The 138940-nt window shown below is 48.0% G+C and overlaps 5 protein-coding genes and 1 pseudogene across 10 annotated transcripts; 3 read left to right on the plus strand and 3 right to left on the minus strand.

Annotated features, from left to right (window-relative positions):
* Positions 1-9274: 9274 nt before the first annotated feature.
* On the minus strand, positions 9275-25401 carry NCSTN (nicastrin). The gene is made up of 17 exons (XM_036091429.2): positions 25244-25401; positions 23920-24024; positions 19393-19516; positions 18759-18880; positions 18191-18336; positions 17306-17456; positions 16921-17030; positions 16511-16663; positions 14930-15034; positions 14677-14754; positions 13793-13965; positions 12348-12450; positions 11876-11971; positions 11516-11603; positions 11108-11262; positions 10669-10881; positions 9275-10077 (listed from the first exon to the last, which is right to left on the minus strand). The coding sequence occupies exons 1-17, from the start codon at positions 25326-25328 to the stop codon at positions 9955-9957; spliced, it is 2130 nt and encodes a 709-aa protein (XP_035947322.1). The 5' UTR covers positions 25329-25401; the 3' UTR covers positions 9275-9954.
* A 34-nt stretch (positions 25402-25435) lies between these two features.
* COPA (coat protein complex I subunit alpha) lies at positions 25436-68385 on the plus strand. 2 transcript variants are annotated; one of them, XM_036091427.2, is made up of 33 exons: positions 25436-25593; positions 28718-28831; positions 29010-29083; positions 32901-32981; positions 36965-37041; positions 37765-37874; positions 43361-43470; positions 44821-44920; positions 45703-45838; positions 46313-46395; positions 48860-49010; positions 49963-50029; positions 50940-51015; positions 52905-52987; positions 53648-53787; positions 54363-54448; positions 54537-54702; positions 59150-59312; positions 59419-59565; positions 60506-60695; positions 60818-60913; positions 62288-62376; positions 62572-62695; positions 63744-63833; positions 64012-64121; positions 64524-64601; positions 64772-64840; positions 65394-65530; positions 65773-65959; positions 66046-66156; positions 66486-66647; positions 67283-67477; positions 67742-68385. In XM_036091427.2, the coding sequence occupies exons 1-33, from the start codon at positions 25554-25556 to the stop codon at positions 67799-67801; spliced, it is 3702 nt and encodes a 1233-aa protein (XP_035947320.1). In that variant the 5' UTR covers positions 25436-25553; the 3' UTR covers positions 67802-68385. The 2 variants fall into 2 exon arrangements, with proteins under 2 accessions (XP_035947320.1, XP_035947321.1); XM_036091428.2 differs by having other exon boundaries at positions 54564-54702.
* Positions 68386-71538: 3153 nt separating this feature from the next.
* On the plus strand, positions 71539-85016 carry PEX19 (peroxisomal biogenesis factor 19). 2 transcript variants are annotated; one of them, XM_078078472.1, is made up of 8 exons: positions 71539-71675; positions 73068-73177; positions 73593-73758; positions 74190-74275; positions 74961-75122; positions 75908-76084; positions 76316-76360; positions 83379-85016. In XM_078078472.1, exons 1-8 carry the CDS (start codon positions 71606-71608, stop codon positions 83427-83429), a joined length of 867 nt encoding a protein of 288 aa, XP_077934598.1. In that variant the 5' UTR covers positions 71539-71605; the 3' UTR covers positions 83430-85016. The 2 variants fall into 2 exon arrangements, with proteins under 2 accessions (XP_077934598.1, XP_035947323.1); XM_036091430.2 differs by lacking the exon at positions 83379-85016 and adding an exon at positions 76524-77646.
* Positions 85017-89292: 4276 nt separating this feature from the next.
* DCAF8 (DDB1 and CUL4 associated factor 8) lies at positions 89293-128213 on the plus strand. 4 transcript variants are annotated; one of them, XM_036091451.2, is made up of 14 exons: positions 89293-89429; positions 90466-90538; positions 102754-102828; positions 105426-106093; positions 107032-107172; positions 108203-108297; positions 112601-112711; positions 119443-119515; positions 119996-120053; positions 120570-120677; positions 122072-122202; positions 125842-125961; positions 126399-126515; positions 127224-128213. In XM_036091451.2, exons 3-14 carry the CDS (start codon positions 102780-102782, stop codon positions 127338-127340), a joined length of 1788 nt encoding a protein of 595 aa, XP_035947344.1. In that variant the 5' UTR covers positions 89293-89429; positions 90466-90538; positions 102754-102779; the 3' UTR covers positions 127341-128213. The 4 variants fall into 4 exon arrangements, with proteins under 4 accessions (XP_035947344.1, XP_035947343.1, XP_035947346.1 ...); XM_036091450.2 differs by having other exon boundaries at positions 89298-89599; XM_036091452.2 differs by lacking the exon at positions 89293-89429 and adding an exon at positions 89607-89753.
* Positions 115737-117283, minus strand: LOC118535194 (small ribosomal subunit protein eS25 pseudogene; annotated as a pseudogene).
* Positions 128214-129518: 1305 nt separating the features above from the next.
* On the minus strand, positions 129519-138795 carry PEA15 (proliferation and apoptosis adaptor protein 15). Its single transcript, XM_036091466.2, has 4 exons — positions 138637-138795; positions 132862-133035; positions 131650-131805; positions 129519-131503 (listed from the first exon to the last, which is right to left on the minus strand). The coding sequence occupies exons 2-4, from the start codon at positions 133031-133033 to the stop codon at positions 131439-131441; spliced, it is 393 nt and encodes a 130-aa protein (XP_035947359.1). The 5' UTR covers positions 133034-133035; positions 138637-138795; the 3' UTR covers positions 129519-131438.
* Positions 138796-138940: the final 145 nt, after the last annotated feature.

Genomic DNA, 138940 nt, shown 5'->3' on the forward strand with positions numbered 1-138940 from the left:
CAAGCCAGACGTCCATCGACAGATGGCTGGATAAAGATGTGGCATATACAGTCAGTGGAATATTATTCAGCCTTAAAAAGGAAGGAAATCTTACCATGTGCTGCAGCATGGATGAAACTTGAGGACATTACACTACATGAAATAAGCCTGTCACAAAAAGACCGATACTGTATGATCCCACTTATATGAGGGATCTAAGCAGTCAACTTTAGAGAAACAGAAAGTACAATGGCAGTTGGGGGAAGTCGGGGGGAAGGGGGAAGTGTTGTTCAAAGGGTGTAGAGTTTCAGATTTGAAAGATGAAAAAGTTCTGCAGATCTGTTGCATCACCGTGTGAACATACTTAACAGTACTGAACCGTGTGCTTAAAATGGTAAATTTTATGTTCGTGTTTTTTAACCGTAATAAAAATATCCTGTAGTAATAGAAAGAAAAAGAAAACTGAGCAAGACTGCAGTCACAGTTTCAAGAGAGGTTGGCCGTGCCTTGAAACCTTCCCCAGTTGTGATGGGAGAGCTACAAGCCTTGGCCTTGCCCTTTCCTCCCTCTCAGGGCCTCTCTCCAGCCTTGCTGCCTCTCTGGGGGGGGGGGATACACACGCAGATTGCCCATTGTAGAGTGGACTGGGACATATGGAGCTCAGCACAGCTGCCCCGGCTCAGTCCCTGCCGGCCCCCCACCCCCCAACATGACCACTGCAGACACCTGATCCTACCACCCCGTCCACTAGAGTCAGGGGGCGGTATCTCTTCTGGCCATGATGACCCTCCTCAGGACCAGCGCCTTCCTCTAACTCTGTCCCCAACACTCTCAGCCGTGGGGTGCCATTCCCTGGTGCTTTTGGTGGCTCCACAAAGAAGAAGAGGGACAGAGATCATCATCAGCTTCCCACTCGGGGTACTCCCCCAACCCCCCATCTGCTCAGATATGGCCTGCGGGGAAAGGGACGTGGACAGCTTCTTGGGGACACCATTATGGGACTTGGCTAAGGTTGGTTTGTCCCCGGGACCAGAGGAGGTCAGGGTGAGGCAGCAGGGAAAGGTCTGGGAAGGCTTTGCTTCGGAGGAGTGTTAGGGGGAAGAAGGGACCACTCACTGGGAGCTCAGCGTGACTGAGCCGCCCGAAACAGAAGCGCCGAGGCTCCTTCCCTTCCTCACCAGCCTGGTTCTCCTGCCTGAGGGCCCTCCTCCCAGGGGTCACGACCCCCCACCTTGCCCCACCCCACTGCAGAGAAGCCAGGCTCAGGGGTAGTTGACAAATAGTTACTAATTGCTGGGGGTTGGCGGGTGCAAGGGTCTCCACATCTAACAGACACACACGCACAACCATCACACAAAACAGAAGGTGGTCAGTGCTGAAATTCAGAACACGCTCCACATTCCGGGCTCCAAAGGGACAAGAGGGGTGGCAACAGTGTGGGAGGCCCCGAAGTCTGCACCTTCCAGGACCTGGTTACTGCCCCTGGGCTTCAAGAGTTCAGCTGCGTGTTCCTCCGAGCACATCTATCAGCCCGTTCTCCCTCTGCCCCGTGCCCGTGTTCCTTCACCCCTGACCGCTCTGCCATGCCCTCCCCACCCCTCCCCTCCATGTGCTCCCAATCTGACCCCTGTCCCACCTCCACCAGGCCCCGCCGTCCACCCCAGCTCCAGTCCTGGCAGCAGCTTCTATTTACCCGTGCAGTCCTCACCCCCAATCCACTTCTGGTCCCAAAGTTCCAGGCTCCAAGGATGAGGGAGAACAGCAATCCCAAGCATCGGGGGTAGGACCTCCAGCCCCACTTCTGCCATGCTCAACCCGATGGAGAACAGACAGGCACAAAGAGTCCAAGGGGAGGAATGGGGAAGAGGGAAGTGCAGGGACACAGGAGAGAGGATCTAGAGGGAGGCTCAGGGAGGGGACCTGAGCCAGAGTGCAAGGGACACACCCACCCCTCCCCAGCCCACAGTTCTCCCTTTACCTAGGAAGACCCTGTGAGGGGATCCACGCTGGCAGGACAGGGGGCCGCGTTGACAGCCCCAGTCTCCTCTGGCTGCTCAGAGCTCATCCGTCTGCAAAGTTAGGGACCAGCTTTCTAGAGCTCTCGGGGACAGCAGTGTGGCGTGGCTGCCCAGGCTCCAGGGCTGATGAGAGGGGTACACATGGTGAGGGTATGGGGCCCAGGTGGAGAGGGTGGGCTTGGCCAGGTCGGGGGGCCAGCGGCACGCACGCACACACATATACACACACACCCACAGACGCATATACACCTGAGCGGGCCCAGCCCTGTGTATATATGGAGATACACACACACACCCCCAGCTCTCCATTGGCTGGCCCAGGCCCCCCCCTCATCAATATTAAACAGCCAGGCCAGGCAGCCATTGGCAGAGGGAACTGGGAACACCCCCCACCCCACCTCCCGGGAGCTGGGGGTGGGGGCTGGCCCTGGGGGGGGCAGGGAGTAGGGGAGCAGGGACATCTGTTCTCCATGCATATTTCATAAGCAAGAAATGGAGAGCCGCGGGAAGGGGTGGGGCTGGGGCGAGAGCCAGGGCAGGATCACAGATGAACCCCTCAGTCTTCCACACCAGGGGCGGCAGGGACAGGGGCCCCCAGCATGCCAGGTTTAAGTGCCATGGTCCTATTCCGAGTCCCGGTGTGACTTTGACGGCCCCTTCCCCTGTGTCTTTTCTCCTGGGAAGAAAGCTCTCTGAGGTACTAACAGGGAAATCTAGAAAAGTGCAAGTGGACAGCGCTAAAACGTGGAAGAGGACCCCAGAGTCCTTGCCGTCCGCAAGCTCTCATCCTTCATGAAGCTGCAGCCGAGCGGACCCCTTGGCAGGCTGTCTGTGGCTCTTGTTAAGGCCCCTGCCCCTCGTCACCCTGGGACTCAGTCACCCCACAGCTTCTATCCCAGCCCTCGTCCTCCCACCTACCTCGTCACCAGGAGGAGTGGGGTCAGATTCCTGACACAGAGCCCACGAGGAATTTCTCTAGGCTGACCCACTGGGAATTAGGGGCCCTTGGGAGGAAAGGAAGGGCTAAAGGCAGAGGAAGGACGCGGGAGAAGGCAGGGCAACCTGGGCAGCTGGGAGTGTGCCGGGGCAGCAAATGAGCAGTGAGAAAACCAGAGAACTACATGCAAACAGGCATTGATTAAGTTCACAGGGGCAGCTCAGCTGCCTCCAGCCCGAGGGTGCGTGTGCATGTGCACGCGTGTGTGTGTGTGTGTGCGTGCAGGCTGGCAGGGGCCGGGACCAAGGGAAGCACAGAGAGGATGTGGGCTGGGTTTCTGTGTCTAGTCTTCTCGTCCAGCCAGCTGTTGGGTATCTTCATGGAGCCTTTGCGAGTATCCGGAATGAACCGTGGCCGGGAGCCCTGCAGAGACAGGGTGCTGCGGTGAAGAAAGCCCTGGTGGCTGTGTGACCTCGGACAAGTCACTTAACCTCTTGAGCCTCCACTGTCCTTTTCTGTAAAATGGGGTTCATTATAACTGCTTCTTAGGTTGCCATGGAGATTGAGCTATTGCATAAAGGGCCCAGACCTTAGAAGGAGCACACCCCACCTGCAGGTTGTTGGAGGCATTTGCCGTTTCCCTGGTGCCGGATCGACCTTTTTCTGGGCTTTCTCCAGGGTGAGGCATTCCCTAAGGGGAGTCCTATAATCCCTCCCCAAGCTCCCCCACCACTCCTCACCCCCAGGTCTGGGAGGTGCCAACTCCCACCTGGGCAGGCCCAGACAGGTGCCCGGGCGCCAGCAGATGGGCTGAGCTGGAGGGGAAAGGAGGCTTGAGGAGGGGGGCTGGGGGCAGGGGATCAGGTGGCATCTTAGTTCTTGCATCATCATTGCCATGGTGCTGATTAAAAACCAATCTCCACCTAATGAGCCCCCAGCAACAGCAATGCTACCTCCCCCACCCTCCTGCCCTCCACCCTGTCCAAGAAACTGGGAGACAGAGAGACCCAGGAGAGAGTGCCGTGGGGAGAGGAGAGATGCCCACCAACGGGGGCTGAAGAGGAAGGGGAGCCAGGGGGAGATGTGGGGACAGCGAGCACACTGTTGGTGGGTAACAGACATGGGGCAGGCACGGGGAGACGGATGTGCGGGGGACACAGAGAGATGAGAGACACCAGAGAGGAACTGCCAAGATGGGGAGGCTCTGCGGAGACTCAGAGATGCAAGGTGGGGGGGGGCGGGGGGGGGAGAGACACAGATCGGAGATACACGGGAATTCTGGGATGATACTGCGTGGTACTCGAGAGCCCTGGGGGAGGCCCCAAGACAGGGTGGAGACACAGACGTGGAGGAGGCAGGGAGCCAGGGACGGGGAGACCAGATTCATAGAACTCTAGGGATGAGGGACTGTGACTGAAGCCGGGAGGCCCGGATCCCACAGGGGGAGATGTCGAGGGAAACAGAAGCAGAACCTAGAGAGACCCCAGAAGCAGAAGCACCCCATGCTGGGGGTGGGGTGGGAAGGCAGGGAGGAATGGGGTCCCTGTCCTCAGCTTCTCTCCTTGTAGGCTGTTTGGCTCTGAGAAGTCAGGCCTCTGATGCCATCCTTGGCGTACCCAGCCCCAGCTGTCCCCACAAACTGGGGTTTGACGGTGAGGGGGCTGAGAGGCTGCCCTAGGACCTCCTTCTCCTCTGCATCTTTCACCTGGGACCCTGGACTCTGGGGCCCCCGGCCCCAATCTTCACTCAGGGATTCAATTTTTGTTCTTCAGGGGAGTAGCCAAGAACACAAGCCTGTGATAAAGAGGAGCCAAAAGCATGGCGTGTCAGAAAGAATGAGTAATTCCACTGAACCGGGAGCCCGTGGACCAAGTCCCAGTGACCTTGGCCAGGTCATTAATCTTGACTGAGGCTATTTTCTCCTCTGTGAAATGGGGATCATGCTGCCTTCCTCACAGGGCACTTGTCACACAATGCATGGGGGAACGCGAGGCCGAGTGCTCGCCCCATGCCTCGAATTTGTGCACGGTGATGTGAAGGTGGCAAGACCTTCATGCATGCATGTATTTGCAGCATTATGGTTGAGGGAGCAGGGAGAGCTCTGGGGTCAGCCCAGGCTGCCCGCAGCCCCGGCCTGAGGGGGCAGGAGACCCCCCCCAAGCTGGGTGAAGGTCTCTGCCACAGGGAGGGCAGGAAGGGCAGGAAGGGCAGGAAGGGGGATGAGCATGGCCCTATGGCTTGTTGTCATTAGTTTGTGTGTTATAGGTGTTCACTTTCTCAGATTGTCACCATGTTTTCATGTCTACACAGCCTTCCAGGTGGATTGCTGGGGTGGGAGGTTGGAGTGTGGGGAGGACACGGGGGCCGGGGCCCAGTCCTTGAGGGTGGGGGGAGGCCTGGAGGAGCTGGGAGGCAGTGGGTTTGGCAGGAGAGGGGGTGACATATGTGGGGAGCCCTGGGGACCCAACCAGGCGAGCGGCTGGCAGGGAGAGCAGACGGCGTTAACCCTCGCGGTGCCACGCTGCCTGACCCTTTCCCGGGAGTGGCCCCGGCTGGGCTGTTACGCGGGGAGAGACTGGTTCGTGTCCTGGCTCACGGGAGCAAGGCCCGCGGGAGGAGCCTGGGCCGGGGCCTCGGTGTGGCTGGGAAGCCTTGGCCCTCCTCCACCTCCTTGTCTGCTCCCACGCTGGCTCTGTCAGTCGGTCTTTCTCCGTCTCCCCTCTCGGTGCCTCTAGAAGGTGACAGCGGGTCTCCACTCTGGTGAACCACGCAATCTGTCACCCCCTTCGCTGCCAGCCCGGCTGGAAGCCCCCCTCTCCAGCGGCCGGCCGGGCCCTCTCCCGCCCCGGGCCCCGGGCCTCGCTGCCTTTGTCCTCCCGGGCGGCCTCGGCTTTCTTCTCTCCTCTCCGCTCACCTCTCCGCAGCCCCAGCCCAGCCCCAATCTCATTAAGGCCTCCAACCACTGCCCCTCCAGCCTCCCCTCCTCCCTCCCCCATCCATCTGTCTTCCCTGCAGCTCTGCTCTTTGTGTCCACCCATCTGTCACCAGCAGCTCCGGGCCCACTCCCCTCCCAGCCACGCCCGCCGGCCTCCCCCCACGCCCCCTCCCCCCCACGGCTGCCGGGCTCCTCGCTACCCCCCCTTCCCCCTTCGGCCCCCAGGCTTCCCTACTTCCTGTTTCCCTGTACTAGTTTATTCGTTTCAGGATGCCCGCTTTCCTCTCCGTTTCCCCTTCTCTCCAAGACCCCGCTTGAGGTGTGGGCGGAAGGGGACCCCAGGGTCCCAGCCCCAGCCCACGCGGCCACCTGCAGGAGCGGGAACCTGGAGGCTTACTCGCAGTTGCATCATCCTAGGCCTCCTGAGGTGGCCCCTGCGCTCCCGCCCGTGTTTTCCCCGACTCGGGGACCCCTGTCTCCACCTCAGGACGGTGGGGGCCCCTGTAGCTTCTGCGTGTGGATTCAGGAAGGAATACAAATCAGACCTGAGGCTCGTTTGAACCCCCACCTTGAAGGGGCTCTACTTCCCAAGCTCAACTTCGGGGAGGCCTGCCAGGCTCTGTCTCAGGACGGGAGGCTGAGTCTCCGAGTGGCTTCCCAATGACTTTATGCTGCAATCCCACCCCCCACCCCCAGACTCCTAGGGTCCTGGGGTTACAGGACAATAAGTGCCTCCCAGGCCTCCCTCTCTGGGAGGAAAACTTCCTAACGACCTTAGAAAGTTCAAGAATTGATCAACCTTTTTTTTTTTTTAAGTTTACTTATTTATTTATTTGAGAGAGAGAGAAAGACAGCATGGGGACGGAGAAGGACAAGCACACTTCATGCTGAGCTTGGAGCCAGACCGACAGGGGGCTCCATCTCACGACCCTGACATCATGACCCTGAGATCATGACCTGAGCCAAAACCAAGAGTCTGCTGCTTAACCAACTGAGCTGCCCCGGTGCCCCAAGAATTGATCAACCTTTTAATCCCCCCTGCCCTGAGGAGTTTAATATGGACGGGAGGCCACATGGAGGGCGGCTGTGAGAGCCAGCAGGGCCCCGGGAGAGCAGCCCCTTGTCTGACTCCGCCTCGGGCAGGCAAAACGGGGCCCAGGGCTGGGATGCCCTTTCCAGAGCCACACAGACCATTCATGGCACACCAGACAATCTGGTCCTGAGCTCTTTCCACGACAACAGCCTCGCCCAACGCTAACCTTCTGTCCTCTGAGCACTGATTCATATGCTGCCCTGCCTGGGTATTTATCTTGTGTTCTGTGCCATCCTGCCGTCTAGACTCTGGATCCTAAGTCTCTAAGGGAAGGCGCCGTATCTCACCACAGCCTTTCATGATGCCAGGCCAGAGTGCCTTGCCCACAGCCATGCTCCATAACTGTTTATTACTGCCATGGCTGCCAGGGCAGATACAAGACGTGTTCTAATCTCAGCTCAGCTCGAATTTGCCGTGACCTTGGGGGAGGCACTCACTCCTCTGGGCGACTCGTGTATTGAGTGAGTTAGACCCTACACACAATTTTTAAGGTCTTATTATGTGGTTCCATGAAGAAACAGAGTCCTACTGAATAAGGTGGGATCTTGGTACAGAACACCAGACTCTGGATGAAAATGCCTCCTCCCAGGATGGCCTTTGGGAGCAGTCCCCACACTCTCTGTGTGGGAAACACAAGAGTAGACCCTTCACTCAGAGAAGCGGGGGAAGAAATAGCAGCTGTCAGGAAAGCCCTCAGTGCTGAGACACAAGGGGGCTGCAGGACGCAGAGCCGGGCTGGGTCCTGGGCCAGAGTGGTCGGCTCTCCAAGCCCCGCCTGGGTAGCAGTAGGGAGGGGAAGCCACGCATCCTGGGGGGCACAGGGCTGAGCAGGGCCCGAAGCAAGGGTGGGGGAGGCAGGCTGAGGAGCTGAGGTCCGTGGTCCCTAACCTGCTGCCAGCCAGTCCCGTGAGGCCTCAGGGTACAGCGGGTGCCTGGGGAGGAGCCAGACCAAGGTCTCAGAGAAGGGGTCCCGGAAGGGGTCGGCCGGGGGTCTGCGCCCCTTCTACGGAGCTTAGCCTCCCCAAGAGCCATGGAAAGAGCCCGTTTGTTGCTTTTGTATTTGGGGGTGGGAGGGTTGTGGGGTCGGGGTGGCATGGGAGGCAGAACACAAGCTGGCGTGGGGGAGTCGTCCCCAGGCTGAGACTGGGCCCCTACGTCTTGCACCGGTGCCCACCCCGCTCAGCCCCCTCGCTGGTACCCAGCCACTTCCCGGCTTCCCGAAGCTGCCAGCAGGCCGCGGGAGCTTACTGCCCTGTCCGCCGGGAGACCCTGTTGGCCGAGGGAGGCGCAGAGTCGGCCCAGCGACGCGGCAGCTGCGCCCGCCTCCCGCCAGCACAGCGTGCGGGCCAGGAGGAGTGCGGGGGTGGGGGTGGGGAGCAGGGCTCAGTTCCACATCCCAGAACCCCGAACGTGTCCCCTTCTCTCAGGCAGAGAGAAGCCTGAAGGAAAATCAGCCCCTGGGCAGGAGACGCAGGACGCGAGGCGAAGAGCCCAGCCCTGGGGACTGGGAGCAGGTCCTTCCCCAGCTCAGGGCCGCAGTGAGGGGAGAAGGCTGGCCTCAGGCGCTGCTCCTGAGGTGTCGTCCCCTCCTTCTCCCCCCCCCCCCGCCCCGCCCCGCCATCATTTAGCAGTGCGGCCATACTCTGCAATTTTGCTCCCAGGAAGACCCAGGGAATTAGAGTATTTCCAAAGAGCCAAGGTTCTCTTTCGAGGAGAGTCCAAAGCCACTCTTGTTTCGGTCTACAAAATGCCCACGAGCAGCAGAAGGCCCGATGCCTCAGCATGCCACCCCAGGCCCCGTGGGACCTGGCCCCAGCCTTGTCGCCTCCTCAGCTGCGCCCTCAGTAACTTGCCCTTCCCAGCGTGACCCGTGCCTTCCTGGCTCCGTGCTTCCACGGCGGAACTCCAGACCAAAACTCAGATGCCTGCTCCGCTGGGCAGCCTTTCCAGGTGCCACCCCCAGCGCCCCGACTCCTTCCACGTGCTATCAGAGCGCTCCAGATACGCGGCACGCGACCGCACGGGCTCGCCCCCGTTCCTCCCCTCACCCCAGCTGTGAGCCACTCAGGGTCGGGCCGGTTCCCTTCGTTTCTGCACCCTAGCCGGTGTCTCAGGGCGGACAAAGACGCGCCTGAGGGAAGCCGGAGCTCCGGGGTTCCACAGGAGCCCTGCTTGGGGCACTTTCACCATTTCTGGCAGAGCCTTACTCCTCGGGCCCCCGGAGACCCAGAGACAGCACGTGAGGTCACAATTTTGTGACTTCCAGTTGGGGGTCACCAAATGCGAGGGTGCGGAAGAATATGAACAGGTCATGTGGGACCGTCTATTTTAATGAAACTTGCTATTTATATATTTACACACACACAGACACACACACACAAAGGAAAAAAGAAAACAAAAATAGATATTACAGCTTAATAAAATTACAACTGAGCACTGTGAGCCGGAGGCGGGACACCCAGCCAGCAGCCCACCGCCCCTGCTGTGCAGCTAAGGGTCTGGGGCCAGGACAGCAGGGGGGACACAGTGGGCATGGCCCCCAGAGGGCCCGGCCTGCTCCTCTGGGCTTCCTCGTAGTTTGTCCCTGGCATTCGGCCTTCCTGTCCTTCTTCCTGGTCAGGAAACAGGAAATGGTTGGGTACGGGGTGGGGTGGGGTAGGGAGGGCGGTCCTGGGCAGGATGGAGAGAAGGGGGACCCTGAAGAAGGTAAGTGAGGGGGCGCAGCTAGGAGTCGAACAGGAGTAAGAAGCTTCTGTTTCCCATCCCAGAGTCCGGCAGGGGTGAGGACGAACCATGGAAGGGGAGACGGGCAGGGGGAGCTGGAGAGGACAGGTGACTTCTCCCTGTCTCTTTTGGGCGGTTCCACTTCTTTACATTAATTCGTCTGAGCAGGCCCAGAGAGGTTGCAGTGACAAACTAGTGGTTTATGTCCCTGTGGGACACGTGGTCTAGGACATGAACAGTAGAGCTGGTGGGGAAGCCGGGCTCCCCTTCAGTAAGACACGGCTCCCGGCTCCCGGGGGGCAATGAAGAGGACGTCGGCCTTGGCGTTGATGCAGTAGGTGACGACGAGAGAGAAGACGAGGGTGCCGAAGCCCACCGTCAGGGTGATGAACTGCAGGAGGGTGGGCAGGGAGGACAAAGGTGCTCTCAGAACTCAGCCCGGTTTCACCCCAATTCTGGAGCTGGCTCCGAGCGCCGAGTCCTGAGCAATCAGTCGGAGGCAACATCTTCCCACTTGGGAGACCGAGTCCCTCCATTTGGAAAGAGGAGTAAAGGATCTCTGTTCTTCCTTCCACCTTGTCTTACTTCAGACTTTTAGCACCTTGAAGTTAGGATCCATGACTTTTGACTCTGGTGGCAATTACATCACTGACTTACTTGTGACAGGTACTCAATAAACGGTGGATCCCACACACATCCCAGGAGCAGCAGGGGGGACTGCTGGCTGGGAGTGGAGCGGGGCAGGGGGTCCCAGGCAGAGGAGCACCTCCTTGGGTCTCCATGGGAGCCTCTCTCCAGCGGGCACATAGACTCAAACTCTCAGTGCAGACAGGCGTCCTAACGGGGCATGCCAGCTGACAAGGGACAGAGCTGCAGAAGCTTTCTGCGGCACATCTGGGGCCGAGGGGAGCTGGGAGGGGTGTGAGGGCAGGGGCAGCAGAGCGAGGGCAAGGTCATCTCTGGCCCATCCCTCCCGGCTCACCTCCAGCTCTCTGCTGGCTATCAGAAATATGCGGGCTCGGATGTCTTTCCAGCGGCTCTCAGTCCACGTGGAGTACTCAGTAGAGCCCCACTGCCTCAGTTCAAAGGCGGGGGACAGGGCCCGGGCCAGTCGCGCCGTGGAACGCACACAGCGCGGCAGCCGGTCCGTCTCGCTGGAATTCAGAGGGCCCTGGACCCACACGTACTCATACAGCTGCACGGGAAGACAGGCCACGGTGCGGGGCTGAGGCGGTCCTCTCTCACCCCGGACACGGTCTGCTTTCACCCGGGCTTCTGCCTCTCCAACACTCCAGTCCAAGGGGCTGCATCCCTCCGCCTCTCCATCCCAACCCCTGGGGTCCAACTGGGCCTAGGATATTCTCCAACTTCCCCAGGGGAAAGGGGCCCTCGGGGCACCTCCCACACCCACTACCACTCACATCCTTGTTTTCAGTGGGGACTTTACTTGGATCCTGGCACTGCTCTCGGGTAAGGTCGACTAGCTGGCCGGTCAGATTTGCCAAGGCGTACTGTACCACGTAAGTGGTGTTGGTGGGGCTGGAGACAGCGATGTAATGCTGAAGGGGCCCGTCACCTGAGTGGAGGGGAGGATTTGCAGGGTGGAAGGTGGGTGTGGGTGGGAGACAAAGAAGAGCCCGAGGTTGGCAGGAGCCAGAGAAAAGAAGGTTAAGAGAATGAATCCCATACATACCAGGAGAAAGAAGGGAAAACAAGGGAGAAAAAAAGGAGAGGAGAAGGAAAAAAAAAAAAAGTAAGGATTAAGCCGAGATGGTCTTTCTCTGTCCCTCGCCTAAGCCAAAGGTGCCACGCCCACAGCGGGTGCTTACCCAAGTAGGACCTTAGGTCCTGCCTGAGGATAGACTGGAACCAGGAGTTGTTGGCTCTGACCAGGAACCCATAGAGCAGGCGGGTGACCTAGGATCAGGGCAGTGAGAAGCAACAACCTCGTGACCCGGAGCTCAGGGACAGTTCTCCGTGGAAACCCTGTTGTGGTCCAGGAGCCGGGCAGACAGGGGCCGGCTCACGAGGACGCAGGTGAGGCCCACCCGGGAGTGCCCTGGGGCATCGGGTATCCTCGCTGGCACGCCGGGCTCCCAGGTTCGGGAGAAGAGACAAGTGACAGAGAGGACGGGGCAGGCTGCTGTGGGAACAGAGCTGGCGAGGAGGCAGGGTCCGCCTCTTCTTACCGTGTGGGCATCGGCCTGGATGGTGTCGCTGAAGTTGGTTCCTCCCGCGAGCTGGTACAGTGCACGTCCCAGCACCGTGGCCACAGCTGCCAGGGCCTGCGGCAGGTGAGGAGGGGGGCTGAGCAGCCCACCTCTTCTAACCTCCAAGCAGTTTCACCGTGCTCCCCGCGCTCCCCCCCAGCCCAGGGCCTGCGGCAGGTGAGGAGGGGGGCTGAGCGGCCCACCTCTTCTAACCTCCAAGCAGCTTCACCGTGCTCCCCGCGCTCCCCCCCAGCCCAGGGCCTGCGGCAGGTGAGGAGGGGGCTGAGCGGCCCACCTCTTCTAACCTCCAAGCAGCTTCACCGTGCTCCCCGCGCTCCCCCCCAGCCCAGGGCCTGCGGCAGGTGAGGAGGGGGCTGAGCGGCCCCCCTCTTCTAACCTCCAAGCAGCTTCACCGTGCTCCCCGCGCTCCCCCCAGCCCAGGTGAGTGTACCTTGGCAGCGTCGGTCACGAAGTTCAGGTCCTCCTCAGGGCTCTGCCACTCAGGGTAGCTGACGTTAATGTTCTCCGCAGTGTCGTACACGCTCTGGTAGTAGCTGCCGGGAGAGCTGGCGTGAGCCTCGGCCTCCCTCACGGCCCTTCCTGCAGGAGACTCTAACTCTTTTCCTCCTCCGGGGTGGGGGGCGGGGGGGAAGAGACCACGAGGGTCCCATACTGAAGACGGTGTGGGGACCGGGAGATGGGAGAGGAGTGGTTAAATACAAGGACCTTCCTGACAGACAAGGGAGAAAAGGCAAATGAGATCAGAATGTGGGAGTCTCCCTTCCGGGGAGAGCTTCAAACGGAAGAGACGCTCTCCCCACTGTCTGGGCTGGAGACACGCAGGACGGCTGGGAGGACTTTCAGGGAGCACGCCCGCCATCACCAGAGCTCTTGTGTGGTGGTTCCAACGAACGTTAGCACTGAGGGTGGCTGGGGGCAGAGGGAGATGAGCGGGTCTGCTCCCAGACACACAACACTGCACTGGGTCCAACCACCCTCTGCTCCCCGGGGAGCCCCGCGGAGGCACATCCGAGAAGCCCAGAGGAGCGCTCCTAGCCTTCAGCACTGATATACGCCGGCCCCACACAAAAGCAAGGCCGAATGTGTGCAAATGATGACCATCCCTCACCCCAAAGTGGTGCAGAAGTCAGACATGGAGGAGAGGGCTGACCTGAGGCACTGGAAGTGTCCCTGCCCGAAATAAATGAGAAGGTGCTCCTTGGCAGGGGTCAGAGAACTGGAGCTTAAGTATTTTTACTCAGAAACCCATTTGGCCTCATGGCAGAGGGAAGGGAAGCGGGGGGCCTAGCAATCCAGCCCGAGTGAGAAGTTCCCTGTTAGCCTAGGGCTTCAGTTAGGGGCAGTCTGGGGTGCCCAGGACCAGGAGAGAGGGGACTAACAGGGCCTCACCCCTTCTCTCTGGAGTCCCTTCATCTGTAGGGGACACTTTTACCCCAACGGCAGGAACAGGTTACATTTCAGAGCACGAGTACTGTCTGCATGCAGCACAGCACCCCTGGGCGGCCCCCCACCGGCCAGCTCGCCGTCCTCCAGCTGTGGGCGCTCCTGTTGGAGATGCTGCCCTCTGCTGGCGGCTCTGGGGACCCAGGCCTCGGGGGAGCTGGGTGAGGCGGGCCAAGTAAGGATGCTCTGTGCCAGGGAAGGCTGAGTGGGGCCTGTTCTCTAAGGTGACACCAACTCAGATGAGGCGACCGGCTTGGATGTGAGCAGGCTACTGAGCAAAGAACACAGATTGACCTGAGATCTGGAGAGGGTACTGTGGGGTCAGGGGAGAGTGGTGATCTTTCTTGACACAGAAGACACTCCCCTCCATGGACCCCAGACTGCAGAACAGATTCTCTCCCAGAACGAGGATGCAGTCTAGGTGAGTCTTACTGGTTATGGAAGACAGTGGAGTGGTCCGCGAGAACAACGCCGGAGATGTTCCGAGCCCGAAGAAAGCGCTGCAGGGAAGACGGCGGGAGGGGCTGGGACTGGTTCAGCCTCCGGAGGGCCACAGCAGGGACGCCGGCGCCGCTCCTCTCCAGCGTGCTCAGCAGGGCCTCCACCTGCGGGACTGGGTCAGCTCAGGGCGGCTGGGCACAGGGCGGCCAGAGGTCTCTTCCAGGCCCTCCCCCTCAAGTCCCCAGCTTGGGAGCTGCCCCCAGCCCTCCTGCAGCCCAATTCCTCAAGCCTTTGGGGACTGAGGCTGAATGTCCTGCAGCTCACACTGTCTCATCCTCACTGGATGCTCAACTTCCTACTTGCGCAGAATCAGAGGAGGAAGTTGCCCCCACAAAACTGCACTGGACGCCTCACAGGAGCCCAGAGCAGGGGGGCGGTTAAAATGGGATGGGAGGAAGACCGCCTCACAAGAAAAACAGGCCTAAAGCTGGGCCCCGAGAGGAGGGATGGTCTTGAACAAGCGGTGAGGAACGTGGAAGAGAGCTTGGGTAGAGAGTCTGACGCAGCCAGCAATTGGGCAGGGCAGCCCGGACAACCGGGTCAGTGCGGCAGCACAGAGAAAGGGAGCTGGTCATTTCCCTGTCTTCTGCTAGGCTCCGCGTCAGCGAGCTACCCATCCCAGGAAACCAGACAACCGAGCTCGCGGTTCTTCCCGGGGAGCTGAAACGGCCATGCTGTTCGTCCTTTAGCTGGCACCTGACCCGAGGTCCTGTCTCACAGGCCCCGGGGGCCAGTGCGGGGTTAAGGCCTGGGCAAGCGGGGCCCATATTCTGAGCGTTGAAACAGGAAGTGAGGAGGAAAGATGCTCAGATTACCTGATGCTGTACGGATGCATTTTTCTGAGACATGGGGTCTGTGTGCATCCAAAGCTCTAGTGAATTCCTTAAGGCCACCTGGGGGAGGACGAAGATGCAACACGTATCAACGGTGTCCATTGTGGCCCATACCCGGGAGAAAGGCGTAAGGTCAGAGAAAAGTCGAGGGGAGGGGCGGCGGCACCAGCAGTGAGGACAACAGGACAAGGAGGCGGCATGAAGTAGGAGGGAGGGGTGAGGACGCGCTGCACACCTGTCCCAGTTCCACGAACGACTCAATGTTCTCTAACTGCACAGGGAACCTGCCCGTCTCCATGTCGTAGACCATTCTTGAGCTGCCGATGTAGTCAAAAGTCTCCTGAGGGTGAAGGGCGGTGGGCAAGGGAACAGAGATTCCCAAGGGTCAGGGCAGGCTCCGTCCCGGAGGCCAGATCGCCACGGCTCAAGGCACGAAGGCTACAGGCTTGTGTTGTCGCAACTGCCGCCGGCTCAGGAAGTCCTGTGACTCCACCCTCCGCTCCCCCTGCCTCCCAGCTGTGGCTAGCCCTCACACGTGTGTACCACAGGCCTTCTCGAGCCCAGAAATGGGAGAGCAGCCTCCCCCCGCCTCCCAGCTGTGGCTAGCCCTCACACGTGTGTACCACAGGCCTTCTCGAGCCCAGAAATGGGAGAGCAGCCTCCCCCCGCCTCCCAGCTGTGGCTAGCCCTCACACGTGTGTACCACAGGCCTTCTCGAGCCCAGAAATGGGAGAGCAGCCTCCCCCCGCCTCCCAGCTGTGGCTAGCCCTCACACGTGTGTACCACAGGCCTTCTCGAGCCCAGAAATGGGAGAGCAGCCTCCCCCCGCCTCCCAGCTGTGGCTAGCCCTCACACGTGTGTACCACAGGCCTTCTCGAGCCCAGAAATGGGAGAGCAGCCTCCCCCCGCCTCCCAGCTGTGGCTAGCCCTCACACGTGTGCACCACAGGCCTTCTCGAGCCCAGAAATGGGAGAGCAGCCTCCCCCCGCCTCCCAGCTGTGGCTAGCCCTCACACGTGTGTACCACAGGACTTCTCGAGCCCAGAAATGGGAGAGCAGCCTCCCCCCGCCTCCCAGCTGTGGCTAGCCCTCACACGTGTGTACCACAGGACTTCTCGAGCCCAGAAATGGGAGAGCAGCCTCCCCCCGCCTCCCAGCTGTGGCTAGCCCTCACACGTGTGTACCACAGGACTTCTCGAGCCCAGAAATGGGAGAGCAGCCTCCCCCCGCCTCCCAGCTGTGGCTAGCCCTCACACGTGTGTACCACAGGACTTCTCGAGCCCAGAAATGGGAGAGCAGCCTCCCCCCGCCTCCCAGCTGTGGCTAGCCCTCACACGTGTGTACCACAGGCCTTCTCGAGCCCAGAAATGGGAGAGCAGCCTCGGCAAAGGCCCGAGGCGAACATCAGCTGCTACGTGCCCGCTCCTTGCCTCTCCCTCCCCACTGCCGACTCAGCCACGGCTGCTATTCCCTGATTCCAGGGCCAGGCTGTGGTGCCAGTGGGGGGAGGCAGGAGCCTCAGGGCCCTGGGGTGGGAGTGGCAGTAAAAGGCTCCAGAGAATAAAAGTAAAAGGATGCCTCCAAAAGATCACATCAGTGGGGAGCAAGGGGATTGGCAGCACAGCGATTCCAGGTCAGGGTGCAAAGGCTTCTGAAAACGTGGGACTCCACAGGGGAGACACATGGAGGCACATCCAGAAGCTCTCTGCCGAGTAACAACTTAGGTCAAGTGCCCAGATCTTCCCCGAACAATAGCCACGCCCACATTGATCCTGCCCGCCGGCCCCCCCATTCCACCCCAGCCAAAGAGCCCGTACCCCTTGGAAGAAGACGAACATGACATTGCGGGGAAGGGTGGCCACATCAGGGGCCTTCTGCAAAGCTTCAGCAGCAGCCAGCTGGGTGACGAAGGAGGCCACAGCACTTTCAGCCCCTGGGGCCACATTCCAGAAAAAGGAACGACTGTCCAGCTGGGCACAGCAGAAAAAGCAGGGGAGGTAGGCTTTGAAAACAGCAATTAGGACCAGGCCCCAGGTCCCCAAACCCATTCCAGCCAAGAGAATGTTCATATCCTGGCATAATGGCTAAGCTGGGGAGCCCCAGAGCCCAGACCCCTCTCCACGGAGGCTCCCCACCATAGCAACTTGGAAATCTGATATGCCCGCGAGAGGCCTGCCAGCCCGTTCTATGCCAGCCCTGTCCACTCTGATCAGGGGCCAACACTCACCCGGGTCGCAGCAACCACAACCTTGTCGTCAGGCTCTAATGTTCCAGATATATTTATAGGCTTAAGCATGCTCCATACGTTGTAGTCGGACAGGGGGTCACAGACGATTTCTGAGCAGGACACAGGGAGAGAGCAACAGAAGTAAGGGAGAGCACAGCCCCAGAAAATGCCTGGAAGACTCCTCTGCCCACTGCCCCGTGGACCCTGTAATCCTTTCCTGTCTCCACCGCTCTACGTTGGTTTTTCTGCCCCATCCATTTCAGGGACAAGCAGCCTCGATTGTTCAGAACCCTTTCCGCTGCTCCCACCGCACGCTCCCTGCCTGTAGCTGTCCCTCCAACGCTCCCTGGCGCCCCGTGCACCTGGCAGGCCTCGGACCTCCTACCTGGGTTGATGCTAAAGGTGCTCTGGATGGAGCTGCGCCGCATGCAGGTGACGGTGCTGATGACGGCATGCATGTGGGAGAAGAGCTGCATGGCGCACAGCGGGAAGGCAGGCGCTGAGCCGTTCGGACTCAGGTTGTGATCGCGGTAGCACTAGGGAGGGAGAAGGAAGCACTGAGGCAGGACGTGTGGAGTCCCGCCCAGACTTCCCAGAAAGAGGGCCCAGCCCATCGGGAAGCCGCTCTCGCATCTGTCCCTGAGCTAGAGTTACCTGGTACAGACCCAGGATATCCAAGGTCCGAGAGGAAACCTCACCAAGGGGTGCAAAGGGCCACAGGCTCAGTGACTTAGTTGGGGTGGACAACACAACCCCATCGCAAACGGCCTGGCCCAAGTTTTTAATGTGATCTGATGTACAGAGCAGTGAACCAAGGATCAAAAATCAAATTCAAGACCACTTAGACATCAACTCACCATGTAACCATGGAACAAATCTCTTGTTAATCGCTCTGCATGTCAACACAAAGAAGCTAGACCACAATTAGCATTTACTGCAACTAAAAAAGAATGTCAGAGGTCTCTACACTGAATCTCTCAATTCCTAGTCTGACGTTCCTAACCAGGGCTCTACATCTTATTTCACAGCAGAGAACGTTTATATTTTCTTCCAGCCTGAAAGCTGTCAACGCTGTAAGAGCTGGCAGGACAGAAATGGGAAGGGAAACATGAGAAAAATAAGGGAAACGTGAGAAAAATAAAGGTGTTGGCTCTTCTTGGAGCAACTGTCTTTCAGAGGGCGCGCTGGTAGATGAGGTCCCTGCAAACAGGTGGAGTGCCTACAAAACTTCTCTTTGCAACTGGAATTGCTAGGAGCTGGCTGTCATTACCTGCTTGATGACCTTGGTTTCATTTTCATCTTCAAGAAGGAAGATGGGGAAACTGAAGTCTTCATAAGCCAAGCCATCACCCAGGGGGTTCCACTGGATTTCTCTGCAGTGAGCAAATTCTGGCCCGTAGGAGTTGGAGTAGATGCCTGAAGGGGTGGATGTGGGACAGACTGTTGGGACACTAAGCATTTAGGGACCAAACGAGGGAGGAAGGCTAGGATAGGATAGTGTTGGGACCAAGAGTTCCAAAGGGAAGGGTGACTCAGAGAAGCAAGCATCAACCTGTCACCACCTACAGTAAAACAGACAGGGGTAGCAGGGAGCCTGAGGCTGGCTGATTAGGGATCCAAGCGTGACGGGAAGCGGAAGAAGGGGAAGCAGCAGATGGAAGGGATGAACGGCACAAAGACACAAAAAACACTATCTGCTACTTGGGAGTCGGCTGCTCCCCCTACACACAGACAGATACACAGACCGACGCATACCCCTGACCCCTCCAAAGACACGAGGCCGAAGCAACAGTGAGCTCTGGGTGATGGGAGGTCCCCCGATCCTCTGGGGCTCTTACCAAACCCATCATTGGGACACTGCACACTAGGAGAGAAGCCTGATGTGGGGCTGGGCTTGGCCAAGGACACGGCCAGACCAGCAATGCGGCTGGTTCTCCCCTTCAGCTTCTCCATCAGATTCCTGGAGTAGGGAGGGCAGGCCAGGAAGGAAGACAGGAAGGTTATTAGTGGCCCAATATCCTGCCAAGGATGGAAACAAATGGGGAACTAATGGAACTCGACCTGTTGACTCCTTGCTATGCCCCTGAAACTAATGTAACGTTGTGTGTCAACTATACACTTATAAAAATTAGAACAAACCCCGCCCCCCCCCCGACTGTTGACTCATTTCTTGCTTCTCCATCTCTAACTCCTAAGTGAGGACGATAACCCAGCCTGAGCTCAGGGCTTAATCTCATCTATCCTGTCCCTGAGGGACCCCAGGGCCCCTCCTTCCTCCCTAGAGCTCTAGTTATGAGGTCACCACTATGATTCCACTGATGGTGCATGTTTTCTTCTGAGACTCCCTCCCACTCCCCCACCCTGATCAGACCAGGACAGCCAAGGGAATTTTTTATTCATAGGTGTGAGGATGGTCCCCCAAGCCTTCCCTTCTCTGGCTGTGGTTTCCCAGCAGACACACACAGCCCTCACCTGGTGAAGAGCGTGCCCTCCAGCAGAACCACATAAGGGGGGTTGGGGCCGTCAGTCAACACCCACTGCAGGTCCTCTTCCTTCTCCACTACGTGGATGACCCCTGTGTCCCCACTGACGGAAGCTGCCAGGACAGAGTGGGTCACATTAAAGCTCCCACAGTTGGGGTGCCTGGGTGGCTCAGTCGGTTAAGCGGCTGCCTTCAGCTCAGGTCATGATCCTGGGGTCCTGGGATCGAGCCCCATGTCCGGCTCCCTGCTCAGTGGAGAGCCTGCTTCTCCCTCTCCCTCTGCCTGCCTGTATGCCCACTTGTGCTCTCTATCTCTGTCAAATAAATAAATAAAATCTTAAAAAAAAAAAAAAAAGCTCCCACAGTTGACAATTCTGACTTTGCCTCACTGATTCTGCAGATCATTTATCCCCCAAACACGGCACAGGACATTGGGTGAATGTCGCCAGCTCCAGGCTTAGACTTGAACTGAAGGCTCAGTCGCCCGGCTCCATCTGAAGGCCACCAGCTGGTGGGCCTGACTGGAGAACAAGACAGCCCAACAAGTCTCCTCACTAGAGGCTTTAGTCACTAAATCTCAGAAAGGCTTATGGGCATTTTCTTGCCCTCTTCCCTCAACCTCATTTAGCCATACATACAAATTTCCAGAACAGCAGACACCGGAGTTTTCAAACCTGTATTTTCTCCAGGAAATGGCAGGTTCTAGATCTCTAGCTCAGAGTTCTAGCACCAAATCTTCCTTTGGGAGAACACATGTGCAGACTCCCTTGGGTTTAGGAGAATTCCTGGGTCTCCACTCCTATGCCCTATTTGGGAATGACTTTACTTGCTTTTAGCCAGTTTTAGGTAAGGTTAATCAAGAACCTTGGGGTCTCTAGAAGACAGCTTCCCAACTGATGGGCCTTGCTGGATTAACGATGAGCTGACATTGACCCCCCTCATTTCTGGGGACCTAGGGTTTCCAAAGACCCTAGGCTGGTCACTCCCAGCTACGAGCAAACTCATCCATTACCCCAGGATGCCCTGCAAATATCATCCATTTCAGTATATGCCAGGATGCCACACAAGTAACATTTTCTATGTGTCTCATGAATGACAAAGATTAGGAAGCACTGCAGTAGAGGATGGATAGTTCATCGTCCTGAATGCCTGTCAGGTCCCTAGTGATCCATGTAGAGACATCCTATGGTCTCCCCGTGAGCCTTCTCCCCAGGGAAAATTGGATGTGTTATTCGTATATTGTTTTAGGGCAGTAGTTCTTGACTCTGGTTGTGCATCACTTTGGAGTTTTAAAAAATACAGATACTTGGGCCTTATTTCAGATCTACTAAATTAAAGTCTCTAAAGGTGAGGCCCAGGTATGTGTACTTTCCAAACTTGCCATATATGGTTCTTTTTTTTTTTTTTTTTAAGATTTATTTATTTAAAGAGACAGAAAGAGAGAGAGAGAGTGCACATGCATGAGCGGGAGGGGCAGAGGGAGAGACCCTCAAGCAGACTCCGTGCTGGGCTCGGACTCTGACATGGGGCTTGATCTCATGACCCTGAGATCACAACCTGAGGTGAAATCAAGAGTCGGATGCTTAACCAACTGTGCCATCCAGGTGCCCCCCTCATATAGTTCTTTATTATACATAGCCAGTCATGAGAATTATGGTTCTAGGTCAAGCCAGTGAAATATTTCTAACTTGTGCAAAACCTTAAGCATATTCTGACTGCCAGCCAAGTAGAAAGTTTCTTCCATGGGATTTGGTAAAATCTGGACATGGAAGCAAGTCCCCAACCCTCAGCTATATCTTATACTAAGTAATAAGTTCATGGTGATGGGGATAATAATAAACTTTAGAGGAATGTCAAAATCTGGAATAACTTTAATAAAGATCTAGCTGCCAATGGCAGTTCTCAGTCCAATGAAAGGCGATAGTCCTTGCCACATAAAACACAGAAAAAGGAAAAGCTTTTCTGGGGAACAGAGCATGTTTCACTGAAGCTCCAAGGAGCACAGGGAGAAGACGAGCCAGGACACTGGAATAAAACACCCGGATTCTAATCTGGATTCCAACTGGTGACTGTGTAGTCTGGAGCAGCTTGCTCACTTTCTCTGGGTCTTCAATGAGGAGAAACATTTTCACCCTTATTCATCTCATACTTTGGAGACAGATTAAAAAAGGAAAGGAAGGAAGGAGAGGAAAGAAACCTACACACAGCCCCCTTGGAGCACTTTAAAAGGGGCCAATAGGGCTCAGTTGCTAGAGTGTGTGACTCTTGATCTCTTGCTTGAAAATAAAATCTTTTAAGATTTTTTTATTTTTAAGAAAATAAAAAAAACTAAAAGGGGCCAATAGAAGCAGAGACTCAAACCTACATCTCTTTCTCCTTAAGTTTATCACGCTAGCAATCCTAATTAAAGAGGGGGTAGCTTGCTCAGGATGGACAAATATGAAGTAAGACTTAGAGATAAGTTGAAAAGGAGCCAAGCTCTTCACGAGGAAGTGGCCAGAGTCCAACCCCTCCCCTCTGGTTTCTCTGCACTGGCACTTGGCTTATTTCTACAGGCTATTGCTTTGCTTCCCACAGAGTGGCTCTAAGAACATGAAGCAGAATGACTCATTCCCAAAGAGGATATCTGAGAGCACATACCTCCAGGAGGATGGGGGCCTTGGCCTTTTGGCACTAGAGTGGAGTCCCAGCAACACCAGTAGTCTGATCTCAGCCCATACTGGACCTGGCTCTCTTCTACCCACAAACCCAGTTTAAGAACTAAGTCTGGAAATTGTATTTGGAACTGTTTGGAGCCAGTTAACCTACCTCCAGAACTTCCTGAGCAAGGACATGGCACAATTAACACAGAGTATAGCTCAGGGAAGGATGGGTGGAAAAGGAGTACCTACCACCTTAAGCAAGCCCTTCGCTTCCTGGTGTGTGTGTCCTCCTGCCAATCTGGAAGGTTTCAGGCAATCCCACAGTACTCCTGAGACCGTGCTGCTCACTCAGCATCATCAATAAGAGTCTATAGAAGGTAGCTTGACTTTCAGCTTTGTGCACCTATATTCTAGCCATTTTTAGAGGTGTAAACTGAAATTCAGACATGACCAATTTGATGATGAAGAAACAAAGTTCTGGAGCACCTGGGTGGCTCAGTGAGTTAATCATCTGCGTTCAGCTGAGGTCATGGTCTCAGGGTTCCGGGATCAAGCCCTGCACCGGGCTCCCTGCTCAGTGGGGAGTCTGCCACCCCTCTTGCTCAGCCCCTCCTCCCTGCCCCCCCACTCATGTGCACACACTCTCTCTCTCTCTCTTTAAATAAAATTAAAAAAAAGAAAAAGAAGAAAAAGAAGAAGCAGCCAAGATCTGACTCTGTTTCCTGCTTACTGCCCAACTGCATTCTGACAGAACAACTATTCACAGAAGAATGAAATCTGAAGACAACAGGTGAAGCAGCAGAGGAACAGGGGTTCAGTCTTCACATTGCTTTCTCCCCTTGCATGGTTTTATAACCATACTGTCCTGGTACGCTGTTTTGGAACACATTTACAAAGCATAAAGACAAATCCAAATGCTTTACTAATTCCTCCTGCAGCTATTTGGCTTTCTCATATGCCTTCTCTTCAAACAGTTCACTGCCTTAACGAAGCCCATCTCGGTTCCAAAAAGATTGTTCAGAGTGCAAGTGATGGTGGGCTCCATAGAATACGAGGCTTCCTTCTCCTTAGAAAACAGTTGTTTCCTACTTAAACTAGTGGATGGTTAAGAGTCCAGGCTTAGGGGGCGCCTGGGTGGCTCAGTTGTTAAACATCTGCCTTCGGCTCAGGTCATGGTCCCAGGGTCCTGGGATTGAGGCCCGCATCAGGCTACTTGCTCCGCGAGAAGCCTGCTTCTCCCTCTCCCACTCCCCCTGCTTGTGTTCCCTCCCTTGCTGTGTCTCTTTCTCTGTCAAATAAATAAATAAAATCTTAAAAAAAAAAAAAAAAAAGTCCCAGGCTTAGAACTTGGACCATGGGGCTCGATTCCTAGCTTCATCACTTAATAGCATGATGATCTTGGAAAAGTTACTCAACTTCTCTCAGTCTCAGTTTTGTCATTTGTAAAACAGAGATAATAAGAGAATCTACTCCATGGGGCTGTTGTGGTGGTTAAAGAAGATGCATTAGAAGAAGCTTAAGAATGCAGCATTTAGGGGCGCCTGAGTGGCTCAGTCGGTAAGCATCTGCCTTCGGCTCAGGTCATGATCGGGCTCCCTGCTCGGCGAGGAGTCTGCTTCTCCCTCTCCCACTCCCCCTGCTTGTGTTCCCTCTCTCGCTGTGTCTCTCTCTGTCAAATAAATAAATAAAATCTTAAAAAAAAAAAATGCAGCATTTATGATTATCTTGCTTGGTTTGACAAATGGTTCTCTATCACCTCCGACCCACACAGCCTAATTTGTGTGCTGAGACTCCCAAGCAGAACCTGGATCTTTATATTGAGGGCACAGACTGAAATATCAATGGCCACAAACACAAATCCCAACCTCAACTCACACTGGCAGCCAATCTGATGAGTGGCATTGAGCAGACGGACACAAGGAGCTGTTTTATTTAAGGAGATGTAGATCTTCCTCTCCACTGAATTTCCCCTGCAGAAACCTGATCAGAAGATAAAAAGTGTTAGAAAAAATTGAGAGACATTGGCACTCTCAACTCATTCGCTCGCCGCATGGCTTGGGTATATCATACTTTCTAAAATGGGACTAATGGCCATTCTTCTCACTTCCTGGACACATTACTGGACTGGACGAATGCACCCAGCTAGGTGCCGCAGAGAGTTACTACAGATTTCACTTAGAGGAACTTACATCAACACTGAAAGAAAGAAAACTTCACTTCCTAAAGGAAGAGCACGTAACCTCGGATGTACCTGTTCCTGGTTGCATGGGTGAGCGCACTTCTGCTTCCTACCTTTTATGTATATACCTCCCTACTTAACAAAAGGGTGCTACTCGAAGAATAGAGGTTACAGTAAAAAGTCTTTGAGACATTTGTACAGGAATCTGAACAGAACTGGGAGAAACCTTTTGCCACAGATCTGTCAGTTACTCTAACATCCGTAGGTCATTTGTGTGTGACCACAGTGTGGGGCGACTCTAGTTTCTCTGTTGGGAATCTTTAAAGACAACATGAATCTGGGGAAAGGACTGGTCATAGTTATACCCAGGCACGTTTGCATTTTAGGGCTTGACCACCTAGGAAGACCTATACCAGGACATAAATGCGTGTAAGCAAACATTTCTGTGCACTGTCAACGCCTCGAGTTCCTTGAATCATTACTCCACGGCCTAAACAGTTAAGAGTACCCAGAGCCCAGCTTTGTCTCACTTCACTGGTAAGATAAACTGAGGCAAAGCACAGGGACGCGGGTCTGTGGGGGAATCAACAGAGGAAGGAACGAGGAATCTACTTTCTGAAGCGCCGCACTGCACGCACACAACGAGGCCGCTTTCATCTTCACCAGTCTACGCGCACGGCAAGTGGAACTGACACCTGTCTTTTCTGACGAGCGGGTGGGGTGGCTGGGGCCGTGGGGAAAACGAGGCAGCTGGACAAAGTGGGCGGGCCAGGCTGGAAGTCCAGGAAGAGGCCGGAGGAGGAAATGGGGACACGATGTGTCGCGGGGGAGAAGGGACCCTCAAGTCAAGTCCAGGCAAAAGGGGGAACTTCTGTCGCGGGAACGAAAGAGAAAGAGGATTTACAGGGTGCGGGGACCCAGGGGCAGAGGGGACCAGAAGAGGGACGGCGGCGCCCGCGGCCCGGCCGATCCGGACCGTTCTCCTGACACGCCGGAGCTCACGGGCGGGGAAGGCCTCACCTGCCAGCAGGACGCAGAAAGACACAAGGCGAAGAAGTCTCCGACTCCCCGGATCGGCCGCAGGGCTGCCCCCAGCCGTGGCCATCTTGCCTCTCGGCTGAGCGGAAGCTACCCCTCCCCTCCTGTCCGGCAGTGGCTTCTCTAGGCCAACACTGGTGCCGTCTCTGTGGTCCGGGGCTCCTGGGACCGGAAGTTCGTGTCCGGCGAGCTTCCGGGAGGTGCAGCGGAGCGGCGCTGACGTGGAGGGAGCCGAAGGGCAGCAGGGAGTGGCGGGGCTCGGGTCGGTGCCTCGGAGCCCCAGGCCTGAAGGATGCTAACCAAATTCGAGACCAAGAGTGCGCGGGTCAAAGGTAGTGGAGAAAACCAGGGGGAGCTCGGGCTCTGGGTGTCGGCGCGGCGCTGTCGCGGGGGGCGAGAGAGGCCGAGTGGGGCCCGCCGAGCGAGCCCGGAGGAAGAGGGGAGGAGGGCGGGTCGGCCTGGCGGCGGGTCTGCAGCGCTCTCTTCTGCGGAGCGCCCTCGGGATGTGGTTGACCTGTGGCGGCTCCCGCAGCGCCGGAGGCCCGGTAGGCCTGCTCCCAGTGCCTTCCGTTCCCTCTTCTCCTGGGGTCACTGCCCCCGACTTTGCTCCCGTCCCGGGGCCCTGTGACCTGTTGGCTTTTTGATGACCGTGTTGTAGGGAGTGGCCCTGGGGATCGAGTCTCGACCTGTGCCATTCACATCGAAGTCTAGCATTTTCGGAAATGAGCACTGGCTACCTCTCTTAAGGGGGCGTTGGCTGCAGCTTAGCGACGTCCTGTGCCTCCATTGGGCGGTATTTCCTACCTGCAAACAGGACACCCCATGAAGTCTGAACTTGGTGAGCTTGCCAGGTAAAATACAGGACGCCTGGTTAAATTTGAATTTCAGATAAACAACGAAATAATTTTCAAGTATTGTTCGCTTTTTATGTGAAGTTCAGATTTAACGGGGCATTTTCATTCTTATTTCCTAAATATGGCAACTCCAAAGCTTGAGTATGAGTGGATGGAGGTGGAGGGCAAATGATTGAAAGAGCAGTAGTCGTCTCTTAGAATGTTAGAATGGGAAGGGCAGGGAAGTACGATCTGGCGAGACTCTGAAAAATATGTGTACATATATCCTGAATGTTTAGTAAGATGCATTAGAACAAGGTGTTTGGGAACTTGGTGTTTGGAGTCAAAAGGGCTTTGCTTTGGAATCCTGAAACATCCCCTAACAAGGTGTATGATCTTGAGCGACTTACTTAAGGTTTCTAAATCTCTACTTTCTCATCCCTAAAATGCAAATAATTAACATTTTTCCTTAGAATTAGAGTGAGATAGTGTATGAGAATGCTTATTACAGGGCCTGGTGTAGACTCAGTGGCTCAGAAACTGGAGGCCGTTGTTCATGTGAGAATAGATTCTGAGCAGTTTCTAAGTCTTGTGGGAGTCTTGATGGAATTTATGGGTGGCTGAAATGGGTCTTCATGATCCTTGAACTTTCCCTTGTCCTGATTTCTCACTGGGCAGTAGAGAAGGAAAGTGGGTGAAAAGATGTTAGAATAAATGCGAGTTACTGTCTCTTAATGAGTATTACTACATATCATGAAGGAAAAAAATAAACAACTTTTAATGGGAAAATAGAAAACTTAGAAGAAGAAATGTAAGTGTTCAGTAAATAAATGAAAATATTCTCCAACTCACTAATAATGAAAGAAATGTAAAAAAAAAAAAAAAAAAAAAAAAGGGACGCCTGGGTGGCTCAGTTGGTTAAGCGTCTGCCTTCAGCTCCGACCAGGATCCCGGGGTGTCCTGGGGTGGAATCCTACTTCGGGCTCCTTGCTCAGCAGGGAGCCTGCTTCTCCCTCTGTGCGCGCTTTCTCTCTCTCTCTCTGACAGATAAATTAAAAAAAAAAAAAAAAAAAAAGAATCTTTTAAAAAAGTTAAATATCCTTTTTTAAAAATTTTAGATTAGTAAAACAAAACAAATAACCAATAACATCCGTGTTGGGCACTGTGTGCAAAACTGCTATCTTCAGAAACCTGATGAGACTGTGTATCCCTAGTTTTTTTGTAGTCAGATAGTATCTGTGAAAATGTTAAATGCACATACCCTATTCCCGAGCAATTCTACTTCCAGGTCTTTAGCCTAAAGCAGTAATAATGCAAATAGGCTAGATTATGTGTAGAAGTATTTTCTTTTTTTAAAGATTTTATTTATTTATTTGAGAGAGAGAGAAAGAGAGACAGAGCACAAGCAGGGGCAGAGGCAGGGGGGAGAAGCAGGCTCCCTGCTGAGCAGGGAGCCAGATGTGGGACTCGATCCCAGGACCCTGGGGTCATGACCGGAGCTGAAGGCGGACGCTTAACTGACTGAGCCACCCAGGCGCCCTAAAAGTATTTTCTTTAAGCTCTATTTTCTGATAGATGAAAGTCAGGGAAAAAAACTTAAATGCCCATCACTAAAATAATTTTAAAATGTGGTACATTTGTATTTTGCTGTTGTTAAAAAGAATGAGGTTGTGTTTATATGTACCTAATGAGATCCATGGTATATAGCTAAGCGAGAAAAGAAGTTTGCATAACGTATTTCCATTTTCATAAAATGATACGGTCTGCATGACAAATCTGAAAGGATACACTCCAGACTGTTGGCAGTTGTTACTTCTGTGGACTTCCATTTCCAGTCATGATGAAGTAACAGAGACCAGAGTTACCTTTCCACCTTAAAACAGCTGCACAACTGAACAAAATCTGTGAAACAAAAATTTTCAGACACTGGATGGCAGGCAGTGCAGGAGAGTGATTCAGGGAAATAAATAAGGTGAGTCCTATGATTGTTTCAGCTCACTACCTGGAGAGTTTCCAGGCTGCGGTGTAGGGAAGGGGAAAGAGCCCTGTGGTCTCACTGAAGACAGAGTTTGCTGGACAAAATACCAAAGAGAGAGCTGCACAGGGAACGCTGGAGTTCTCCAGGGGATGCTGTCAGGCCTTTGTCTGAGTCCTAATCTGCATATGCATGTGAGGAAATGACCTAGAGCCTGGGAAAGAACCTCTAGAGAGAAGGCAGAGTAATCCCTGGAGCTCACTTAGAGCTGGGAATAGTTTTGTGTTCCTACTAGCCAGAATCGAAGGCCTCCTAATACTGCAGGGCATCATCTAGAGACCTCAGGTGGTATTGCCTTAATAGTGGTGCCAAATTAGATCTAGACTAAAGGCTGTTGTGGACCCACACTAACAAAAGTAAAAGCAAACTTCAAAACAAGTAACCTCAGAACATCCTAAAACAAAGTCTAGCAATGTAACAAAATCCAGCACCTAACAGCATAAAATTCATGATGTCTGGCATTCAGTGAATGAGTGTATGAACCTAGGGTTAACTTAGCTCTTCGCTTTTCCTGTCTGAATTGACGGGGTGCCGTCGTGGGCCATGCTTAGCTCATTGGATCATTCCCTGTTTGTTTTTTCTCCCTAGGGCTCAGTTTTCACCCCAAAAGACCCTGGATCCTGACCAGTTTACACAATGGGGTCATCCAGTTATGGGACTATCGGATGTGTACCCTTATTGACAAGTTTGATGAACATGATGGTAAGATAACAGTTTCTAGGAGGAAATTAAAGAGATATAAATATTTATTGTCTTCTGGAGTAGTTTAAGCTTTCTTTAGGATTAGAGAGTATGGATGGGCTGGATCCTGAATAAGAATCACCTTAGAGATTAGGAAGTACAGCTCTCTTTAACATATATTGCCTGCTTTTTTCCCCAGGTCCAGTACGAGGCATTGACTTCCATAAGCAGCAGCCATTGTTTGTCTCTGGAGGAGATGACTATAAGATTAAGGTATAAAGGGTCTGTTATGATTAGGAGTAAAGGATAGGATTTGGGGTTTGGCAGTTGTGGAAAGGACTAAAAACAGGACATCACATTCATACAGAGCTCAGGCTTCTGATGTTATCAGGGACACTTATCCAGCAAACATTTATTGAATACTTACTGTGATAACACCAGACACTGTTTTATTTTTTTGGGAATTCAAAAATAAATAAGAAATGATCTCTGTTCTCAAGGAGCTTTTAATTTAATGGAGGAGATACATATACACCCTAAATAATAGCACGTACAGTTTGCCGAGTGATACAATAGAGAGATAACCAAAGTGAAAGCACCAAGGACAGTCCAAGTCAAAGACAGAAAGGCATGACACAGCTGGATACATCTGAGAAATGTAATTAGTTTTGCGTGAATAAACTCTGGAGAGAAGGTGAGAGAAGAGCCAGAAGATGAGAGGGGCTGGATCCTGGAGGACTTACTTGCAGTGCTCAGAAATGTGGATGTCATCATACAGATAACAAGGAACCATTACAGAGGTTTAAGTAGAGGAGTGACATCAGGTTCACTTTTTTTTAAAGATTACTTGGGTGGTAGTCTAGAGAAAGGACTGGATAAAGCAGGCAAGCCTGGATGCAGAGATGCCAGTTAGGTGACTGTTGCATAAGCCCGGGTGGTAGTGGGCAAAGCCTGACCTCAGGCGGCAGAATTTCAGAATGGAGACAGAGATGGAATTGAGAGCTTAAGGAAGGGCATCAATGAGTCTGCTGGAGGGATGGTGAGGGGAAACAAATGAGATGACATTTATTGCAGGCTTCTAGCCTACGTCACTGGGTACCATTCACGGGGAAAGGAAAAACGAGGAGGTGCAGTTTTCCGGAGTGCTGGGGGAGGATGGTGTCTTGGTCTGTTGGGGCTACTATAACAAAATATCACAGCCTGGGTGGCTTATAAACAACAGAAGCTTACTTCTCACAGTTTTGGAGGCTGCAAGTCCAAGATTAGGGTGCCAGCACAGTCTGCTTCTGGTGAGGTTCCTCTTCTAGGCTGTAGACGGCTGCCTTCTCTCTGTGTGTCTTCAAATGGTGGAGGGGGTGAGGGATTTCTGCAGTCTCTCTTATAAGGACACTAATCCCATTCAGGAGGGCTCTACCCTCATGACCTAAGCACCCCTCAAAGGCCTCGCTTCCTGATGCCTTCACATTGGGCATTAGGATTTCAACGTATAAACGGGGGAGAACACAGACATTCAGTCCACAGCAGACGGGTAATGAATACCGTCTTGATACTGATGAGTTTGAGGTACCTAAGGGGCAGTTTGTGGAGATGTGTCTGCACTAGAGTCATATTTGGGAGTTGTCCTCATGAAGGAGGGAGCCAAAGCAGAGGTGGTAGAAGGTGTCCCTCTGGGATCATGTTGAATGAGAAGAGAAGCTGTCGTTTAAGAGCTAGAGGAAGTAGAGTTAGTATAGGAAAGAATGATTTTAGAGGTTGGAGATGAACCAAGGGGAAGAAGCAGAAGCCTATTGGATGCCAAGGAAGGAGAGGATTTGGGGAAGGAGAAACTGGTTGGAATACATAAGGACCAAGTAACCTTTGGGTTGCTTAATTAGGAAGATGTTAGTGATCCTAGCACCTTAATGTAAAAGTGAGGCAGTAGAATATAGGCAACTCTTTGAAGAAGCTTGACTGATAAAAGTAAAACTGGAGCCAGAGGCTTTGAACCTATAAAATAAAAAATCAAAAATTTCTCTTTACTTCCACAGGTTTTCATTAAGCATGTGTATCCAATCAAACCAGTGAAATTTACTTCATAAAAAAGATAATTTTTTCAGAAGCTAGCTCAGAAAGTTATGTTTTAGATTACACAGCATAACTTAGGTGACAGGTGTGACAAGTGATGGCTGCCCACAGAGAAAAGAGGCCTTAGAATTATAGGAAGGACAGTTCTTTCTGTTTTTTAGATTTTCGTACTGCATCCTAGGGGCGGCTTGTGGAAGCTCAAACCACGTGATAGACCTCAAAAGCTCCTAGGGATATCACTTTATATAATAGTTTTAATAAAGTATTTGTCATTTATATTGATGACCATCGACTATCAAGAATGGTTAACTTGGGTTCCTTATAATCTGTTTAAGAAAGGAAAGACTAGGTGACATTTGAGAAAAAAGATTTATTCCCCAAATCATTAATACTTTCTAAAAAAGACTATTTTCCATTTATATGAAATGTCCAGATAGGCAGATCAGTAAAGACAGACAGTAGATGAGTGGTTGTCTGAGGTTGGAGGGGTTGGAAGGAAATGGGGAGTCACAGCTATTGGGTATAGTTTTGGGGGGGGTGATACAGTGTTCTAAAATTGGTGGTGGTGATGGTTGCACAGCTCTGAAAGTACTAAAAACATTGAATTCTGTGTTTTTTAGTGGATACATTTTTTGGGGATTTGAATTGTATTTCAATAAAGCCATTAAATAAAGGAATTAGCTAGCTGGCTCGGTGTGCAGTGTTACCACAGGGAGCCACAGATGGCCAGAGTCTAGAAACCCTGCAGGTCTGTCTTTAAGGATTCACAGTTCTGGAGTTTGGTGGAGGACTATAAAGCTGGAAATGTGGAAGTTTAAAACACTGAACTCTGTAAGGGGGAAAAAGTTAAAGAGTGGTATTTATGGTATGATCTAATTTTTGTGTGACACTCAGACTCCATTGTGCACGTGTATTTTATTTATAGATAATTCAACAGATGACAGTGAAAGTATTGGGATACTTTCACGTTTCACTTTCATGTTTCATGTCGTTTACCTTTTCTCATTTCTGCACATACCTGTTGAGCACCTTCTAAGTGTTAGCGGCTGTTATAGATGCTAGGGGTATAGTGTTGAGCATGGTGGACAAGGACCCCGCCTTGAAGGAGCTTGCATTCTTGTTTGGACAATCATACTTCCCGGTTGTTTGAATTTGTTACAGGAGATGGTGTTACCTTTTGTAATTTACAAAAGAAAATTAAATTTTTTTAAGTAAAAAAGGAATAGTAACTAGTTGGCTTGGGGTAGATTATAAAAAAAATTTTAAATGTTAAAGTGTTTAAAAAAAGCCAAGTGACCTCATAATTTTGCACTTTCTGGGAGGTTTTTTGGATGGGGGTGTATGCTTACATTTCTGGTCCTGGTTTAGTGTCTTTCTTAGTTATGTTCATTGATACCTGGTACTTTGGTAGTTAGCTCAACTTTATATCTGAATATGATGTTTTTCTGCTTAGCTTACCCTAATGGTGAGCAATGTAGTATTTTCCATAGTGATGAATTAAAGTCTGTCTGCTGAGTACAGACTGTGAATGTTTGGGCATCGTTTGCCACCAAGTTAGCAGTCTAAGAGAAGATGATACCATATGTTATATTACTGTTTCCTTTAGAGTCATGGTATCTGTCCTGCTTTTTTTTATCTTGAGTTAAGGTAGTAGGTAACGCACTGGGGGTCAGTGTTCAAGCTAAGAACACAATTATGCAGTAGAAAGAAGAGTTAAGCCCCAGATAAACCTCTTGTCTCCTATTACTAAATTGAGATAGTTTCTCCCCAAAGAAAGGAAAAACTTTTCCGTAATTGTCCCTAGCCTTGCCTTTTTTCCCCTCTCCATATGTTTGGTTGACCTACACTTTCATCTTTGATCTTTCTACCTCCAACCTTAAGCAGGTCTTAAACAAGACATCCTATCAAGGTTCCCACTTATTTAGAAATGCCAAAATATAAACCAGATGTATTTATTGAGAAGCCTGAACCTCTTTGAGGCTCAAGACCCTTATGTCCTATTGCTTAGTTGGATTTCTCTCTGCAGGTGTGGAATTACAAGCTCCGGCGCTGTCTTTTCACGTTGCTCGGGCACTTGGACTACATTCGCACCACGTTCTTCCATCACGTAAGTAGCCGTTGTGGCTCTACTTGTAGAGCATTCTTCAGGTTCTCTGGGAATCTTCTTGCTTCTCGAGAACCCATGCTTTGATAACAGAATTATTGGAGTTCTTGGAGTGGCTCTTCTAGAGTCTGTGTGGTGTTGACCTTTCTGCTTTGTTTCCTTCTGCAAAAGGAAGCACTCAGGGTTATATTGAATTTAATTTAATTGGATTCAGTGGGCTGTATAAGGAAGGCATTGATTCTCTATAGGGAAAAGTAGAGATTTGATTTCAGGTTGGCTGAGCTCGTGAACAAAAGTGTGCAGACTAATCCCATGTGGGGTGTTTTTAAAGTGTGTCTGGAGGGAGGGCAAGGTTAGATGCCATTTTGATGAGCTAGTAAATGTTTTGAAGCATTAACATAATCAAGCACTTCTATCCTAGGATTTTCGGGTACAGTAGAGGTTGTTCCTTTAGCCAGGCTTTCTACCTTTGATCTGTCAGGTATCCTAGAAGACAGACTTAAATGTAGATTAGAGACTCCCAGCCTCTTAACCAGTCTCAACCTGGCTGGATCTTTCTATAATTCTGTGCTATTAGATTTAATTTGTACTGTTTCTTGATTAAGTCTCTTGAATTAAGTTAGAATATAATGAAATAAGAGTTTCCTGGCTAAGTATAGTTTTATTTCTTTCTGTAAAATTAAAAAAAATTTAGAATGATTGCAAAAATTATAGCAAAAACATTTGAGAATGATTAACCAAAGAAGTGAAAGATGTGTACTCTGAAAACTATAAAACACTGATGAAAGAAATTGGAGATGAGACAAAGAAATGGAAAGACATTCCATGCTCATGGTTTGGAAGAACAAATACTGTTAAAATGTCTATACTCCCCAAAGCAATCTACAGATTTAATGCAACCCCTATCAAAATACCAACATCATTTTTCACAGAATTAGAACGAACAATCCTAAAATTTACGGAACCACAAAAGACCCCCAAATAGCCCAAGCAGTCTTGAAAAGGAAAAACAAAACTGGAGGTATCACAGTTTCAGACTTTTAAGTTATATTACGGAGCAGTAGTAATTAAAACAGTATGGTACTGGCATAAAAATAGACACATAGATCATTGGAACAGAATAGAGAGCCCAGAAGTAAACCCACAATTATATGGTCAATTAATCTTGGACAAAGGAGGAATGAATATCCAATGGGACAGATTCTTCAACAAATGGTGTTGGAAAAACCGGACAGATACATGCAAAAGAACGAAACTGGACCACTTTCTTTCATCATACACAAAAATAAACTCAAAATGGTTTAAAGACCTAAATATGAGACCTGGAAGCATAAAAATCCTAGAGGAGTGTCTGGGTGGCTCAGTCGGTTAAGCAGCTGACTCTTGATCTCAGCTCAGGTCTTGATCTCACGCTGGGCATGGAGCTTACTTAAAAAAAAAAAAAAATCCTTGAAGAGAGCACAGGCAGTAATTTCTTTGACATGACCGTAGCAACATTTTTCAAGATAATGTCTCCTGAGGCAAGGGAAATTAAAGCAAAAATAAACTGTTGGGATTATACCAAAATGAAAGGCTTCTGTATAGCAAAAGAAACAGTCAACAAAACTAAAAGGCAACCTGTGGAATGGGAGAAGATAGTTGTAAATGACATATCTGATAAAGGTTTAGTATCGAAAATATATATAAAGAACTTAAAAAACTTAATACCCAGGGGTGCCTGGTGGCTCAGTCAGTTAAGCATCTGACACTTGATCTCAACTTAGGTCTTGATCTCAGGGTTCTGAGTTCAAGCCCCGTGTTGGGCTCCATGCTGGGTTTGGAGCCTGCTTGAAAACAACAACAACAACAACAAACTGAACACCCAAAACCAAATAATCCAATTAAAAAATGGGCAGAAGACATGAACAGACATTTCTCCAAAGATATGCAGATGGCCAGCAGACACCTGAAAAGAAGCTCAACATCACTCAGCATCAAGGAGATACAAATCAAAGCTACAGTGAGATATCATGTCACACCTGTCAGAATGGCTAAAAACATCACCAGAAATGACAAGTGTTGGTGAGGATGAAGAAAGGGGAACTCTCGTGCACTGTTGGTGGGAATGCAAAATGGTACAGCCACTCTGGAAAATAATATGGAAATTCCTCAAAAAAATAAAAATAGAGCTACCCTATGATCCAGTAATCACACTACTGGATATTTACCCCGAAAATACAAAAACACGAATTCAGACAGATACATGCACCCCTATGTTTATTGCCACATTATTTACAATAGCCAAATTTGGAAGCAGCCTAAGTGTCCATTGATAGATGAATGGATGAAGAAGTGTGTGGAATATTCAGTGTTAAACAAGAATAAAATCTTGACATTTACAGTGACATGGATGGAGCTAGAGAGTATAATGCTAAGCAGAGTAAGAGAAAGAGAAATGCCATATGATCTCACTCATGTGGAATTTAAGAAATACAACAAATGAGCGAAGGGAAAAAAAGACAAATCAAGAAACAGACTCTTAACTATAGAGAACAAGCTGATGGTTACCAAAAGGGAGGTGGGTGGGGGGATAGGTGAAATAGAGCATGGGGATCAAAGAGTACACTTATCATGATGAAAAAGAAAATTCTTAGACGGTGCACGCTTTGCTGTGAGCTCGCGGCTGGTGTTGACAAGGCCATCCTGCTGGTACTTAGTCCTGGAGGACCTGTTTCACTTTATGAGAAATGAAGCCAAGCGTGCTGTTTGATGCCTGAAACTTCTCTTAATGCACAAAACAAAATGGAGGAAGTACATTTGATTAAGGCCGTTCTCCAGGTCCTTTCATCCTAAATTTTTACCTCCAGCACTACTGGGACTTGGAAGAAATCATGTGCAGTGTAAGACCCTGTGGTGTTTGCTTTTATTTTAAGTCTAGAATGATTGGAGGAGGAGGTGGCCAGTGTGAATGGAATGCTTGCTGAATTGCCAGAATGGTTTTAGGTACCTCTTCCATGGTTCTCAACCATGGGGGATTTTGCCCCCCAGAGGATGTGGTAGTGTCCAGACATATTTTTGTTGTCACGGCTTAGGGAATGAAGGCTGCTGACATCTGGTGCATGGGATCCAGGTATGCTGCTAAACTTCCTTCCATGTACAGGATGATTCAAAGAATCATTCGACTCAGAAATGTCTATAATAACCCCATTTCATGGATGGAAAAAACTGGGTTTCAGTGATGTTAAGTAATTAATAGAAATATATGTGATTAATTAAAAAGAAGAAAACCATTTGAGAATGATAACCGCTCAATAAGATGCCCTGTGAAGCAGGAATTTTTTGTCGTCGGCATAAGGGACGTGCTGAAGACCTGCCTAACAAGTTGCCATCCAGTTGGAAAGTTAGAAAAACTTTATTTTTTTGGTTCAATAAGTATATGTGTGCCTTGTACTAATTAAGTTCTTTGCTAAGCACTGAAGATACAACTGTGAATAAGAAATACCTTCTTTTCTCAGTGAGCTTACAGACTCTAAAAGAGCTACATTGTTTCTCCATGTTATTTTTTGCTTTGGTTCCTGGGATGGGAATTTTTTGAGACTGGATGGCCTGAGGAGTCAGACCATAAAACAGTGTTCTAATCCTAGAGTGAAAGAGAGAAGACCCTTTCATAGGATCTTAATTTACAGGACTAGCTGTGTATAAATAGAAATACACATATGCACACATGTACACAGAAAAGTAAGTACGATATATATTCGTTGCCTCTAAGAATCCTTTATGCCTTTTTCTGGCTTCTGTTCTGAAATCTCCAGGTGGAAGTGCTGGTGTGGAAAAGCTGGCAGAACGGTGGGGAGGAGACAGCGAGGCTGCGGATCAGAAGCTGTGGTCCCTTTGCTAGTACAGCTGAGATGTCTGGCAGTGGGGGGTTTCCTCCAAAGAGAGGAATGGTTACAGAGCCCGAAAGAACACATTTGTTTAGTGTCGAAACCCTTTGGATTGTCTTTCAGGAATATCCCTGGATTCTGAGTGCCTCAGATGACCAGACCATCCGGGTGTGGAACTGGCAGTCTAGAACCTGTGTCTGGTAAAGCAGGAGATGCGGCTGAGAGAGAGGCTTCGTTCTGCCTAGTGTTTGCATTATGAGCTTCCCTTCAGAGCAATCCTTTCCCTTCCCTAGTGGGCCCTGCCCGCTGATTAATTACTGATTGTATTTGTAAGATGCTTTCACATGCAAAATGATAAATACAGAGGCAATCTTGTTAGTAATGTATCGATCTGGATTTTCTGATCATTTCTTGCCAGGGAAGGGAGGTCCTATCACTAGGTTTTAGAACAAAACTTTTAGCTGGTTTTCAGTTCTGTTCTCGTGAAACATGAGTCAAGGTCTAGACCTCCATCCTGTTTTGTGTTTGGGTCTTGAACTTCTCATGAAGATGTAAGGACCATTGAAAAATGAGGCCATTTAAGAGGGATTATCCCACCAAAATCTAACTGGTAGTTTCCAGTATAAATTACTAGGACTCCATTTATTTTGATATATGAACGTTTTTAATATGAGAGGAGAGCTGTCTCCTGCAATTAGTAATATTTAAATGCTGAAGCATCAGAGGAAAGAAGGGGACTATTGTTAAAGCAGCTGACTTTGCTTATTGTTACTAGTTCAGAATTGTTAGGTTGACTTGCCTTTGCCTCCAAAAAGAATACTTGGGTCTGTTATCTGTTAAAAACGGAGAGTAGTATTTAGTGTGTAGGAGTCTGTTGAGTCCTGCCTCTAATTTGGTATTGTCTTTCTCTTTTCTTCTTGCAGCGTGTTAACAGGACACAACCATTATGTAATGTGTGCTCAGTTTCACCCCTCAGAAGACCTGGTTGTGTCAGCCAGCCTGGACCAGACTGTGCGTGTTTGGGATATTTCTGGTGAGCTGCCCAAGTTCAGGGGACAGCCTCATCATGTCTGGCGCAAAACTGCAATTGCTTAAAATAGTGAGGGTAGTTGGCTTAGACCAGGAAAGGTTAGAATATTCTGTTCTCATGTAATGGCATCTCTGCTTATGAGGGTATTAAATCCGCTTTTGAGGGTACTTTGAGTTAGCGGTATTCTTGAGAGAAGTGGCTGCTCTGGAAAGTGTATTTAACTTGAAGGAAATTTCACTTTGTAGGTAGAAGAGTATCTATCTAGTTAAAATCTAGATACTGGTATATAGTATAGTATATAGAATCTATATATTTGGGAGTATTTGATTAAGAATCATGCCTTCCAGGGCGCCTGGGTGGCTCAGCCGTTAAACATCTGCCTTCGGCTCAGGTCCTGATCCCAGAGTCCTGGGATTCAGTCCCACATCGGGCTGCCTGCTCCACGGGAAGCCTGCTTCTCCCTGTCCCCCGCTCCCCTGCTTGTGTTCCCTTTCTTGCTGTGTCTTTCTCTGTCAAATAAATAAATGAAATCTTAAAAAAAAAAAAAATCATGCCTTCCAGTAAAGTAAAACAAGAAATAACATCTTCCACCAAAACGAATTTTGGGAATAGATTAATGCGGGGCAGCAGGACTCTGGGATCCTGTGGCCTCATTTAGAAATAGGAAATTCCCTCCATTTCTTCTAACGTAGGGAGCACAGGAGAGGGTGGGATTTTTATGTCCAGAACACCTTTCAATGGGCAGACTTCTAGAAATTACAATGACCAGAAATTAAAACAGATTTGTAGATTTTGGATAGTTGGAATAATCCCTCCTTTCACAGTTTATGTATCTTGATTTGGGGATAAGGATTTAAATGGTTGGCGCTATGTAGAGGAAACATGAGAAGTTGCTAAGCCTAGAGGGTAAATGTGGGGAAAGGACAGCCCCTGTGAGGTGGGCAGGCCGCTGGGCCAGCAGGCTGGCTGGCTGGAAGTGCTTTGTGGACGGGTAGAATATGGAAAAGGAACTCCAAATGCTATGGTGCCCTGCCCAGTAAAATTTACTTATCACTTGCTGAATTGTCTCTCTTTGTTTGTTGCCTTCGGAATTCTTAGAGATTGGGGTTCTGTGGAAGGTCATTGGCTAGACTGCAAAACACTTGTTGCGTTCTATAAAAGGAAGGCCCCTCAGAGGTCCTTGGCCTGGTTCTTTTTGGTGGTAAAGGCGTCACCCATCTGAATCGTGTGGCCGAGGTGGTAGCTTTTCTCAGCTCCCTTGTGACATGGTGGGCTAGAGCAGTGTGGTACTTGGTCTTCGTACAAGCCACTAATGAATAGCAAGCCAGGAATTTGGATTTCTGGGTGCAGCACTTGGAATATTGTAGTAGCAGTTGGTTAGGATTCATGCAGCATAGAAGGCAACCAGGGGAGGATGAGGACAGTGGGAGAGCAGAACCTTTGGGTTCTTTTTTTTTTTTTTTTTTAACTTTTTGACTTTCTAATGTATACGTATTTTGGTGTGGCAGAGATCTGAAGAGCTAAAAACTAATTTAGGTGACACAGATGCTCTTACCTATCTCTCCAGCCCCTTTCCCTTCCCAACCAGGAGAAGAGTTTTTGATGGAAATTCAGCGTATGTTATGTATGGTCTTTAACTCAGGGATGACAGTCTGAGTCCTGTGTCATGGTGAACCGTTGTGATGACTCTCATCTTAGAACTTCTAGAATCTTCTGCAGTTTTCAGAGGGTCGGGATTAGAAGGGAATGGCATCAACAAGACTGTTGGAGATAGGCAAGTTGTACTCCTTCCACTAGGGCTTCTGCCATTGCAGTTTTTCGTCAGACTGGTGAGGCTTTTTGAAGTACACCCAGATGTGACCAGCCTTGCCGACAGGAGTTGAGCACAAGCACCATGAGCCTGTGCTCCCTCCTCACCGCTAGTGCCAGGAAGTTCCTTATTTACTCTCTCAGTAACCTAGCTATGGCTTTCCATGGTTTTTCACTGTGCACACATTCAAAGCCCCCTCTCTGTCTCTGGATATAGGAGCCTGATGGGCTTGGGTCCGGCTCATGCTGTTCCTGCTGATCAGCAGCCATTATTTAGAATCGTGTTTCTCAGCCAGAGCTCTGTGACAGGATTGAGCACTACTCAAATACTTTGAGTGACTATTTTCTCACTTCTTATGAGAATGGCATATAGCTAATGACATTGTAGATCATAAAGAAGTTAATTTATTACATGCATAAAGGGATGCTTTGGCCATTAGGGCTTAATTCTGAGAAGGGCCTCTTACTGCCCTGCTCTGAGAGTGCTGGTCACGCCCCCTGATGCTCTGCAGCAGGTGCCTGTGGCCTAGCCATAGTGACTGGGGCAGTTAGGTGGATGGATTCTCACTGATAACCTGAAATGGCCGAGGCAAGAAATCCTTTTCTTCACTTCTGTAGGTTGAAGATCATTTTTTGCATCAGAATTAAGGACCTTAAATCCAAGAAGAGAGGGCGAGAGTGTGACCCCAGTTGGGGTTTCTACTTGCTCTTGAATGTGTGCAGTGCATGGGTCACTATCTAATTATATTGCAGTCGCTATACTTACTTAGCATATGTGATACTGAGAATTTTGTGCTGACTTGCTCTACTGATGTGAATGCTCTCTTTACTGTTTCTGTTTCTCTACTCACAACTCTCTTGACTTCCAGTAACCCCTTAACCAGAGTGAAAGGAGATGCTTTGGTCTTTAACCAAATGGAGCTTTGAGTTAGACTTTTACATTTAGTCTTTCCTTTTCTGGAAATCAGCACACTCTTTTTAGCAGAATTATTTTTGCCTGGGTTCAAATAAGTCTGAACACAGGAAGAGTAATTAGCTTTCAGGTCTGTTAGGGACCAGAGGTAGTAATTCTGAGAGAGGAAAAGTTAGTTCTGAGTCAGAGAATGAATACCCTCGCATTTAAAGGACTGCTGAAAATTCTAATTGTTTGGAATGTCTACCTCTCTGAGCTCAATATACAGTAAGAAAACAGAGATCTTTAAAGGAAAACCTGTCTTCTTCTTATCTGTCCCATGAGAATTGAGCCCCATGGGGCTTACTTAACCTGAATCTCTTCTGTTAGCCTGGCAAAATATGTTTAAAAGAGAATATATTTACAATCTAGATATAGAAGATAGGTTATTTTTATAGTTTGATCTTCCAAGTAAACTGACAGTTAAATTATCTTAATGTGCTTACACCTTTGCATGTCAAGCCCATGTAATTCAGGCTTAATCTTTGAAATGACAACTAAAAAAGTATTAATTTGCTGCCAGTTCCTGTCCTTATTCCTCTCTTTTTACTACTTCCCCTGGCCCCCATTGGGAAGCGTGCGTCAAACTGGTCCAGTCTGAGAGTGAACTCCCTTCCCTCTGGATTTGAGTAGCTGCTGTAGAAATTTTCCATCTGTCGTTCAGTCGTAGTGAGTGGCTTGTCAAACGCTCAAATACTTCTCTAAGTATCTTTTCACTGCCTGTCCCTATTCATCTCTCTGTCTTTGCTCTTCCCCCTTTCCTGGGTCATGACAGCAAGTGCAGCAAAGGCTCGCATTCTGTCATATGGCTTTCCTTTTAATGGGTTTGTTGAAGCTTATTGGAGGTGAAGTTCCTCACAGCTGTCTGTCTCTGTGTCTTCCTCTGAATCTGTTCCATACACCAGATTCATTAGAAGTTGACAGATCCCATTAAAGAGACAAGCGAAGTAAGTGAGAAGAGACATCCCTTTGATAATGTATTTATGAAGCCTTGGAGAGTGCATTTTTGTTAAAGCATCGGCTTTATTTCTCTCACCTATTGACTAAATGCTCATCTTGGACAGGGGACGAGATGATTGCACCGTCGGGCCCTCTTAAGCGCTTGCCTCCCCAGTGCTGATGTCTACGTGCCACTGGAAGAGAAAAGATTACATTAATATTGTAATGTTAGAACAACAAAGAGAAATACAGTCATTAAAGTTAAATGTTTATATTTTCCGACAGAGGCCAACATTTAGGCTTAAAGTGACTTAGTTTTATTTTCAGTAATGGCTTTTATTTTCCCCCTAATTATGGATACTTGTTTTTTATTTTACAAGTGCCAGTAGTTTGAATTTCCTCTTTCCCCCACAAATACTTCAAAAGATAGAATTTTAGTCCCAATTCTATTTTCTTATTTGTATATAATTATACCTGCTTGCCTGTCTCAAAGGTTATCAGGATCAAATTACAGAACATATGTTAGAGAGTGCTTTGGAAATCACAAAGTGCTTTTCAAATGTAAAGTAGTTGTTAGCATAGCTTTGGTTGTGACTGTACCACCGTTTATAAAGATAGGTGTAGTTGAGCCATGAGTTTGGGTCGTATACACGGAGGACTCTTCTTATCCTGGTGTCTTTTTTCTGTTGTTTTCAAATTGTGGGCAATTCCTCCCAGTGAAACTAGCCTCCAGAAGTTTTTTTTAATTTAATTTTATTTTATTATGTTAATCACCATACATTACATCATTAGTTTTTGATGTAGTGTTCCATGGTTCATTGTTTGTGTATAACACCCAGTGCTCCATTCAGTGCATGCCCTCTTTAATACCCATCACCAGGCTAACCCATTCCCCCTACCCCCCCCAGCCTCCAGAAGTTTTAATGGCAAAATACATGTAGTTAGGTCTATAACCAGCTTTTTTAAGTAAGAGCTTAAAAGGACGTGACAGTTTTATTTTTATTTATTTATTTATTTTGACCCTAACTAGATTTTATTAGTCATGATCTAAAGGAAAGAAATTACATTGATCTGGCAATCTTTTTGTTGAGAATACATTTACAAAGTTCTGTTGTGCATAAGGACATGACAGTTTAAATTATTTTGTTCACTGCCCAAGAGTCACATAGAAGAGTACACTTTCCGCATAGTTGTACTTTTTTTACTCTCTTCCACCAAATAACTGTTCGGTATTTAATGGGCCTCGTTTCCTTAGCTGCTCTGGAACTGCCCCATGAGTTGCCCAGCAGCTTCCCGTTTGAGAAGCACACAGCTGTGGCTTCCCCAAATGGCTTTTCTTTGAAAAGTTTTTGAGATGATGGAAGAAAAGTTGCTATAGTGGTCACAAAGTTGAAAGTGGAAATGGGAGGTTTACCATTTTAGGCCTCATTTCAAGAACAGTCAAGACTAGAAATGACCTCAGGTAGACAGCTCTTGAGGCGAGGCTCGCTGAGGAAGGTAGCCGTGTCAGAAGTTTGGATCTCCTCCTTGGGGAGGAGATCCCAGTAGCGGGGCTGTTAAGTGTTCAGGGAGGAAAAGAGAGGCTGGTCAAAGTGCCTCAATATCTTGAACATTTTTAGAAAGAGATAGATTGGAGCTTTTGACTTCTTTCTTCAGTCTCTCTAGATTTCTTTTTCCCTTCTTTGTCTTTAACGTTAGTTTCTCCCTGTACCTTCCTGTGCCTCTGTTACTGGGCTCTTTTTGGTAACATTATTTTGTGTCTTCCATTCCACTCCTCATCCCTTCAAAGGTCTAAGGAAAAAAAACTTGTCCCCTGGTGCCGTGGAGTCCGATGTGCGAGGAATAACTGGGGTTGATCTGTTTGGAACGACAGATGCGGTGGTGAAGCACGTGCTGGAGGTACTTATCTTCACAGCCAGCGGCTCGTCTGGGCTCTTGTCCGGGAGGCGGGGACAGGATGCCGCTCGTTTGTTCATTCCTGCAACAAAGATTTGTGCAGTGCTTATTAAATGCCGGGCATTGTTTGGAGACACTGGAAACAGAATAGTCTGTGAGCCAGGAGAAATGAGGCTTCTGTGCCACCTCGGGGAGAGTCACATTACCTCCTAAACCCAGTGGGGAGAGAGGGAGAAGGCTGGTATAGGCTCTGTCACCATCCCAAAGCAGAGTCCGTTCGCACACCTCTTGTGAGAGTTGGGATGGAGGGGGGTGTGTGTGTGATTTAATCGGAGTTATTAAGGACCAGCCATGTGTGAGTAATTTGTGTGCCTGGTGAGAAAATAGAAAAGCATTAGAGAAAGAAACTAGATTTTTAAGAATATCTAATTTAATCCTTACAGCTATCCTCTGAGGCAGATATTAGTAACCTGATTTTACAGATGAAAAAAATTGAGACTTAGAGAAATTGAGCAGTTTACCAAAATCCACATGTATCTTGTAATCGAAAGAACTAGGATTTGAACTTGGATCGGACTCCAAAACCCAAGGGATTTTCGCCACACATGAAGTCTCTCTATAGTGGTACTGAGTACAACCGTATAAATAAAGTACAAGATACCTTAAAATTAGCAGTTCTTAAACTTTGTGTCCTGAGAACCTCTTTATACCCTTAAGACTTACTGAGGACCCCAAAGAGTTCTTGTTTATGTGGTTCATATCTTTCAGTTTTTACCATATCTGAAATTCAAACTACAGACTTTTTAAAACATGAAATATATAAGCACACATTCCATTAGCCATCAGCGCAATGACATCATGTCACGTAGCTGCTGGAAACCTTATCCTCAGGAGAGAATGAAAGTGAAGAAGGCAAATAATGCCTTAACATTATTAGGAAAATAGTTTTGACCTCACAGATTTCCTAAGGGAGTATTGGGACGCATCCGAGAGTTTCCCAACATTTCCTCATTAAGTTGTAAAATTGGTTTTTATTCTTGTGATGTTAATAATTAGTTGGGGAAATAATATGTAAGTAGACAATAAAACAAGGCAGTGTATCCCAAATGCAAATGACGCTGAATTTGGGAGTAGAAAGATTTGGGAATTGGCATGAGAACTTGGGTGTAATATTGGGTGGGTTGACATGGTAACTCTCATGTTCATATCTTAGAATAGCATAATCCCTTGAATCTTTTCACAGGAAGAGTAAAAATCAGAGACATTTTTAATAACCACCAGCGTGGCTCTTTAGTTTGCTTTCAGTAATAGTTATAAAGCCATTTTAGAAGAACCACTTCTTTTTTTCCACAGGGTCATGATCGTGGAGTAAACTGGGCTGCCTTCCACCCCACTATGCCCCTTATTGTATCTGGGGCAGATGACCGTCAAGTGAAGATCTGGCGCATGAATGGTGAGTAGACCAGTGACAGTATCACTGTGTCTAAAAAATGGACTGCTGGCCAGCCAGGTGAAGCAGCCAGGTCTTCTGGACTTAGTGACCCATTTTCCTACCTTAGGTTCTTACGCTAATCCTAGGAGCATAAAAATTGCCCCATTCTCTTTTTCCTGTTTTTGAGGCATCCTGATTTTGAGGATTCTGAACACAGTTAAGAATAAACATTCATTCAGAAACATTTATTGGGTACCTGCTTTGTACTAATCATTGTTCAAGGCTCTGGAGATATGATGGTGACTAAAACATATGGAGCTTACATTTATTCTATCATGACACCTAGTGACAAAACAGGGTAAGAGGATAAAGAATGATGGAGAAGAGGTGCTGCCGTTGATAGGTGGGTCTGAGTGAAAGAACAAAGAAACATATAGAGATTCAGAGGCTTAAATGAAAAAATTGCCCTGTTAGAAGTTGCTTATGTAGGGGCGCCCGGGTGGCTTAGTCGTTAAGCGTCTGTCTTCGGCTCAGGTCATGATCCCGGGGTCCTGGGACCGAGCCCCGGATCGGGCTCCTTGCTCAGCTGGGAGCCTGCTTCTCCCTCTCCCACTCCCCCTGCTTGTGTTCCCTCTCTCGCTGTCTCTCTTTCTGTCAAATAAATAAAATCTTAAAAAAAAAAAAAAAAGTTGCTTCTGTAGCATTTTGGAGTAGCACCTAGCATTTGGTTAGAGATGCCGTAATTTTAAATCCTGAACTTGTAGTAGTAGAGAGTTGTGATCTAATTCTTTTTGGTCCTTCAGAGTCAAAGGCATGGGAGGTTGACACCTGCCGTGGTCATTACAACAACGTGTCTTGTGCTGTCTTCCACCCTCGCCAAGAGCTGATCCTTAGCAATTCCGAGGACAAGAGTATCCGAGTCTGGGATATGTCCAAGCGGTAAGAGGGTTATGATGGTGTGTGACCCAAGCCAGGGGAAAGCCCCTCCTCTCTCATTCTCTCTCCTAAAAGTTAGATTAGACTGCTTCTGTGTGTCTCTCCATCTTCAGCGTATGGAGAAGTCAGATCTGATGTTATGAAAACCTCAAGGGGCCTAGAGATCACCCAGCATTTACAGATCTCCCATCAATACAACTTCCGTGTGCACTTTTTTCTCCCCCAAATTTAAGCATGTTCTTCGGTAGTTAGGGAAATAAGAAATACGGAATGAAGGTAGTATAACAGGAAATCATGATGAATAAGGGGAGATTGAAATACCCAAATATTAGGGTCAGAGTATATGCAATTTGCTGTCCTGATTTAATCTTTCATCAGTGTGCTGGCTTACACTCAGTGTTCAGTGCTGTTGTATGTGATAGACTGAGGATTACTCTGAAATTAATGTTTTCCTTTGTGTACCTTTTGCTTTCCTAGGACTGGGGTTCAGACCTTCCGCAGGGACCACGATCGTTTCTGGGTCCTAGCTGCCCACCCCAATCTGAACCTCTTTGCAGCAGGTAAGGGCCATTTCTTCTCTTTTTCTCTTGTTTAAGTTCAAAGTTTGTAAGGTATGAGAGTGATTCTCCATTAGCTTTCTCTCCAGTTGATGCATAGCAGGGTGGTGGGGAGAAATAGGGTTCTTAGAGCCGGGCGGTTGAAGCTTCTCTCCTTTGCTCTCCCTCACCTTCCTGGAGAACCAGTCGTTCAGTGTTTGTTCTCCACCCAGATCCATTTGACAAGAAAACCCCTTCCCTTTGATTAGTTAGGAAGCTAATAGTGGGCACTCAGGGTTCTCAGACGGAGGAACTGAGGAGCTCGAGGCTGAGTTTCTGTCATCCGTTTAGCAGATACATGCTGCGCCTCAGGCCCTAGTCTGGGTGCTGCTGTGAGAGCAGCGCCTCAAGCAGTGTCCCCGACCCTGTGGAACTCTTATGTGTAGTGAGTGGGGGAGACTGTAAAACAATAAGTATATAAAATAACATGTGGAAGATGCATTGGAGAAAAGGGGCGTGGGGAGGGACACGTGGGCACTGCTGCTTCATGGTGGGTGTTGAGGACAGTGAGGGATGACACACACAATGCTGGCAGTGCTCTGAGAGGTGCTGGGCACGTGTGAGCGGCATCGGAGGCCAGGACGGGGCACAGCGAGTAGGGGTGGAGTCATGGGAGGGAAGAGCAGGCCCGGCTGTGCTCCACCTTGCAGGCCAGGGTTAGAGTCCAGATTTTACTCTGAATGGGTGGAGAGCCATTGGAAAGTGCTGGGTAGGCAAGTGAATGATCGGGTTTATGTGTGGAGAGCTGATCAGGAGGACAAAGGTTGGAGGTTTCTCTGAGAGATGGTTGATGCTAGTGGGGAAAAAGCAAAACATTTTTTAAAACAACTGGAAAGGCTTTTTAAACTAGCATCCCTGTTTAGCAAAACCTCTTATGTTCTTGCTATATGCTAGGGACGGGGGAAGGACGGAAATGATTGTAATTTCTGTCTTCAGGGAGCTCGTGGTATAGCGCAGCTGGTGGCCTTAAACAGTTACAGTGCAGGCCGTTAAGTGCTGTACTGGAGGGTTTAGCAGAGTGGACATACTGTATCCTCTTAGTTTCAGGTGAACATCATAGGGATTCGATCTTTTTGTATATTACAAGATAATCCCCATGATTAAGTCTAGTTATCATCTGTCACCACATGAAGTTATTATAACATCATTGACTATATTCCTCATGCTGTACATTACAGCCCCTGATTTATTTGTTCTGTAACTGGGTATTTATACCTCTTAATCTCCTTTACCTATTTTGATCACTCTCCACCACCTCCAACCTCTGCTAACTACCAGTTTGTTCTCTATATCTGTGGTCTGTTTCCGTTATGGTGGTGGTCATTTTTGTTTCTTTTGTTTTGTTTTTTAGATTCCACATATAAGTGAACTCTTACAGTATTTGTCATTCTCTGACTTACTTCATTTAGCGTAATTCTTCTAAGTCCATTTATGTTGTAAATGGCAAGATTCCGTTCTTTTTTATGGCTGAGGACTATGCCACTGTGTGTGTGTGTAACACATCTTCTTTATCCATTTATCAGTGGACATTTACGTATCTTCCGTATCTTGGCTACTAGAGATAATGTTGCAGTGAACGTGGAAGTGCATGTATCTCTTCAAATTGGTGTTTTCATTTTCTTCAGATAGATATCCAGTAGTGGAATTGCTGGATCATATGGTATTTCTATTTTTAAGTTTTTGAGAAATCTCCATACTGTTTTATATAGTGGCTACAGCCAATTTACATTCCCACCATCAGTGCACGAGGGTTCTCTTTTCTGCACATCCTCATCAACACTTGTTATTTCTTGTCTTTTTGATACTAGCCACTCTGACGTGTGTGAGCTGATACCTCATTGTGGTTTTGATTTTGCATTTCCCTGACGATCAGTGATGTTGAGCATCTTTTCATGTGTCTGTTGGCCATCTGAATGTCTTCTAGAAATGTCTATTCACGTCTTCTGCCCATTTTTTAATTGGGTTGTTTGTGTGTGGTTTTCTTTTTTTATATTGAGTTGTGTTTATATATTTTGGCTATTAACCCCTTATTGGATATGTGATTTACAAATATTTTCTCCCATTCAGTAGGTTGCCCTTTCATCCCTTTCATCTTGTTGATGATTTCCTTTGCTGTGCTGAAGCCTTTCAGTTTGATGCAATTCCATTTGTTTATTTTAGGTATAATGGAACTTTGTACGAATTGTTAGGAGAACACAGAGGAGGGTGTGTCTAAACGTGATGGTGTGATACAGAGGATTAGGAAAGGATTTACAGAAATTTATTTGAATAAAGATTCTAAGAACTGTGAGAATTTAGACAAATAAAGGATACATTTAGGTATCTTGGTTTTTAGCACGCATATGCAGTCCTCGTCCTTGTGTATCTCCTGTTTCCAGCTTTCTTTCTTGCCTGCAGCTGACTCTTTCCTCCTCTCCCTTTGCCCCAGGCCATGATGGTGGCATGATTGTATTTAAACTGGAACGGGAACGGCCAGCCTATGCTGTTCATGGCAATATGCTCCATTATGTCAAGGACCGATTCTTACGTCAGTTGGATTTCAACAGCTCCAAAGATGTAGCTGTGATGCAGTTGCGGAGGTAAGTCAGACCTGTTCCCTCCCTCCAGACCCTCTCGTCTGTCGCCAGAGCTGATACCCACAAACCGGACTCTGTTCTTCCAACGACATTTTGGATCTCATCTCCTCTCACAGATTGAATCCCTATCGGGGAGGCTGCTCAGTTTAAACCCCAAGAGCATGGTGGGCAAGGAGGATGCCATGAGGAGAATGGGAGTTTCCCTAAGGAGAATGCTAGTGACCCTGTGCAGAGGAGACCATAACTGCCACAGTCCACCGGGTCTCTTGCAAACCAGAGTCTCCTGGTAGAGAGCAGCCCAACTTGGTGACAGGCCTTTTTCCCTCTGTTTGGCATTTCTGTAACTCTTCTTTGCTTTCCAGCAAAATGCACACATCTCTAAACTAGAATATATGTCTCTGGAAGCTCTTAACTCTGAAGATACGATAACCTCTGGGATGTCTGGCAAAAAGAACTGTCCTCTTGGAAAGCCAGCTGCATCAGCATGCTGAAACATTCATGGTGGCAAACTCTGGCATGAGGGTTTGATAACCACCCTCCAGCATTACTACAATAAAAAGATGGGTTTATGTGAACACTCCAAGGGACAGGAGAAATTAGCCAGAGACAGAGCATGTCATGTTACTCTGGTGTCCCCTGCAATTATGTGTAGGAATTTGTACCCAAGAAGAACCAATCTCACTCACTACAGTGAGTGCTAACCCTACCTTCCGTTGAATAATTGGGCTTGTACTAGGGTTTGTCTTTTTAAAACTGTTTGTCAAAGCTGAATTAGGGATGTCCCCAAGCCTTAAAGGAAGGAAGAGAGTAGATGCAATATTTATTTTTATTCCTGATTATAAAAGTGATGAGTATATGTGTAAAGACTGGATAAGTAGGAGGTGTGGGAGTAATTCCGTTCTTCCGTCCTTATTCCTCTTCCGTTTTTTCTCTTTTTTTCCATGTATAACTCCAGTGGTTCCAAGTTTCCGGTGTTCAATATGTCATACAATCCAGCAGAAAATGCAGTCCTACTGTGTACGGTACGTAACTCATGGAATCCTCCTAGGATCTTCCCATTTCCCATAGGTCTCTTTCTCATGCCCTTAGAGAACCTCTAGCGGCTCCTTAGAAGCCATTTAATGGTCATTTTGAGAGAGCTAACCCAGTAAACAGGCTCAAATCAGGTCCACTCCAGTGATGATAAACATGTTAGGGTTTGTGCACTTCTCTTGCATAAGGCTGACGATCTCTAAACTTAATGGAGCATCAAGATGAATGCCCCAAATCACTACACGTATATATATCCTATGCAAAGAGGATGTTTATCTTGATTCTTCCATGTGGGTAAAAGTGTAGAGCTGACTTGGAGGAGGGTTCCTGTCAGTGGAGTTGGCTTCAGGGTCAGCAAGTAGCTCCCACATTTCTTGCCATATAATTTGGGGGAAAAAGAAATGACATTCTAGTTTTAGTGCCCTGTTTGCCAATTAAAAAGAATGAAAACCTGTCTTTCCCCATATGACTTTGAGTGTCTAATCCAGTCCTTGTTCAATATCTAAGAACATTTTTCTCCTGACAGTTGTCTTTGCTATCTTTCCTTTGATTTTTTTTTTTTCTCCCCTTTGAACAGACTTTAAAGGTGATGAGTTGTGTGCAGGTAGAGCAACCAGAATATTGGGGATTTGGTTTGTTAATTTTTGGAGCCGAGAGCAATCCTTGCTTCCTTTCAAATATGATCTGCATCTTTGGAGGATACAAAAAATAAAGTGCTGTGAATTCTGAGCTCTTGGGCAATGAGCCTGAGAATTTTTAGCTGTAGAAACATTCGCTTGCCCTCTGGGTGAAGAGTGAGGAAGGGATACCTTCGAATTGTTGTACGATGGCAGTTTTCTGTCGGAATGAACTGCCGCCTTAGGTTCCTCTCACGATTTGACCTCTCTCTGTCGTCCACAGAGAGCCAGCAATTTAGAGAACAGTACCTATGACCTGTACACCATCCCCAAGGACGCAGACTCCCAGAACCCTGACGGTAGGTGCTCCCTCTGTCTGCCGGGCTTTGCGCGCAGCTCTTCTCTCCTGCGCAGTCGCGGCTCTTCAGGGTTTTCACGTTCCTTCCCCAGGCTGCGGCCACATCACTCATGTCTGTTGGCTGGGGCCGCTGACAGTTGCATCACAGGCGACCATGGTGTGAAATATTCATGTTCCTCCTTCATTTTATTACTCCAGCTAGATATATATATTTTATAATTTGGTTATTAGAAACTCTCCATTTTCTCTTTCAGCACAGCATGTTATCCTAGTTTATTGTCAGCTGATATGACTTTCACCCCGGTAGTTTCATTTATTTAAGAATGTGGTTCCAATCTTGTAGTGTCTCATCCTGGGACTAGGGATTTATGCTCTCCCATCCACTCCAGATCCGAATAGGCTTCCTTTTGCATGTCAAAGAGATGAGGCTGCTCGCAGCCCCACACCCCACCAGGGATCCCAGGATCCAGCTGAGACCCCCGTCTACCTCTTCCATCACCACCACCCCTTGTTGAGTCCTTCCTGTTAGAATTCTGGACAGCCTTCTCAGAAGCTCCTTGCAGTCCACTTCCTCCCGTTGCTTTACAGAGTGTGTTCCTTGGGTCCCCACCTTACTAGCACGCTTTCAGGACACTTTAGACTCCATCAGCAGATTGTGAGAAGTCGTTTTGCTAGCCCTGGCCCTGTTGTGGGTGCTACTGTGTCGTTAGCGTTGCCGAAACGATTCACTCTTTAAAAAAAAAAAAAAAAGCATGGTCCTGGTGAGAAGAGAGGAAACCTGTATGTCTTTGGCATCCATAAATCAGTCTTCCCTATAAATTAAACAGTGAAGCCATTTCTGACCAAATTTTATGACTGTGTCCCTCCCTACCTACCTCCTTACTCTTTTCCCCCCTGTTTTTCAGTTAATAGCATTTAAAATACCTTAGTTTTGTTTTATTACCACTTTTGTTTTCTCCATCTTTCGAGGGAGAGAATAATTAGTAAAGGAGTACAGTGCAGCCCGGTGACAGGCAACAGAGAGGAAGAGGAAGAGAAAGAGCAAAAGCTTGACGAGTGTGGCTCCCCAGCCCCCGGAGCGTGGGGGTGTCGGCTGTGATAAGAATTGCCTGTCATGCACAGGTGCTGGAGGAGTGCAGAGCAAGGCTGGCCCGCACGTTCTGTCCACTTTGCTGCCGATGCTAATAGATAGAAGTATTTTGGGGCAGCCTTCTGTGTATGACCCTTGAGGTGTCCCTGAGAGTGGAGAGCCCATTCAGAATTCTAATCAGCCAGTGAAATGTTGGGGAACCGAGGAACATTTATAACTTTCTTCAGGCTAATAAGAATGATTGACATTTATGGAGCAACAGCTTGGTGCTAAACACTGCCCCGCACAGAGCTCATCTGCCTGTCAAGATTTAGTTGGGAGCGCTCTGCCCCACCCTGCTCTACCCGGAGGTCTGCATTTGCATGTTAAAAGCAGCAGAGCAGCTGCGTCCTGGGGAGGGGGCTCTCTCTCTACTCCAGCTTGTGGAGCTAGGAGGTCCTAGACGCTGACAGGCTGCATGCAGCGCTCGGCAGCTTGGCCAGCCAGGCCCTGCTCGTTAGCTTGATGGAGTGTGCTGTCTCCCAAGATGGGCGGTTCTTCTGCCAGTACATGGTGTTGGCTGAAATGCATCCACTTGGCCTAGAGAAAAGAGGCTTGGCAGGGGTGGAGGTTGGAGTTTGGAGGGGACTGGTGGGGAAAAGTCACTGACAATAGCCTCAGGTTACAGCTGAATTAGTTAGGAAGCAGCTGAACTGGCAAAGCCAACATGGCAGCCAGCAAGACTGGCAGCTCCGTGGCACCTGACTCTGTCACCTGCCAGTGGCTCGTCACACGCTCCCGCCCTTTGCTTTTGTTCTCAGCTCCTGAGGGGAAACGATCCTCGGGCCTGACAGCCGTTTGGGTTGCTAGAAATCGGTTTGCTGTCCTAGATCGGATGCATTCGGTGAGTTAAGCCTAAAAGGGGAAACTGATTTTGGCGTCGTGGTGGCAGTGGTCTAAGTATCGCACGAAGAAAGAGCAGGTTTTCTCTCTGCTCACTGCCTGGGGAGTTGTGATCATCATGCAGATACCCCAGTCGCCCCATCAAGCAACGAAACCTGAAAATTGACTTGATTGGGTTGATAATCACTGTGGGTCTGAGCTTGAGAACCAAGCTAACGTCACTCTTGACAACACAGAAGCCAGAAAACATCAAATCTGAAATAGGTGGGCTGGATGAGGAGTGAATCCTCCTCCTCATGCTAACTACCACCACTGGTACTTAAAAACGTAAGCAGTCCTGAACGAGACAGACAAAGCTCTCTCAAGAAAATATGTAACAAAAATTTAAGCCCAGAAGTCTTGTCCTCTCTCTGGTTGAAGGAGGAATTCAGACTTCAGTTGGATTTCTCAGGATGTTTCAGCTGGGGGGAAAAAGCAAAAGCTCTCAAGGCCCCTGGAGAGGGTTTGGGTTAGAGTGGGCTGCCTGGAGTGGTGACTGGCCTGGACAGGAACAGCCCAAACTTGATTTCTTGAAGCTAAGGAACCCTTGCTGAGGCACGTCAACTGTCGTCATCTGACGAACACACATTTCTGATAACCCCACCTTTGGTCATTATTTCAGCTCCTGATCAAGAATCTGAAGAATGAGATCACCAAAAAGGTGCAGGTGCCCAACTGTGATGAGATCTTTTATGCTGGCACAGGCAACCTCCTGCTCCGAGATGCAGAATCCATCACGCTCTTTGATGTTCAGCAGAAGCGGTAACATGTCAGGTGCCCCTAAGCAGACAGGCATATAGTGGATGAGGGTGGACCTCTGTAGTGGGAGCTTTTCTCCCAGTGAGTTTGCCTCAGGCTTGGCCACTTTTGTGCTATAACTCTAAGACTTTCTCGCCACTTTTCCCTCTGGGGTCACTTTCCATCCTCTCCATACTAGCATCGCAAGGAGGGGCTTATTTATCAGTTGGATTTATCAGATGGATTTCTCCAGTTTTTGGAGCACCTGAACGAAGAATGCTTTTGGGACTTAGAACTATGGGCACGTAGGGGTGAATAGCATGGTTCTTGTACTTAGAGGAACTTAACAGTCCACTGATGAGATCAGACATACACAGATTCCCTAATAATACATGTGAATGAGGGGCAGGGAGTGAGGGAAGGGAAAGTGCACGGTGTGAGCCAAAATGTTTCCGTCACTCAGCTACCATACAGAGAGTGTTTATTTGGTATTATTTTAAGAAACTGGGGCTTACATTAATTTGGATATGAAAAGCATGTAGGTCTTAACCTGGGATGAGGGAGTCAGGTCCACTTAGGTTCACCTTTCTCTGTCCCAGGACTCTGGCCTCTGTGAAGATTTCTAAGGTGAAATATGTTATCTGGTCAGCAGACATGTCCCACGTAGCACTACTGGCCAAACATGGTAAGTCTTCATTATATCCGCCCTGATTTAGGGACCAGCCCTTCCCTCCCCATCCCTGCCAGTCTGCTTCACTCACCCTGTCCAGCAGAGCACTCATGCCCTTTGCCTCTTACAGCCATTGTGATCTGTAACCGCAAACTGGAGGCTCTGTGTAACATTCATGAGAACATTCGCGTCAAGAGTGGGGCCTGGGATGAGAGTGGGGTATTTATCTATACCACAAGCAACCACATCAAATATGCCGTCACCACGGGGTAAGTGAATCATCTGATAACACAGAGTGGGAGAATGTAGCTCTTGAAATCACTGTCCTGTCTCAAGGGATGTAACTGAGTCCTCCTTGAACCTTCTTCGTGGGAAATCTTTGTCGGGCACATTTGTGCTAGGCACATCTGAACATTCTTTTTCAACTCTTTAAAAAATTGTGACATATGACCCGAATGCAGACAAATGCACGGAGTCCATACAGGGAGAATAGCAGATTGTCATGTAGTGGACGTCCGTGTCCCTGCCACCCAGGTCAGGAGCTACAGCAGAGCTGGCAGCCAGAAGCCCTCAGCCTTGATCACAACCACCTCTGCTTCCCACGCAAAGATCACATTATTCTGACTTCTATGGAAATTTCGTCCTAGCTATTCTTTGTAATTTTACTGCCCAATATGTGTCTTAAAATAGTATGCTTTAATTTGCCTGGTTTTGAACTTCATGTAAATCATACTGAATATATTGTTTCATATTTTGCTTATTTTGCTCAATATTTTGTTTGTAAGATGCATCCATGTTGTAGCTGTAATTTATTTATTTTCATTGTGTAATATTCTATTATATGAATATACCGCAGTTTTATCAGTTCTACTCTAGAGGGATGTTTGAGTGATTTCTAGGATTTGGCTACTGTGATGAACAATGTTCTTTTAAACATTCTTTTACATGTGTTCTGGTGCAAATGCACATAATGTTTCTCTAGAGTGTCCACCCAGAGCCGAATTGCTGGATCATAGAGTATGCGTATCTTCGCGTTTACTAGGTAACGTGAAACTGCTCTCCAGAGGGGCTACCGATTTTCACGTCCACCAACATGGTAGAAAAGCTTCCTTGCTTACCATCCTTTCCAGCCCTTGCCTTTGCCAGACTTATTTTTGTCTATCTGGTGGGTGTGTAATGGCATCTCATTGTCATTTTACTTTGCTACGCTGATTCCTAATGAGATTGAGCAACTTTTCAATTGACCATCAGGATTTCCTCTTCTGTGAATTCTGTTCAGGCCTTTTATCTCTTTTTTTAATGAGTTATCCTTTTTAATTTTAGGAGTTCTTCATATATTTGAGTGTGCATCCTTTGTCAGGGCTACGTGTTACAAATCTTAATGTTTCTTCCCATTCTGTAGCTTGTCTTCTGATTCTCTTTATGATGCCCTTTAACGAACAGATGTTCTTACTTTAATATAGTTGAATTTATGAATCTTACCTTTTATGGGTATTGGGTTTTGTATCTTCTTGAATAAATCTTTATTGACTCCAAGATTATAAAGGCATTCTTTTATATTCTCTTGTAGAAACTTCATAGTTTTGTTTTTCATATCTAGGACTGTGATCTGCTGAAGTTCATTTTTGTGTATGGTGTGAGGTGCAGGGGGCTCAGTTTCACAGTTTTCCTTACGGACACTCAGCTGTCACAGAGTCATTTACTGAAATCAGACCAATCTTTACCCCCTCGTTCTGCAGTGCCTTCTTTGTCACGTATGAATCATGTTTCCAAAAATGCAAGGACCTATTTTCTGTGGGCTGTGTGTTGATCTCTGATCTCATTCTGTCTTAAAGTATTACAGCTTTAGGATTTTTCACATCTGCTAAAGCACGTCCTCAGATCTTTCCCACTTTTATTTTTTAAAGTTATTAAGCTATTTTCTAATTACTTTTGCCTTGAAAAGGCAAATTTTCAATTTTTTTTTGCCTTAAAAAAGTATGTTAGAATCAGCTTGTGAAATTCCATGCAAAATAAAACCAACAAAGAAAACACACTATTGTGATTTTAGTGGGATTGCATTGGATCTGTTTGTCATTTTGGGCCTAATTGACATCTTTACAATATTAAATTTCCTGATCTGTGAACATGAGGTAGTAACTCTTCATTTATTTAGGTGTTCCTAAATAAGTGTTTACTCTTTCAGTAAGGTTTATAATTTTCTCCATGGAGATCTTGCATTTCTTTAGATTATTCTTAGGCCCTTGGTAGTTTTCAATGTGATTTGTAAGTGGATAGTATCCATTTAAAAATTTAATTTTCTAACTTTTTATGATACTTAGAAATACAATTACGTTTTTAAATTGATTCTATTTCAGAGACCTTGCTAGACTTTTATTATTTCTAGTAATTTGTCTTTTTTTCACAAATAATCATAGCATCTTTGGGTAATGATGGTTTGTTTCTTCTTTTCCAGTACTTATACTTTCATGTGTTTGTCTTGCACTGACCAGAATCTCCAGCATAGTGTTGAATAAACATGGTGATGGCAAACTTTTTTGTCTTGTTCCAATTTAAAGAGTGAGCTTGGGGGAGCCAGGGTGGCTCAGTTGGTTAAGCGTCCGACTCATGGTTTCAGCTTGGGTTGTGATCTTGGGGTTGTGAGATTGAGCCCCACGTTGGGCTCTGCACTCAGCGTGGAGTCTGCTTGAGATTCTGCCTAAGATTCCCTCTGCCCCTTCCCCTGCTTGCACTCTCTCTCTCTTAAATAAAATCTTCAAGAAAAGAAAAAGAGTGAGCTTTCAGTGTATAGGCATTATGTAAGCTTGTTGTAGACTTCTTTAGAGATAGCTTTTATTTATTAAGGAATTTCCTTGCTATAGCTGAGATAAATATTGAATTTTATTAGATACCTTTTCTGCATATACTGAGGTAATCATAGGATTTTTCTCTTTTTATTGATTAGTGTAGTGAATTAAATTGATTTTTAAAAAATGTTAGACCAGTGGGGTACCTGAGTGGCTCAGTTGGTTGAGCATCTGCCTTTGGCTCAGGTCATGATCCCAGGGTCCTGGGATCCAGCCCTGCATCGGGCTCCCTGCTCGGTAGGGGGCCTGCTTCTCCCTCTCCCACACCCCTGCTTGTGCACGTGCTTTCTCTCTCTCTCTCTTTCTCTCTGTCAAATAAATAAATAAAATCTTAAAAAAAAATGTTAGACCAACATTGTATTCCTGATACAGATCTAACTTGGTCACGATGTTTTACCCATTTCTGATATTGCTAAATAAAATAAATTTTATTTATTTATTTTTAAAGATTTTATTTATTTATTTGACAGAGAGAGACACAGCAGAGCAGGAACACAAGCAGGGGGAGTGGGAGAGGGAGAAGCAGGCTCCCCACTGAGCAGGGAGCCCGATGCGGGGCTCGATCCCAGGATGCTGGGATCATGACCTGAGCCGAAGGTAGATGCTTAACGACTGAGCCACCCAGGCGCCCCTTGATATTGCTAGTTTTAGTTTGCTAGTATTTTGCTCAGGATTTTTACATCCATGTATGTATATATATGAGATTGGCCCATGACTTCCCTTTTTCTTTTTGTCCTTGTCAGGTTTTGGTGTTGAGGTTGTGCTAATTTCATAAAATAAGGAAAGTAATACACCTTCCTCTGTTCTCTCAGTGAGTTTGTAATAAGATTCGGTTTAATTCTTCCTGAAATGTTGGGTAGAATTTGCCAGTGAAGTCATCCAGGCCTGGATTTTTTTATGATTCAGTTTATCTTGTGTAACAGTTACGGGACTGTAGGGGTTTTCTATCTCTTTTTAGTCAGTTTTGGTAAATTTTACTTTTCTTGGAATTTGATCGTTTAAAAAAGTTTACGCCTATCCTCATCCTGCAGGAGCTAGAATAATATCCCCTTTTCCATTCCTAATATTGCAATTCTACCTTTTTGTTTTAATTAGCCTCATGAGAGGTTTATCAGTTTTATTTAGCTTTTGCCTTTATTGATTGAACTTCTGTGTTGTATTTTTGTTTTCTATTTCTTAATTTTGTGATTGGCTTCATTATTTTTCCTAAGTATATTCTTTGGTTTAACTTTTAAAAGAACAAAACTTTTGAGTTGGGTGCTTATTAATTTTTATTACATTTTTATTTTTTATATTATATTTATTAATTTTCTAATATATGTACATAGAACTCATTAGTTTTTGGTGTTTCTTCTAATACAGTGTGTGCACTTAGCATCCCGGATTATCAATCAAATTTTGTGTTAGCGATGCCCATAAGTTTTATAAACTTTTAGTTTTTGTTCAGTTTAAAATATTTTTTGCTTTTTATCATTTGTATGTCAGAACTTCGCATCTCCTGCTCTTCTCCTTTTACCTGTAACTTCAGGGAAGGATTTAACTGGCCCAGTGATTGTATATCAGAACTTTAAATTTAACTTTCAGGACTGATTCCTTAGCCATGTCTGTTGGCTCTCAGAATTGTAACTTATGAAGAAAGATCATACCATGTGCCCCGTGTTTTCCTGCTTCATACAAAAGAAAAAGTAAATGTGGCATTTAGTTCTGCTCTCTTTTGAATTGCTTCCCATCTGTCCCATTGTGCAAATGGCACTTGGACAAAGAGCAGTGAGAAGATAAAAAGTTGTGTCCTAAGCTTGTTCCAGGTCCTCACAGGCTGGATTTTGCCCCTCATTTGCTGAAAGTTGTGCCCCCTAACTCCTATTTGCAGGGACTACGGGATCATCCGGACTCTGGATTTACCCATCTATGTCACGCGCGTGAAGGGCAACAATGTGTATTGCCTGGACAGGGAGTGTCGTCCGCGGGTGCTCACCATTGATCCCACTGAGTTCAAGTTCAAGCTGGCCCTGATCAACAGAAAATATGATGAGGTATGAAACGAGAATGCGCACTAGGGGTGTGAGAGGGCCAGCACTCCTTTTTCCTTCTGAGTGATCTCTCCTTCCTGCCCCACCCCACCCCACCCCAAATGTCTAGGTACTGCACATGGTGAGGAATGCCAAGCTAGTAGGACAGTCCATCATTGCTTACCTCCAGAAGAAGGGCTACCCGGAAGTGGCACTGCATTTCGTCAAGGATGAGAAAACTCGATTTAGTCTGGCACTCGAGTGTGGAAATATTGAGGTGAGGGAGACGTGGTCATTAGCCCCATTTCATTGCAGAGAAGGTGATAGGGTTAGGGTCGCATTGCGAGGATGTTATTCTGGGCTTGCTTCTTCGGGAGGTATGATGGAATTTGAGATTTTTCTAGTTGTTAGGTAGAGCTGTCTTCCTGTTGCTTTTGGCCCATCTCTGCCACTTCCTGTCTCTGCATCTGCCATAGCATTGTTACTGTTGTCATTATCGGTCATTCTGAATTCATTAACTTCTAGAATTGGAGCAACATAGTGTGGAATCTGAAAAATCTCGTTATTTCCTTCACCTCTTACTTGCTGATTGGCTGCTTAGATGAAGAAGTACTTGTGAAATGTTGGGACCTAGAGGGGTGCCTCGCAGCTCAGTCGGCATCTGATTCTTGATCTCAGCTCAGGTCTGGATCTCAGGGTTGTGATTTCAAGCCCTTTGTTGGGCTCCACACTGGGTGTGGAGCCTACTTAAAAATCAAATAAAATCTTTAAAAAAAATGTTGGGACCTAGAGTGTACAGGCGTTTTTTTAAATGGGAAGAGGGCTTAGGTGAATTGACTTTTTAGTTGTGAACTTTCTTCTTTTATTATTTCTTCTGTCTTTCCTAAAGCCCCTGTGGATCTTCAAACTTAGCAAGTAGAAAAAAAGGTAGCTAAGTAGGAATTGGCCCTACGGAATCAGCAAATGGCAGGAGATGATTTTGTTGTAAAAGTAAATTTCGGAGGAGAAGGATAATGTAATGTGATTCTTTCCATGGAGCCAAAGGGACTCTGTTTGGTGATAGGATTTTCAGTAGAATTAGACTGAACGCTAAGAGTGATTGCAAGTATAGAGAGCCTGTGGGAGATTTATGTAGAGGCAGATACTTTGACTGTAGTCCCTGATTTTGAGTCACAGTATCTGCCAACCTGTTAACTCTGACCCTGGGGACTCTTTAGATTGCTCTGGAAGCAGCCAAAGCACTGGATGACAAGAACTGCTGGGAAAAGCTGGGAGAAGTGGCCTTGCTACAAGGGAACCATCAGATTGTGGAAATGTGTTATCAACGCACCAAAAACTTTGACAAACTTTCTTTCTTGTACCTTATCACTGGCAACCTAGAGAAACTTCGCAAGATGATGAAGATTGGTGAGTCCCCAGAAACTAAGGATGGGAAGAGCGGTCCTTGGGGGAAGGAGGAAGGCAAATAGAGGAGAATGAGAACTTAAGAGAAAAGCCCTAACTTGGTATCTCTTACTGACTTGCTGCAGCTGAGATCCGAAAGGACATGAGTGGCCATTATCAGAATGCCCTCTACCTGGGTGACGTGTCCGAGCGGGTGCGGATCCTGAAGAACTGTGGGCAGAGTAAGTAAGCATGCGGGACTCACCAGCTCTCTTGGGGCTTAGATAGTATTTTCTCTTCGTGGTGAATTACCCACGTATAGCGGTGAGATGTTTCCCTTTGTTGTGCATTTTTTCAGAAGAGACAGCATGCTCCTGTCAAGCTCAGGAGACATTCTTCAGAGCCAGGTGGAGGTACAGCCAGAATATTCAGTCTGGTCAAGCACTCTTAGGAAAACAGTTAATAGTCATGGAGGAGCTAGGAGGTTTTAAAATGTCCTGAAGCAGAGACCCTAGTAAATACACTTGACTGGTTGCCATTAGAATTTTATTCTTTTACTTCAAGCCTGGAGGTTTTACTCTTTTACTTATTTATTTGTTTATATATTCAAGGGATATTTTCTTTTCCTTTTTTTTTTTTTTTTAAAGATTTTATTTATTTGACAGAGAGAGACACAGCGAGAGAGGGAACACAAGCAGGGGGAGTGGGAGAGGGAGAAGCAGGCTCCTCACTGAGCAGGGAGCCCGATGCGGGGCTCAATCCCAGGACCCTGGGATCATGACCTGAGCTGAAGGCAGATGCTTAACAACTGAGTCACCCAGACGCCCCTTAAGGGATATTTTCTGAGAGCCCAGTATGTACCAAGCACAATACTAGCATTTGAGATACGCTAGGAAACAAGAAAGGTGAGAGATGTGGTTTGAGCGAAGGTGCTAAGCAGTAAAGGGGTCAGACTTGCCATATGTTGTAAAGGTGGAAACTAGGTGATTTATTGAAGGGCTGGATGTGTGACGTGAGGAGAGGAGCCAGGGATGATTCCAAGATTCTTGTCAGCACTGATGCGAGAGTTTAAGGATAAGCGACTATATTAGTTACTGCTGTGGAGCAAATTACCCCAAAGCTGAGCAGTTTAAAACAACAAACGCTGATTACCTCAGCATGGCTTAGCTGGGTGCCTCTGGCTCAGTGTCTCTCAGGAGTCTGTGATCGGGGCGTTGGCCAAGACTGCAGATATCTCAAGGCTTGAGTGGGGAAGGATCTCCTCCCACACTCTCTACAGGGCTGCAGGCAGTCCTCAGGTCCTTGTGGGCTGCTGACTGGGAAATGGGAATTTTCTGCCATGTAGGCGTCTCCTTAGGGCACTTTACAGCATGGCAGCTGGTTTCCCTCAGAGCAGGGGATGGCATCCAGGTGGAGGCCACAGTCGTATCCTAATCTCAGAAGGGACATCCCATCACTTCTGCCATGTCTTGTTCATTAGAAGTGAGTCAGCAAGTGCCTTCCACACTGAAGGTGTGGGTGTGGGGGGGATTTTGCACAGACTTGAAGACCAGGAGGCAGGGATTGCTGGGGGACATCTGGAACGCTGTCTACCACAACGTCTGTTTTCTCTGCAGAGTCACTGGCCTATCTTACGGCTGCTACTCATGGCTTAGATGAAGAAGCTGAGAGCCTGAAGGAGACATTTGACCCAGAGAAGGAGACTGTGAGTCTTTGTTTACATGGGTGTCTGGTTACAGGATGAACTCTGAGATCTGGGGACAGTTTAAATCTACAGACGTTACTCTCCTACCTGGTTACCAGGAGAGGCAGAGAAGCAAAGGAGATCAGAGGAGGCTCTGTAGCCTTCCCTGCATGATTCCTGAGAGCTGTTTGTTTTTAACCTTCTCCCACCTTTTAGATCCCAGACATTGATCCTGATGCCAAGCTGCTCCAGCCCCCTGCACCTGTCATGCCGTTGGATACCAACTGGCCCTTACTGACTGTGTCTAAAGGCTTCTTTGAAGGCTCCATTGCCAGCAAGGGTAAGCGCCCACCCCTCTGCAGTGTTTTTGTTATTGTTTGTTTTGTGAAGAGCTGTCCTACAGAGTACCCTCAGCTCCTTTGTCCTTTCTTCTGTGTGAGATCATGGAGCACAGAGACGCCAATCTGAGCTACGGTACATGCTTTTAAAAATCAAATAAAAGCATTATGAGATCATTAGAATTTGGAAAATAGGGGGAGAAAAGAAAGTTGTGTCTTAGTCCAGGCCTCCGACAACCGCTCTGAACATGTGGGTGCATTTCCTTAGGCTTTTCCATATGTGTGGTTGGTCACTCAGTCCCGTTCAGTATTTCATCGTTCACGATGTACGGTCTTAAGGCACCAGGGCAGCGACCTCAGACTCTGGCATGCGGGCGTATGCAGACCTGAGCTACCTCCCGCCGCTACTCCCACCCTTGCCCGCTCTGGTTTTCTTGGCTGAGAGCTTAGATAGACCCCTGGGCATCTTGTGCCCAGGCCTGCTCATCCCTCCAGCTCTCACCGACCCTGTGTCCCCATGCCACGCACACTGTAGAGGTGGTGGCTCAGCAGAGCTCTCAGCAGGAAACTCTGAGAGTTGCTAAGTAAAGAATGGTTCAAGAGGGGCACCTGAGTAGCTCAGTTGGTTGAGTGTCTGCCTTCGGCTCAGGTCATGATGCTGGAGTCCTGGGATCGAGCCCCACATCGGGCTCCCTGCTCAGCAGGGAGTCTGCTTCTCCCGCTCCCCCTGCTTCTTCCCCTCACTTGTTCGAGGGTGCGCACGCTCTCTCTCTCTTTCAAATAAATAAACAAAATCTTTAAAAAAAATGGTTTAAGAGGCAGGTTTTAGTAGCAGGAAGGCCTTTCCATCTCTCTTCTATTCCCTCTCCCTTTGAAAACTACTGCAAGTTAGCGTAGCATATATACTACAAAAATAAATAATAAACAAGAACACTGAGTGGACAGGGCCTTGGCACCTGCTTTTGTAGGGATGCAGCTTGCCTGCAGAAGAGGCCAGATCTCAGACTTGCCTGGCCATAACCAGTTCCTTTCTGTTCCTTCTCTCTGTAGGCAAGGGAGGAGCACTGGCTGCTGACATTGACATTGACACTGTTGGCACCGAGGGTTGGGGAGAGGATGCGGAGCTGCAGCTGGACGAAGGTAAGAGTGCACTTCTTGGACTCCTGGAAGGATGGTGGCCTGGCTGGGGGCTGGGTTGTGGGGCACTCCTGCAGGGTTCCAAACCATGGGACCCATAAAGATCCTAGCATTGTGCTTTCTTTGGGCTAAAGATTGTATCACTCTGCAAATCCACTTTGAGCCTGGATTTTCCTTACAGACGGCTTTGTGGAGGCTACAGAAGGTCTGGGGGACGACGCTCTTGGCAAGGGACAGGAAGAAGGAGGCGGCTGGGATGTCGAAGAGGACCTGGAGCTCCCTCCTGAGCTGGTGCATGGGGTTCTTACCCTTAGAAGGCTCCCTCTGCTTCTCCCTATGCAAGCCATTGTCCTTACCGCTCCCGACCTGTCCTGAGGCTCCCGAAAGGGAGGGGGTCTAGACCGTCCTGGTCTGATGCTTGTCTCCATTTGAAAGAAAGAAAGAAAGAAAGGAGATAATCAGGTTGTGCCAACAGCAGCTTATGAAAAGGCAGCAGGCTTTGTTGTCTGAATTGGAGCTTTTGGTGTATCATTTTGTTACTGGTGAAGCTGCTCGTATTTTGAAGGTCTTCTCCCACAACCATCCCCCTTCCTCCCCAGTCGAGTCTGGGAACAAGGTAAAGGGCTGTGTTTAGATTGATCAGCACAAAGTGCTTGAATGGCTTACAAAGTGACTGACCTGTTTTTCTCCTAGGATATACCCCCTGGGGCAGCTGGGGGTGCTGAGGATGGGTTCTTTGTGCCCCCCACCAAGGGAACCAGCCCAACTCAGGTAAGTAGAGAAACACAGCCCTGTGAGCATGACTTTTGGTTCTGAGCTGGCTACACTGACTTAATGTATAACGAGTGGCTAATACTTTTCTGGTCTAGATACAGAGTAGGATAGTTTGGGAGGAGAAAGGGCAAAGTTTTACTTGGCTTGGGTTTTCTGTTTCTTGTTAGATCTGGTGCAATAACTCTCAGCTTCCAGTTGATCACATCCTGGCAGGCTCTTTTGAAACAGCCATGCGGGTAAGTCGTAGAGTAACGTTGGCTCTTGTGGAGTGTTCCTCGTTCAGGGTCCCCAGGGAGAAGGTTGACTCATCTTAACCAAATGGAAATTAACCTACCCACAAGGGCAGAGGTGTGTCTTTATCGTGGAAACCCTGGTCTTGCCTAAGGAAACTTGCCTCATAAGGCCTTCCTCTTAGTGCTTTCCATTTGGCTTAGTAATCTCTTCAGGTGGATCCTACCAGCCACCTCCCCCCCATGTATAGTCTGCTTTGTGGCTCACATCAGTGAAGTCAGCGCCCCTTCACGAACAGGTGTGTGTTTTGAACGCTAAACCGTATGTTATGATGGCAGTAACAGTAACTACAAATGCAACAACCACGAACATTTCCTCAGTGTTGACTGTGTATCCGGCACTATCCTAAATGCTTTATAGGTATTATTAAATGCGGTAGGTCCTATAATTGTGATTTACTGATGAGGAAACAAGTACAGAGAAGTACCTTGCCCAAGGTCAGCTGGTTTTTCAGTGGCAGGGTCACAGTTTTTGTGTTTCTTTCCTCCTGTATTCCAGCTCCTTCACGACCAAGTGGGGGTGACCCAGTTTGGCCCCTATAAGCAACTGTTCCTACAGACCTATGCCCGCGGCCGTACCACCTATCAGGCCCTGCCCTGCCTGCCCTCCATGTACGGCTATCCTAATCGCAATTGGTAAGGCCCCTTGCTCCTGACTTCTGTCTCTTCCAGCTTGGGGTAGGTATTTCAGATGGTAGCCTGGGGGACAGTTAACCCTTGTCCCAGAGCTGAGGTTTCCTAGTAGGAAGAGAACTTGGGCTTGACACTGCATGAGGCTTGGTTTATACATCTGCACCCAGTTCCCCCTCCTGTTTCCCCCGTTGAGTCTGGTGGAGTCCCGATTCTCCTTTCTTCTTCCTACTTTTCCAAACGTCCAGGAAGGATGCAGGGCTGAAGAACGGTGTACCAGCGGTGGGCCTGAAGCTTAATGACCTCATTCAGCGGCTGCAGCTCTGCTACCAGCTCACCACCGTTGGCAAGTTTGAGGAGGCTGTGGAAAAATTCCGCTCCATCTTGCTCAGTGTGCCTCTTCTCGTTGTGGACAATAAACAGGAGATTGCAGAGGTAGGAGGGGCAGCTGCTTGTTGCAGTCCTGGGCACCCCCACATCCTTGCCTCTGCACCGTGACCTTGCTTCGCCCCTCTCTGCAGGCCCAGCAGCTCATCACCATCTGCCGTGAGTACATTGTGGGTTTGTCCATGGAGATAGAAAGGAAGAAGCTGCCCAAAGAGACTCTGGATCAGCAGAAGCGCATCTGCGAGGTACTGTCTCTGGGCCTCTGCACAGCACAGAGGTGTCCTCCCCCTCCCCCACCAGTAGATCTGAATTCTGGACTTCTCAACCCAGATTGCAGTCTGGGGAGTAAGAGATATTTGGGCCCACTTCTGTGAGGAGAGGGTGTATTTTTCTGCCCTTCTTCATTCCGTCAGTCCTCCATCCCCAGGGGGCAGAAGATCCCTCTGCCGTATAATCAGTCCTGTTTTTGTTTGCCTCGTGTGGTGATTAATGCCCCTGCAGCCGCCTATGCCTATGAATGATCTGTGTGGGCTGTAGCATCAGCGGGGCATGTGTCCCTCCTTCTGTCCACCAGATGGCAGCCTATTTCACCCACTCAAACCTGCAGCCTGTGCACATGATCCTGGTGCTGCGGACGGCCCTCAACCTCTTCTTCAAGCTCAAGAACTTTAAGACAGCTGCCACCTTTGCTCGGCGCCTGTTGGAACTTGGGCCCAAGCCGGAGGTGGCTCAACAGGTAGATGGGAACTCCTGTAAGCGTAAAGGAATCAGATCGCTTACGTGGAGGGAGTAGACGACCAAGGCCCTTGCCTCTGAAACAAAGCACTGAAGAACAACATTCAACAAAAGGACCCAACAGAACGCCATCCTCTTTACTTAGTGGCGTGGGTGCCTCCTTTTGTTCCAGGAAAGGGAACTTCTAACTCATTCGGCCGTGGTGCAGGTGTAAGAGGGACCTACTCCCTAGAATAGCTCTAGTCTTCCTGTGCCTACGCTCTGCTACCCATTACCACCACCGCTAACCTGCACACACACGAGCTGCTACTTGTGTTCTCTAGAAGCATTCCTCTCGGGCAGTCGAAGCCAGTCTTCACCCTTTGAGTCCTGACCCTGATAATTCCCAGACTTGGGGGAGGAATATGGGTCTAGATCCATGGAACCACTTTGCTATTGAGAAGGGGAGATCCTGATACAGCAGGAGCGGTAATTGTGACCCCTTCACATGTGTCCTGTATGGAGGACATATTCTGATTTCACTCAGTACAATTGCATCTTGAATCAAAGAAACTATAAACAGTGGTGCTGAGATCATTTGAGTTCTGGTTTGCAGTTTTTGGTCCTCTTAAATAAAATATTCCTTCCCTCCCTCAGACCCGCAAAATTCTGTCTGCTTGTGAGAAGAGCCCCACAGATGCCTACCAGCTCAATTACGACATGCACAACCCTTTTGACATCTGTGCTGCCTCCTATCGGCCCATCTACCGTGGAAAGCCTGTAGAGAAATGTCCGCTCAGTGGGGCCTGCTATTCCCCTGAGTTCAAGGGTCAAATCTGCAAGGTCACTACAGTAAGTACTATTCTCTAGAAATGCATCCAGGATATTGAGGGAAGAGGAAAGAGAAGGACACATGTTGGTCCTTTTTTCTCCTGTATTTGCCTGCAGCTCCTTGAGGCAGTGATACTGTAAACAATCAGTAAACAGATCAGTAACAGACATTAACAACGTGAACAACGTACACTTCTGTCCTCCCTGAAGAGTGGAGGGAGTAAGCTCTCTGGGCTTTTCACCCTCACAAATCCCTAATTTTTCCCTCTGTTTCCTTTTCCACAGGTGACAGAGATTGGCAAAGACGTCATTGGTTTAAGGATCAGTCCTCTGCAGTTCCGCTAAGGCCCCCTCTGGTGTGTGCAGGTCAATCACCATAGTTCCTCCGGAGAATCAGTCTCTTTGTCCTTCTAGCTCCTTCTTCCTCAACTACCCTTCAAATTATTGACATTTAGCTTTCCTGCCCTAAGACGTTGTGTCACTTTCTCTTCTTCTATGGCGAATCAGAATGTCTACATTTGACTATTTCTCATCTCAAGGGTGACTACACTTGTGGTCGCAGTTGGCCTTGTCGTCCCAGCTTAGATCGTTCAAGGAACAAATGAAAACTCAGGATGCGCATGTGCTTACTGAATTCCTTTAATATTTATCCTTTCCCTCCCCACCCTCTTTGTATCTTCTTTTGGAAAGAAGCAGGGTGTAATAAATAAGATCCCATCTTTTACTCAGCCACAGCAAACTCTTAGCCATCCCCCATTTTCCTTGGACATTTAAACTCCCAGGCAGGTACCCTCTGTGTGTGCCCAGAAACTTAAAGTCTGAGAAAAAACTGGTTTTCCAAAAATGCACATCACCTTTTATTGATTTGTTCTTTATAGCCATTGTTCTTGTGTTTTGTTTCTCACCCTTAATAAAGTAAATTTCTATGAGTTTTGTGACCCCATTTGTTTCCCGGACACCCTCATGTTCCTACTCCATGTAGCTGCCTCACCAAAGCAGATAGCTTTTTTTTAAATCTTGTAATTAAAATTACTTACTTAGAATTACTTACTCTTGTAAGTAAGAAATGCCCATTGTCTTTAAAAAAAAAAAGCATATACTGTTTATCTATTAAACTGTGAGAATGTAGAAAGCAAGTTTAGCTCCCCTGTTCCATTACTGACGACGGCAACCTTACCCCCTTTTCCTAGTTACAGCCAGTACTTACTGAGCACCTACCATGTACCTGTCTCTGTTCTAGATGTTTTACAGGTAATCCACATGTATAAGATTAATTAGTAGTACGTTATATATGTTACAGTGATTCTATTGGCAACACAGTTTGCTTGTCATGTGCTAAGACTACATTGGATAGAGTGACATCCTTTGCCTGTGATTACAGTTTGTACTTTTCTTCATTTTAAACTCATGTTTTCAATAAACAATACATTCATATAGTTCAAAACTCAGTAAAGGTAAAAAGCTATTCTGTGACATCTTTCTTCCACTCTTTTCCTCAGCTACCCAGTTCCTGTCACCTTCCCTCAAACAAGTAGCCACTCTTGGCATCCTTGTATGTGTCAGCGGTTTGTGTGTACACAAGCAGATTCCCCTGCTACACATACATGAAGCATGCTGCTAAATGAGTTTGCACCTTGTTTTATCATATATACCGCATTTAAGATATTTTTCTATATCGTATGTTAGCTTCCCTTTTTTTACTTCTCTGCATAGTGTACCATTGAATGATTTAGTTTATGTAAGTTACCTTCTTTGCTGATGGGTATTTAGATTGTTCTCAATCTTTGTTATAAAAAATGCTGCAATGAATAACTTGAACATACATTGTACAGTTTGGGGAAGTGTGTCTGTAGGACAAACTCCTCGAGATGGAATTCCTGCATCAGAGAGCACAGGCCTTGATATTTTTTTTAGCTTTAAGAGCTGCTCGCTTAAACTTAATATCTGCAAACAAAGCCTGCTTTCTCAAAAACTTGCATACCACTTTGATGATACTCTCTCAAGTTGTCAACATTCTTTCTGTAAACATAGGCAAGTTGGTGATAAATTTTGGCAAAAAGAATTATTTTTGTAAGTTTACTAACTTTGCATTTAAACATAAACTTTATTCTGAACTGGGGGATATAAAAAAAAAAGGACAATCTGTGCTTCCTGAAGCTCATGTTATTAGGGAAACAAAATGGATATATATAAAATAATTGTGAATATCAGGCAAGAATTTGAAGTTGGTCAATAAACAGTGGAGAGCCATTAAGTCCTTAAGCAAGAGAGATATACAGAAAACGCTGTAGGGGCACCTGGGTGGCTCAGTCAGTTAAACGTCGACTCCATCTCAGCTCAGGTCTCGATCTCAGGATCATGAGTTCAAGTGCAGTGTTGGGCTCTAAGCGTGGAGCCCACTTTTAAAAAAATGCTGTAAAATACTATTTTGCAACAGTGTGAACTATACATTAGAAAGGCAGGAGGTGAATAAATGTGAAGAAGTTTTAGGAATATCACTAGTAAGAAAAAAGCAGAAGCAAGTTTAAGAAATGATGCAAAGGAAGAATCATGCTTGTTTTCAACTCCATGTTCTCTCAGTTACCTCCTTATTTTCCTTATTAACATGCTTGTTACCACATTAATATAAAGCCAATAGAAATACCTGTAATGTGCTTGATAGAACGATAGAATAGAGATAGGCATGTAAGTGGTTTGGAGTTGAATGAGGAAGCCTGGAATAGATTCTGTTACAGGTGTTGGGGAGAAAGGGGTTAATCAGAGGGGGTTTCCATTATAGAAGTTTAGAATTGAAGGAACTATAATGTTACATAGTTGCAGTCTGAGGCCTTGAGTGGTGAAGGGTTTTGAACAAAAGTAATTAGTTACAGAACTGGGACTGGGACTTCAGTCAGCTGCCTTTCAGTTCAGAATGTTTTCTCCTGAGTCACACCACTTGTGCCTGGAACAATAGAGTAGGTTTTGCACAGGTAATGATTTTAAGAATCTGAAGGAAAGAGTAAGGTACCTAAGCTGGTGCTTGACACAGAACTCGTGTGTGTTCAGGGAGCCGAGGAAGAAAGCTGTGAAGTGACTTCATTTAGATGTGATTTCTCCCTTTAAGCTCCATCGCACTCTATCCTTCTTTTAGGAGCTTTACTTTGTACCATACTTACTGCGTGTCTGTCTGATCCTACCTCCAGCCTAATCCCCAGGCAGCAGGGGCTGGTCCTGACTTGGCTCTCTTCCTCTCTTGTGCCCAGCACAGGATCCTAAACAGTGGATGCCCTCTAAGTGCTAAAGTCGGCTTGCGTCTGAGGCAGTTCTGGCCCATGTGAAGAGGAGGGAAGGGATGTGTAGAGTTGTCTCTGTCCGCGCCTCCTCCCCAGCTTCTCTGGATTGGAGGTTGGGTTCCGTCTGGAGAAAAGGAGGTCGTTCAGGGAAGGCAGGTCTATCACTACTACATGTGAATTGTCCCCTGGCTCGGTCCACGGCCCCAGACCGGCTTTTTCTGCCTGAATTGCTTCAGCTGACACTGGGTGCTAAGTTCCTAGGCCTGTGTCCTTCAGTCCTGGCAGTCCTGATGGGGAACAGGAGGTGAGAGAGCCGCTAGACCCCACCGAGAAGTGTGCCTTGTCGGGTCTGGGCGGGCAAAGAGCCGCCAGCGAGCGCCTACCCACCGCAGGCCCAGCCCAGGAGCTGAGAACCCAGCAGTGAAGGCAACACTCGGAAATCTTTGCCGGCGTGGTGTGTAAATTCTAAGCGGCGGCGGCGGCGGGGAGACAGGAAACCAGGGAAGTAAAATATATCGCATGCCACAGAGTGTGGGTGTTGAGGAAAACGAGAAACAGTTACTTCTCTGGATAATGCGAGAAGGTGAAATAAAGGAAGCTAGGCTACTAAGTAACCTGGCAGAAGTTAACAGTAAGTTCCACTCCGTTAGTTCACCGGTTCCTGGCCAGAAGGGAGAAAAGAGAGAGAGGGAAAAAAAAAAAGCAAGCCCCCCAAAAACCCAAAACAAGACCAAAAAACTCCGTTTCCTGTCCCTTTAAAAATGGCGGTTCCGCACCGACCAGCACTGCTATTGGTTGCACGAGGGGAAGGGGCGGGGCGGAGCGGGGCGCAGGCGCCGCGGAGACCCGCCTCCTACGGCAAGCCGGAGAGAGCAAGATGGCCGCCGCTGAGGAGGACTGCGGTGCTGGGGCCGACGCTGACCGGGAATTGGAAGAGCTCCTGGAAAGTAAGAGCTGGTAAAGGGAGAGACCCGACGGGGGCGCTTGTAAGGGCTCATTCGACGGTAAACTGAACCTGAGATATTGGGGGCGGAGCGGGAGAGGCTTTCCAAAGGTTGGCCGGGGGCGGAGGATCTGCCTGCGACTCCGAAGAAAATCTCTGGGTCACCCTCTCGTTCCTCCGCGGCGGGAGCTAAGGAGCCCACCTGGGGCCCCTGAGCGTGTCAGACCGTTGATTTCCGGGCCGGAGGGGAAACGGTAACGCACCGGACGGCGTTTCCCGATCCGACCCCGACCTCCCGTTGCTCTGCGTGAGCAAGTTCTCGGACCTGACTTCCTTCCCGCCAGCAGCCGCATTCGGTCCTCGGTGGCCAGAGGCCCCGACGCTCACGGACTGCTTGCTTTAAGCGTGGACGAGTCCGTGGCGCGGCCGTCTGCGCGCTGTCCTCTCCTCACTCGTCTTTCGCCAGGCCTTTCACCTTTTGCTCGGCAGGCCCTGTTCCAGCTCTTTCACCATGTCGGAGCTCAAGCCAGCTCCCTTCTGCGGTCTGGGCGGAGACGGTTCACCCTCCTGAAAGAGGCTGAATGTTCCTGCTTCCTTAGCCCTGCCCTCCGCTCCTCTGTTGGTTGCTTGCCCGCAGTGGGCCATGCCCTCCCCCAGGCCTGGCAGGCAGAACGGTGGTGAGGACTCAGGTTGTTCAGGGCAGCGGTGAATATGTGTTGTCTCTTGCCCAGTCACAGATGTGGGCTGACGGAGAGATGAGCAGGAACGGTGAGGAATGCCAAGTGACCCTGTGTGGATTGGCACATCGTTAGCTGCAGAGACGAGGAGGCCGGAGGGGGCTCTAGGAGCTTTGCCACGGGAGGGCTGAATCTGAGGATAAGAGAAGAGAGTCCAGTGCTCTCCCTCAGTTTGTGCTCGTGCCAGGACCCATGGGAAGCTGGGTGGAGCATCACGTGGCTTCTGCTTTCTTGCCAAAAATGACTCCCTTGAGGGCTCCAGAGTGAGTTCAGGGGTTTAAGGACATCTGTGCTCTCTGCTCCTGTTGGATATTTGTGTGGGATTCCTGGGGACCCATTAGATGTGGCAAGGAAGGCACTGTGTAGACGGAGGTGTCTTTGCAGAACGTTTAACTCTCTCCTCCCAGCTCTGAGAGAGATGCCTCTTCCATCTTAAGGGATTTCTTCTCCTTCGATCACATAAATTGGGTGATGAGGAGAGAAGTGGGAAGCTTATTGAGGGGTGGGCCAGGAGAGGGAGACTCAGAAAAAAATCTAGAAAGGTTGGCACTTTGAAAGATGGTTCTCTTAATGCTTTGCCCAGAACTACCCTCCCCTGACCCCAGCCTTGCGTCCTCATCCATCCCCCAACACACACACTATGTCTCTTGTCTCTGAAGGTGCTCTTGATGATTTCGATAAGGCCAAACCCTCCCCAGCACCCCCTCCTACCACCACGGCCCCTGATGCTTCGGGGCCCCAGAAGAGATCGCCAGGAGACACTGCCAAAGTATAAATTCCGCCCCCTTAAGGGAGGGGGAGGGGACGGGCATGCATCTCTGAGCAGAGGTGGGGCAAGCCCCCGCGGGTTGGAGGGGACTGGGGGGAGGAGGCCTTGGCCTTACACTGCTGAGTGCTCTTTCAGGCCTCAGTCCTGGTAAACAGGGACTTTTGATGATGGAGTGGTGGGATCTCGAGGAAGTTCTTTGAAAAAAGAGCAGGTTTAAATGGTTGGTTTGGGAATGCCACGCCATACCCTTTCCGCAGTGGTCAGATGCCTTTCTTACTGTTCTCCTTAAGAGAGGAGTTAGAATGGCCAGTGGAGGTGGGCAGGAGGGAAGCGCTGCATTTCCCAGAGCCACTGCCTGTGGCTTCTGTCAGGGTTGCCAAGTAAGAGATGCATTTTGGTCACCTATTCCCTGCAGGATGCCCTCTTTGCCTCCCAAGAGAAGTTTTTCCAGGAACTGTTCGACAGCGAGCTGGCTTCCCAAGCCACTGCGGAGTTCGAGAAGGCGATGAAGGAGTTGGCTGAGGAAGAGCCCCACCTGGTGGAGCAGTTCCAGAAGCTCTCAGAAGCTGCCGGGAGAGTGGGTGAGGAGGAGGCCCCGAGGGCTGGAACTATCTGAACAAACTTCTGTCATCTTTGTTGCCTGAGAACACTAGAACTCTTGGTAAAGCTGATCGCGCTCATTATATCACTGCCATGGGGTGGGGCCAGGAGATGGGAAGAGGATAGGAACATCGCTTAATGAAAGGGATGAGGGTGAAAAATCATTGAAAAGATTATTAAAAACTGACCGTTTTAAAGGTCACAGTGTTGTGGGTGTCATCATGGAGAACAAACTGACACACAGTTCCTGTAGATTCGTGAAAATGGCTATGAAGATAACCACAGAGGATTCAGAGATTTGGAGTGCTAGTGATCCACTAGTAAATGTTCCATATCCAAGCTGATAACCAGGTCAGTCTGGGTAAGCAGACAGATAAAACCTAAAGACCTTGGCTTTCTTGATCTTCCTTAGGCAGTGACGCAACCTCCCAACAAGAATTTACGTCTTGCCTGAAGGAGACACTAAGTGGACTCGCCAAAAATGCCACTGATCTTCAGGTGAGGGAAAGGGGTAGGGGCCATGAGGGACCTCTCAGGCACATCAGCAGCAGAGTCTCAAAAGACAGACTGTTTGGTAGCATGTGAAGTCTGTTCCTGCCACACTATTTTGCTGCAGGCAAGTTTAAGTAGTTCTTTCCCACGTGAAAGGGTGATAAGCATTCCAAGAAGGCAATATACATACAGATCTTCCTCAACTTACAATGGGGTTACACCTTGATAAACCCATCATAAGTTGGAAATACCATAAGTTGAAAATGCATTTAATATACCTACCCTGCTTACCATCACAGCTTAGCCTCGCCTACCTTAAGCACATTTAGGACACTTACGTGAGCCTACAGTTGGGCAGATTTATCCACTACAAAGCCTATTTTCTAATAAGGTGTTGAGTATCTCATGTAATTTATTGAATGCTGTGCCGAAAGTGAAAAACAGTGGTTGTAAGGGGATGGGATGGTTGTCAGTGCATCAGTTGTTGACCCTGGTGATCACGTGGCTGCCTGGGAGCCATGGCCACTGCTTAGCATTACAGGAGAGTATCATCTGCATATCACTAGCCTGGGAAAAGATCCAAATTCGGTTTCTACTGAATGTGCATCCCTTTCACACCATCATAAAGTTGAAAAGTGGTCCTAAGTCAGGGACCATCTGTATTTGCTCACCTCCTTTCTGTCCTTTCTAGAACTCAGGCATGTCAGAGGAGGAACTGACCAAGGCCATGGAAGGGCTGGGCATGGATGAAGGGGATGGGGAAGGGAACATCCTCCCCATTATGCAGAGCATCATGCAGAACCTCCTGTCCAAGGATGTGCTGTACCCATCACTGAAGGAGATTACCGAAAAGGTTTGTGAACTTACATTTCTGCTTTTCCTCCTTGTTTTCTGTTGTGTCAATCCCTGTGGGCTACTTTGCTTAGAGCCTACAGAGCTAGAGAGTAACTCGAGTGCACAAGCCATCCAGTCTTTTCTCCTTTGTGTATTTGGAGCAGGAGGGCTGGGGAGGAGCTATGTCTCTGGGAATAAAGGTACCACACTGAAGATGTTGAAGGTAGAAGGGGAAGTCCTTCAGCTCTGGTTTCTGTAAACTGGTTTGGGGCTGCTGTCTGACCAGCCCTTTCTTTTGCTTGTTTTATGCTATGAACAGTTTAAGAGTAGTGTAAAAGATGGTCCCTGCTGTCAGAGAGCCTACAGAATACAGGAATAGAAGTGTTTCAGTGACACAGTCCAACATGTGGTCAAGTGTGAAGTGAGTAGTTAAGACCAGGAGTCAGCAGGCCAAGGTCTGGGTGGACCAAAGCCAGCTCTCAAGCTAAGAATTTTTGAAGGTTGTAAAGTCAAAGCAGAAGAAAGAAAGGCTATGTGACAGATCACATATGGCCCGTAAGGGCTAAAATATTACCATGTAGCCCTTCACAGAAGAAGTGCGCCATCCTCTGGTGACCATCCGTGCTAGCGTAGCCAGGTGATGGGGTTGGAGTCAGTGCCACTTCCTACGCTGAACTCACTTCTTTAGTTTTTCTTTCCTCCATGTCCTCCCCTTTCCCTTCATATTTTATTGTTTTTCATATTTAATTGCCTTTCCTATCCATTGTTCATTAATTCTTCCCCACCCATTCTGTCTTTTCTTAGTATCCAGAATGGTTGCAGAGTCACCGGGAGTCTCTTCCTCCAGAGCAGTTTGAAAAATATCAGGAACAACATAGTGTCATGGGCAAGATATGTGAGCAGTTTGAGGCAGAGAGCCCCACAGACAGTGAGGCCACTCAGAAGGCTCGTTTTGAGTTAGTGCTGGATCTTATGCAGCAGGTAAGGCCTCCTCTTGCCGTCTGCCCCCTGGTGCTGTCTCTTTGGGTGTTCGGTGGAGGAGGTATCTGGGAAGAATGCCACACTGCCAAACCCAGGCGGAGGAGGGAGCACAAGAGAGGTCCCATAGCCTGGTCCCCAGAAGACAGGAGAGAGACCATGGCTCAGATTCTTCTTGGGCTGCTATATTGTTTTCTAGGATTTTCTCTTTCTCAAGTTCCTCTTATTTTCCAGCTACAGGATTTGGGCCATCCTCCAAAAGAACTGGCTGGGGAGATGGTGAGTATATCTTCTAGATTTGAATGTGAGTCCCAGGTTTCTGGAATTCTGTAATCTTTAATGATTGCACATGAAGCGATCACTGTGGCTACGGGGGAAGCACCTTCAGAAGCTCTCACTTGAGGTAAGAGCAGTAATCTCAGTCCCTCCATCTCTTCTCCAGCCTCCTGGCCTCAACTTTGACCTGGATGCCCTCAATCTGTCGGGCCCACCAGGTGCCAATGGCGAACAGTGTCTGATCATGTGAAACACAACACGTGTCTGTCCCTGATTCCCAGCCATGGGGAGCATCTGGAGTCAGCAGAACCACTGGGAACTGAGGCAGGAGTGTCGTCTGCAAGAGCAGTCTGCCCACTGCCCTCTGTCGTCCCAGCTGAGATCGTGCCATACCAGCTGAGGCTTTTACTCTTATCTCTCTAGAAATATGGCCTATTGTGCAGGCCGTTTCTGTGAGCCCTATCCACGTGGTTTCTGCTACTAGCAAAGGCCCAGCTACCTTCCAGGTGAAGAAAGGCATCCCTTGTGGGGCATGCACTTTCTTCTCTGCCAAGTAATGTTACATATGGCCACACTGATGTTCACTTTTGCATCCAGGGTCTTTGTGCCTTGTCTCTACTCCCTCTTGGACCTGGGGAGCAGAGACAGAGTCCTGGGACTCTGTATTTCTCAGTTCTTTTGGGCAGGGCCTTTGGGAATGAATGGGGAGAAACAGCCTGGGCTGGTTCTCTAGGTCTGTCACCATGTCCTCCTGACTTTAGACAGACCGTTGTGAATTCTGTGAAGGAAAAGGAAGTGGGGCCCTTTGCATCTAATCACAGTAGGGTTGAAAGAAGCCCTGGGATTCTCCTCTCTCGAGGTGCTGAGCCTTCAACTCTCTGTTCCAGCCTGAGAACTAAAGTTGTTACCTTGGTTCTTTGTACAATGCTGTGTGATCTGGGTGAAACCAGCCCTTGACCTTCCTGCACCCCCTGCCCCTCTTCATCTCTCTTTTTAAATACCTGTTAATTCCAACCCTTCTCTGAACCCAAGCTGTGACAAAGAAGGGCCATCCTATTTCCCCTCATCTGGGCCATCCACCACTCTGATTGGCCCCTCTCCCTGGAAGACACATATAATTACAGTGTCAGGCCTAGGAAATGAATGACTGTTCTTCCCCAGATATGTTCTGGCTTATTTGAGACCTCCGATTTCTTTGAATCCTGTCCCTTGATTAAGCAGGTGTCTTGGGAATGGGAGTGGGGTGCAGCCTGGGTCCTTTTTCTTGACTAATAAATATTCTGATTGAGGAGCGTGGCCTGTTTTTCATTCAGGTCTTTCTCTGATCTTCCTCACCTTCTGTAAGCTGCAGTGTGAGGAATGTTTGCATACTAGTTCTGCGTAACATTGCAGTGTTGGATTCTACCACCACCCCCTTTCCCCAGCTCGGTCTGCACCTCACTTGGCAAAGGAGACTGGCCATCTTGCCTCATTCTCTCTGGGTGTTTCAATCTGGGAAACCCTTCAATTGGTACTGTACCCTAACATTTGACATTCTTATTATTGTTAGTAATGTTAACTTTTTTTTTTTTTTTTTAAGATTTTATTTATGTATTTGACAGACAGCAAGAGAGGGAACACAAGCAGGGGGAGTGGGAGGGAGAAGCAGGCTTCTCGCCGAGCAGGGAGCCTGATGCGGGGCTCGATCCCAGGACCCTGGGATCATGACCTGAGCCGAAGGCAGCCGCTAACGACCGAGCCACCCAGGCGCCCCAACATTTTTTTTTAATTACTGTTTTTTTTCGAATTGACCTTGCACCTCTCTTTGGGAACCAATGCATCCATGGACCTCGGCTGCCATGTGTTGGTGGGTACTCTGGTCAGGCCAGCTGGCTGTCCCGTTTCAGCACTCAGAAGATGAGGCACAGAGCAAGGGTCCATTCAGCATCTGAGTCACTTTGCGTTCCTGACATGCCACTTCCCTTGGGTTAAGCTTTTCACCCCTTAAAGTGATCCTACATGTTCTGTGGTGTTGACAAGGAAGGAAGTGCTCTGAGGGCCTCAGGCTGTTTGGGAACATCCAGCTACTGTACCTTATCAGAGTATGGGCAGAGCCCCAGTCTGAATCCGAGACTCCTCTACTGTAGAGCTGCAGGAGGTGGGAACAGTGCAGGCGGACTTGTGATGGTGGTCACAGGGCCTGAAGGGCCAAAATTCTCTCCATCTAGCTCCGGCCAAAAGCTGGACGAGGATAGAGAGGAGAAGGGAAGAACAAAAAGGCCCTGCCCCTTGAACCAAGTGCCTACTATACTGGTGGCTTTCTTTTACAAATTCTCACTCCCGCTGGCCTAGTCAGGGCTTACTCCAGGAATCTAAACAGATGTCCTAGTCCAATTTAGTTTTGTTCCGAAGTCATTTGTTTTCATTTTGATTGAACATAAACAAATTGAGCTCCAGTTACTCTCTGTTCCAGAAGCACTATTTGAGTGATTCTGTGACTTTTGGAAGGATAGAGCAGTCCTTCTCAAACTGTCTATGGTAAAGGACCAGGCTTTTTGCTTTACAAATATCCAGTCCTTTGTACACTAAGAAGTGTTCCTGTTGCCCATGACAAGTGTGCAGTTCACACAGTATGCTGCCCACTACACAAGCTTCACCACACCTGAACTGACCAGACCCCTTTCAGCAGGATAAGTCCATGGATCATGCACTTGGATATCACAGCAATGTCAAAATGCTAAAAGGTGTCTAAACACTTTCAGTTTCTAACTCATCATGTTGTAGACTAGTAAAAAAAACTGTTCACGGACCAGTACAAGTCTTTGAACAACCTTGAGTAGCACTGCTGGGGCCCTCCCCGGGCTCCATCGCTCCATTGGCCACACTGTTACATTTCTATACCTGTTCTCTCTCACATGAGGATTGCGTCCAGTGAACTTTTTTCTTTAGCAAGATATGTCACTGTAAGGATATTTATAGTATTTTTCTAGCCTTTTCTCTTGCTTAAAAATAACCTTCACAGAATTTAGGTGTAAGCTGTACGTGGAGTTTTTATGCTGCTCTCAAAAGGAGGTGCCCCTTTGTTCCAAACTTCTGTATGTTAGATAATAAATTTGTAGTTGTTTGGATGGTTTCATGAATTAAGACTCAAGTTCATACAGAATTTGTGATAATGAGGACATTTTCCTGTAACTCTGGACCATCCTGGCAAGGGCACAAAGAGATGCTTATGATGTGCTATAGAGATGGCTTTGGGGAACTTGGAAAAAAACTGATGGCCCACAGTAAATGAAGTTGAGATGATAGACCATATGAGAAATGATCAAAAGACTTAGAGGAAGTGGGCATGCAAGAATGAATGTTTATTACACTGGAAAACCCACCGGCTGACCATGTTCTCAGGAAGGCCTGGGGACAACTTTTTTTTATAAAGGAAAGGCACTAATGAATGGGTCACCGGTGTCTTTGAGAAGTTCAGAAGTGGCTGTCTCTGTGGGTGGAGGCTGATGGAAGGGGATGTTTAAGAAGTGGTTTCCCCTGTAGCAGTGAGGATGATAGGATCCTGGCATAGCAGAGGCCAAGTGGCAACACTTAACTCTCAGAAGCAGGGTGGGTGGACTTCCAGAAGGGCAGCGTGTTCAAAGTGGAGATGGCTAATGGAACGTGGGTGGGCCTAGGGACCAGATAAATGGACAGCCAAGAAAGGTATTGATTTATATTTAAGAGAGATCAAGAATGATTGAACAGAAGAAAGAGGTCAGTAACTTCAACAAAAAGTCAAAATTCCTTGCCAATTTCCTAGGCCTGAGACAGTTCTCAGACTCAACCTATCAATTAAAAGATCCATTTACTTAGTTAACTGTATATTGGGGGAAGATGACCTAAATTTTTTAAGTTGGAAAACGGGGATACTGGGTCTGAATTGACTCTGATACCCAGGGACCTAAAGCACCACTACAGCGCTTCCCTCCCTACACCCCATCCACATTGCAATAAGGAGATGTGGGCTCAGAATGGAGTGCTTGCCCAAGTCTTTCTCACAGTGGGTCCAAAAACCCACTTTATGGTCATTTTTTTCAGGTTTCCAAATGTATAATCTGAATGGACATATTTGGCAGTTGGCAGAAAGCCCCAATAGAAGCCCCTGAAACTGTACCTCCACTTCTGCCAAGATAGAACATAAAAAATAACATCGCATTCTGGGGAAAATGGCAGTGATTTTTAGGAGTCCAGTGATCTGGAGTATTCTGGGACATTCTCTGTAAAGTAAAGGATAAGTTATTGCATCTTGTATCCTTTACTGCAAGAAAGAAGCACAGTGCCTTGGTAGCCCTCTTCCAGTTTTGGAGGCACTATATTCTGTACTTGGGAATGCAGGATAGGCCTTTGCAGCAGATCCAGGCTATGATACAAGCAGCGCTGCTGCATGAGTCATATGGCCTGGAAAATTCTATGGTACTAGAGGTATCTGTGGTAGGGAAAGATGATGTGTGGATTCTATGGCAATCCACAGTAGAGAGTTCCAGCGTAGATCTCTCCGGTTCTGGAGTAACGTTATGCCATCTGCAGTAAAGAAAGTTTCATCATTTGAAAAGCATCTCCTAGCATACGATTAGGCCCTGATAGGGACTCAGTGCCTGACCACAAAATGTCAAGTGACTGTGTGACCAGTTGCCTATATAGCCAGCTGGTTATTGTGAGACCTGCCAAGTCATAAGGTTGGGTGGATACAATAGCAATCCATCTTACAGTGGAAGTGGTACATTTGGGAAGAAGCCCAAACACACTTAGTGGGTACAAGTAAGTTAGAGCAAACAAGGGTCCCCAGACCTCTGTATTACCTCTATCTGTTGCACTGATAGCCTTGTCGTAGCTCATGCCTGTGGCAATGTAAGAATTCCTGCAACCATTTGACAGAGGAGGAAAAAATCCAGGTCTGGTTTGTGGATGAGTTGGTTTGATATGTTAGGGCAAGACAAATATGGACTACTGCTTCTCAACAGCCCCATCTAGAGTAGTCCTGAAAGTCAATGATGAGGAGAAATTCTCAACCAGTAGGTCTTTAGGCAATGGAGCTGATCATCCACTTGGTCTGGAAGGAGAGAAGTGGCCTGAGGCAAGAGTATACATTAACTCACAGTCGGGCTGGTTGGTCAGGGGCCCAGAAGGTGCGAGATAGGAAAATGCGGGAGAAGGTCTGGTGAAGAGCATTTCAGTGGGTCTGTGAGAGTGGGACTTGTTAAAGTATTCACCAGAAAAGTGTTAACTAATAACCAAATGGACAGGACAGTTTGGTCCGGAGCCTCACCTAGCCCCGTTCTTCACAGTGTGCTCATGAGGAGAATCACCTTGTTGGCAGAGATGGAGCTATTTATCCACCTATTAGCACTGGACTCTTCTCTTACCCAAGGCTGACCTAGCTCTTTTAAATGTCTTAACTGTCAGCTACAAAGAGCAATGCTGATGCCCTAGTTCAGTACCACTGCTCAAGAACAACCCGCCACCTGGTGGCAACAGTTCCATGCTGGAAAAGTCACGCTGACAGCTTACTCTGATCACGTATTTTTTAACTTTGCTTATCCTACCTAAAGTGCCTTAGCTACTAGTACTACCATCCAAAGACTCAGAGACGTTTGATCTACTGGTATGGGATCCTACATAATAATGCCTTGGAACAAGGGACCCATTTAATGACAAAGCAGGTGCGGCAATGGGGGCATGACAGTAGGGTATACTGTTCCTACCAAATACCTTTCCATCCAGAAGCTTCTGACTTACTAGAGCATTGGGATGGCCTTTGGAAGGTGCATTGGTGGTGCCAGCAAGAATGAGGTGCTGTCCTTTACAGTACAGTATAGACCTATATGACCATAATAGGGTGCTTTATCCTCAGTCCAAGGGCTCTGGGACCAAGGGGTGGAAATAGAAGTCACCCTGTTCAGCATCACTCCCAGTGATCTATTTGAGGAGTTTTATGTACCATCCCTGCAACTTTAAATTCTGTGGCTCTGGAGGTCCTGGTTTTGGCGGTGGGGTGGGTTGGGGTGGGAGATCCTTCTACCAGGCACAACATAAGAATCTCAAACTTAAATATGTGCTGTCTTCTGGTCACTTTGAGCTCCTAATGCCGGCAGACTATCAAGCAAAGAAGTTACCACACTGCCTGGGAGGTAGGACTGCTGCTAACAGGGACACGGAGAGGAAAGTGTGTGATGCACATAGGATCCTTGAGATACCTCTTGGTCCTCCTGTACTCAGTTTAACTATAAATGAGGAAGTCAACAATTACATCCTGATAAGGGCATGATCTCTAGGGGCTCAGAACCCTCAGGGGTGAGGGTCTGGATTACTACTGGGTAAGCCATATAGACTAACAGAAGTGCTAGCCAATGGGGAGATGAATCCAGAATGGGTGCTAGAGAAGGGAGATAACATCATTTACAGCTTAGGGACCCCTCTTGTAAGTGTCCCCAGAAATTGTGATTAACCAGAATGCTGGAGAAACTGCCTTGATAGAATGAACTTGTATACAAAGCATGTGGATCTGAGCAGTGCTAGAAGTGGACTGTAGTAAGCATTACTGGTACCCTGTCTAGAACCTCTTTACTAGGAAGTGTAAAGTCTTGGCTGCTAATAGCTCACAGCTGCATCCTTTTGAGAATTGCCCTCTGTGCCGACGGAGCCACTGCTGGAAATTCCTGGAAGGTTATTCCCTCCCGGGGACAGCGTCACAGACAATGGGATGATGCCAATTTCTGCAAAGAAGGCAGCTGGGATTCTGATAGAGATTGCATTATCAGTGATGACATGTAATCGGTAATTGTGTTATCAGCAAATGATCCTTCCCCCTTTCCTCAAGGTGGGGCAAATGTGCCATGTATTTGCCAAGAGTTCCTGGTGGAGGGTAAACTTAGGAACCCATATCTTTACCTAACTTTTCCCCCTATCCTATCTTGCTTCCCTCACTCTGTTACAGGTTTTACTTAGGAGCACTCCCTCAACAAACCATTTGCACAGAATCCCTTTTTTGATCTGTTTCTAGGGAATCCAGCCTAAGACAGAACAGTGGTGTCAACTAAGAGATAAGAAATAGAAGTTTGAGTTTGACAAAGGTAGAGCAAAGGTGAGTTCACTTTGGGAATGTTAAAGTACCAATGGCTGGAAGAGAAGGGAACATCCTCAACCTGATAAAGTGCATCTATGAAAAACCTACAGCTAACAATATACTTAATGGTGACAGTCTGGGTACTTTTCCCCGAAGATCAGGAACAACACAAAGATATCAGCTCTCACTACTTCTAGTCAACATTGTGTTGGAGGTTCTGGCCAGGAAAGTTAGGCAAGAAAAAGAAATAAAAGGCACTGAGATTGGAAAGGAAGAAATAAAGCCGTGTTTGCAGATGGCATGATCTTGTATAGGAAATTCTAAGGACATAAGATGAACTTACAAAAATCCATTGTATTTCTATACATTTGGAATGAATGATCCAAAAATGAAGTTAAGAAAACAATCCTCCTCACAATAACATAAAAAAAATACTTGGGGGAAAAAGAGTACTTAGGAGCAAATTTAACAAAAGAAGTGCAAAACTGTACTGTGAAAACTACAAAACACTGTTGAAAGAAGGAAGATCTAAATAAATGGAAAAGCATCTCATGTTCATGGAGCAGAATACTTAACATCATTAAGATGGCAGTACTCCCAAATGAGCTCAAGACTCAGTGCTCTCTATCAGAATCCCAGCCGACTTCTTTGTGGAAATTGACTAGGTAATTCTAAAAATCACATGAAATTGCGGTGGACTCATAAGAAAACAGTCCTGAAAAAGAAAGGAGGACTCAAACTTCCCGATTTCAAAACTTACTACAAGGCAATGGTAATCAACACAGTGTGCTATTGGCACAAGGATAGACACATACCAATGGAATAGAATGGAGAGTCCAGAAATAAACTCACACATCTGTGGTCAACTGATTTTTGACAAGGGTGCCAAAACCAGCGGGGAAAGAATCGTCTTTTCAATGGTGGTGCTGGGACAACTGGATAGCCAAAAGAATGAGCTCAATCTTTACTTCACATTATATTAAAAAATCAAAATAGGTCAAAGACCTAAAAGTAGGCACCTGGGTGGCTCAGTCGTTGGGCGTCTGCCTTCGGCTTAGGTCATGATCCCGGGGTCCTGGGATTTAGCCCCGCATCGGGCTCCCTGCTCCGCGGGAAGCCTGCTTCTCCCTCTCCCACTCTCCCTGCTTGTGTTCCTGCTCTCGCTATCTCTCTCCCTGTCAAATAAATAAATAAAATATTAAAAAAAAAAAAAAGACCTAAAAGTAGTAACTAAAACCGTAAAGCTCTTAGAAGAAAACAGGGGTAAAGCTGTCATAGCTTTGAGCTTAGCTAGGGATTCTTAGGTATGGCACCAAAAAGCATGAACAACAAAAGGAAAAAAAGATAAATGGGACTTAATCAAAACTAGAAGGCTTTGCGTTTCAAAGGACACCATCAGAAATGAAAACCCACAGGATGGGAGAAAATATTTGTAAATCATATACCTGATAAGGGACTTGTATCTAGAATATATATTCTTAAAACTCGGTAATAGGCAATTTAAAAATGGGCAAAGGATCTGAATAGACATTTCTCCAAAGAAGACAAAAATGTCCAATAAACATGTGAAAAGTGCTTGACATTGTTAGTCATCAGGGAAGTGCAAACCAAAATCATAGTGAGATACAACTTCCCATCCACTAGGATGGCTGGAAATAAAAAGTTAGATAATCAAATATTGGCCAGGATGGGGAGAAATTGGAACCCTCATACACTGCTGGTGTGAATGTGAAATGGTGCAACTGCTTTGAAAAACTGTCAGTTTCTGAAATGATTAAGCAGAGAGTTAACCACTTGACCCAGAAATTCCACTCCTAGGTATATATCCAAGAGAAATGGAGCATCTGTCCACACAGAAACTTGTACATGAATTTTTATAGCAGCATTATTCATAATAGTCTTAAGAAACAACCAAATTGTCCCATCAGCAGATGAAGGGATACACGAGATATGGTATGTTCATACAATGGAACAATATTTGGTTATAAAAAGGAATGGAATACTGATACATGATACAACATGGATGAACTTTGGAGACATGCTAAGTGAAAGAAACCAGTCACACACAAAAATATGATTTCATTCATATGGAAGTCCAGAATAGGGAAATCCATAGATACAAAGTAGTTAATGGTTTCTTGGGGCTGGAAGGGTATGGGGAGATAGGGGGTAATAGCACAGTGTACCGGGTTTCTTTTTGAGATGATGAAAATGGTTGGAAATTGACTGTGGTGATGGTTGCACGTATCTGTGAATGTACTAAAAGCCATTCAATTGCACACTTTAAATGGGTGAATTGTATGTGAATTTCATTTCAATAAAGCAGTTTTAAAAAAAAATGCCATTGGCTATCAGGTATGTGAGTCTAAAGCTTCAAGGAGAAGCCTGGATTGGCAGTAAAGGCTTTGGGATAGGGATGGTAGTTTAAACTGTGAGAATGAATAAGATCACTTTGGAAGAACATGTAGAATGAAGAGGAAGAGAAGTTCATGAAATAAATCGTCAAGAGATATAAATAGAACTATGAAGTATATGTCACAGAAAGCTGTGAGAATGAATATTTAGAAGGGGTAATGATCATCACAACCTCAAACGCAATAGGAAAGCCCAAAATAAGAAAGAAGATTTGGTGGTAAGAGCAATGGTGTCCATCGAAGCATAGTAACCAGAGTAAGCATAGAAACCGGATCACACAGTGGGAGGTTTTTATTTCCATAGCTCCACTAAAATCACTCTTGTTGAGGTCTTAACCTCCATGTTTCCAAACCCAGTGGTCAAGTTTCAGTCATCTTAACCTCAAACTCTTAAGAATGACAGTTGATAGTGTCCTTGAAATATTTAAAACATTTGTTTTACAAGACCCCTTACTCTCGGGTTTTAAATTTTATTTCCTGGGGGCGCCTGGGTGGCTCAGTCCTTAAGCGTCTGCCTTCGGCTCAGGTCATGATCCCAGGGTTCTGGGTTCGAGCCCTGCATCAGGCTCCTTGCTCTGCGGGAATCCTGCTTCTCCTTCTCCCACTCCCCCTGCTTGTGTTCCCTCTCTTGCTGTCTCTCTCTCTGTGTCAAATAAATAAATAAAAATAAAATAAATTCTATTTCCCGGTTGCTCCTTCTAAATAAATTTTGCTGGATTTTTTTACGTCCTGACCTTTACTAGTTGGAGTGCCGTGGGATTAGAGGGTCCAGCCTATATATATAAACTGTTTCTCTTTTCTTCCACATGAAGTGCTCCCCACTCCGTGATTATATACACCGTTTATACCTTAATGACTCCCCAGTTTATACCACCAATTGTCTTCTCCTATGAGCCTCAGATTCATATTTCAATTGTTTACTCAGTAGCTCCATTTGGAAATCTAATAGGCACCTCCAGTTTAACATGTCTAAAATAGAACTGGACATTTTTCCAAAAAAAACCTCTCCTCCTGCTCCCCCCTCCTGCCTGGAGTTCTATCTCAGTAAATGGCATTACTATTTATCCTGTCGCTCAAATAAAAAAACCTGAGATAGCTTGACTCTTTATCTTGCACTCCATACTCAAATCTATGAGCAAATCAGGCGCCTGGGTGGCTCAGTCGTTAAGCGTCTGCCTTCGGCTCAGGTCATGATCCCAGGGTCCTGGGATCGAGCCCCACATCGGGCTCCCTGCTCTGCGGGAAGCCTGCTTCTCCCTCTCCCACTCCCCCTGCTTGTGTTCCTGCTCTCGCTATGTCTCTCTCTGTCAAATAAATAAATAAAATCTTTAAAAAAAAAAAAAAGTCTATGAGCAAATCACCTCTGCCACCTTCAAAGTATGTCCTGAATCCAACCACTTCCTATCACGTTCACTGCAACACTAGTCTTGCAGATCTTTTGCAATAGCTTCCTGTCTTTCAGCTTCTATTTTGCCTCCCTGCAGGCAGTTTTCAAAGGAGCAGCCAGAGTAAATCTCTTCACTTATAAATCAGATCCTGTCACTTTTTTGCTCAGAACCCTCCATGGCTTTCTAGCACTCTTTGGAGATAAAATCCAAAGTCCTCTCCTTGGTCTATAAATCTGGGAGTGATCCGGCTCCCATCATGTATCTCCAAACTAATTTCCTATCTGCTCTTTTGCCACACTGGCTTCCCTGCTAATCTTTGGATACACCAAGCACACTCAAGCTTCAGGTCTTTTTTACGTTATTGTACTGCCTGGAAGGTTCTTTCCCCTGTGTATATGGTTCACTCTCTCACTTCAAATCTTTATTCAAATGTCACCTCAGCAGAGGGCCTTTCCTGAACCCCCTCAGTAAAAGAGCACACCTACTCAGGTAAACCCTGCTTTATTTTCCACTAGTCTTCATAACTTTAATATTATTGTCTGTGTGACCCTGTCTTCCCCTTTCACCCCAACCTCTGCCCTGAGAAGTAAGTTCTGTGAATGCAGGAATCTTGGTTTGTTTTTTTTTTTACTGCTTCAGCCCCAGTACCTAGAACAGGGCCTTACACGCTATGGGAATTCAACAGATGTTGACAGAGTGAATGAAAGAACGGATAGAACGGTACGGCATCAGACAGCTACTTTGTGCTCTGGTCCTCTTCTAGAGGTTTGGGGTTACAAAGATGAGAAAGATACAGTCCCTGCCATTATAGAGTTCATATTCTAGTAGTATACTTAGATTACAGATACATAATTATAGGTTAAATGTTCACAGGTAAAAAATGTTAGGAAAAAAAACAATGCAGAGTGAGAGGACAGAGGAGGATGGTGGTGTAGAATATCATTTTAGTTGGAATAGTCTAGATAGAGCTGCCTCTCAGAATAAGTAGGATTTCAGTAGAGATCTGACTGAGTGGAGAGAGCAAGTCTAGTAAAGATCTGGTACATGAGTATCCCAAGAAGAGGGAACAAATGCAGAAGCCTTAAGGGTGGATCATGCTTTGGCTGGAGTTAAAAGAGTGGAGAACGCCAATAAGGATAGAGCAGAGTTAGGTAGTAAGGGAGGAGATGAAATCAGAGAAACAGGTGCCACAACACGTAAGGCCCTCTTTGGAAGCCATTGTGATCACTTTGTGTGTGTGTGTGTGTGTGTGATGGGGAAGATTTGGGGTAATAATATGGGTTGTGGGGTAATAATATGACCTGACTTAAATTTTAAAAGGTCACACTGGCTGCCTTCTGTTTAACTGGCAGGTCAACAGTGAAAGTAGACAAACCAGCTAGGTGTCCATTGCAACAGTCTAAGTAATATATAATGACCTAATAGTAGATGATAGCAATAGAGGAGGTGAAAGGGGTCAGATGATTGCACCCTGGCCTGGTCAAAAATCCCCGGGCCTGGCAGCCACCTTTCCAGACTTCTGCAAGCTTCCTTTAGGTGTCAGAACGGAGCAGAGCGCACAGCACCAAGCCCATTCTGGGGAACCCACAGCACACCACCCCCTTCGGAGAAACAGCCTCTGGAATAGCTCGGCTGCACCTTAAGCTTCCGAATCCCTTCTTTTAATTTGAAAATGGGGGAATGGAAGCTCTCGGGGGGAAGCGGGTCTCGAAGGTGTAAAAACCACTGAAGAAAACCAGGTCCTCAAAGGAAATGGGGTTTTCAGAGGAAACCCGGCGACAACTGCTTGTTTCCAGTATTCAAAAGCAGGGCAAAAATGGAGGCCGCCCAGGAAGCTGCCCGCCAGCCCGCCAGCAATGAAGTTTATTTCCATCACACCACCACAAGTCCGGGAGGTCCCTAACTCGCATCTGTTTTGATTGCGCGAGGAAAGCGAGCCCCTCGAAACACGCGGCGAAAACAACCTCGCCTCCCGGGAGTGCGCACGCGCCCCTTGCTCTGTTTTCCGTTGGCCCTAAGCCCCGCCCCTTCTGCGTCCTCCGAGGAGGGCTGGGAGCGGAGAGCTCGCGCGACCACTCTTCCCTCAGTCTCCTCCAGCACCTCGTCGCAAACGGGGCCGGAAAGCGTGGCGGCGCAGGCGCAAGCGCCGAGAGCGGAGGCGGTGGTGGTGGCGGCCGCTGGCCAGTGTAAGATGGCGGCGGCGTTGGTGGCGGCAGTGGACGGGGCGGCTGGGCCTGGAACAGTCGGAGCAGCCGCTGGCAGAAGGATGACCCAAGACGGGAAGCGGGCTGCTGAGCCTCGCCGGCTCCCGTGCTTGTAACTGCCCCAGCCGGACACCCCCCCCTTGACCTACCCGGTCCGTGTCTCGTTCCGGCTTGGCCTGACCCCCTCGCCCCTGGCCCGCTCCCCGTCAGGATAGGTTGGATTCCTTTCCCAAGCTCCCGGGGCTCAGGTCTTTTCCTGGCCCTGAGCCGAGTCTCCGCCGGGAAGACTGACTGCCCTTGCCTCAGGTCAGCCCTGGGATTGCCCCCAAGAGCCTGCCCCACAGTCCACAGGGACGTCTTTGCCCCTGGGGTGACCCGTTTGTGTGCGCGTTTTTACCCCTTAGGCTGGGGGAAGCGGTCGCCCTGCGTCTCCCCGTCACTCGGGGCCACCGCGCAGTGTGCCCCCTCCCCCATCCCGAGTTCTCGGGCCCAGCACCTTGTACGGAAGGCCGAGGTCCAAGTCAGTTGTTGCCGTCTGCTCTTGTTCCCCTTGTAATACCATTCTCGCAGCTTCCTTCCCCTCACCCCCAGATCGTCCAGGGCACCGCAGAACCGTACCATTTGCTCCCTGTTAGTTGGAAAGCATCTGGTGGCTTGAATTTCTGACTCATATGATTGTTGCTGAAGTCCCTGTAAACAAACCGGCACTAGCGCTATCACATTCTCTCCGGGATTTCCCCCTGCTGTGTGGCTTCTTGTTGAGAGGTTTGCTTATGGGTTAGCGTTGGAAAGGTTCCGGTTTTCCTTTTAAATGACTTTTACGTTTTAGTGGAGCCGGGAGATTACTTGCCTGGGTCATTTTATTTCTGTAACTGTGGGTTATTTGTTCAGTAGTTAAGAGTTACTCTGGTTTTAAATCATACTGAGGAGGTCTGAAGAGATTCTGAAATGTATTCATAAATATTTTTATTATGTTTGGTAGAGATACCTTTGCCATTTAAACTTTAACTTTTCTCAGCCCTTCAGTGAATCAACAGACCTATTTTCTCAGGAGCTCAGCCTGGCCCTACTTCAGTGATAAAGAAGGAAAGGTGAGTAGGAGTTGAAGGCATTTAAATTCCTGAGGCCAAGACAGACCCTACCCTGATGCTCAAGTGCTGACCACTAAAGTCATAAAATTCCCACCCCAGTATCCCAGAGTTGGGGTATTGCTCTTGGCTGTGTTCCACTCTGGTTAAATTACTTTGACAAGTGTTATTGTCTGTGGGCGTCTTGACTTTCTGTCCTAAACTATTGCTGTGTATCTTCAAATAACTCCATTTAAGCCTAGAAGTGAGTGTGTCTCCTTCTTCCTTTATTCATTTGCCTCGTGTGTTGCCTTTGTGTGGATCATGTTTCGTACATTGTTAAAAGCTGGGAATTCGTTTGCCTGAGTTCTGTTCAGCCTCTTGTCAAATCAAGTCTCTTCCCTTCTCGGGGCTTTGGACTGTTGTTTCTGTTCAGAGGAGAATCCAGCTGCTTGTCACTAAAAGCTGGTAAGTGATGCTGGTGTCTGAGTTCAGTCTACCTCAGAATTCCAACTTTTCAGGACCTAGTAGTAAATTCGGGGTTAAAAAAAAATTGGCTGCTCTTTTATAGCTGCTCTGAAGAGTTTTTGGTGAGCAGAGGAATCATCCTGTGCATTTAGCAGCGTGGGCCAGGGCCAGAGAGGGAGTCTGAACATACTTGTAAACGTAATCTTTGTAAGACTCTTAGGTTTCTGGTAGCAGAGAGTAGTGCTGTGGTTGACGTCGTGGGATGTGACAGAAGAGCTGAGTGGCTCTGGAAGGTAGGCCTGGCTGATTCTTAATACCTTTATGATATGTAATAGGTAAAGGTTGAGTGTGACACTGGTAAGTTTTGTTCCTCATGGTGTCCTGATTAGAAGATGAACTGGAATAAGATTATTATTGGTGGCATGTATGTGTATCAGTAAGATGTAAAGAGATAATACAGCTTTGAGAGCTGGACAGACCTGGGTTTAAATACTAAGATTTATTGGCCATGTGACCTTGGGCGAGCTACTTAAACTTCTCTGACTCTTAATTTCCACATCTCTAAAAGTGGGATAATGCCATTTACCTCTTGGGGTCATTGTTAGTATTGTATGAGGGAACCTACATAAAGCTGTTAAATGCCTGACATATGATAGACATTAAAAAAAAAATGTTTTCTTTACACATCGTTGCTATGGCCTTGAGTAAGGTATGCATTAGTCTACACTTCTTTTTTTCTCTTTAAATCATTTTTAATTGGTCAGCTTAGATGTATGCTTTGTGGGTACACACCTAGAGTTATTTTCTGAACATGACTGAGGTACGTGTTTTGGGGGTTCAAGGTCAGAGGACAGCGGAAATATTAGTTGTCAGTCTGTGTATATCTCTAAATGCATTCTTAGACTAAACATCAGTACCTCTCCATAGTTCATTGCTTCCTTCCTCCTGGTCTCTGTTAGCACATCCTGATCAGCATTGACACAAGGATTGTAATTCCTTCCCTTGCTGCTTCAGTGTTGTTCACCGCCTCTGCTCCAGCTATCCGTTATGCTTTTTCCTTTTTGCCTTGAAGAGAATACATTTTTTCCAAACTCTTGGGCTCTGCAGTGATCCTCATCAATAGGTCATCAGAGAACTAGACCATGAAAAGGTCTCCTTGTTCTTGGAAGTGAGTCTGGGCTAGGGAGCAGGGAGTGCAGAACATTTTAGTTCATCTCCCTAGCTGGACCATCTTAACAATATGATGGCAAAGATGCAGGTTTTTAACTTTCTCTTATTGGCTTTTCTTCTACATCTTTTTGGGGGAGGTAAGGGCACATGAAAATTAAAAGTGTTGATAATATTGCAGTGAAATCAACTGTATTCATTCAGGCCAGTGATCAAATTAGAGTTGATCAGCTTTCATTACCACCATCCAGGGTCTAAATTCTCCTATTGAAAAGTAGACTTTTGGATTGAGGGTTTTGAGGTGGGCTGAGAGTGCATTTTTATTATTTGTGTTTTTATGAGATCTGGAGATCTGTGTTGGGTGAGGGGTGGGGTTGGGAGTAGAAAAGCACATATGTTGAAAGAGGCATAACTTTGTTCCTCTCTATGTGCTGGGTAAGAATCCCTCCTCCCCCAGGGGTTTCACATTCTGAGCTCCAGGTGACATCTTTGTATACAGTGAACCAGTATTCTTAGTCTCTGGACCACAACTGTAAAATTCTTAACCTTTCTGAAGATATTTTATGTTTCAGGGCGTTGAATAAGAATTGTCACATCTTATTAGGAAGTATTTCTTAGTATGGCTGAAGTGGGAGGCTAGGTTTGCTTGTGACCTTAATTCCCACCGCCAACCTGACAGGGCATTTTATACAGCGGTCTGTGGAATGTATAGAAACCAGTACCAGTGCTGTGATCCTTAGTGTTGACTAGGATCAACCTAAGACAGAAGCTTGTCTTCAGAGAGAGCTAAAAGAAAGCAGCCTTTTTGTTGCCAGTTTAAAACAATACTGACATTTCAAGAGCAAAAGGACTCTAGGAGAAGACATTCTGCAGAAGTGCGCTCTGTTGTGGGAGACAGGCCTTCAGATTTTCATGCTCTTGGTCCTATGTTCTAGCAGGTGAGTTACAGGCTTTTAACATCATGAAGCGACTAATTAAACTTTGTTTTCAGGAGATAGATTTGTTTCTGGATTGTTTCTACTGTAGAAAAGTTATTCTAAACCTGTCTGGGAATGGTGCAGATTATAAAAGACAGAGTTATCCAAACAGAGCTTTTTATTGCATGACATTGGTGTTTAAGTTAGTTTTTAAGATTGAATTAGCTTTTTCTTTTTTAAAAAAAGCAAATTATCAGTAAGCCAAGGTAATCTACTTACTGTCACCCAATCTGGAACCCAGGCAACTAACTGAAAGAATTGAATCAGCAACAGACGTGGAGGTGGTGACATGTGTATGTTAATATCAGAGCCAGATGCCAGTGATTTTGGCTTAGCTTTGCAGTAATATTGAAAACTTTTCGTCTTAATGTTTTTGTGAATAAAATAGAGAAACTTTGTCACTGTTAAGATTGGTCAGAAGTTCTTGTTTACTTGATTCAGTTATTTTCTTGGAGAAGAAAGTCCTTGAAAGGTCTTTGAAAGTTAGTGTGTAATGAATTTTGTGAATTGGTCACACTTCTTTATAGCAGGCTTTTATCTCTGTCTCCATAGGACATAGTTTCTGGGCCAGAAGCCCACTTTCTCAAGTACTTGCCTTAACCTCTGGAATGTGTATGCTAAAGATAAATTAATGAACTGAGCCTGCTCTGAGTTTGCAGATAGGGCATGGGGAGTGATTAATATGACAAAGATGGCATCTTATTACTGAAATGTATGTCTAATGGATTGTGTTGTTGCAAACATTTTTAGTATCGCATCTGAGAGGTTAGGTATTTGCTCTTGCCCTCTGATGATACTATTTAAGGAGGTCTGTTGAAGTTCTAATGCGAAGCATCCATGCTTGCCTCTCATGTCCTTTTGTTGTTGTTCTTGGTTTTTCTTAGCCATCTGGAGATCTGTAGGCTTCACCTCTGGTGGTAGCCAGGAGGCTATATTCCTCTAGTGTACTTTAAGCCTTGCCACATTATCAGACATGTTTCTAAACCTTATTTAGGACCCAGCGCTAGACTCTGTCCTCTCACCTAGTGCAGGTAGGAGGGCACTTCTTGATGTCTTTAGCCTTTCTGTTTTCATTGTTTTATTGTCACTTGTATCTTTGGAGTGCCACACTTCCATGTCCTTTCCAGTGATTAAAGAAAAATGTGGAATGTGAGTGGTAAAAACTGGTAATGGGGTCTGGATTCTGATGTAAAGGTAAATCATTTCATTGTGGAAACAGTGGAGTTTCCTTAGAAATGACTTTTCCTTAGAATCATTTAAATTGAGGTAAATGGGCTTAAATATGGTCATAAAAAGTTCCTTAGCTGTATTGCTGCTGACAGCACTTAAGAGTTAGCATGCATTCCTAACATACTCTGAAATACCGTTATTAAAATTAAGCCAATAAACTATAAACAGAGGGCATTTGGTATTACCAACAGGGAGAGAAGGCATTCATCCAAAGGAGGAATGAAGTTCCTTGTTCGTAGTATAGTTGCTGCAGGAATTCCTTGTTTTCTTCTTCATCGTCTGTGAGGATTGCTTTGAAGCTCTCGGCTATCCAGTGAACCTTCAAGAGGGAGAAGAACTGAAAGAGTGGGAGGCTTATATTTTGGGCACCTGGGTATATTGCTTTACCGTAGTTCATAGAGCATGAATGTGCTCAAGAGATACTGACAGAGCTCTCTGATTCTTTAAAAGGCCAGTGAGAGCAGGGAAGCAGATTTTATAGACTTGGAACTGTGTCCTTAGTTGTGTACAGTGTTTGGAGGATTGTTGCTGAGTGGTGAAGCCCAGGCTTCTCTGGGAAGTGCAGTCTGGAAGCAGAAATGAGAAGCTAGATTTTGTACATGTTTGCAAAAATGTTGTCTCTAATTCTCTAAACCAGCTCCTGCAGGGTAATGGTATTGTCTCATTTTATGGAAGGAGAAACAGACTTAAGTGGTAGAATCAGAATTCAAACCCAGGTCTGACTGACACCGGAAACCCTTTTTTATTATACCTTGCGCTGTCTTTAGAAACCTGGGCGCTTCAGTGCCAGCTGATGAAACAAATGAGTTGAAAGGAAGAGTTCAGTATGTCTTATAAAAGCATATGTAAAGTATAAAAGGTCTGTCCACGTGACAGTATGAATAAAAACGTTTCTGAATTGTTTAAGCATGGATCTCAGGTTGTGATTAATTGGTAGGCTAATGAGTTTTTTAAGGAAAGAACTTTAATGGATGTAACTACACTGAAGGAGATAACTGGATCCTTTTTTGATCCTTGAAGAGGGAGAAAATGGCGTTCTCCCTCCGCACCGGAGGTAACTCCACAGAACACTGTTCTGACTCTCAGAGCCTTTCCTCAGTCTGCCTCTTTCTGTACTTCTCTGAAGCATTTGAAACGTGGATGGTCCCCACCTTCTTGAAACCTTTTTATCTCTTGACTTCCAAGATGTTTGACACTCATTATTCCTTCCACTGTCCCGCGTGTTTTTCGGTCTCCCTTTTATTTCTTTTCCTAAGGGTAGGTGTTCCAAAGGATTCTTTCCTTGGACTCTTTCACCTTTCTTGGGTACTTAAATTTTTTGTCTTTTAGTGAGGTATAACTTACAAGGTGGTTGATTTTGAAGCTTCTCTGTACAGTAATTCCCAAGTCCGTATCTCTGACCCTAATTTCTCAAATTTCAGACCTACCTTTGTTTTCCACTATCTTCCTGACATGTCAACTTGGATTTTAAACATAATCAAAATCAGATTCATCTCTTCTCCCACACATGCCAGCTTCTCATTTATGACATTGATTTCCCCCGGGCACTCCCGACTCAGACTTGTCTTCTTGATTTGGGGGGGCGCTTCGTAACTACCGTTGAACCAGGTACGGTCCGCTCTGCTTTGGCAGCGTCCTCATATCCGTTCCCTTCTTCTCATTTCCTCAGCCAGCAGCCTCAGACAGGCGCTCAGTGCTTTTTACCTCAACAACTAGAAGGTTTTAAACTTGTTTCTTCTTCCTTTTCTGTCCATTTCAGTCCTATCCTTGACAGAATCATTTTCCTGAGCACCCGCCATGCACCTTCTTAACTGATCAGCGTGTGTCCCCCACGACCCAGCCCAAACAGACTTGGACATACCAGGGTTTTCATCTTCCCTGTGTTTTCTCATCCTTGTCCTGGTCTTTCTCAGCTTTACCCACTGAAATCCTGTCCTCCCTTCAAAGCTGAGTTTATCTTTTTTTATGATACTAATGCTTGTGTCACTTGTATCATCGTTGTATCCTCATTTTCCCTAATTGATGACTGGCTGCAGAGGGGATCAGGACTGCCTCGGACGTGTTTGTACCTCCTGGGTCGCCTGGTAGGTTGTTGCAGGACCAGCTTGTCTGTGTCTAGATGGGCCACTGGGGGGTGCCAGAGGCCTAGAGTTTGGATAAACAAGGGCGGCTGGAGGGCTGTACAGTTAGGTTGCCCCGTGCTGTCAGATCTTCTGCACAACACGAATAGAGATTAATTTTCCTGATGCAGAAACATTTATAGTTTCTTTCTGCTCCTCTCTCCAGTCAGTGTACCAGAGGAGACAGTGTAGGATATTCACCTTCACTTAATACTCAATAGAGAGTGGCCCAGAACTAAAGGCCTATCCCCCTGTAAACATGTTGTATATAGTATGAGTTTCAGTTTCCTTGGGGTTATCCTTTGAATTTCAGTGCCCGGGGTTCTCTGATTAATAAACACCATACAGTGGGAGTGTGGCTCGTGGCGGGAGTCAGGAAAGTTGGCTAGAGGAGGTGTTTATTGTGAAGTAGAGAAAAAAGGTGAGGAGAATGAATTTAAAATGAGCCATTTCAGCTTGAAAACCACAATTGGGGATGGGGAAAGTAGGACTGGTCGATTCCAGATGGACCACAGAGCCCAGGGCAGAAAGGCAAGTTTGTCCTGTGGATGGAGATGGGCCCTGAACAGCTGTCCTGTTATGGGTGTGTTGGGACGTCTGTCCTCCCAAGAGGAGCCAGACACTGCGTGACTCTCAGATATCTGTTCTAATAATAGAAGTATTTTCTACCACCATTTTTCAGTTTCAGAGGAGATTCTAAAACTTCGTCTACTTTAACTATGGGTGTTGATGTAGGAGAGCTGGGCACTTGAGTTGCAGAGGTGCGCCAAGCCAGACTGCTGGGCTTATGTAAGTCATGGGGACTTACGGGGTGGGTGAGCTCGGGTCTTAGTAAAAGGGATCAGGGACGGTAATGTTTGTAGTTGTTGATGCTCCCATCAGACCTGAAGTGAGGAAGAATTATCACACCCATTTTCCTAGACCCCAAGGGAGTTAAAATGAAAATTTGAGAGAAATTTAAAAAATAAAATTAAGAAGCCTTAAGTATACAAATTAGCAGTACAACCACAGAACTGTTTTGAACTACTTTAAGCTCCCAATACTTTCAGTTGTCACCAAGACAGTGGGATTGGAGTCTTTTTATAAGTTTAGGATTCATCCTGCCTTTCATGGCGTTGCTGGTAAATCACAGGTGGCTTTGGTTGCAGCCAAACTCCTCCTGTACTTTCTTTTTCAAACAAGAACTGATGTTTTGCTCTCATTTACTGTGGCATATTGACCACTTTAGCTAACTTCTGTTAATAGTCACAGTGTTGAGAATTTAGTATTTTTAATTTTATTCTAATTACTATTATTTTTTTAAGTAGGCTGCATGCCTAGCATTTGAGCCCAGCACAGGGCTTGAACTTGCGACCCTGAAATCGAGACCTGAGTGGAGATCAAGAGCGGATGCTTAACCAACTGAGCCACCCGGGTGCCCCAGCCCTGAGAATTTAGTATTTTTTTTTTTTTTTTAAAGATTTTATTTATTTATTTATTTATTTATTTGACAGACAGACACAGCGAGAGAGGGAGCACAAGCAGGGGGAGTGGGAGAGGGAGAAGCAGGCTTCCTGCCGAGCAGGGAGCCCGATGCGGGGCTCGATCCCAGGACTCTGGGATCATGACCTGAGCCAAAGGCAGGTGCCTAATGACTGAGCCACCCAGGCACCCCGAGAATTTAGTATTTTTAATTTTAATTGTTGGGCTTTGGCCATGATTTAACGCTTTGCCTGACTTCTTGAGGTAACATTTGTATACATGTAAAATTTACACCTTTTCTCAGTGACTCATTCTGTGGATTCTTACAAACATGTAGTCACATGACACCAACAAGGTCATAGTCATAGAACATTTCCATCACTTCCAGAAGTTTTCTTATGCCTGTTTGCAGTCAGTTCTCTTCCCCGACGAACCATGTTCTGCTGTCTGTCCCTATAGTTTATTTTTTTTAGCATGTCCCATGAATGGAATCATTATGTAGCTGTCAGAGTCTTGCTTCTTTGACTTAGCATGACATATTTGCCACTCATCCACATTGCTTTGTGTATCAATAATTTGTTCCTTTTTATTGCTCAGTAGTATTCCACTGTGTGGCTAGACCACAACTTATGTATTATCCATGACCTGGCAGAAGAACATTTTATTGTTCCCAGTTTTTGGTGAATCTAAATAAAGCCACTAAAGAAAACATTCACCTATAGGTTTCTGGGTGAACATATATTTTCATTTTTCTTGAGTACATACCTGAGTGGGATTCCTGGGTTATATGGTAAGTTTGTGTTTGACTTTATAAAAAACTGCCAGACTGTTTTCCAAAGTGACTGCCATTTTGCATTTCTACCAGCAGCGTGTGGGACTTTAGTTGGTCCCTTCCTTGTTAGCACTTGATAAAGGAAACTTTCATTGTTATTATTTTAATAAGTTTTAGCCATTCTAATAGGCGTATAGAGGTTTACTGTAGTTTTAATTTGTATTTCCCTAATGGCTGATAACGTTGAGCATCTTTTCAGGTGATTGTTATTTAGCTATGAGAAGTAGATTTGGGCTGCTGCCCTCTATGAAATCCGTCTTTTGCAGATATTTTCTTCCAGTCCATAGCTTGTCTTTTCATTTTCTTAGTAGTGTCTCTTGAAGAATAAATTTTTATTTTGATATGTCCCGTTATTTAATTTTTTCTTTCACGGTTTGGGTGGTTTATTTATTTATTTATTTATTTTGAGTCCTTAAATATTTGCCTAACCTGTATCACAAGCATTATCTTCTTTGTTTTCTTCTGGAAGTTATATTGTTTGAGCTTTTACATTTAGATCTATGATTCATTTTGAGTTAGTTTTTGTATATTGTACAGGTTACAAGTCACGGTTTCTTGTGTTCTTTTTTCCTTGCCGTTTTTTCCTTTTTCTTTTCTTGTCTTTTTTTTTTTTTTTTGGCATTTGGATGTCCTGTTGCTCTGGTGTATGTGGTCTCTTACACAAATCTTTAATCAATATTAGGAAAAGAAAGCAGCCCCAGTAGTTTTAAACAAGACATGTTTGGCACCTCTTCCACAAAGTACCTTTATACTTTGTATTACCTGCCCCTTTGCTTGGTTTTTAGTTAATAATTTGTCATATATTTGGTTAAAAATTTAAAGCCTTTTTATTGACACAAGAGAAATCTAGGTCACTGGAATTTCTAGGGTAGAAATTAAAATGGCACTTGAATCTTTTTTTCCCCATCCCCCAATAGTTTACTCTTTAACCTTCAGTTTGGCAGGGGTTATGGTTATTTTTAGAGTGTAGGCAGTAGAGCTAATCTAATTAAACTCCCCCAGCTACCTGGGACAGTGAGCTCATCAGTTCTTCCAGGCTCAGATTGGTTTGCTCTGGACTGGATTTTACATGGAAATTGATCAAGGTAAAAGCAGTGGATTTGTTGGGAATGTAGTGCATTAAAGAATGAAGAAGCTAATTTATGTTTGGGTCAAGTATGGTCCCTAACTTCTGATTGTAAAATAAGGTTATATTCTTTGGTGACGAAAGAGATTCTAGAATGGTTCCTATACTTGAGACCAAGGGCACCGTCATAGCATCTTGCCTATTTTAATTTGGATACTTTAATTCCTGCCCCAGAGTTGAGATGGTTTTAAATTTCTTCATTCTGATAGAAATGTATACGATAAGAATAACAGGTCATTTCCAAAGTGATTGCATTTTATTGTCATCATTTCTTGGCTTTTTGAAAAAGTGGTCCTCCAAAGGGGGAAGGTGTGCACCCCAAGGGGCATTGAAGATGGTCCAGTAATGTATAGAAAAAGAACGTTGGAATTTGTTTTTTTCTAGAAAAATTAAACTTAGTATTTAATGTGACTTGATTAGATATACATATTGAAGATTCATGGTAAAACTTTTCACTGATACGGGTTTATAATCCGTTTTGAGACCACTGCTCCAGAGCATCCTGCTGCAGAACTTCTAACATATAATTCTACTTACCTGTACCATCTTGGAATTACTAATACTAGCTTACAAAAAAAAGAAAAGGAAGTCTAGAGAAGGTTAAGTAGCTCATTCATGGTCAGAAAGGATACTAATGGCTTAGCTGATATTACAACCCTGGACTAATTTTCAGTCTAGAACTAATTTTGCTAAACTCTGTGGCCCCCAAAATGTGACCTTTAGAAGCTATCTGCCTACCAACTCTGTGATTAAACAGGGTTGGCATGAGCATTCACAGGGTTGTCCCTGTTTCTGAATTTAGCAATACATTCTGTCAATTTTTCTTCCTCAAAAAGAAGATCTCTTTTTCTAAGAACTTTAAACCACTTTCCCCAGAAGAGAAGCTCTGCAACCTCTCAGTATGGGTTGAACCGTATGGCTCTGCTTTTCCCGCCTCTCAGGGCTGGGAGCTCTGGCTCCTCCTGGTCATGGAGGCTGGGAGAGCAAATGGATTCTCTAGCGCCTTATGTGTCTGTGGCTCAGGCAGTCTGGGCTTCTGTAGGAATTGATGCAGTTCAGTTTTGAGGAAGGGTCTCTGGAGCCACTTTTTTCTTTGGAAAGTGATAATGGGGGGGTGGACAGTATGGTATGGTTGAGAGTTTTGCTTCTGGAGGTGAGGAAACATCAGATCTCTCTCAGTTGACTGGAACGTGTGCTTATGACCTGAATTTTTAATCTTAACAAAGTAGTGCGCTTGTTTTCCCCACCTCACAGGACTTTTGCAGTTAATGTAATTAACTTAAACCCTCGGTGGGGAAGAAGATATTGCCGAGATGCTCAAGAATATAAATAGGGACTACCAACAGGAAAAAACCAGTGCTGTGTGAAGAATGCTGTGCAAAAATACCTCCTTGGAGTAGGAGGAGGAAAACAGCCTGCTCTGCAAACCGCTCTTCGCTGGTGTTTTTGACGTGGCTGCACAAATCTGTGCTTTGTTGGTGTTGCATCCCAGCACCCTTCCAGGTCCTTCCTCAGACTCGGCCTCCGTCCTGCCCGTGTGTTTTTGCTACTCCCCCGCCCTGGCCTGCGGAGCAAGCTTTGGGCAGCTGTCTCTTGGCAGGGGACACTTTTTGAAGCAACTTGGATTTCTGTAGAGGAGAGTAGGGGGTCAGGATAAGGATGGGGCTGCTTCTGGGATAATTGTTATGGGAATGAAAGGGCTGTTGAAAGATTAGAAGCCAGTGTGCCTGGGTACGAGGACTGGAGTCATAATCATACTTTGTCTTTGACCAGTGCCTTTTGTCCAGGCACTGAAAGGGCTTAACAAAATTCTGGTCTGAATAATATTATTCTTTGCTCTTTGGAATTCGCTCGAGGTGGGAGTGGGGCCCTGTCAAAATAATGAATGTGTTACAGTGGTATGAAAGGAAAAGAGCTAGGTACCCCGATTCCCAGATAGGGCTTTGCCAAACAGACAAATCTGGTGAAAGTTGGTGGAATTAGGTGAAATGATGTTTGCCACTTTTGAAATGGACTGAGATGGTTTAATGGAAATGTGGCCCTTTTCTTCCCCAGCTGTGGACTTGGCGGCTTAGTTGTAAGAGGAAGAAAGAAACCTTTTAGGTTCTTTCTTGGGGGGAGGGTCCTCCTGAATTCTAATTTGGCTCTACTTCTTATAATCCGTAGTTAGTATCTGTGCCTGTTAAGTTTGAAGCTTGGCTCCTGAGTGAATATACGGCCCAAGCTCTCACCCCAATAGCTCGGTCTCTTCTGTCTCTCTTGATTTGTGCGTAAGGTGATATTCAGAGTCTGACCCGCCTCTTCATGTTACGAAGACATGTCTTTCATAGAACTTATGGATGATACATATGACTAAATTTACAACAGAAGATTCTTGCCTAGAGGGCAAGGCTGAAGCCAGCTCTTTGTGTTAGAGCGCTCTGCTTGTAGTACCTGTCACTGGGTATATGCCTGCTGGTGCAGGTTTGATCTCGGTTCCTTCTTTCCCATTTCAGAAATCACTGCCAGCTACTCAGGTAAAGAGATGGCAGTTGACCTCCCAAAGATATGTCCCTTTATGGAATTTAGACATAGGGGAGGGGGATCCAGTCTGATTTTCAGCAGCTGACAAGCCCTGTTGAGCACACACTCAAAACTTTTTTAAGTAGTCTCTACACCCAATGTGGGGCTCGAACTTAGTGCATTAGAGCACTAGAACAAGAGTCACGTGCTCCACTGACTGAGCCAGCCAAGCACCCCTCACAAAATCATTTTTATGAAAATGACAAAGGCTGTGCATGGTTAAATGTCCAGTCCCTTTTATCTTCTCTCCCAGATTATTTCCTAATTGTTTCATTTTCTTCCTTTCCTAAATGCAGGCTGGCCACAATAAACATCATTCAAGATGTCCAGCAAAGGGAGCAGCGCAGATGGCAAAACAGACTTAGCCAATGGTAAGGGGCCACCTGAGGTGGTTCTTCTCCCCCAAAGAAAGTGGAGACCTGGATTTTAGTGGAGGGAAGAAAATCTTTCCTAAGAGTGGACCTTTTCTGTGTTGTTTTGTGTGTAGAAAGCTACACAGGAGACACCCTGAACTATCTGGTACTTTTGTTCCTTCAACTTCTGTTTCCAGAAAATCAATAATAGAGGTGTGCCATTAGGAGGAGTTCAAGTAGTTTGGAATTCTGAAAGGTTGTAAGAGTGGCTGAAACCTAGGAGGAAAAGATCAGTTGGTGGTGGAAACAAAGGAGCTGTGGGAAGGTAAGGTTCCCCAGTTGTGATGAGAGGTCTCTTTCTATGGCAGGTCCTAGTTCGGTAGAGATAGCAGACGAGAGATGAAGTTACAGCCTGAACTGACTGGAGTAGGGCTGGCCTGCGTTCTTTGTAGGGTCTAGCTAGGTGTGAATTCACTGGGTCTAAGGCACGTTTGAAGGTAGAATATCAAGATTTTGATAACAGATTATTCGATTAATGCTTGAACCCTGAGCCAACTTCTAAACTAGAGAAATGTCCTTCAAATGGATATGATTGGGCAGCACAGTGTTCAGCATTCTTTAGCACGTTGCAGATCAGGATTATAGGCTCAATTCCAGTTGATGAGATTGGTAGAGCAGTGAAGTTAAGTAAGGGAAAGTGAGATTTTTCAACATGCTGTTTATTGACCCTGTGTTCTCTTACCAGTGCTGTTCATTCATCTGTAAAAGAAAGTGGTTCAGATTTTTCACTGGGCTTCGTTGAGAGACTCAGGGTTCTAGGTGGTTTGAGGTATATAACTGATTTGGAATTTGGCCATCAGCTAGATCAGGGATTGGCAGACTATGGCCTGCGGGCCAGATCCAGCCTGCATGTGGCCTGTGAAGGCCCTTGATAGAAAAAATTTGTTGACCTCTGGATCTTGGTCATTGACCGTTAGGGTCCCCCTGCTGAGCTTGTGATTGACTCTGGCCCTTATGTTAATATGGGAGAGCTCCCAAGTCGTCTTGATTGGTTAATCATAATTTTAACAAGAAATGCTAGGAGATTTGGTGTTTAGTTTTCCTTCTCCACAGAAGTGAAATGTGTGGTGTTTTATCCTTTCACACTACTCCCAGTTTCAAAGCCAATTGTATTTGAGAAACCACAACTACTAATCTTTCTCAGCATACACAGCGGTCTCAGCAAGTGTAGTTCCTAGGAACAAATTGCTGCACTTTACCCCCTTTTTCTTCCAGTTCCTACACCCATTGTTTTCATGCTGGGATCTTAGTTGAGGTACTTTCTGAAAAGAGCTGTTTACAAGTCTCCCAACCTTCTGTGGCCATTTGAACCAGCGTGCTTGTATTGTTCATCTGTTTTCTGTGGTGGGTTTTGCCTGAGAGTTTGTCGTGCAGGGGTTCTGTTGCTGCAAAGATCTTTGGAAATTACTGCTCTAGTCCAGGTGACTAGGCTGTCAGGCGCTACTTGGAATCCTTTCAACGTCCTTGTGGGGTTGGATAGCTCCTACCAGCGTTGCACATGCCTGGTCTGCTGTTCCTAACAGCCTTTACTTCTGGCGAGGTCAAGTTTGTAATCGTCAGGAAAGGAGGCCGTGAATAGTGTTTAAAGTCCTCATTCCCACCTTCCTTCCTTCATACCTTGGCTTCAGTGTGGAAGTTGTGGTCATATGGCTCTAGCACATTGTAGGAGTGCTCACTGAAATATGATTTGGCTGCTATTAGATAGGAGAATGCAGTATCTAATTGTCGGGGATTAGATTGCTCAAAGTGACCCAGTTCTTTTATAACCACCAGCATGGCAGACCTAGGATATGGTGAACTTTCCTTCTCAGATATTTGTGTATGCTTCCTGATAAAACTCTACCTCAATAAAGAGTCCTTTAACTAATAGTAGCATTAACATCATCACATTAATGCAAGTCAGAATACATTTATTAGTGAAAAGTGAGCAAGAACCCATTCTAATGATCACAATCCCCACTTGTCCCTTCTACTTCCTTTGGATTGTTAGTGGATTATAGGACCTCAAGGGAAAAAATTAGGATTTAGGAAGGGTGGGGGAGTGGTGCTTTCTTGAAGTAAGAAATAGTTCAGCTCCACACCCATTGTCTGAATGATTTTAATCTGTTATTTTCTGTCTTTCTCTGAGAAGATGTCTATACCAACTTTTGCTGGGATGGCTATTCTTTTTTCTTATATTCGGTTTAATTATATGCTGTGGCTAATGGATGTGCGTCCCAGCAGAACAGAGCTTAAGGTGGTTGTATTGGATGTATTTGGACACAGCTGGTCCATGCTTTGCAGGAGACTCTTAGGCTGTCCTGCAGTTCTTCACTTGTGTTGAAGTACCTTTATTTGCATGTGGCTTTGGTCTTAATCTTTTCAGTTTCTTGTCCTTTTCAGGATTCCCCTTCAGAAGGTAGTTTTTGTAAGCATTTGAACAAAAACACTGTAACCAAAGTTGGTGTCTGGATCTTTTGATGTGATGATTTCTTGGACTAAGGCGGGGACATCCTTCTGATCACTCTCCCATTTCCTTATTTCCCCCTCACCCACCTGTTCCTACTAACATGCAGGAAGCCTGTCCAGCAGTCCAGAGGAGATGTCTGGCGCTGAGGAGGGGAGGGAGACATCCTCAGGCATTGAAGTGGAGGCCTCAGATCTGAGCTTGAGTTTGACTGGGGATGATGGTGGCCCCAACCGCACCAGCACAGGAAGTCGGGGTACAGATACAGAGAGCTCAGGTGAAGACAAGGACTCTGACAGCATGGAGGACACTGGCCATTACTCCATCAACGACGAAAACCAGGTCCATGACCGCTCGGAGGAGGAAGAGGAAGAAGAGGAGGAGGAAGAGCATCCTCGGCGCCGTGTCCAGCGGAAGCGGGCCAGCCGTGACCAGGACTCGTCAGATGATGAGCGAGCCCTGGAGGACTGGGTGTCTTCCGAGACGTCCGCCCTGCCCCGCCCTCGCTGGCAGGCCCTTCCTGCTCTTCGGGAGCGGGAGCTGGGTTCCAGTGCCCGCTTTGTATATGAGGCTTGTGGAGCAAGAGTCTTTGTGCAGCGTTTCCGCCTGCAGCATGGGCTTGAGGGCCATACTGGTTGTGTCAACACCCTGCACTTTAACCAGCGCGGCACCTGGCTGGCCAGTGGCAGCGATGACCTGAAAGTGGTGGTTTGGGACTGGGTGCGGCGGCAGCCAGTACTGGACTTTGAGAGCGGCCACAAAAGCAATGTCTTCCAGGTGAGACAAGGGAGCGGAATAGCAATTGAGAAAGGCAGGCAGCAGTTAGACAAGCCTGAGATGCCTGGAGTGGGAGCTGACAGTGAGTTGTGGTAGAATTAGGCATCAGGACTCAGTCCTGCCATGGCTCCCATGATGACTTAGAGGAGTTAAATGCCCTGAAAGACCCGTGACAGCCTTTTGTTTTTCCTAAGCACAGAGGCATTTGGAAGCCTTATGATAGGTGAGGTGCTTGGAAGTCCTCAGGAAGGTACTCAGTGTGCCCGGGGGGAGGCGTCCAGTGTCAGAGCGGAGGCTCTTGAGCCATACTGGGTTCAGTTCCTGGCATTACCCCTTATTAGCTTTGTGATCTTGGGCAAATTCTTTAATCTCTGTCTTTAATCTGTAGTGTAGAACTAATCAACACAGAGGACCATGAGAGTTATACAACAATAGAAGTTAAGCAGTTTAGAACCATTCGTGGTGCTTAATAAACATTTGATGAGTATTTGTTAGCCTTGTTGTTCTCTGTTTACTCACCAGCCCCATCCATCATTTTGGTACTGGCACTGATTCCTGGGCATGATCACTTCCCCAACTGCCCCTCTGGTTTCCTTTGTAGCAAATTTCTGTTTGCTTCCTGAATCAAGATAGGTTTTCCTCCTCTTTTCCTTATATTTCTCCCCTAGTAGGCGTAGTCCTAGTTCACCTGAGCACTTACCCTGTACCAGTTCAGCCTTGCAGAGTCAACAGAAATGCTCTCTTAAATCAGATTTTTCTCCCTCTTCTTTAACTCTTGGAAGAAATTGGAGTTGAGCCAATGGTATAAGGCTAGGAGAGCTGAGTTTCCAGCTGTTGTGCGACCAAAGGGATGGGTTAGGGTTATTATTACAGTTTTCCCCTCTCAAATTCACCTCCTCAGTTTCTTTCGTATGTCCCTTTTCTCATTAATATCCCAGGCCAAGTTCCTTCCTAACAGTGGTGATTCCACTCTGGCCATGTGTGCCCGTGACGGGCAGGTGCGGGTAGCAGAGCTGTCTGCCACACAGTGTTGCAAGAATACGAAGCGTGTGGCCCAGCACAAGGGAGCATCCCACAAGGTAAGTAAGCTCTTGCCCTCATGGTTGTGTGGTCCAGCTCCTCAACCAAGGATCTCAGCCAGGGCCTTCCCAGATCTCTGCCCATTGCGTCACCTGCCTCATTTCTTTTGTCCTAAAATTTGTAGATAAAAAAGGAGAAAAAGCAGCCACCTTAAACTTCTTGGAAGTGCAGTATTGGAAGACTTTCTAGATCTTGTGCATTCAGCATTCAGTTGATTATACCTAACCCCTAAGCTGACCAGTGGTTGGTTTGGAAATCCTTGAGGTCTCCTGTGTCTTCCAAACCTCTTAAATTTATTTTGGTTGTATCTAGAACACCTTAACAGCTCCAAGGTCCTAGTGGTCGCTCCTCACGTGTGAGAGCTCCAACTTTTCTCTGAGGTCTCAGGGCACAGACAGTACTATTTATGGAAGCCCTATTTAGGACTGGGAATATAGAACAGACAGTTGTGGGGCAGCCAGTGAGGAGCTGAGAGCTGCCTCATGTCAGAGTGGTCATGCTGTAGGAGGGTGGACCTCTTTTACAAACCCTGAGCTGATAGGTAGGTGGACCTGGAATGTCCTTTTCTAGCCCAGATGGCGCAGAAAATACGAAAGTTACCTATTTCTTTGATTTTTAAGCCTACCTTCAACCCATTAGTTAACTAATTTTTACAACTAAAGTGTAAGGAGTGAAACTTGGGCACCATTTCTCTACCCATCTGAGAGTTTAATTGATTTTGTTTGAGAATGAACCAACATGGTTGATGTTTTTCTTTGGTATCCTTATTCAGATAGATCCCTTGGGGACTTAGTTGAAATAGCAAAACTTCTGTCCTTTTTATTTGAATGGAATAAACAAGCTGTAACAAATTCACATAGAACAAGAGCGAATGGGTTTATTAGTTCCTTTCCTGGGGTTTTACAACAAAAAAGCTGGACATGTCTCTTGCTGAGATATTTAAAAATGCAGTCCTTCCTAAAGATAAAGGAGTGAACTAGATGGCTTCTAATTCTAATCTATAGAAACCTTTGTTTTTTTGTCCCTCAGTTGGCCCTGGAACCGGACTCTCCCTGTACGTTCCTATCTGCAGGTGAAGATGCAGTTGTCTTCACCATTGACCTCAGACAAGACCGGCCAGCTTCGTAAGTGTAGCAATAATGTTTTTACAGAACTGGACTTCTTGGCCTTGAAAATACCTCACCTGTCCTAGGTAATACCCACCTCTCTGGTCAATCCAGAGTCTCTCTGTGCCTGTGCTAAGAAGCGGATTGAGGTTTAGGGCGCTTCCTCCCTTCTTTGTTGTTGTCTGTCTGCTTCTCAGCAGTACAGTGCTGTTCAGTCTGCCTTCATTTCTAAAACAAGGCTCAGTTATCTTCCATGTGGGCTGTAATCACTTGTTTATCTCTCCATCCACTTGGGTGCCACTCAGCTCACCCACAGGAAGCACATTACAGAGCAGCTAGTTTTCAGTTCAATTATGTATAGAAACATGTAAACAAAGGATAAATCTTGCACAAAAATATTAGTAGCTCTAATAGAGTTCTGTCATATCACAGTTCTTTTTTACGTGAATTTGAGGCTCATGGTTAAATCACATTCCTCATTAGCTGTGTGATGTCATAGAAAGATCAGAGCATCTTATTTGGATCTGGACAGACGTGGGTCAGATTGCGACTCAGGCACCACCATCTAACCTTTCTGAACGTCTGTTTCTCAGCCTTACTTTGGGCCTAACCAGTCAATATTTGTCTCTCTCATCTCTGTGAGTGTTATGATAAATGTCCTTGATGCCCCAGCATAGTGTCTGGCACCATGTTTGGAATTGATTATATTGTAGCTACTAATTAATTTATTTTTAAAAATTTCAGTTGTAATAATAAGCAAATACATCTTGTTTTAAAAATTCAAATAATAAAGTATATGGACGGGGCGCCTGGGTGGCTCAGTCGTTAAGCATCTGCCTTCGGCTCAGGTCATGATCCCGGGATCCTGGGATCGAGCCTCGCATCGGGCTCCCTGCTCAGCGGGAGGTCTGCCTCTCCCTCTCCCACTCCCCCTGCTTGTGTTCCCTCTTTCGCTGTGCCTCTGTCAAATAAATGAAATCTTTAAAAAAAAAAATTGCTATCTTGTTTATCTAGATTTATCTAGATAACTAGACTTGTTTATCTAGAATTATCTGGATTATTTACGGTTCTTGTTAAGTCTTAAAAATGTTAACAAATCTTATACGTCGTTAGCTTAAAATATTAAGTAAGGGATGTCTTGATTCACGTAGCGTACAAGTAGAATATAAGCTAATTTAGGGCATATAATCTCAAAGCTGGTTATTACTAGACTTTTATTTTTCTTTCTTTATTTTTTAAGATTTTATTTATTTATCAGAGAGAGAGAGAGCGCACAAGCAGGGGGAGCAGCAGGCAGAGGGAGAAGGAGAAGCAGACTCCCTGCTCAGTGGGGAGCCCGATGGATCATGACCTGAGGGGAAGGGGATGCTTAACCTAACCAACTGAGCCACCCAGGTGCCCCTTGTTATTTTCATTCTAAAGTTCCAGAGGGGAGGGGAAGTACAAAGATGCAACAAATGGGCTGTTTGTTTGGTCTGCTCTGGTAGAGAGTTGGGAAGCAGAGTGGGAGCTTATTCTAATGTCTGCCAGGTCATAGGAAAACCACCGTTAGACCACAAGGTGTTGGGGACCATATGATGGGCAAAACAGGTGACTTTGGCAGATTATTGAATTTGGAATGAAATGACATAAGCAATGGCTCTGGATGCAAGCACTGATAGATGGGATAGAAATTCGAAGAGGGGACATAGGAGAAACTTGAAGTAGGAGGAGGCCCAGATCCTGGATTTGGGGAATAAGAGACTGAATTTTCAAAAAGTTTTTGCTTTAGGGGTTGAAGAAGTAGTAGAAAGCTGAGGTGGGGGACTGAATGTAAGGTCCTGGCTGGAAAATACAAGCTATCCTTACGTGTTAAGCTGGTTTGTGAACATCCACTTACATCAGAGGCATTTTTGTGTGAAGCTGGCATAATGGGAACTTTTCTTTTGTGTATTTATGATAGCTAAGTCTCTGGAAGCTGGTAAGATTGGCTGACATTTTAGGAAAAGAGTTGGATTTGGAGCTGTGGGTGGGATATTCCTTTAGCCAGTGGAAGCCAATTTGAAATATTCTTCAGAGGACTTCTTTGGTCTGATCTGTAGTTCTTTTTCCCTTTTTGTTGGAACATACCTGCTACTAAAAAAACCTGCAAATTTAAAGGCAAAATTTGGTAAGTTTGTTTCTTATGTTTTCATGTGCTCCCTCCTTCTGATGTGAAAAAAAATTTTTTCCCCTACTGCCATGATTGATTATTTTTATAGCACCTCTGCAAGTTCCCCAGAGAGCCCAAGGTACTCTGCATTTATCCATTGGGAGAGAGAATTTTTCATTTCAGAGGAATAAATTGAGGCATTAGAAAGATTGAGCTGATTGTCAGGATTACAGGATGGTGGAGCCCTATTTCATAATCTATCCCTTCAGTTTTTTCCTTTTGCTTCCACATGGTGGTCAGCTTTTGTTTGTCTGACTCTCTCCTTCTGAAAATCCACATTGCTGAGAAAATGAGATGATCTTGTGAAAAGCAGAAGCATCTGCTTTTCCCCATCTAAAACCTGATTAGAGCTGCCTCTTCTCCACTGCTAGTTTTGTTCCTTAAACTCATTTTGGATGTATTTTCTACCTTGTGTTTTTGAGGGTTGTGTATGTGTGTGTTTTCCCTAATGACATTCATTTTTAATGATCTTCATGCACTGTTCCTTTTTTAAAGATTTTATTATTTATTAGAGAGAGAGCGCTCAAGCACACAAGTGGGGTAGGAGGGGCAGAGGGAGAGGGAGAGGCAGGCTCCCCGCTGAGCAGGGAGCCCTATGCAGGCTTGGTCCCAGGACCCTGGGATCATGACCTGAGCTAAAGGCAGATGCTTAACTGACTGAGCCATGCAGGCACCCCCATATACTGTTTCAATGGAAAGCTACAGAGATTTTAAGATCAAGTAAAATCTCTCCATTTGCTTAGAGCAGTTCTAGGCTAGAGGAACTTTGACCATGCAGAGAGGATGAAATGATTTTACATTTCTTTACAAAGAAACTCGTTGTCATGGTTATATTTCTTTCAGTTTCCATAACAACAGAATGAGCAAAACCTTAGAATTAAAAACAAAAGCTAGAACCCAGCCCTTTCCTTCCCTGTCTTTCCTTTCCTGTAAATTTACTGATCTCTATGATACCGTATTTGACTGGCTGGACACTTAGATTTGGGAAGAGTATTCATAGTGCCACCCTTAAGATGGGACAGATATGGCTTTTAGCCAGAATCTGGCTAAAACTCTAAAATTTTACAGGGTTTTCCTCAGGACCCCAATGCCCTCTTAAGGATCACCCTTTTTTGTGGTACAACCAGAGGAGTAATTTAGAGGTGACTTTCCAGCTTTAGAGACAGCGGTCTTCATAAGAATCTCCTCTCCTAACTTGCTTCAGATAAAGGAAGAATGCTGCTTTCCTTTGGACTGTCCCTGTGCTAGAGATGTGGCCTTGTCATTCTTAAGTGTGCATTTTTAGAGCTGGGTTGTGACACTTTTGTGGAATCTGAGAGGTAGATTCTTTTTTTTTTTTTAAAGATTTTATTTATTTGAGGGGTGCCTGGCGGCTCAGCCAGTTAAGTGTCTGCCTTCGGCACAGGTCATGATCCCAGGGACCTGGGATCGAGCTCTGAGTTGGGCTCCCTGCTCAGTGGGGAGACTGCTTCTCCATCTCCCTGTGCCCCTCTCCCCTGCTTTTGCCCTCTCTCTCTCTCTCAAATAAAGATCTTTTTTTTTTTAAGATTTTATTTATTTATTTGACAGAGACAGACACAGCGAGAGAGGGAACACAAGCAGGGGGAGTGGGAGAGGGAGAGGCAAGCTTAACGAGCCACCCAGGCGCCCCTGGGAGGTAGATTCTAACCTTAAGGGCTTTTCTGGCCACTGTTTTTATGATTCATTCTCCTCTTTCTCCCTGCTCCCAGATGACTGGGAGAATGTATTTATATAATATGGGAAGATGTGGGTGGTATCGTCTGTTTAATGATAGGTTATCATCATGTTGGACTCCTAACTAAACTGACACTACCTGAGGAGCAATATTTTTACATACTTTAATTTACACGTCTTGAGGAATACCATAAAATGACTTCACTGCACGTTTGTTTTTCCCTCCCCAAGGTGGCATTTATTAAATATACGTGGAGGTGATTTTTGTCTTTTTCTTGTTCCAGCGTTCAAAACAAACAAAACCACTTTTTTCTTTCTTTCTCATTGAGAATCTGGTCTTACTAGCTGTGTCTGCATTACTCTTTGTGCTCTCTCTTGCCATGACCATCTGGGTCTTTTAGAGAATATAACTTTTACACTTTTCTACTCTTAAAGGAAACTGGTGGTGACAAAAGAGAAGGAGAAGAAAGTGGGACTGTATACGATCTATGTGAATCCTGCCAATACCCACCAGTTTGCAGTGGGTGGACGAGATCAGTTTGTAAGGTGAGTCTGGCTCTTTTGTGTCTTTGAGAGTCTGAGACTGATGCATTGGGTACCACCAGCTATCCTTTGTGGAACAGTGTGAATGGCCTCGGAATCCATTAACCACCATCTTGAATTTTTCACCATCTTCCAAAGAGTTTAAGCTTCTTCTGAGCATTCTGTTCCCTGATGTAACAGTAACAATCCCTGAGGGATAGCTTAACTTATTATAGAGAGTGTCAAGTTGGTTTTTTTTTTTTTTTTTTAAGATTTTATTTGTTTGAGAGAGAGAACGAGAGAGAGCATGGGGCAGGGGAGGGGGCAGAGGGAGAAGCAGACTTCCTACGAGCAAGGAGCCCAACGCCGGGCTCGATCCCAGGATCCTGGGATCATGACCTGAGCCAAAGGCAGATGCTTAACTGACTGAGCCACCCAGGCACCTGAGATTGTCACGTTTTAAAGAAGTTTGATGAATTGTGACCAAGGTCCCCACATAGCAGCTAAGACATAAATCCAGGTTTACTAGCAATTGATGTATTAGTAAATATTTTCCACCATTTTTTGTATATAAATTAACGTGTACTAGAAATTTTGAATGCTGGTTTCAGATACAGAAATGATTTGAGTGGGAGTACTCAGTGTGAACTCTGAGTTTTTGACTCCCACTGTCATGAACCAGTTTTCTTTCTCTGTAGTGATATCTTTGTTACTGGGAACGTTTATTGTAACATTGGCTATTGAGGCATATCCTAAGGAAAACAAGAGTTCAGAGGTTCAATCCCCATGTGTATCACTTAGTTTCCTTCTGGCCCTTAGTCACAAACTGTATCCCCTCCCTACCCAGGTGGCTTATTTGAGCTCTGTTTCTGTGATTATACCATCCCCCTTTGCTGAGGGATCATCAGTTTGAAAAGGAGGAGGGAGAGCATCACTAGAAAAATGAATGACTTTTTGCTTTCCTGATTAAGGGGTGAAAAGCATTATCTTCCTTTTAAAATAAGAGCACATTTTTATAATTGTATTCTGAAATTAATTTCACTGATAAGTATCATGGGGATAGAGTAAGTTTTTAGAAATACATGAGAGATGACCTTCCCTTGTTCAAGAATCCTGCCACAAGAGAATTAGACAACTTTGTGCCTGTCTATTTTCCTGTTTCCCTTGCTTTCCAAATTCCTGTCCTTTATTCACCCAATGGCAAATATGTAGTAGTAGTTTTTTTGTTTTTTTGTTTTAATAAGAAGCTGTTGATCAAAAAGGGTTGTAGCTGTCAGGTGCTGCCCCCTCCAAATGGAGCATTTACTGAAATTCCTAGTTTGGATTTCCTCCTTAGAGCTCTGGATGGCTTGAAAAGTCTGTATCTGTAGATAATTCAGCCACTAGGTCCTTGATGTTTGGAGGAGACTGGAACAGTTGGCTTTATCATGAACTGCAATTGATAATGCCTTAATCCAAAGCTGATACGTTGGCCAGGGTTAGACTAAGGCTGAAGTCAGTTTTAACATTTTAGCACATGGAAGAATACTTAGATATTCTGTCTCTTATCAGCTCAATATCCTTTGTCCCTTTGTACGTTGCAGATTTTCAGCAGATGTAAGCTATTCACTTGGCATGTGTAGATTTTGAGGCACACTGACCCTGTGCAAGCAGATGGCCCTTTGAGCACCCTAGATCTTCTCTGACATTAGGCTCATTCAGTTTCTCTGGCATCTCTTCAATTCAGCCAGTTGAGTGTTTTGGGATTTCCCCTTTCTGATTATTTCTTTGAAAGAACCTAAAGAGCTCGCCTTCCAGTACAAATTTGAAAATATTTTTGGTGAATATTTTATATCCTAGTACCATTAGCTTTCATTTCTAGGCTGAAGGAATTCCTTCAAGGGAATATAGAGAAATCGCTTACTCATCCTTAAGGCCTTTGCATCATGAATACTGAATTTTGGTTTAGTATTGTGAAGAAGCATTTAAAGGAAGCCTAGAGAGACTTGCTTTTTGGCCTATAACCGAAAAAAGGGGTGGGGGGAAGAAAGGAGAAAGTAGACAAGTAGAGGTGGTGGAGGTGTGGGTGCCTACTACTAAATCCTATTTGGGTTGGTTTACGAATTGACAAGAGTGAAGAAAAGGAGAATGTATCAGATGAATGAATCCTGTGGTGGTTGGTTGACATGTAAATTTATCGGTAAAGGATTTGGTATAGGCCCTGGCTCATAAATAATAAATAGTCCCTTTGCTTTTCTGTCTTAGGCTGATATCAGCAACACTGAGAGAACGCTAGATGAAGGGCAGGTGGGGTGGTGGGGGGAGAGGAGGTGAGGAAGGAAGAGAGAGGCTTAAGGTAACAAGGTAGTACAGTACCTGGAGGCCTGTGGAGATGCCGTAAGGGTGTTGAGACAGGGCTAAAACCACTCTTTATTTGATTTAAAATGTGTGAAGGGCATAGGAAGAATCAATATTGTGAAGATGTCAACTTCTTCCCAACTTGATCTGTTGATTCAGTGCAATTCCAGTAAAAATCCCAGCAAGTTATTTTATGGATATTGATAAACTGATTTTAAAGTTTATATAGAGAGGCAAGAGATCCATAAAAGCCAACACAGTATTAAAGGGGAAGAACAAAGTTGGCGGACTGATACTACCCAACTTCAAGACTTCCCGTAAAGCTACAGGCAAGGAGATGGTATAGTATTGGCAGAAGAGTAGACAAATAGATGAGTGGAATAGAATAGAGAGCCCTAAACAGACACGCGTAAATATAGTCAACTTATCTTTGACAGAGGTATAAAGGCAATACAGTGGAGCAGAGATAATATCTTCAACAAATGGTGCTGAAACAGCTGGGCATCCACATGTGAAAGGAATCTAGACAGACCTTATACCCTTTACTAAAACTAACTCAGATGGTCACAGACCTAAAAGTAAAACCCCAAACAATAAAACCTCTAGAAGATCACATAGGAGAAAACCTGGATGACCTTGGGTATGGTGATGCCTTTTTATTTTTGATTTAATAAATTTTTATTTTCCAAAATGTACAGTTGGTGGGCTGTGTTCATGCAGCTTCACTAGCAGCTAGGGCATCTCTACCCTTGGTGTTTCTGGTGTAAGTTACTTGAGCTCTGTGCTTTGAAACCGGTTTAATAAGTACTTCACTAAGGAGCTCCTGAAGGGCTGCCCTGGCCAGAGGACCTCAAATCTTCAGTCTCTCAGAGACAACAGCTAGAGTTAAAAGCTTAGAGTTGGGAACTTCCTTATAGGGTTAGTCTTATGTCGCTTTGTCAAACAAGACCAGGTTACTGAGCTTGTCCCAAACTTTGCCTTTGGACCACTTCTTTTTGGCCTTGCCCCCAGATTTGTTCACTGGGTCTTTGTCTTTTTTGGCCGACTTTCCGGCATCTTTCTTCTTGTCGTCCTTGGGAGGCGTTGCGAAGCTTGGAGAGCAGCGGCCACACCTGCAGCCTTGCTCAGATGTTGAATAAAAAGTGGTGATGCCTTCTTAGATACAGTAACAAAGACATGATTTGTGAAATAGTTGATAAGGTACACTTCGTTAAAATGAAAAACTTGTGCTCTCTGAAAGACACTGTCCGAGAGAATTAGAAGACAAACCACAGGTTGGAATTAAATATTTGCAAAAGACATATCTGATATAAGACTTATCTAAAATATATGAAGAACTCTTAAAACTCAACAAGAAAACAGCCTGATAAAAAATGGGTCAGAGACTTAACAGACACCTCACTGAAGAGGGTATATAGATCGCAAATAAATATATAAAAAGATGTTCCACGCCAGTGGAGACAGTGAGACAGTGGAGACAGAAAGGGAACACAAGCAGGGGGAGTGGGAGAGGGAGAAGCAGGCTTTCCGCCGAGCAGGGAGCCAGATGCGGGGCTCGGTCCCCAGGACCCTGAGATCATGACCTGAGCTGAAGGCAGACGCTTAACGACTGAGCCACCCAGACGCACCCCCCCAAAAAATTTTTTTTAAATGTCAAGGTCCTGTCCTATGCTCAGAAAATAGGGGAAAAAATCGTATTCATCTTTGTATCAGCACTGTCCAGCCCAGGAGCTGGCCAACTATACTGCCTGTTTTGTTTGTTTTGTTTTTAAGATTTTATTTATTTGAGAGAGAGAGAGCAGGAGCCGGGGCAGGGGTAAGGGGAGAGGACTCGCAGACTCCCAGCTGAGCGGGAAGCCTGGTGCTGGGCTCTATCCCAGAACCCTGAGATCATGATCTAAGCCAAAGTCAGATGCTTAACTGAGCCACGCGGATGCTCCTGCCCTGCCCGTTTTTTTATAAATAAAGTTTTATTGAAACACAGCCATGGTCATTCATTTACATATTATCCAAGGCTGCTTTCATGCTACTATGGCAGAGTTCGGTAGTTGTGACAGGGACCACATGGCCTGCCAGCTTAAGATATTTACTATCTTGCCATTTAAGATCAAGCTTGCCAACCCCTGGTCTAGCGTCCTATCTAGAGTATAGTAGGTTCTTCTTAAATAATTATGGAAGAAAGGGGAAAGAAGTTAAGGATTTGCTCATAAAGAGGAAGGGCAGAGAGCCTTAGATACTGACGAACACTGAATGGTCCATACACCAAAAATATTGAATACTTAAATATGTTTTACTAACTTGCTGACTTACAAAGTTTATGATGGCTTAGTGACATTTAAGAGCTGTTGATTTAGATTTTGTTTAGAGGAAAAACATGAGATTATCAGATGCTGTGTTTGCTGAGGAGGAGTAATTGGCAGTACAGCAGTCTCCTGTTTGTCTTTTCTTTTTGGGGGGTTCATTTAGTAAAGATTTCCAGATAATTCTCTTAATGCAGGATATTATGCAAGAAGTTGTGGAGAATACAAACATGTATTGATTCATTCATCTATTCATCCAGCGTTTACTGAGCATCTTCTATGTGCTAGACACACACCTGACTAGACAGACTTTGCCTTTAAGGAGCGTTTTGGAGAAACACGTATATTAAGGATTGAAAATATTAAGAAAATGCCCAGGATTACTCAGCTACTCAGTAGCAGACTACTAAGTAGCAGAGTTAGTATTTGAACTCAGATCAGACTCCCTAAACATGGGAGAAACCATTTCTCCCATGCTGTTGTTTCTCACAGAGGAAATACTCAAAATGAATGGGAATCGAGTATTTCAGGTAGCGGGGCCGGTGCCTGTAGAGGTAGAAACCCAAGCTGGGACACGGTGTGTTCAAGGAAGCCTTGCTTTTTTGTTTTGTTTGTTCTTGTATCACATATAGGATCTTTGAGAAGAGATGGAGAGTCCTACTAAGGAGTTTGGACTCTATTTAGTAGAAAATACAGAATCACTGAAGAGATTTTAAGCAGGGAATTTACATAAAATGTTGCATTTTAGAATAATTCTGGGGACAGCATGAGCAAGGAAGTCAGTTAGAAGGATACTACAAATAATCTAGGCAAAACCTCCCTGTAGGTCATAGTTTGCCTACGTACAGTCAGAGGAGAACTTCAGACCAAACCTCCGGGGAATATCAGCATTTAAGAGCTAAAGACAGACAAGCTCATGAACACCATGAAGGGGTGGTTGACCATCAAGGAAGGCAGCGGTTTTAGGGAAGGCGTAGTGAACGATGTTAAGAGGAGAGAGGCCTGAAGAGTAGACTGTGGGTGGAGGCTGTCAGGCCACTGGTGACTTGAGCCGGGGAAGTCTCACTGGTGGGTTGAGGGCCCAAGCTAGATTGGAATGGATTGAGAAGGGAACAGGAAATGAAGTGAAAACACTGAATGCAGATTGCTCTTTTCAGTAATTTGACTATGAGAGGGAAGGACAGAAAAAGCAGTAGTGGGAAGTCGGCAGAGGAGGGTTTAGGAAATGGGCAGATAGGCACGAGGAAGAGGTTGAGGACTCACGGAAAGAGGTCCTCGGAGGAGTGGAAAGAGCAGCTATGGGGAGGAAGCACACAGGCGGTGGCTTGTTGCTCCTGTGTGTCCAGCACCTGGCAGGATACCCGGCTGATGACATCTGTCCTAGGTGTCGGAAGGAATGGTCAGAGTTTGGATCGCAGAGATGAGGAAAGGGGACACTGGTTGGATGGGAATAAAGGCAGGAGAGAAGAAGTCTTGAGGAGATCCTGGGGGGGTTTGTAATTGTCACTGTGAGGAGCGAGAGGGAGACCGGGCTAAGTCAGAGGCCAAGACAGGCTTGAAGACCCACGGACTTCTAGGAGCGGGGCCTCTAGCAATAAAGGCTGCTGGGGAGTTTTCAGTAGAAATAAGTAGTAAGTGATTCAAAGCTGAGAGGAAAGAGAAGGCCCTTCAGGTTAATGTGATTTAGGATTACCGCTTGAACTGGGGAGTGTCTGGATAAGAGTCAGGATTCGGAAAGGGCTGGGAGAAGGAGGGCCTTCAGGGAAGAGCGGGAGCCAGAATCTTAGTGGGGTGATGTCCTTTATCTGTCCTGACATCCAGCTGACTGCTGTTCTTGCCATTACTTTGCAGTTCAAGGGGTCACTTTGTGAGTTGTTGTTTTGGTTTGTTTTAAGATTTTATTTATTTATTTGACAGAGAGAGAGAGAGAGAGAGAGAACACAAGTAGGAAGAGTGGGAGAGGGACAAGCAGGCTACCCGCTGAGCAGGGAGCCCGATGTGGGACCCAGTCCCAGGACCCCGGGATCATGACCTGAGCTGGAGGCAGATGCTTAACCACTGAGCCACCCAGATGCCCCGTTTGTAAGTTCTAACATTCTATTGTTTCTTCCATTATAGGATTTACGACCAGAGGAAAATTGATGAGAACGAGAACAATGGAGTGCTCAAGAAGTTCTGTCCTCATCACCTGGTAAGATTCATGAGGGGCCAGTGGTTCCCAGCTTTCCTAACTCAACTCCAAGGCTGCCCCCAAAATTGTTGGCCTGGTGGGAGGAGCTTGGACTTTCGAGTCAGTTCCCTGGATTTGAATCCCGGCTCCACCACTTACCAGCTTTGTGATCTTGGGCAGTCACTCCGTTAGCCTAGGTTTTCTTATTGACAGAGTGTAGAGAGGTAAAGATCATTGCCTTGCCCCGTGATGGTAAGGCCACAGGAGATAAGAGTGTGTGTCACATGGCCAGCACGCAGAAAAGCACCAGCAGAAAGCCCTCTCCCCTGAGGTGGCCACATTGCACTGGTTGTATTCCTGTCTCTGTCTCTCTCTCTCTTTCTCTCTCTCTCTCACTCTCTGGGACAAGATAGTGGGGAGTGTGAAGGAAAACCTGTTTCCTGAAGGTGGTGTAACAAGTGGGGGGGTGGGGCATCAGTCAGTATCTGCTCCTTATTGCAGGTGAACAGTGAGTCCAAAGCAAACATCACCTGTCTTGTGTACAGCCACGACGGCACAGGTACGTGTGCAGGGCCCAGCTGCTAGGCTGGCACGCCCCCTCCGTCTGGGCAGCTGCTGAGCCCGCGAGGCACGCGCCCTCCAGTGCTCACCGCTGTGCTCTAGCTCCACGCGGAGCGGCTGGGGAGTAGTTGCTGACGGTGAGCACAGAGCGGGAGGACGCAGCCGAGGACCCTTGGAGATGCCAGGCGCCACTTGCAGAATGCTGCAGATGAGACTTGGCAGTGCGTGCCCTGAAGCCCAGGCTCCTTGCCTGGGCAGGTGCTTATGCCTCTGGCTCACTCTTGAGTTAATGGGTATGATCTTCCTGAGCATTCTGCTACCCCTGGGTTGGCAGTGTGTTCTTAGTCTACCCTGGACGCCCGATCTGCCTGCAGCTCCAGCTGAGTGAGATGGGTGCTCTACCTGGGTATTCGGAGGGGGCACCACTGGCGAGAAGCTGCACCCCAGCCCCCAGCTCCTGGTCCCGGCTCTTTTTCAGCCTTTGCCTTCACTGCTGTCTGCTTGTTCTTGGCAGAGCTCCTGGCCAGCTACAATGACGAAGACATTTACCTCTTCAACTCCTCTCACAGCGACGGGGCCCAGTATGTGAAGCGATACAAGGGCCACAGGAATAATGCCACAGGTGAGCCGGTCTTTCTGGTTGCTGTGTGTTGGCTTAGGGAGCGGCAGCATTTCATTCAGGCTGTGCAGATCAGAACGACCTCCAGGACAGGGCAGCCTGTCGGAGCAGTGCGAGGATGCCCCTCCTTGGGCTGGAGCCTTCACAGGCCTGCTGTGCTCAAGCGCAGGGCGCCTGGAGCCTCTCTCCCCGCAGCGGTGTGACCTCATTTGGGCATAAGGAGACTTGAGTGACTTTGTTTTTCTTAAGATTTCGGGTAACTTCAGGCTTAGCGGGCTTGTTAGGGAATCTGGGAAAGCCCTCCTCAGTCTGGGGTACTGAATTGCCTGAAATCGGGGCGGGTGGGGGGAAGTGAGCTGCTAGCTCTAGGGCGGAGGAGGCAAGTTCTTTTGAATGAGGCAGAGGAGGGGGCGTAGTGTCGGCGCCTCCTGCCCAGTCTGCGGCGGAGATTGGCCGTGTGTGTTCTGGGTGTGGTTCCTGCGCTTGGCTGCACCGCGGGGTCACCTGCCGATCTTTAAAGCCTGGCTTCTACCCCCAGACATTCTGATTTAATTGGGATGGGGTACAGCTTGATAGAGGTCTTTTAAAAGCTCCCTGTGTGACTCTAATGTACAGAAAAGTTGGGGTGGCCACTGCTCTTTGTTGTCGACACCGCTCCTAACAGGTATCTGTCATAATTTTGACTTGGAGAGAGCAGTGACTTGTCCTTTCTCTTCTGAGCTGGTGAGGTGAGCGGGAGAACTGGTGCTTGGAACTTAGTCCACAGGCAGACAGAAGCTGAGTGCAGTCCCATGATGGCCGTGGAACTGCACAGAGTCTCTGGGACACCCAGCTTCTCTTAGTAATTCCAGGGAGTGGAGCCGTGTCGTTCAGAGTCTTGGTAGCAAGCACGGTTCAGATGCTTCTGACAGGCAGTTGTGGCCTAGACCTCCCTCATTCTCAGGCCAGCTGACGGACGGCCCAGGAAGCAGACAAGGTGGTACTAAGGGAGTACACCTAGGGTGATCCTCGGGCGTAGGACAGGGCTGCCTAGGAGTGGGCAGGGCTGGGGTGGTTCAGGCTGGGACTAGTAAGGCATCACTGAGGCCGGAAGTGCTCCACAGTTCCCGGTGCTCCATAGGGCGGAGACCAGTGAGACTGAGGCTGCTGCTGAGGGACTACAGCCCCTCGGCCCCGTGGAGCTCTCTGGGGGCCTAGAAACAGTCTCTGGGACGGACATGATTCTTGGTTTGTCTGTTATATACACACAGTCCCTTGATTTGTTTTGTGGAAATGAAAGGAATTCTTTGGCTCTTAGCTGACTTTGGAGTTTGTGAATAACTAAGTCCCTATGAGGTAAATATATACCGGCCTGATGCCAACTCTCATGCGGTCTCTTCCCTCATTTATCATTTCAGTAAAAGGCGTCAATTTCTATGGCCCCAAGAGTGAGTTTGTGGTGAGCGGCAGTGACTGCGGGCACATCTTCCTCTGGGAGAAGGCATCCTGCCAGATCGTTCAGTTCATGGAGGGGGACAAGGGAGGCGTGGTGAGTACGCTGCGCTCAGCTGGCTGGCTCGCTGCTCTCTCGCCGGTAAGGTAGGTGCGAGCAGGGCCACAGAGTTCTCGCACCAGGGCAGCATGGTGCCGCATCTCCGGGGTCTAGCCAGGACAGGAGCGGCGGTAGAGTCTGGGGCTGCTGAGGTTTGGGTGGAATCCTGGCTTCCTTTTTCTGTCTTCTTCCCCTCTAAGGCATGGTTTAGTGAGGAGAGAAAGGGATCTTAGGGAAGAACCTCTGGCCTGAATGAGGGATCTCTAGGCAGGCACCTTTTCTAAAAGAAAAGCATTGGAGTTGAGGGCGCTCCATCCTGCAGTGTGCCAGAGGGGCCTCTGCTCCGTGCCTTGCACCTCATCCCGTAGGGTAGCCAAGTAGTGATCTTGTAGAGATCGTGGGTCAGCTTATACAAGCTAGAAGGAGCTAATAGGGACAGAGCAAATGTGGCAAAATATTTTAATTTTTTAAAATTTTTATTTATTTTTTTAAAATAATGACTGAGCAGCCTGCGCTGCAGGCTGTGATCCTATCACAGACCGCCTGTCCTTTGAATTCTAGACCGCCTGCACAGAGGCAGGGCCAGAAAGAAGCCTGAGGATCCTGAGTTGGGGAGTGAAGCGTGGTCAGCTTCTACAATGCATCTAGCTAACCGTATATTTTTTTCTTTTTTGAGACCCAGAGTTAGGAAGGGAGTTGAGTGGCTTCCTACCGTAAGGTTTCTGGACCGCAGAAGATCTGAAAGAGGCAGTGTGGGAGACTGCCTTGTACCGATTTCCTTAGGCAGTCTGGTGAAGGGCCCCTAGGGAGTGGCTGAGACAGCTTGGTTTCTCTTCAGTTCCATTCCTTCTAAGCTTTGGGGGGTGCAGAGAGTCCAGCCATCTCTTCATGAGGCTCATCCTGAGAGTGCTGGTGGAATTTAAAATGGTCCCCTGCAATCAGGCTCCCTTTCCTTGTGTGTTTCTTGTCCTAGTGTGAAGTTACTTCAGACTGTTTTCTGGTTTTGTCTAAATTTTTGGGACTTGGGGCCAGTACAGATCCAAGGCTTCTGCGGCCTGAACGAGAGGGGTCCCGAGCCTGAAGGTGTGTCTCCCTGTTGCCTGCTTCGTGTCCTACTCTCTCGTAGGTCCTCTTCTGTCATCTGCAGGGAACAAACTAAAACACTGGAGTCTCCATGAGAATTCTGCAGTAGGCGTATAGTCAAAAGGAAGTCAGAAGGGGCCAGTGAATCCTTTCTAGATCATAAACTGTCCTGCGTTCTGTTCCAGAGAGACGCAGGGCTGAATGCCCTCCCCCAGGCCAGCACTAGTCCATTCTCCCAGACCACTCTGCAGGCCAGTTTGCTTTCACCTCAGCCAGAATCAGAGTCTGGTGATGCATCTAGGTGCTCAGGTGGGGAGGGCACCTGCTTGCGATGGGTGGGCCCCAAGCCTGGATTGAGTGGTCACAAGAGTGAGAGACTAGAACAAGAGATAGAGAGACTGTGCCCTGAAACAAGGTTCCCGGCTTGTGCTTGCCCCTGTGTGAGCTTGATGATCTGTGTGTCCCCACTTGACCCCCCTCTGTTGTTTGGTCCTAACTTCCCTGCAGTGGGTCAACCAGGCACCAGCCGCAAGAGCAGATGCAGAGCAGCTCATCATAAAGTAGAATATTAGAACCAGAAGGCATCTTAGAAATTCTCATCTGCCTTGCCTAGTTCTCTCGACTCTGATTTTGGCTCAGACTCTAGTCCTTTCTTTGTTCCTATTCAGGGACAGGGGTGGGGGATGACATCAGAGGACAGTCCTTAGTCTCCCAGAGCACTTTGCTGCCCCTTCCTATCCCTGCGTCCCCCAGGCCAGTCCTCTTAAGGCTGGAGCTCTTTGCTCTGCTCACGCTTGTTACTGACAGGGTAAGTCCTGGCGTTCAGACCTGGCCCAGAAGCTCTCTGTCGGCTCTCCCGGCGGGCTCCAACCCAGGTACTGTGTGCTACTGACTCTTAACTCCTCTTTCCCTTGGCTTTGCCCTTAGTCTTAAGTCCCAAGGAATTTCTCCTCTGTGCTTTCTGATTTTACTGACATGCTCAAGCAGAGCTAGGTCAGAGTAGAGGGGTTAGCAAAGGCTTATCAGGAGGTGGATGAATGAGTTCAGGTTTGTATGTGTAAGTTGTCACGTATCTTTTGATCATATTCTCAGGCAGTGGAGTTCCTGTCTAGTGCCTACTCGTGCTGCAGATGCCGGAAACTTCCACACTGCCTAAGAGAGCCCCAGTGTAAACTTTGCGATGAGCTGACATGGGGAGTGAGAAAAGGAGAAGAGAAATGGGGTTTCTGCTTTATTCTTAGGCTCAGGCTTTAGCTTCAGTCTTTTCTGGAGCATTTTTATTTACTTATAAAATGGAAGAACAAAGAAGATTAGAAGTCTGTGGGTCAGTTTTATTTTCCATGCTGGCCCCAGTTTCCCCTCAGCTGCTCCCTCTGCGCGTGCAGGCCAGGCAGAAGAGCCTGGTCCAGAGAGGAGTAAAAGATAAAAGAGGCTTTTTGCCAGGGGTTGTTTTTTTGGCCTATAGGGCAGCTGCAAGGCGGGATGGGATGGGATGGGGGGGCGGGTGAGGAGCGGCTAGGACCACACCCTCTTCCTTCCGGGTGCTTTTCCTATCTATTCCTCATCTGACTAAAAGCCCGAAAATGCTTTATTAGCAGCTAGATCTGGGACCAGCTCTTCCAGTGGCCATGGGAGCTGCCTGCCCTGCCCTGCCCTGCCCCTGTCCTGCCCTGCCCCTGCCCTACCCTGCCCTGCCCTACCATTTGGAAGGCTGATGTTTCCAAGTCAGACAGCAGGGGGCATGGGTGCCTCCAGACAGAAGGAAGCTGCCTAAGCCAGAAGGCCTGCCTGTCTGCGGGAGAACCTTTCTCCTGCTCAGTGACTATACCCAGAGGTGGCTGATACGGACACCGTGGGTGCCCGCGGAAGCTATCGCCCTACACTGTGCCACCCTTTAGCTGAGCCTGTTGGGCTTTTGGGGCAGACAGCAGGGTGCTGTACCCTGGGGCGCGCAGGGTTCACAAGCATACCTGAGCCTCCACTACCTGCTCACTCCCCAGCTCCGCCTCTTCCCAGCCTGTGCCTCCTTCCAGTTCGAGTCCACAGCGCCAAGGGAATGTAATTGTCCCTGGACTCTTTTCTGGGGGTTCTGCGGCAGCTGTTGCTTTCTTCATTTTTAAAAATTTATTTGCCATTTGGTGAAAGCCACGGAGAGGTTTTTGTTTTGTTTTGTTTTGTTTTTTTTCCCCAGCCTTGGGCAAGTTGGAGCTGTGGAATCCGGAGTGGATGAGGTCATCCGGACCTCACTGCCTTTTTGTGAAGCCAGCAGTAAGCTTGGCCAGTCACCCGCCCACCCCTAGGGCTGTGTCTAGGGTGAGGCCAGCCCTACCTATACTTAGGAAATGAGAGATGGGCCTGGTCTTATACCCAGTCTGTGTCCAGTGTTTCTTCCACCCCCAGGGCCCTTGGCCTACGCTCATGATGGTTGGGCCTGCCTTCCAGCAGCTGCCTCAGCTCTGATTGAGGACTATGTTTGGCTCAAGGTGAGTAGTGGTTTTTTAAGCCCTATTCCCATACACCCCTGAGCTTGTGCTTTTCTTTCTTCCTGACCAGGTAAACTGTCTCGAGCCCCACCCTCACCTGCCTGTACTGGCAACCAGTGGCCTCGACCATGATGTCAAGATCTGGGCACCCACAGCTGAAACTTCCACCGAGCTGACAGGGCTGAAGGACGTGAGTAGCTGACTGCAGATGTCCACGTTACATTTTGAATCTTCGTTGTCACGGGAAGGAATAGCCGCCTGCCCAGTTCTTTAAAGGCACTGCTTTAACACCGCCCCCGACTCCCCCCCGCCATTGCTGTGACTGCCGCTCGGGGAGTAGTCCCAACGCAGGGGTTCAGGGGCAGCTGCGGAGTGCCTCTAGTTCACGGTGGAGTGGGGGTGCGGTGTCTTGAGGAAGCATTTCTTATTCTATTTTAGAGCTTCCCAGGCTTCTCAGTGGATAAACCTGGCTCATACTTTCCTGACGTAATCTAGCTCCCCTTCGGGTTAACAGTTCTTAAAAGAAGTTTTCACTGGGATGGAAAGCCAGTTTTTTCTGATCAGGTCCAGGGTTCCTGTTCATTACCCACCCCCAACCCCCAACCCTGCAACCCTGTTTGGTTCTAGGTGATAAAGAAGAACAAACGGGAGCGGGATGAAGATAGCTTGCACCACACCGACCTGTTCGATAGTCACATGCTCTGGTTCCTCATGCATCACCTGAGACAGAGACGCCACCACCGGGTAAGCTGACGTAGGAGGTGAGCTCCCAAGGGCAGTGACACTCTCGAGGGTGAAACGTTCTAGTGCACGCTTCCTCGCTACTTTAAAAAGAGATCAGGTGGTTTTGGTGGGGTGTCCGATCCCTTGTCTTCCATCCCCATCAGAGCCCTGATGTAGCCTTGGAAGAACCATCGGGCAAAATGGGTGGTGTCTGCTTTCTGTTCCCCATCGCCACGCACGAGAGTGCTGTCTTCATAAGTGAAGGCAGAGCATGAGGGTGGGGAAGGAGTTGAGAATAGGGTGACCTGCCTATGGCCCTAGCAGCCTGATGGCAGCACATCTTGTCTGGTCTCGTAAGCTAAGCAGGGTCGGGCCTGGTCAGGACTTGGATGAGAATAGGGTGACCTTTTTTCCCTTGTGCCAGAAGAGGCCTAGGGCAGGGGTTAGCAAACTCTGGCAGTTGGCATGCTGCCTGCTTTTTGCAAATAAAGTTTTATTGGAATACAACCATACCCATTCATTTATGTTGTCTGTGGCTGCTTTCATTTTGCAGCAGCAGAGTTGAGTAGTTGCAACAGGGTTATGGCCCATGACTCTAAAATAGTTATTATCTGGCCCTTTAAGAAAAATTCTGCTGCCCCTGGCCTAGAGCATCTGAATTAGAGTTAAGACCTAACAGGCTTGTCCTTGTTCCAGGGAAATTACTAACAAGCCTTTCCCATTCTACAGCGCTGGCGAGAACCTGGGGTTGGGGCCACAGACGCAGACTCCGATGAGTCTCCCAGCTCCTCAGACACATCGGACGAGGAGGAGGGCCCCGACCGGGTGCAGTGCATGCCGTCCTGAGGCCTCGTACCCAGGAGGGGCGGGCTGGGGCTGCCAACCCGATCCTGCCTGGACAGCCCTTTCCTGTCCCAGGCCCTTACATTCAGCAGACACGCACTTTGGACTTTTTGCTTTAGATAAAAAAGAAAGACATCCCAGGAGACAGACAGACCAGAGGGGGAGCGAACCTGCGGAGTAGCTAAGAATGGGAGCCAAGCCCCGGGATGAGCTCCATGGAGAGGTGCACAGGGCTCAGCAGAAATGGCCTCTCCCCAAAGCCTTGTTTTTTGGGAGGGGGGAGCCTATTTTGTTAACTGGTTTGGGGTAGGGAATGGGGTTTCCTTTTCTTTAATCTCCCTTGTTTCTTGGGTGGGGGGGTGGGGATAACTGGCTGTTCAGTACCAATGGGCCAGAGTGGGGGTGGTAGAAGTGCCACTCCCTCTTTGGTTTAGGTTTTTGGCCTTTTTCTTCTTTATTTTTTAAAAGTCTGTGACAGTTGCATTGGTTTTTTTTTTTCCCCCCTGAACAACCCCAACCCAGGATCTTGTTTTTTCTGGGAAGTCCTTAGAGCCCCTAACCATGCCACACTCTTGACTTTCTTTCCCACCCATTCATCCTTTGTACTTCCCACAGTGTTTCACACTTGATGATGTGTCCTTCACGCTCTTCTCTTAATCCCATCACCCCTAACTAGGTCTGGTGAGGGAGGCTGGGGGGGGTGGGAGGAGGGGCAGAAGTGGAGGAAGAATAGGAAGGATGTGTTACCTCTTCTGTTACTTTTAAAAAAAGTTGTTTGGTGGCAGCAATCTCCTTGCCCTGTCACTGTTAGAGGCCTAATTTTATATCTATAAATATATTAAAAAGCAAGTCAAACTTGGATGTATCACGATAAAATTATTGTCAGTTTTAAATACCTATATATTCTCTATGACTACAATAAAGGGACTGAAAGGAGAGCGCGGAAGTAATGATGTTGTGGTCACACTGGGTTCAGCCCACCCTATGTGTGTGGCCATTGGAGATCGGGGCAAACCCCTTCAGTTTTTGGAGGCTCAACAGAAGGATCCTCAGTTCTGCCCTTCCCTGCCTCCTGCCGCGGTTTCGGGGTTGGGAAAACAGGAAGATTCCTTTCAGTTCTTTGCCTCAGATCTCCTACCTCTCCTTCTGTCTTGTGGGGGTTCCCAGGATGGCTCTCCTAACCAGAGGCTGGCCCATCTTTAAAACTTGACTGAACTCGGACTTCAGGAAGGGTTCTGCCACTGCAGACTCTCTCTCCTCATACTGTATGTGACAGAGGACACGTTCACTCTTAGCATTAGCTGCTTGATTCTTTAAGCCACCCACCTCACCCCAGCCGCTCCCTTCTTAGTGCAGGAGTGTAGTAGAGAAAGCCCTCCTGGCTTGGCCATTACAGCTTGTCCGCCTCTTGATACCTTGCGATTGAGGGACACATCGTTTACGGATAAAGATGGCTGGGGCTTGGACACCCGTCTCATCACTGGTCACGGAGATGAAAGGCCTAGTTGAATTCTTGCCCTATTGCTTGTGCTGCTATTTCTTTGCGCCCCCAACCAGGAATTCTGCACCCTGGGGCAGTCTGATTCTACTAGAACAGGCCAGGAAGGAAGGGAACAGAGAAAGGATGGAATTCCCAGACACTCCTTCCTGCTGGCCTTTTTCTTAGCAACTGTCAGACCAGATGTGAGCTGCTGCACGTCCCCCGAGGTAGGGGACGTGTGGTGACTGAGTGGTCTGCGTTCCCACGGCTGGTGGGGTGACGGAGTGGCCTGAAACCCGTGCACTCTGGAATTTGTTGTGTATTTTCTCTCAGTAAAGCTTTTTTTTTTTTTTTTTCTTTCTGACTGCTGTTGTGTGTGTGATGTGTGGCCCGTTTGTTCCTCATGGGCCAGTTCTGTTCGTGCCAGCGTAGGTGCCTGGCCCTGTCCTTAACTGCAGTTTGGGGCGGTCTGGTCTGGGATGGCCGTGTGTGCAGGCGCAGGCTCCAGCTGGAGACTCGTGTGCGTAGGGTCAGCCCCGTAGCTCAGGGCCACTTAGGGGACCGGGGAGGGAAGGGCACCACGAGGGCTAAACGTTTCCCTGGCCTCTGTTCCAGGCTGCAGTGAGGGATGTGGGGGTATTATTCACCCTCCCTTCCCAAAGGCTCCCAAATCCTTCACAGAAATTCTAGAATCAGATACATTACAGTCAGTCACCTTTATTCCAGGGTTAGAACAAGGCCGTGCACACTGCAGACAGAGGAGCATAGGATAGGGACAATCTCACAGCCGTACGGGGGTGGGAGGGCAGGTTAGTCTTTTTAGATGATTTTGGCCTTACAGAGATACTACTAGACTCTGCTGAAAATGACCCTGTCTCCCTCCTCCCAACTCACCCTCTCTCTTCAGAGAAGGCTCCTATTCCTTCCCTCTCTCTCTCACACACACTCTCACATCACATAAATCCTGACTGGAAGGACAGTTCATGCTCAGTTCCCCCCCTCCCAATTCGACAAGTATCTCTCTGTCCTTGAGGGAGAAGCCAGACAGGGCTGGGTGAACGGGGGAAGGTCCTTTAAGGCAGAACTGTGGAGTACTCCAGGTGGACGTGTTAAGGCAGGTGTCCGCAGCAGTGGCCAGAGGGGACGGCGGGGCCGGGCCAGGCGGGGAGGACAAGCTGCTCTCCGGCCAGTCTGGCTTCTTCCCTCTTCCAACAGCCAGTCCTCCCCTCCCACTTACGTTTTGCTCCCACATCTTACAAGCTCTGAACTTCAACTTTCTCTAGTCTCTTGAGATGGCGTGTGAATTTAGTTTAATTTTCCTTTTGACTGTGTAGCAACTTGACTGGCACTCCCTTGGCCGTGGCGTTCCCCTCCCACCCCCGCCCTGGCCTAGACAATAAGTTAATGCTAGACACCACAAGAAAGGGCAGACATGGCAGTGCGGGTTTAATATACATATATGTAGGTATATATGTACACACAGTTAGCACGGTCAGGGCGGGGGGAGCATCTTGGCACAGGGAGGAGGCTGGGGTCTAGTGATGTGGCTAGGAGGCATTCACGAGCCCAACACGCCAGGATATCAAGGGAGACGGGCTAGCAAAGTCCCCTCCTGGACTGAACTGGGGGGGGCGGGAGGCGGTCAGTGCAAAGGAGAAGGCTCTAATTAGCTTCTTCCTTTCTTTCCTGCTGGGGGTGCTCTAGACCCCAGAGAGGGAAGGTCACCTGCAGTAACCACGCTGGGACCCTGTGGGTGGGGCAGGGCTGGAGCTAAGACCTAAGGAGCTCACTGCTCAGCCTCCCTAGGTTTGGAGTCCGTGTGTGCAACAGTCTGAATAGGAATAAAGGGAGTGGCAGAGGACCCCACTCTGTCTACATCCCCATGTCTGGTGCAGTGGGGCCTGCTCCTAGCATGGGCTCTTGGGGGGGAGGGGACTCTAGGATCTAGCTGGGTGCTCATGAAGTTTGTACTTTGGGACCAGGGAAGGATCCTGTGGTCCTCTCTCATTAGATCCCTGGCTCATACCCATCCTAGGCCCATGGGAGGGGAGCAAAAAGGGACCTGCTGGGGCCCAGGCCCTCCAACCCGAGGAACATCTAGAAAGGATCCCTCAGCCGATCCAGCACGGGGTACAGACGTGGAACTCTGGCTTTTCTTTGCCCCTTCCAGGTGGGGGTTGGGTGACCACCTTCCCTCCCACTGCTTTTCACTAGATGCACCCACCTCGCCCCATGCTTTCCCTCCAGCTCGGCTCCTCAGTGTAGGAAAATACAGGTCCTTTCTGCTCCCACACTTTAGCCATAGAGGAAAGGGCAGTAGGAGGAATGTGCCCATTTCTATTTGCATAGAAATAGCCCCCACCTCCCCCTAAAGTGGGGAAACGAAGCCCCCCCCCCCAGCCTGACCCCCATCCCCTCACAAGGAGGAGGAACTAGATGAGCTAGACATATAGACAGACAGCCAGAGCGTGCGCACACGCACACACACGCGCACAGTAAGGGGGTTAGGACCAGGTTAGTAAGTGGGTAGACTGGGGGGGTTGCCCTTGCCCCTCCCCTGGAGGCTGGGGGAAGGGAGTGGTCCACTGAAGGTCCAACCTTCCTCCTCTCCTCCCCCTCGCTCAGGCTTTCTTCGGTGGCGGAGCCAATTTGATGATCTCTTCCTCAGAGGGCTGCCGGATAATGTCTGGGGGGCAAAAAGGGAGGTGTCCAGGGACGGAAGGCGTGGGAGACAGGCCCACCACATCCGCTTCCATTTGCCCCAAACCCAAGCACTCCAAGGATCACCCACGGGAGGGGGCAGAGGTGCGTGTTAGAGACACGGGCTCCTACCTTTGTACTTCTTGGCACTGGGGATACGGGTTAGCTTGGTGTCCAGCTCATCCTCCTCCGAGATCTTCAGAACACGGGTTCTGTAGTCCACCACCATGGTGAGTAGGTCAGGGCGGCGGGAGATCTCAAAGATGTGCTCGATGTAGGAGAGGTTGTCTGGAGGAAGGCAGGAAACAGGGTCAGCCAGGCTGTAGAGGCCGGCTTCCCCTGCCCTAGCAGACCGGGCTTCTGGAACCTGGTCATCGGAGGGGGCAGCACAGGAAGAGAAGGAGCTCCTGAGCAGGACCAGAAAGCTAAGACACCAACAATACAGAGGGCTGTTCCCAGGAAGAGCAGGTGGTTGGTCAGTGAAGTTCCCAACTTACGGAGTGAGGAGGAGGGATTCAGGCTAAATAGAAGGTCCCACGTTGTGGGCAGGGGAGAACAGAAAAATGAACTGGCCTTCCTGATACCCTACACCCACCCTGTGCCCCTTCCACTCTTCCTCCAAGTCAGCGTCAGAATTTCCTACTAGCACGTGCGGGACTGGAGGGGTGCAGTCTCTAGACAAGGCACGCGTGTGGCCAGAAGGACGCGCTCCGCGGCTGGGCCAGTTCCAGGAGACCGTGGACGCCCTCAGTCCTTCCTCCGCGGCTCCTCCCCTCGGACTACTGCAGGTGCCTCCTAATGGGACCGTGTCCACCTCAGCCTCCCTCCCTGCTCGCCCCCCAGGGCCCTCCGGCGGCTCACCCGCCTGCTCACACACCGCCCCTCAAGACCCTCCACGGCACAGCCTTAACGTACCTTTCCAGCCACTTCTAAACTTACTCGGCCCCCAGGCAAGCTAAGCGGGCTCCCTTGCTCTGCCGGACACACCGGACGCTCCTGCCTGTGTGACTCTGGTCCTTTGCCAAGCGTGCCCTCCTTTGGACCCTGCCTTTGAAATCCACTTGCCTTTCAGGGCCATCTCAATAGACCAACTCCCCGCCCCAAGCCTGTCCCGGCACAGCGGTCTCTGGCCGTGGATGGGAGAATGTTAGAATGTGTGGTTTTACTTCGATCACTTCTAACTCGTATTTTAGTGTCCTGGGACAGACCGATGCTCTCTCTCGCGTCTCACAGTAACACAGTGGTGCCCGGGCACCGTGCTGGCTGTGAGGACCGCTGCTCTCAGCGTGCTTCCCTTTGCTGAACGCACTGGGCCCGAGAGGCTGGGGCCCCCCCGCCCCCCACCTTTGTCCAGCTTGTTGTGGCTCTCCAGGAAGCTGAACCAAGCACTGCCAGTAGTGATCTCCTCGCTCTTCTCACTGGGGATGTCCTCCTTGCAGGCCGACTTGAGCTGCTCCAGATCTTCAAGGGTGATGTTGTTGGTCAGGTCCTGGAGGAGGGTCCCGTACTCGGCCATGACTGGGGTTGGGAGGAACAAAGGGAGAGGCTGCTGAGCTGGAGGTGCAGGTAGGGTTTACTCACTGGCACCTCCCACCAGCACCTCCACTCTGCCGGGCGGGCGGGCGGGGGGGGGGCGCGGTGAGGCAGGGCAGAGGCCAGCAGGGAGGCTGGGGAGGGCCGGGCCGGAGCGGGCGGGCGGGGGGGGGGGGGGGGGGGGGGGGGAAGGTAGGCCTCAGGGCGGTGGGAGGAGAAAGGAAGAAACGCAGAAGCTAGGGGCCAGGCTACAGCCTAGAGTGACAAGTCACACCTCCTTACCCCCATCTTTTTCTCCTCACCCCCCTCCCCAACAGTAACCCTGGCAACAGCTCCCCTGACTGAGGAGGCGGTTACCATAGCAACCTGCTCCAGACTCTCTCACCCGTTGCCTCCAAGGCCCCCCAGAATCGCCCCACCCACCTGCAACCCCTCCCCCTGTCAGAAAAAAAAGAAAGAAAGAAAGAAAGAAAAACACTCCAAAACAAGCATCAGGCAGAGGCTGCCTGGCTGTGACAGTGAGCGGCTCAGAAGAAGGGGCCGGAGGGGGTTGGAAGGTTGGAGCTCGTGTGTTCTAGCTTCCATTCTTCCCCAGAAGCAAAGGGGACCCTCACTCCCAACTCCCCACCACCTCACTAATGACTCATTTTGGAAAAATGCCTGGGTGCTTGGTCTAATGGTCCCCTGGCCCCTCCGTGTATTCAGGCCTTAGGGCTCCGGTGGGCGGGGAGGGGAGGCAGTGAGCCCCCCCCCACCTCTGCGGAGCCTGGTTTCTCCCTTGATTGCCGCCGGGCCTCCACGCAGCCCCCTCTCCTAGCCTTTGTGCTGCGCCCACAGCCCCCGCGCCCAAGAATACCAAGCGGCCAGCTCTGGCCCCCTGCCCAGTTCCCAGGCTGGCTGGGTGGCAGGGGAAGGGGTTTAGATGCAGCTCTGGGAGAGTGGCAGGAGAGGGGCTGCCGCTCCTGCTTGCGTCACCGTCACCGTCTGGCTGGCACTACCTTCAGGACGGCCTCTCACGGGGGGCTGGGTAAGGCTGGGCCTCACAGGCCTTCAGCCCGTCCCTCTCTCCTGGAGATCTTCGGGTGGGAAGGGAGAGAACATTCAAGGCCCTCCTTGCACTCACTAGGTAGAAAGTGTGTCTAAGGAAGAAGGAAGGTCAAACCTTAGAATGAACTTTCTGGATGAGATAAAATGTAAAGCTCTAGTAGTAAGTTTAAAAGGGGCTCCCCCCCGCACAATGAAGAAATATTTTTTTTATAATCAGAAAAGTAAAGCATTTTAAAAAGTACATTATATCATAAACTGTGGCTAGACCAAGGGCCGGGGCAAGGAGCTAGATGACCTTGTACTTGGCTGAGACTGCCCACAAATCACCCCAACAGTGGGCTGGGAATGCAGCAGAGAGCAGGGGGCATCTGGTCTAGATGCAGAGAAACTGAGGCAGAGAGGCATGGCATCGTAAGGGAGGCATGGACCCAGAAGTCCCCATTCCCAGCCCCCTATTTGGGCCAGAACAAACAAGCCTCCCTTGGTGGCAAGCACCGTGACACACACAATGGGCCAGGCAGCAGGGCCAGCAGGACCCCCACAAGAAGCAGGCACTCCCAGGCACGCTCACTTGCACACCCAGGTGCAAGCAGACAGAAGGGCCCAGCGGTGGCCCTGCCAGCCTCGGCCAGGAACAATGCTCTCGGACTGTCAGCACCGGGAACCGTCAATGCCTTGAAATCTAGGTCACGGCAGCAGGCTCTAGAGCCCAGCCCCCACCCCACTGATAATCCCGGGGCAGGAAAGGGGGAGTGACGGGGAGGGGGTCCAGGCAGGAGGAATTAATGGGGGGGTGGGGAGAGCTTAAAAGGAAGGGGTAGCAGGGTGCCCCCAAGAAGACCCTGCCCCCGGGAGGAGACCTGGGACCAAGCCCTCAGCTGGAAAATGGGACAGCATTTAGAGTCATCCTGTCCTGTTTTCACGTGGAAGAAGAGATTGTAACTAGATCCTGGGGAAGGAAAGTGTGTGTGTATGTGTATCTCCTGGAAGGAGTTAAGGTTTAGGGCTCTGAATCTAAAACACAGACTTGGGGGGGTGGGGGGATTAATCTGTGTGAGTGAGCCACCCACAAAGGCTGGGGGGCGGTGGGTAGGAGCTTTCTGAGAGCATGAGGCCCACGCAAGGAGGCCCCCAAGAGGACCGGGGGTGGGAATGTCGCCAGCGCTGGGCGCGTGGATGCTGCGTCCTGGGTGTGGGCACAGGTACGGGGAAGAGGCAGTGGTGGGCATCTGTGCGGGCGTGTGCATGTTCTGGGCATGGATGTGTACGTGCCAGCACTGGACGTGTGGTGGTGCGAGTACGTGCTCCGTGTGTGTGTGTGTGTGTGTGTGTGTGTGTGAAGCAGTGAAAGCATGTGGAAGGTCTGTAATCACAGGCTCACATCCAGAGAAAAGGGGAAGGGTGAGGAGACCCTGCAGAACGGAGGGAGGGCTGGGGCTGGGAAAGGGAAGGAGGCTGCAAATGAGATCCTGGGGGGAGGGCCCGGGACTCTGCGGTTACCATGGCAACCTCAGTTCTGGGTGCCACCCCCCCCACCGGTCAGGACAATGACACCACTGGATGGGAGGGGTGTGGGGAGCGAGTGAGTAAGAAGGGACAGAAGCGGTGGAGTAGGGCCCCCTGAGGAAGCGGGGGCAAGGCAGCCTGGCTGCTCCCTCCCTGGAGGGATCCCGCCCCCCAGGCCTGGGTGTGGCTGCAGGGGCAAGGCCAGTCCCTTGGGGCATTTTGGGGGTACAAGGAAGTGGAATCTCCTTACGCGGTGGCTCTTGAGTCTCACCGATCAATCATCGTCCCTGGGGTGGTGTGGTTATGGTGGAGCTTGGCTCCTTCACCCTCCCTGTCCCTTTCCTCCCGGAGATTCAGAATTCCTTCGGGCCCATGAAGAAGTCTCCTCCCCTCGTAGCCCAGAAAAGTCTTCCTGATCTCTGGAGCGGTGCGAGGCTGCCCAGGGAACACACCAGGCAGCCTGGGCGGAGGCCATTCTTGGGACAGGATACCAGGGCAGGAACCGGGACCGGAGCTGAGGCTGCCAGGAAGTCAGTCCCCTTCCCTCCCGGATCATTCTGTGCTCTGCTCACTGCTTCCTCACACCTTCCTTCCTTCCTTCCTTCCTAGCTGGCCCCAGGTGGGGCCCTGACAAAGGTGGAACCAGCTGAGGATGCTGGGGAAGAGGGGCAGGTCAGGATCTCACAGGCTGGTCTTTGGGGGTAGGAGCTGGGAGCAAGACAGGTGGGTGGTCCATGGGCACTGGGGGAGGAAGGAGCAGGCCCCGGGGCCCTCCGAGAGGCCTAGCCCGAACGGGACAACCACCTGTGCAGGAGGAGGGAGCACCACAGACCTGCTGTGCGTCCTGACCATCCCCTCTCCCCTGAGGATTAGGAGCCACTGCCCCTCCACGCACCCCTCCCCTCTGCTTGCGGCTACCTGCGGCTGAGGGGAGGCCCAGCCCACGGCAGGTGCGCGCACCTGGAAGCCCCAGCACGGGCAGGAGGGGTCATGCTGCCTGGGTTCCGGGGTGGGGCGGTGATCAAGGAGAGGCAGAGGAGTGGGTGGGGAGAACACATGGTGCCCATTTTAAATTCTACCTGGGCCCCAAGTTCAAGCAGTCCTCTAGTTTGTCCCTAATTATTCCCTTAATATCACACTCAGCTGACTTCTTCTCTCAGCTTCCATTCAGCTTTGGGTGGGGGGCAGGGAGTGTCTTTATTCTGTAACAAAGGAAGGAGGCTCTAAGACTCAGCCAGCCTGGTGATGAGGGGAGGCAGGATACCTGGGCCTCAAAATGTTCAGCTCAGTCCAAGAAGCAGGATGGGTTGGCCCTGGGCACAGAGACGGTGCTGAGCCTTCAGCACTTAGTCTAAGAGGAGAAAGATGGACCCAAGGTGGGGGCGTCGGGAGATCCTGGCACTGGGTCAGGCAGGGCAGAGAGGGAGGGCTGCCTGCTGGCGAGTGGGCTCACCACTCAGCTGGTGGGGCCTCTCCTCCTCCTGTTTGTTTCCTTCCCATCTCTCCCCCTCATCCACCCCCTCCCTCCAGTCTCTCTCTTCCTCTCTTCCTCCTTTTCCGTCGGTGGGCTTTCATCCTATCTCACTTGGTGGCAGCCCAGAATGCCAACGGCTTCTGGGGCCTGTGATTCAGTGTCCCCATGTGAACACCGAGGGCCACTGTGAGATTAGGAAGGAGTGAGCTTCCCTGCTGTAAAGGGATCATCACTTTGGTGGGGAGGGGCCTGAGTTGGTTGGTGGGCGTGAGGGTCTGTATGAAGGTATGGCCTGGCAGGACGGGACTCTGTGGCCCTCTTCATGCATGACGCTACGTGCACGCAGGACGGGCACAGGTGTCAGGAAAGTGAGCAAGTAGGCAACCGGGGCATCGGGCAGCCTAGGGCATCTCTGGCAATTTCCCCAATGGAGTGCTTAGCCACAAAGGGAAGAGCAATTAAAGCTAATCGCTCTGACAGCCTGGGGGCCAGACTCATCGAGAAACAAAACCCACGGATTCAGCATGTTTCCCGAACTCCCCGCGGTCTCACCCCATCGTGCTTTCACCCCCGCCGGCCGCTCTCCGAGCCAGTGCAGCCCAGCCCCCAGCCCTCTTCCCACTCCTCTGACCATCTCCGTGTCGCTTCCTCCCCTCCCGTTCCCGACTCTGTCCCTGTCCCTCGCACACATTCCCCTCATTCTCTCTCTCTCCGACTTGGGCTCCATCCTTGGCTGACTCATACTCATTCTTTTTCTCCCTCTCCTTTTCTACCACCCCCTCCTCCGTCCCTTGGCCACTCTGGGCCGCAGAAACCAGCCACTCCCAGCACCCGAGGCTCTCAGCGGACCCAGCCAGAGAGGCCCCCAGCAGCCCTGACCCTCCCCACTCCGCCAGCTTCAGAGCAGCGGGCAGGTTCCGTCACTCCGGGTCCTGTCTCCCCGTCCTGGAGTGAGAGCAGGATTCCCTCGTCTCTCCTGTTTGAGAGACGGGCAGCCAGAAGTCCGGGGCTGGGAGAATCTGCCCAGACAGTCAGGGTGGCGGCGGGGACAGGGCCGCCGCTCAGCTGTCCTGCGGACAGATGTGCCTCCAGGAGGCACATGGAGGCAGTGGGGGGAGGGGGATGTGTAGTGCGGGGACGGTTGTGATTTGCTGTGTGCGAAGCGATGTGTGTAAGAGTCACATGGGTGTGTGTCACCGTGTGTGCTGGCGTGTCTCTTGTAGGTGTGTGTGTCCCTGTCAGTTCCGACATGGAGTGTATGCAATTAATCGGGGCTTTTACGTCGGCTCCTTCTCTCCACGCCCAGCTCCCGGCCACCCCCCGCCCCGGCCCCCGGCCCGCGCCCGCCGATCCCCGCCCTGGCCCGCGGGCCGCGGCGGGGCGGGGGAGGGGAGGGGAGCCTGGCCGAGCCGGCCGCGCGGGAAGCGGGCTCCCGCCGAGACCCCGGGCCGGGCCACACGCACCCCGGCCGGCGGACGCCCCCTCCGGCCCCGGCTCGCCGCCCCGCCGCGGCCCGGCCCCGAGCCTGCCCGCCCCCCACCCCCCGGCACGCCTCTCACCGCCTCGGGCTGAGCGCTCAGGGTGCGGCTCTCCGGCGTCCCGGTTCCTGGGGCAGCGTCCGGAGCCTCCTCCTCGGCTCCCGCCGCTCCTGCCGCCGCCGCCGCCGCTTCCGCCCGCCGAGCCCGAGCCCGAGCCCCGCGCGCGCCCCGCCCGGCCGGCCGGTGACGTCAGCGCCGGGGGCGGGGCGGGGGGCGGGGGTTCTGGAAGGCTCGCGGGTGGGCTGCCGAGGGCCGCTGCCGGAGTCTCCCCCCGCCACCCCCGGGCTGCGGGACCCCGCTCCTGTGCTGGCCACCTTTCGGTGAC

This window comes from Halichoerus grypus, chromosome 7 (genome assembly GCF_964656455.1).
Source record: "Halichoerus grypus chromosome 7, mHalGry1.hap1.1, whole genome shotgun sequence".
NCBI lineage: Eukaryota > Metazoa > Chordata > Mammalia > Carnivora > Phocidae > Halichoerus > Halichoerus grypus.

Bases quoted from the DNA above. Each gene is read 5' to 3' on its own strand.
- COPA (XM_036091427.2), top strand. From the start codon at position 25,554: ATGCTAACCAAATTCGAGACCAAGAGTGCGCGGGTCAAAG. The intron at 64,841-65,393 runs GTAAGTCGTAGA...CCTGTATTCCAG, and splicing joins CTTTTGAAACAGCCATGCGG to CTCCTTCACGACCAAGTGGG. The intron at 67,478-67,741 runs GTAAGTACTATT...CCTTTTCCACAG, and splicing joins AAATCTGCAAGGTCACTACA to GTGACAGAGATTGGCAAAGA.
- DCAF8 (XM_036091451.2), top strand. From the start codon at position 102,780: ATGTCCAGCAAAGGGAGCAGCGCAGATGGCAAAACAGACTTAGCCAAT. The intron at 108,298-112,600 runs GTAAGTGTAGCA...CTACTCTTAAAG, and splicing joins AGACAAGACCGGCCAGCTTC to GAAACTGGTGGTGACAAAAG. The intron at 120,054-120,569 runs GTACGTGTGCAG...TGTTCTTGGCAG, and splicing joins GTACAGCCACGACGGCACAG to AGCTCCTGGCCAGCTACAAT.
- PEA15 (XM_036091466.2), bottom strand. From the start codon at position 133,033: ATGGCCGAGTACGGGACCCTCCTCCAGGACCTGACCAACAACATCACC. The intron at 131,806-132,861 runs GTGGGGGGCGGG...GCCTTCCTCCAG, and splicing joins CCACAACAAGCTGGACAAAG to ACAACCTCTCCTACATCGAG. The intron at 131,504-131,649 runs GTAGGAGCCCGT...TTTGCCCCCCAG, and splicing joins CAGTGCCAAGAAGTACAAAG to ACATTATCCGGCAGCCCTCT.
- PEX19 (XM_036091430.2), top strand. From the start codon at position 71,606: ATGGCCGCCGCTGAGGAGGACTGCGGTGCTGGGGCCGACGCTGACCGG. The intron at 73,759-74,189 runs GTGAGGAGGAGG...GATCTTCCTTAG, and splicing joins AGAAGCTGCCGGGAGAGTGG to GCAGTGACGCAACCTCCCAA. The intron at 75,123-75,907 runs GTTTGTGAACTT...GTCTTTTCTTAG, and splicing joins TGAAGGAGATTACCGAAAAG to TATCCAGAATGGTTGCAGAG.
- NCSTN (XM_036091429.2), bottom strand. From the start codon at position 25,328: ATGGCCACGGCTGGGGGCAGCCCTGCGGCCGATCCGGGGAGTCGGAGA. The intron at 17,457-18,190 runs GTAATGACAGCC...CTCCCTCCCTAG, and splicing joins AAACCAAGGTCATCAAGCAG to TGCTACCGCGATCACAACCT. The intron at 11,604-11,875 runs GTAAGAAGAGGC...CCCTGATCCTAG, and splicing joins TCCAGGCCGATGCCCACACG to GTCACCCGCCTGCTCTATGG.